The sequence below is a fragment of the Carcharhinus amblyrhynchos genome, chromosome 9 (assembly GCF_965287045.1).
Source record: "Carcharhinus amblyrhynchos chromosome 9, sCarAmb.v2.hapA, whole genome shotgun sequence".
In the NCBI taxonomy this organism is placed as follows: Eukaryota; Metazoa; Chordata; class Chondrichthyes; order Carcharhiniformes; family Carcharhinidae; genus Carcharhinus; species Carcharhinus amblyrhynchos.
The window spans coordinates 5,307,413-5,445,183 of NC_137332.1; the positions used below are offsets into that span (position 1 = coordinate 5,307,413).

The 137,771-nt window shown below is 44.5% G+C and overlaps 3 protein-coding genes across 3 annotated transcripts in view; 1 reads left to right on the forward strand and 2 right to left on the reverse strand.

Moving 5' to 3' along the window:
* LOC145348253 (di-N-acetylchitobiase-like) overlaps window positions 1-24,120 on the reverse strand; it is a 27,425-nt gene extending 3,305 nt beyond the window's left edge. Inside the window, exons 1-7 of the mRNA XM_080196454.1 lie at window positions 23,968-24,120; window positions 23,011-23,149; window positions 10,072-10,280; window positions 5,200-5,281; window positions 2,560-2,745; window positions 2,378-2,475; window positions 549-710 (exon numbers count right to left, since the gene is read on the reverse strand). Coding sequence (XP_080052580.1) covers window positions 549-710; window positions 2,378-2,475; window positions 2,560-2,745; window positions 5,200-5,281; window positions 10,072-10,280; window positions 23,011-23,149; window positions 23,968-24,120 — 1,029 coding nt within the window. The remainder of the gene's footprint in view (window positions 1-548; window positions 711-2,377; window positions 2,476-2,559; window positions 2,746-5,199; window positions 5,282-10,071; window positions 10,281-23,010; window positions 23,150-23,967) is intronic.
* A 12,852-nt stretch (window positions 24,121-36,972) lies between these two features.
* LOC145348254 (di-N-acetylchitobiase-like) lies at window positions 36,973-96,262 on the forward strand. Its single transcript, XM_080196455.1, has 8 exons — window positions 36,973-37,044; window positions 42,069-42,188; window positions 42,286-42,457; window positions 62,444-62,649; window positions 70,083-70,254; window positions 70,339-70,436; window positions 71,809-71,970; window positions 96,059-96,262. Exons 1-8 carry the CDS (start codon window positions 36,973-36,975, stop codon window positions 96,260-96,262), a joined length of 1,206 nt encoding a protein of 401 aa, XP_080052581.1.
* An 18,137-nt stretch (window positions 96,263-114,399) lies between these two features.
* Window positions 114,400-133,814, reverse strand: LOC145348285 (di-N-acetylchitobiase-like). Its single transcript, XM_080196487.1, has 7 exons — window positions 133,668-133,814; window positions 130,999-131,137; window positions 121,923-122,131; window positions 118,985-119,156; window positions 118,803-118,900; window positions 115,350-115,511; window positions 114,400-114,585 (listed from the first exon to the last, which is right to left on the reverse strand). The coding sequence occupies exons 1-7, from the start codon at window positions 133,812-133,814 to the stop codon at window positions 114,400-114,402; spliced, it is 1,113 nt and encodes a 370-aa protein (XP_080052613.1).
* Window positions 133,815-137,771: the final 3,957 nt, after the last annotated feature.

Sequence of the window (137,771 nt, forward strand, 5' to 3'; positions counted from 1 at the left end):
TAAGCTCAGTCAAAAGAAGAAAAGGAAGTTTAGGCATCTAAATGCTGAGAAAACCCTTGAGGAGTATAGGGAAAATAGGAAAGGACTTAAGCGTGGAATTAGGAGAGCTAAAAATGAAATGTCTTTAGCAAACAGAGGTATGGACAATCCAAAGGCTTTTTATGCATATATTAGGAGCAAGAGGGTAGCAAGAGAAACAATAGGTCCACTCAAGGACAACGGAGGGAAGTTACGTATGCAGTTACGCATGCATAACTAAATTCAATAAGGTAGACAAGTCCTTGGGGCCAGATGGGATCTATCCCAGGTTACTGTGGGAGGCAAGGGAAGAAATAGCTGGGGCCTTAACAGATATCTTCACATCCTCTTTGACCAGAGGCAAGGTTCCAAAGAACTAGAGAATAGCCAGTGTTGTTTCCTTTTTTAAGAAAGGAAGCAGGGGCAATCCAGGAAATTATATGCCTGTGAGCCTCACATCAGTGGTGGGGAAGCATTCAAACAATGTTAGACTTCACATCTCTCCAATGTGCTTTGAGTGAGACTCTTACCTTGTACACAAAATATGGCGATTTGTAATAATCATCCCAATATCTGCCAGTAATAGATTTGGACAGCAGTTGCATGACCTCTTTATATGGAACCCAAGTCGCAACAAAGGAACTGCACGGAGCTCCTCTAAAACTATATCCTCGCAATTTACATCTGCCAGGCTGTTAAAGAAAATAAGTATGAGAAAATAGCACACATGAATGTAATTACTCCAACAATATCAAAAATCAAGTAGTCCCCAGACTGATCTTCATGGAGTAGAGATACAGCATTGGATTGGGGTAAACACAGTAAGAAGTCTGACAACATCAGATTAGAGTCCAACCAGTTTATTTGATAGTAATCTCTCAAGCTTTCGGAAACGGCATTCCTTCATCAGGTGTGTGGAAACTTCCACACATCTGACGAAGGGACACCATTTCCGAAAGCTTGTAAGATTACTATCAAAAAAACTGGTTGGACTCTAACCTGATGTTGTCAGACTTCTTACTGTGATCTCCATGGAAACAGGCTATATAGAAAAGGATCAATGGAAAATTACACATCTGAGATTATTGTTTGTTAAAAGTATAAAGGGTTATTGAATCAAGATCGGCACAGGGAATTCAGATCAGCAAGCATCAAACTGATTGGCAGAACATGCTCAGAGATTGAATTTTCTATTCCAGAGCCCATGTCTTTTTTCTGATTTGACATGTAATCATTTGTCCTTTGGAAAAAGATTTGAGAAACTTGTGATTTGCAACCAAGAAGAACGTGAAATAATGCAAAAGAAAATACTCTTCCTATGGAAGTTAAAATGCTCAGATTAAAAATTTCATGCCTTCTCTGTAACAGCTCTGTAACAGCTCGTGAGAATGTTATCAGTTGCAGACTTTCAAGGGAGTCTATCTGCTATTTCAGCTGGGACAGACTAATCTTCACTTGCAATAGGCCCCATAACATTCTGCTTTCTAACCTTCACACAGGGTGAGCAAGACCAGACTTTTCCATAACAAATACCAAAGGCGAGATATGGGGATATGCTATGCAAGTGAAGGATTAGCAGAAGCCAATTTTTCATTGAATGAGAAAGGGCGAAAAGCCAGGATTTAATTGGCAAATACGTATGTCAATGAAGGATGTGAAAAGTTGCTTGTTCTGGATTTGCTGTAATTGACTGTAACTGCAAAGTTATTTTTCTATAACGTCAGAACCACTCCAGTCATTTCAGTGGGGAGGAGCATGTTTTCCTTGTGTACAGGTCATTAGAGGCTTCGCCTTGGATACATGTTGTCCAGTGCTGTTTGTACTAAGAGTTGACTACAAGTGCCTAAGGTTGCTGGTACCCAGGATCTCTGACATTCCAAAATGCAACTGGATGTTCTGATTGGACAGGATATTTCCTTCCTTCGGAGGTGCAAGCATCAATGGCAAGGCCAGCATTTGTTGCCGTCCCTAGTTTCTCCCTTGAACTATGTGCCTTGTTGGGCCTATCAGAGAGCAATTAAGAATTATTCACATTGCAGTGGATCTGCGGGCACATTGAGGATGGCAGATTTCCTTCCCTGAGGGACATCAGTAAAGCAGATAGCTTTAAGAACAATCACGAATAGTTGCGTGAGACGAGCTTTCAGTTCCAAATGTTATTGAATTTAAATTCTAGCAGAAATCTGGGTGGAATTTGGACCCATGTCCCGAGAATATTAGCCTCGGCCTCTGGAGCACTAGCCCAGTGACATTACCACCACATCACCATCACACAATTAACATGCCAGAGGAATGTATTTCAGATGAACTGAATTTACTCCCATTTCTTGGGCACTGCAAATTAATCATTTGTCCTTACCTCAATTAATTGCCTACAAGGATAGTCCAAACCAAACAATGAAATTCCCGTTATTAGTTTTTTGGAATCAATACCCAGTTTGATGTAAGCAGATAGACCTAAATGGACAAAAATATGACTGAATTAGGCAAATATTGATGGAGACAAGACAAACTATTAATCAAATGTTTTATTGGACATACCTGCAAAAGTCTGAAAATAGGGAGAATTTGCTTTTGCAAAACAGTAATCCCATTTTTGTCTGTCAAAATCAGAGGGCATTACAAATAAAAAGTCACAGGATTTTGCAATTGATACAAAATCAAAGCAGTAGTCAGTCGTACAATTAGGAAACCAGGGCATGTTCATTGTAACCTGAGGGCCAGAACATAACAAAAGTTAATTTAATCTCAAACCACATTCTGAATATAACTGATAGTCATGGTTGCAATGATCATAGTGCAATTGACATGAATATATAGTTTTTTAAGGGAACATTTACAAAGTCAGCTTTGTGCTACAAGCAGTCAGCATAGAACATAGAACATAGAACACTACAGCACAAACAGGCCCTTCGGCCCACAAGTTGCACCGATCATATCCATACCTACCAGGCCAAAGAACTATCTGTAACTCCCAATCCTATTAAATCCCGTGTACTCATCCAGGAGTCTTTTAAAAGACCCCAGCGAGTTCGCCTCTACCACCACCGACGACAGCTGATTCCACTCACTCACCACCCTCTGAGTGAAAAACTTTCCCCTAATATTTCCTCTGTACTTGCTTCCCAGAACCTTAAACTTATGTACTCTTGTAGCAGCCATTTCAGCCCTGGGAAATAGCCTCCAAGAATCCACCCTATCGATTCCTCTCAACATTTTATAAACCTCTATCAGGTCGCCTCTCAACCTTCATCTCTCCAGGGAGAAGAGACCGAGCTCCCTCAACCTTTCATAAGGCATGCCTCCCAATCCAGGCAACATCCTTGTAAATCTCCTCTGCACCCTCTCAATAGCTTTCACATCCTTCCTGTAGTGAGGCGACCAGAACTGCGCACAGCACTCCAAGTGGGGTCTGACAAGGGTCTTATAAAGTTGCAGCATCACCTCCTGACTCCTAAACTCAATCCCTCAATTAATAAAGACCAGTACACCATACGCCTTCTTGACCACATCCTCCACCTGAGAGGCCAATTTAAGAGTCCTATGGACCTGGACCCCAAGGTCCTTCTGCTCCTCACCACTGCTAAGACTCTGACCCTTGATATTGTACTCCTTTATCTCATTGGTCCTGCCAAAATGGACTACTACACATTTATTCACGTTGAAGTCCATTTGCATTTCTCCACCCAGTCTTGCATCCTATCTATGTCACGCTGCAAATTCTGACATCCCTCCAGACTATCCACAACACCACCAACCTTCGTATCGTCGGCAGACTTACTAACCCATCCCTCCACTTCCTCATCCACGTCATTTATGAAAATAACAAACAGCAAGGGTCCTAGAACAGATCTCTGGGGCACTCCACTGGTGACCGACCTCCATGCAGAAAAAGACCCATCCACAACCACTCTCTACCTTCTGCAAGCAAGCCAGTTCTGGATCCACAAGGCCAAAGCCCCTTGGATCCCATGCCCTCTCACCTTCTCAAGAAGTCTTGCATGGGGGACCTTATAAAACGCCTTGCTGAAGTCCATGTGAACCACATCCACCACTCTTCCTTCGTCAATGTGTTCAGTCACATTTTCAAAGAACTCAACTAGGCTCGTAAGGCACGACCTGCCCTTGACAAAGCCGTGCTGATTATTTCTGATCATTCTAAACTTCTCTAAATGCTCATAAGTCTTGTCCCTCAGAATCCTCTCCATCAACTTACCAACCACTGAGGTCAGACTCACCGGTCGGTCACTTCCCGGGCTATCCCTGTTCCCTTTTTTGAAAATAGGAACCACATCCGCAATCCTCCAATCCTCCGGAACCTCTCCCGTCTCCATCGACGATGCAAAGATCATCACCAGGGGCTCTGCAATCACTTCCCTCACCTCCCACAGTAACCTGGGGTACATCCCATCTGGTCCCTGTTTGGGAGCATGTTTGGGAGGAATGTAGCTCAGTTGCTGGGAGAGCAAAATAAATACTCATTTTAGCCAAGCAGCATTTATTTGTGATGAAGCTAATGGACTTCTGTTTATAGGTGAAGATTTTCCCTGCGATTTTTGATTAAGTTGATTGACTGGATCATGTCATAATGTGGTTAATTGGGGGAGCTAGGTTTGTAGCAGAAAAAACTGTTTTTCATTTTTGGCTAGGGTTAGTTTAAAGACAAAGTTTCATAAGCCATGCTAAAACTCATTCTGCCTCTCTAAAATCTTCAAGGCTGCCTATGCTTATTCTATATTTTTATGGTTGCTAACTGCATTTAAGGTGGCTTTCAATGCTGTAAGGGGAATGCTAGTTATTTGGAACTAAAATAGACATAAGTTGTGAATTAGATTTGCTTTCTTTCATTTTTAAATATTGTTCAGCTGCTTCATTAGTGAAAGTGATATTTAAAAAATATTATTCAATAATGTTTGTTTGACTATATAAGATCCTAAATTTGTCAGAGGATTATTTGTGGAAGGAAGTATCCTTCCCTCATATTTATGACCAAAATAGAAAAATTGTCGGGGCCTCGGCTGACATCATGTAATTGGGGGTTCTGGTCCAGCAGCCGTACATAGTACAGGTGCAGGGTTAACTGGAGTTGTGAATTTAACAGGTTTGAAGTTTGACAGTGTTCAGGCCTGTACACAGAACAGTATACAGGCCGATGGGGGAACTAAAGTGGTCTGGACATACCAGGGTGCTGAATCTCCAGCAGGCTGCTTTTGTGAGTGGGCCGGTGCCCACATCTCTTTAACCACTGGAGGAGTGTTAATCGCTTTAACACAAAGATATAAAGATGCATAAAAAATAGAACCAGGAGTACACTATGTAGCTATTGAAGCCTCTTCCGCCATACATTATGATCATGGCTGATCATCAGATTCAATACACAATACCACACTTCCCCTCATATCCATTGATCACTTTCACTTTAAGAGCTATATCTAATCCCTTCCTGAAATTGTGACGATACTGTGCCTTTTAGAAATACAATGTAGTCACGTTTCTTGTGTAGGATCTGTTCCATGCACTCAGAGCCATTCTGTCTGGATGCAGCAGAACTGTATTGTGACTGGAGCAGCATAATTGATCTTAATTGTTACAATGTTTGTTCTAATCTGAACTAATGCAAGCTTCTGTTATTTTGTGTTTTCCCTGGCATATTGCAGAGTACAACATGATTAGTTTAATTGACAAGTAGGGTCATATGACTGGGGTGGGGTTAGGCTTTCACAGGGAACTCAAGGCAGTCTGCTTCTAGAGATGTTTAGAGAGAGGTTGCTTTCTCTACATCTCTTGCTGTCTTTGAAGTGGAAACTTGAATCTGCCAGAAAATAAGTCTCTTTCTCTAAGATTCTGCTTTCTGGAGGTTCAGATTTCTCCTGGATGAGAATTAGAAGGCAAGTATCTGTCTGGATCACTCTCCAGGGGTGATGCAAGGCCGGGAATCTGGTACTCACATAGGCACCTTTGGTTTCTGTGCTAACTGGTTCTAAAGAAGGGATTTATGCCTATGTGGAGATATAGTTACATTGGAACAATAGTGTTAGCTAGCTGTTAGGAAGTATACTTTCATGTTTAAGTATTTTAATTGGTAAAAGTTACGCTAATTATTTTTGTTATGTTCTAATTGTGTTCTTAAATGCTTCATAGTGCATCTCTTGAATCATACTGGAATGAAACACCTTACACTCACCCTAAAGTCAAATCAAATGTAAACTTAGGGTCCATGCTAACTTCATAGAATACCTTGGAGTTTCTGATTTGGTCCTTACAAAATCACTCAAAACTTTGGCCTGAACAACTTTCTGTGGCCCTGAATTCCACACATTCACCATTCTCCTCACCCCAGTCTTAAAAGGTTTACCCCTCATCCTCAAACTATGATCCCTAGTTCTGGATACTTTCACCATTGGGAACTTTCTTTCTGAATCTGTCATGTCTAACCCTGATAGAATTTTGTAAGTTTCCATGAAATCCCCTCAGACTCTTTTTAAACTCCAATGTATATAATCCTAACCGACTCAGTTTCTCTTCATATGACAGACCTGCCTCCCAGGAATCAGCCCGATAAACATTTGCTGCACTCCCCCTATATCCCTTATCTTTAGAGAAGAACACCAAAACTGCATAAACTATTCCAAGAAAGACTTTATCAATGCCTCATACAATTGTAGCAAAACACCCCTATTCGTATACTCAAATTCTCTCGTCATGAAGGCCAACATACCATTTGCCTTCTTTATTGCCTGCGGCACCTGCATGTTTACTTCAAGTAACTAATGTACGAGACACCAAGGTTCCACTGACCATCCACTTCTCTCAGCTTACACCCATTCTGATGTCCATCTGCCTGCCTTCCTATTTTTGCTACTGAAGTGGATAATCTCACATATATCCACATTATACTGCATCTGCCATGCATATGCCCACACGGTCAGCCTGTCCAAATCACGCTGAATCACCTCTGCATCCTCCTCACAGCTCACCCCCCCACCCAACTTTGTACCACTTGCAAACTTGAGGGTAATACATTCAGTTACTAAGTCTTAGTGAAAGGGTCACATTGAGTCTGTACCAAAAATAACTACCACTAAAGTTCCACTAATCCCACTTTGCAGCACTTGTCCCACATCTTTCAATGTTATGAAGTTGCAATTGCTCATCCAAATATTTTTTAAAGGTTGTAAGGTTTCTGGCCTCCACCAGCTCCCTGGCAGTGTATTCCAGTTTCCCATCTCCTTTTGATTGTTCTTTTTCTCTCAAATTCCCTCTGAATCTTCTGTCTCTTACCCTAAAGCTATCTCTCCTTGTGAATGACACCTCACCCAAGGAGAACAGCTGCTTCCTATTCACCTTGTCCACACCCCTCATAATCTTATACACCTCAATCATGTCCCCCTCAGCCTACCCTGCTCTAACAAAATCCAAGACTATCTAGTCTCTCCTTTTGATTCAAGGCATGTTTGAATGACAGGATGTAAAATCGTTGGCACCCCTCCCTGGTGAGATTAATGCATTCCATGCCCGTTTTGAACAAGAGGTCAGCGAGAGCACACCCTCCAATCTGGAAGATCTGGATAAACCTGTATCTGGGGTCACCGTTGCATAAGTCAGAGCAGCTTTCTTGAAGATCAACCCACAGAAAGCGATTGGCCCGGATGGGGTACCCAGATGTGTATTCAGATCCTGCGCAGATCAACTGGTGGAGATATTCACAGACATCTTCAACCTCTCTTTACAACACTCTGAGGTCCCTATCTGCTTCAAGAGAATGACCATCATCCCGGTATCTAAGAAAAACCAAGCAGCGTGCCTTAATACCTATCGGCCGGTGGCTCTGACATCCATCATTATGAAATGTTTTGAAAGGTTATTCATGGCACGAATCAATTCCAGTCTCCCAGACTACCTGGATCCACTACAGTTTGCCTATCGCCGCAACAGCTCCACAGTAGATGCCATTTCCCTGGCTCTGCACTCAACTCTGGAGCACCTGGATAACAAGGACACCTATGACAGACTCCTATTTATTGACTACAGCTCAGTCTTCAACACTATTATTCCCACAAAACTCATCTCCAAACTCTGTGGCCTGGGCCTCGGCACCTCCCTCTCTGACTGGATCCTGAACTTCTTAACTCACAGACCACAATCAGTAAGGATAGGCAACAACACCTCCTCCATGATCATCCTCAACACCGGTGCCCCACAAGGCTGTGTTCTCAGCCCCCTGCTGTACTCCTTATACACCTATCACTGTGTGGCCCAATGCCTCTCCAATTTGATTTTCAAGTTTGCTGATGACACCACTGCAGTGGGTCAGATCCCAAACCAGACAGAGTACAGTATGATTTAGAGAATCTGGTGAAATGGTGCAGCAACAATAATCTCTCTCTCAATGTCAACAAAATGATTGCCATCGACTTCAAGAAGTGTAAAGCAGAACGGCTCCTGTCTACATCAATGGGGATGGAGTAGAAAGGGTCATGAGCTTCAAGTTTTTATATGTCCAGATCACCAACTACCTGCCCTGGCACCCCCATGCTGATACTATAGTTAAGAAAGTCCAAGGCCTCTACTCCCTCAGAAGCCTATGGAAATTTGGCATTTATAAATAGGCCTGGTAGGTAGGGATCAGTGCAACTTGCGGGCCAAAGGGCCAGTTTGTGCTGTAATGTTCTATGTTCTATGTCAGCCTCGACTCTCACCAACTTTTACAGATGCATAAGAACATAAGAAATAGGAGCAGGAGTAGGCCAACCAGCCCTTCAAGCCTGCCCCGCCATTCAATAAGATCATGGCTGATCTGTCATCATAGAAAGCATTCTTTCTGTTTGTATCACAGCTTGGTATGGCTCCTGCTCTGCCCAAGACCGCAAGGAACCATAAAAGGTTGCAAATCCATCACGCAAACCAGCCTCCCGTCTATTGACTCTGTCTACACTTACCGCTGCCTCGGCAAAGCAGCCAGCATAATTAAGGACCCCGTGCACCCTTGACATTCTCTCTTCCACCTTCTTCCTTCAGGAAACAGATACAAAAGCCTGAGGTCACGTACCACCCGACTCAAGAACAGCTTCTTCCCCGCTGTTGTCAGACTTTTGACTGGACCTACCTTGCACTAAGTTGATCTTTCTCTACACCCTAGCTATGACTGAAACATTACATTCTGCACTCTCTCGTTTCCTTTCCTGTGAACAGTATGTTTTGTCTGCAGAGCGCACAAGAAATAATACTTTTCACTGTATATTAATACATGTGACAATAATAAATCAAATGAAATAATAAATCAAATAAAAAATGAAAATGCCCCATCTTAGGCAACATCCTGGTGATTCTCCTCGGTATCATGTCTTGTGCAATGACATCTTTCCTACAGTGAGGTGACCAGAACCGCATACAGAATTCTAGCTACGACCCAAATAATCTTCTGTACAGCTCCAAGTATAACCTCCTTGCTCTTATACTCTATGACACAGCTGATAAAAGCAAGTTTCTCATATGCCTTCTTAACCACCCTATTCACCTGCTGTGCCACCTTCAGGGATCTCTTGTCCAAATTATTAACACACAATGTGAACAGTTGGGATCCTAGCACAGATCACTGCAGTATCCTACTTGGCATTGCCTGCCATTTGGAAAAATGCATTTTATTCAAACCCTTTGCTTCCTGTCTGCAAACTAACTTTCTAACCATCTCAAGGCACTACCTGCAATTTCATGCAGTTTAATTCTACATAATAATCCGCTTTGTGAGACCTTATCAAAAGCCTTCTGCAAATCTAAATAAACCACATCCACTGGTTTTCCCTGATCAACTCTACTCGATATTTTCTCAAAGAATTCCATTAGATTTATTAAGCATGATTTCCCTTTCATAAATCTGTTATTAGTCTGTGATATTACCACTGTGGCAACGCATTCCCCAGATGATGCTCAAACAGTAGTTAGAAATCATCATTTCAACATATTTATCCAGAAATATATTCATACTTGTTTACAAATAATTACAGAAAACACTACATTCTTGTTCCATTTTTTTCATTGTAGAAAGATTTTTACCAAAGCATCAGCTGCTCTTCGGTGGAAAAATGTTGAAATTTCATCAACAAACTGAGTTATTGCCTGATATTCGTCAGTTTCAATGTGACTTCTATTCCACAGTTCCAAATAGATGCCATCCAAGTGCTTTGATTCGATTGCACGATCCATTTGAGTGATCCATTGTGTTCTAAGACCATGATTGTCCAAATGTTGAAATGGTAGTTTTCCTGGTAAACAATGAAAAAAACAACAGCTTACATCTCCTGCTCCAGTTGCACATTGATATGAGGGGGTGGGAGTAGGCTAAATGAGGAGAATAGAAAACACAATCATGGTTTGATTACATTAACACAACACTGCCTGAAGAGTCATTGATCTTAGATTATGCTGAATGCTGATAGCAGCAAAATTCGTCACAATTAAGGCTTACATTAACACTGCCATGCAGTTACTGTGAAATTCCCCTAGTCACCACAGTCTGGCGCTTGTTTGGGTCAAAGCAGCTAACCGGCGCGTCTATCAGACTGTGGGAGGAAACCAGAGCACCCAGAGGAAACCCACACAGACATAGAACATAGAACATAGAACATTACAGCGCAGAACAGGCCCTTCGGCCCACGATGTTGCGCCGACCAGTTAAAAAACAATGACCCTCTAACCTAAACCAATCCCTTTTCATCCATAAACCTATCCACGGATCTCTTAAACGCCCCCAAACTAGGCGCATTTACAACTGCAGCAGGCAGGGCATTCCAATCCCTCACCACTCTCTGGGTAAAGAACTTACCTCTGACAGCCATCCTATAACTACCACCCCTTAACTTAAAGCTATGCCCCCTCGTGCTAGCTTTCTCCATCCGAGGAAAAAGGCTATCACTGTCCACCCTATCCAAACCTCTGATCATCTTATATGTTTCAATAAGGTCCCCTCGCAGCCGCCTTCTTTCTAATGAAAACAACCTCAAATCCCTCAGTCTCTCCTCATAGGACCTCCCCTCTATACCAGGCAACATCCTAGTAAACCTCCTCTGCACCCTCTCCAAAGCCTCCACATCCTTCCTATAATGTGCGGACCAGAACTGCACACAATACTCCAAGTGCGGCCGCACCAGAGTTTTGTACAGTTGCAACATGATGCTGCGGCTCCTAAATTCAATCCCCCTACTAATAAATGCCAAGACGCCGTATGCCTTCCTAACAACCCTATCTACTTGATTCCCAACTTTCAGGGATCTATGTACACATACACCTTGATCTCTCTGTTCATCCACACTATTCAGAGTCCTACCGTTAGCCCTATACTCTACACATCTGTTATTCCTGCCAAAGTGAATTACCTCACACTTTTCCACATTAAACTCCATCCGCCACCTCTCGGCCCAGCTCTGCAACTTGTCCAAGTCCCCCTGTAAACTAAGACACCCTTCCTCACTATCTACCACACCTCTGACTTTGGTGTCATCAGCAAATTTACTAATCCACCCAACTATACCCTCATCCAGATCATTTATAAAAATTACAAACAGCAGTGGCCCCAAAACAGATCCCTGAGGCACACCACTCGTAACTGAACTCCATGACGAATACTTACCATCAACCACCACCCTCTGTCTCCTATCTGCTAGCCAATTCCTGATCCAATTTCCTAAATCACCCTCAATCCCATACATCTGCATTTTCTGCAGAAGCCTTCCATGGTGAACCTTATCAAATGCCTTACTAAAGTCCATATATACCACGTCAACTGCCTTACCCCCATCCACCTCTTTGGTCACTTTCTCAAAGAACTCAATAAGGTTAGTAAGCCACGACCTACCCTCCACAAAACCATGCTGACTATTTCCAATCAATTCATTACTCTCCAAATAACTATAAATCCTATCCCTAATAATTTTTTCTAAAACCTTGCCCACAACAGAAGTAAGACTCACCGGTCTATAATTCCCGGGGAAGTCTCTGTTCCCCTTCTTAAACAATGGGACAACATTCGTTATCCTCCAATCTTCTGGCACTATACCTGTGACCAACGACGACCTGAAGATCAGAGCCAGAGGCTCTGCAATCGCCTCTCTTGCCTCCCAGAGAATCCTAGGGTAAATCCCATCCGGCCCAGGGGACTTATCTATTTTCAAACCCTCAAGAATATCTAGCACATCCTCCTTATCAACTGCAATACTGTCCAGTTTACAACCCTGTAACCCAGTGTTCTCCACAGCTACATTTATGTCCCCCTGCGTGAACACCGAACAGAAATATTGGTTCAATGCCTCTCCAATCTCTTCCGGTTCCACACATAACTTCCCACTGCTGTCTCTAACTGGCCCCAATCTTGCCCTAACCAACCTTCTGTTCTTAACATATCTACAGAACGCCTTAGGATTCTCCTTAATCCTATCAGCCAAAGTCTTCTTATGTCCTCTTTTAGCCCTTCTTAACTCACTCTTTAACTCCCTCCTAGCCAATCTAAAGCTTTCTAGTGCACTACCTGAGCCCTCAAGTCTCATCCGGACATAAGCCTCCTTTTTCTTTTTAACCAGCGAATCAACTTTTTTAGTGCACCACGGTTCCCTAGCTCGGCCAATTCCTCCTTGCCTGACAGGGGCATACATATCAAGGACTTGCAGTAGCTGCTCCTTGAAAAAACTCCACAATTTGGACGTTCCCAGACCCTGTAGTCTCCTAGTCCAACCTATGCTTCCTAATTCTCTCCTAATAGCCTCATAATTACCCTTCCCCCAGCTAAAACTACTGACCTGAGGTTCATGCCTATCCCTTTCCATCACTAAGGTGAACGTAACCGAATTGTGGTCACTATCACCAAAATGCACACCAACTTCCAAGTCTAGCACCTGGTCTAGCTCATTTCCCAGCATCAAATCCAATATAGCCTCACCTCTAGTTGGCCTATCAACATACTGAGTCAAAAAACCTTCCTGCACACTTTGTACAAAAACTGACCCCTCTAATGAGCTAGAGCTATAGCTATTCCAATCAATATTAGTAAAGTTAAAGTCCCCCATAACAATTACCCTATTACTTTCACTCCTATCCAGGATCGTCTCCGCAATCCTTTCCTCAACCTCTCTAGAACTTTTAGGAGGTCTATAAAAGACTCCCAACAGGGTGACCTCTCCTCTCCTATTTCTAATCTCAGCCCATACTACCTCAACAGACAAGTCCTCATCAAACTTCCTCTCTGACACCGTGATACAATCCTTGACTAATAATGCTACCCTTCCCCCCCTTCTACCTCCTTCTCTACTCCGACTGAAGCATTTGAACCCCGGAACCTGCAACAACCATTCCTGACCCTGCTCTATCCATGTCTCTGAAATGGCCACAACATCAAAGTCCCAGGTACTGATCCACGCTGCAAGTTCATCCACTTTATTGCGAATACTCCTCGCATTAAAGTATACGCATTTCAAACCCTGCTCCGCTCCACCCCCACGATGCCGTGCATTGCAGTCCCCATCTATGCCCCCCTCACTTTCACCCCCTCTACTCAGGATCCCACCCCCCCTCCGAATCAGTTTAAACCCCCCTGCATAGCCTTTGCAAATTTTCCCCCCAAGATATTGGTTCCCCTCTGATTCAGGTGTAGACCATCACTCCTGTAGAGGTCCCACCTTCCCCAGAATGAGCCCCAATTGCTCAAGTACCTGAACCCCTCCCTCCTGCACCATCCCCTCAGCCACGAGTTCAGACTTTCCCTCTCTCTGTTCCGCTCTAAACTATCCCGTGGCACAGGCAAGAGTCCCGAGAAAACCACTCTGTCTGACTTGGCTTTAAGTTTCCACCCCAACTCCATAAATTTCTGCTTAATATCCCCTTCCCTTAACCTCCCTATATCATGCGTCCCCCCATGAACTATGACTTGGGGCTGATTCCCCTCTCCCTTAAGAGTCCTGAACACCCTCTCTGAAACATCCCGGACCCCAGCCCCTGGGAGGCAACACACCAGCCCTGAGTCCCTACCATTACCTCTGACTCTCCTATCCGTCCCCCTAACTGTGGGGTCCCCAATCACTAGGCCCAATCTTTTACATCCCCTAACCACCTGAGCTTTCACAACAGGCTCACCTCCAGAGACCTGCTCCCTTTGGCAATCTCCAGTTGATTCCTCCTCAACTGTAGCCTCCAGGACAGAAAACCTATTTTGGAGGGGAACAGCCCCAGGGGATTGTCCCCCCAATTGCTTCTTTCCCCTCTTCCTGGCAGTTACCCAAGACTCATTTCTAGGAGTGACTATCTCCTTGTAACTCCTATCAATGTCCGCCTCAGCCTCCCGAATTATCCGGAGTTCCTCCAATTCCAACTCCAGCTCCTTAACACGCTCCTCCAGAAGCTGCAATCGTACACACTTCCTACAGGTAAAATCAGCAGAAACACTACTGGTGTCCCTCACCACATACATACCACAGGACGTGCAGCTTACTGCCTGAACTGCCATCCCTGAAACAATTTCCAGCAGAAAAAAAACAAAAAACAACTTCCCACACACTTATAATTAGGTTAGAGGAGGTGGGAGGGTGGGATTCTCTACCAGTGTAGAGGATCGGGTATCCCCTCTGTGCCAATTTATAGGGTCAGAGACCCGAAAAAAAAACTACAAATACCGGTAAGCGTCCTAGTGACGACTTCCGGTTTCGAACTAATTTTAAAAAAAGAAAAAAAAACCGCCGCTACTCGCGACTTTAACTAAAAATAAAAGTTAAAAAATATAAACAAGAAAATGTACCTTACTCGCGACCTCCAGACACGCCCAAAAATCACTGCCTCTCAATGCTGCTCCACAGGAACAATCAAATTCCTCACATATAATGACCCAAGGCGGGAATCAAACCCGGGCAACAGTGCTAAACACTGTGCTACCGTGTGGCCTGATTATAAAAGACAGCTCTTACTGAATAATAAATAATTCTCATTTAAGGACCTATATTTTGAATTTATGAAATGGATGCGGTTTGTGTTTAGAACACATTTAGAATACATTGCGGCACAATGGGACAGTGACTAGTATTGCTGCCTCATAGTGCCAGGGACCCTGGTTCAATTCCAGTCTTGGGTCACTGTCTGTGTGGAGCTTGCACCTTCTCCATGTATCTGTGTAGGTTTCCTCCAGGTGCTCTGGTTTCCTCCCACAGCTCAAAGATGTGGGGTTAGGTTTATTGGCCATGCTAAATTGCCCCGAGTGTCAGGGGGATTAGCAGGGTAAATAAGGCTTGCAAGAATACGGCCTGGGTGGGATTGTGTTTGGTACAGACTCGATGGGCTGAATGGCCTCCTTCTGTACTGTAGGGATTCTATGATTTTGTAAAACTTCAGCCAGTGGCAAGATACAGCAGGGCTTGATGGGATAAGGTTGTAGATAGGACCTGCGTTCCATGGGACAACAGTTCTGCTGAATGCAACCACTTTATCAGCAGCCGTAGGAAGCAAATGCTTCCAATGCTAGTTTGGTGACTAGAACTATACAGCTTAAAATTGATAACACAGGTGCAAGACAGACATAAGGGCCAGAATTCTCCCAAAAAAATTTGAAGTGTTGAACTTGTGGGAAAACTGGAGTAATTCACATTTTTTTTCCAGTGGGATTTGTCCCAGACACTGTACAATGCAGAACCCACCCGTGTGAATATCATTAGATTTCAGGGAGCGGGGCCTATTCTTGCCCAGGAGGTTGAAACCAATCGGCCTCTACACATGCACACTCTTCCTGAACTCTGAACTTCCTAGTTTGCTGGCCAGCTCAGTTGCAGGCCAGGCCGGGATCCTTGCAGTGCTGACACCCTAACCACCTCACGGCCCAATCGTGGCCCTCTGACCATTCCTGGGCCTGCCTCGATCCCCCTTCCCCTGACCACAACCTCCACCCACCCTGCAATGCCCATCCTCCCGGCAGTGTAGGCATCCCCACAGGCAGACACCCACCCAGCAGACACCAACCGCAGCAGACCTCCTGATCCTGCCATGATTGCTGGTTTCCTTGCAGCCCCCAGGAACCCAATAGCGGAGTGGCAGTGGGACCCCCTCACCCCCATTGAACGCTCCCTTGGCCCTGACCTCCATTGGCACTTTCCCATACCCAATCAGCTGAGCCAAGGGGCCCTCCTTTGGGAGCCATCCAACCAATTTCTGGTGCACCGCAGATGTTGCCAGAAATCTGGGCGTGGGAGATGCAAGTGCGGTACAAATGTTTGTGGGAGCCCCACAAATTGGCCATGCGCATGCCTGCTGTGTTAATAGTGTACAATAGCAGAATTGCCGTCAAGGATGTTCTCAGGGTCAGGCAAATTGTCACTTGGGTTTATGTCTATGGGAATCATTCTCCCATTTCACTGTTCAGCATCCTGTGTCGCGGGGTGACTAAGGTAGGGTACATTTGAAGATCCCACGAGATCAGGATGTAAATTGCTATTTGCTGGAGTTCAGAGTCACAGAATACTACAGTGCAGAAGAGGCCCTTTGGCCCATCAAGTCTGCAGTGATTCGTGAAAGTCCATGACCTGCCCACCGAGTCCCACTTTGCCCATAGCCTTGAATGTTATCCAGATACTTTTTAAAGGATGTGAGGCGTTCCACCTCCACCACCCTCCCAGGCAGCGCATTCCAGACCATCACCAACCGCTGGGTAAAAAAGATTTTCCTCAAATCCCCCTAAACTTCCCAGCCTTCATTTTTAACTTGTGTCCCCCTCGTAACTGGCCCTTCAAATAAGGGGAACAGCTGCTCCCTATCCACATCCCTTATAATCTTGTACGCCTCAATCAGGTCACGCCTCAGTCTCCCCCACTCCAGAGAAAACAACCCAAGCTTATTGAAGCTCTCTTTCTAATTTACGTGTTCCAACCCAGGCAATGTCCTGGTAAATCTCCTCTGCACCCCTTCCAGTGCGATCACATCTTTCTTATAATGTGGCAACCAGAACTACACTCTAGCTGTGACCTCACCAATGATCTATACAACTCCAACATGAATTCTCTGCTTTTGTAACCTATATCCCAATTGGCAAAGGTGAGTGTGCCTTATGCCTTTTTCACTATCCTATTAAGTTGCTTTTCCGCTTTTAGAGACCTATGGTCAAATATGCCAAGATCTTTGCGTTCTTCGAACTTCCCAGTATCAGAGCTTTCGTAGTATCTTTCCTTGTCAAATTAATCCTTCCAAAGTGCATCACCTCACATTTTTCAGGGTTAAATTCCATTTGCCACTTATCCGCCCATTTGGCTAACTTGTCCAAATCTTCCTGTAACCCAAGACACTCTGCCTCACTGGTAAGTAAGTGTTGGTGACAGAGATTAGTATTGACTGTTTTGTATTAATTTTTACAGGATTATGCCCAATGGAAAGGTGGGAAATATGATTTGGGAAATGTATAATTGCCCTCGTGAGGTATTGTTTCTCGGAGTGATATTGGGTTGCCCACATTCTCTACCTGGAGTGCTGGGCTACTTTATATCATTCCCCCATTTGATTATTTGGTTAATATAGTCACATCTTAAAATCAGCGCACTGAGTTTCATGAGTGTCTGTATTTGGCTTAAGTTTAGCAATACACAGTCTCAAAAGAAAACCCCCATCAACACACATGATACCCCAAAACAGTTGAGAGAACAGAACTGCCAACACCCAATAAGAAGAGGAAGATTTGGATAAAAATTGCATTTACTTAGTGCCTGTCACATCCTCAGGATATCAGTAAGTATGTCAGGTGTAGTAATTATTTTTGATGACTAATCACTGTTATTCACTAAACAGATGGGATAGCTGTTTCCTGCACACCAAAGTCCCAAAGGATGGAAACAGAATGCAAGAATCTATATCCATCTGTCTTAGGGAAAATGTTAGAAGCTATTAGCAAAGATATTATTTATAGCAGGGCACTTGGTAAAATTCAGGGTAATTAGGCAGAGTCAAAGGGGAAAGGGAAATCATGTTTAACCAATTTATTGGAATTATTTGATGATATACCGCACACTGTGGATAAAGGTGACCTGTTGGATGTAATGTACGTAGATTTCCTGAAGGCATTTGATAAGGAGCTTCATCCAAGTTTGCTGTGAAACATAAAAGCTTATGATGTAGGAGGTAACGTATTAGCATGGATAGAAAATTGGCATGTACATTACATCCTTATGTTCTTATGTTCTTATCCAGCAGGAAACAGAGGGTTAGCATAAATGTTTATTTTTGTGGTCTGCAAGGTATAAGGAATGGTGTGACATGAGGATCAGTACTGGAGCCTCAACCTTTTAATGATGTGGATGAAGGGCTCGAAGATTTGGAAATTAAATTTGTTCATGGCAAGGTAAGATAGTAAAATATGAAGAGGACGTAACGGTGCTACAAAGGAACACAGACAGTTTAATTGAGTGGATGATGATCTGACAAATGGAGTACAATTGTCCATTTGACAGGAAATTTATCAAAGCATATTATCTGCAATGGTGAGAAATTACAAAGCTCTGAGATGCAGGAGGACTAAAGGGTCCCAGTGCCTTAATTGCAAAAGGATAATAGTATGCATGTACAGCCATTAATTAGGAATGTCATCGCTTATTGCAAGGAAAATTGAATACAAAAGTGGGGAGCTTATGCTTCAGTTATTCAGTTGTTGGTGAGACTACACCCAGAGTCCTCTGTACACTATTGTTCTCTTTGTTTAAGAAAGGGTACAAATATGTTGGAAACGGTTCGGAGAAGATTTACATTCTGTAGGAGGATCACTTAGGTCTCAAATATTAACTCTGTTTCTCTGCACAGGGTGCTGCTAAACCTGCTGAGTTTATCCAGCATTTCCTGCTCTTATTTCAGATTACCCTTTTTTTTGCTTGTATTTCCTAAACTCATACCTGGATTGGGCGGGCAGCCCTATGAGAAAGGTTTGGACAGGCTAGGGTGGAATTTGAAAGACTAAGAGGCAACTTAATTGAAGCATATAAGTTCCTGAGAGGTCTTGAAAAGGTGAACGTGGAGAGGATGTTTTATCTTGGAACAGGTTCTAGAGTCAGGGGCCAAGTTTTTGTGGACGTAGAAGGGAGTCGCGGATGGTGGTTTGTCTCCCTGGGGCTGGGATCCAGGATGTCTCTGGGCGGGTCCCAGACATCCTGAAAGGGGAGGGTGAGGAACCGGAGGTAGTAGTACATATAGGTACTACTGATGTAGGTAAGAAGAGGGAGGCACTTGTGAAAAAGGACTATAGGGAACTGGGTAGGCAGCTGAGGAAGAGAAAAGCGAAGGTAGTAATCTCAGGATTGCTGCCTGTGCCAAGGGAGAATGAGGGAAGAAATGAAATGAGGTGGAGGGTGAATGCGTGGCTGAGGGACTGGTGTAGAGGGCAGGGATTTCGGTTCCTAGATCACTGGGACCTCTTTAGGGGTAGGTGGGACCTCTATAGTAGGGACGGGTGGCACTTAAATACCAGGGGGACTAGTATCTTGGCGGGAAGACTGGCTAAGGCTACCGGGGGGACTTTAAACTAGAAAGGATGGGGGGAGGGAATTGTGTTGGGGAAACTGGGACGGAGGAGGTTCGCTCCCAGGTAGGGGAGGACCGCAGGCAGTATGCGAGGGAGGTTAGACAGGTGGTGGAGATGGGAAATGCCCAGACTGAGGGGCTGAAGTGTATATATTTTAATGCAAGGAGTATAGTGAATAAGGTAGATGAGCTTAGGGCGTGGATAGCTGTTTGGGATTGTGATGTGGTGGCCATTACGGAGACTTGGATGTCTCAGGGACAGGACTGGGTACTTCAGGTGCCAGGCTTCAGGTGCTTCAGGAAGGACAGGGAGGGTGGCAGAAGGGGTGGTGGCGTGGCACTGTTGATCAGGGATAGTGTCATGGCTACAGAGAAAGAGGATGTCGTGGAGGGATTGTCTACAGAATCTCTGTGGGTGGAAGTTAGGAACAGCAAAGGGTCAAAAACTTTGCTGGGTGTAATCTATAGGCCGCCCAATAGTGACAGGGAAGTTGAAGTGCAAATAGGGAAACAGATTCTGGAGAGATGTTTTAATAACAGAGTTGTCGTGATGGGAGACTTCAATTTCCCAAACATCGACTGGAATATCCCTAGGGTAAGGGGTATAGATGGGGAGGAGTTTGTTAGGTGTGTTCAGGAGGGTTTCCTGACGCAGTATGTGGACAAGCCTACGAGGGGAGAGGCTGTACTTGACCTGGTACTGGCGAATGAACCAGGGCAGGTGATGGATCTTTCGGTAGGAGAGCATCTTGGATATGGTGACCATAATTCTATCTCCTTCACAATTGCGTTGGAACGAGATAGGATCAGGCAGGCTAGGAAGGTGTTTGTCTGGGGTAAGGGGAGATACGAAGAAGTCAGGAAGTTACTCGGACAAATAAACTGGAAGGAGGCGTTCTTAGGGAAAAGTACCGAAGGAAGGTGGCAGATATTCAAGGAATGTGTGTCTGGAGCTCTGAATGACAACGTTCCGATGAGACGAGGGGGTTTTGGTGGGTCGAGGGAACCGTGGTGCACAAAGGCTGTGTTGAACCTAGTCAGGAAGAAAAGGAAGGTGTACAAGAGGTTCAGGGAATTAGGAGATGTTAAAGATCTTGAGGAGTATAAGGACTGTAGGAGGGAACTTAAAAGGGAAATTAGGAGAGCCAGAAGGGGTCATGAGAAGACCTTGGCGAGTAAGATTAAGGAGAATCCCAAGGCCTTCTATAAATATGTGAAAGGTAAAAGGATAAGAAGAGAAGGGATAGGACCGATAAAAGGTGAGGGGGGAAAGGTTTGTGTGGAACCAGAAGAAATGGCGGAGGTGCTTAACGAGTACTTCGCCTCAGTATTCACGGTGGAAGCCGATCTGGGAGATTTTGTTATGGATTTGCAGCAGATGGAAAGGATTGAGTACGTGAATATTAAGGAGGAGGATGTGTTGGAACTTTTGAATTCTATCAAGGTAGATAAGTCGCCGGGACCAGATGGGATGTACCCCAGGATACTGTGGGAGGCGAGGGAAGAGATTGCAGAGCCCCTGGCGATGATCTTTGCGTCGTCAATGGAGACGGGAGAGGTTCCAGAGGATTGGAGGATTGCGGATGTAGTTCCTATTTTTAAGAAAGGGAACAGAGATAGCCCGGGAAATCACCGACCGGTGAGTCTGACCTCAGTGGTTGGTAAGCTGATGGAGAGGCTTCTGAGGGACAAGATTTACGAACATTTGGAGAGGTTTGACATGATCAGGAATAGTCAGCATGGATTTGTCAAGGGCAGGTCGTGCCTTACAAGCCTAGTTGAGTTCTTCGATAATGTGACTGAACACATTGACGAAGGAAGTGCCGTGGACGTAGTGTACATGGACTTCAGCAAGGCGTTTGATAAGGTCCCCCATGCAAGACTTCTTGAGAAGGTGAGAGGGCATGGGATCCAAGGGCCTTTGGCCTTGTGGATCCAGAACTGGCTTGCCTGCAGAAGGCAGAGAGTGGTTGTGGATGGGGCTTTTTCTGAATGGAGGTCAGTCACCAGCGGAGTGCCTCAAGGATCTGTTCTGGGACCCTTGTTGTTTGTCATTTTCATAAATGACCTGGATGAGGAAGTGGAGGGATGGGTAAGTAAGTTCGCTGATGACACGAAGGTCGGTGGTGTTGTGGATGATCTGGAAGGATGGCAAAAGTTGCAGCAGGACATAGATAGGATGCAGGACTGGGCGGAGAAGTGGCAGATGGACTTCAACGCTGAAAATGTGTAGTCGTCCATTTTGGCAGAACCAACGGGATGAACGAGTACACTATTAAGGGCAGAAGTCTGAGTAGTGTTGAGGAGCAGAAGGATCTTGGGGTCCGGGTCCACAGGACTCTTAAATCGGCCTCGCAGGTGGAGGAGGTGGTCAAGAAGGCGTATGGTGTACTGGCCTTCATTAATCGAGGGATTGAGTTTAGGAGTCGGGAGGTAATGCTGGAACTTTATAAGACCCTTGTCAGGCCTCATTTGGAGTATTGTGCGCAGTTCTGGTCGCCTCACTATAGGAAAGATGTAGAAGCTATTGAAAGGGTGCAGAGGAGATTTACAAGGATGTTGCCTGGACTGGGAGGCATGCCTTATGAAGTTAGGTTGAGGGAGCTGGGACTCTTTTCCCTGGAGAGACGAAGGTTGAGAGGCGACCTGATAGAAGTTTACAAAATGTTGAGAGGAATAGATAGGGTGGACTCTCAGAGGCTATTTCCCCGGTTTGAAATGGTCGCTACGAGAGGACACAGATTTAAGGTGCGGGGAGGGAGGTTCAGAAGTGATGTTAGGGGTAAGTTTTTCACTCAGAGGGTGGTGAGTGAATGGAATCGGCTGCCGTCAGTGGTGGTGGAGGCGAACTCGCTGGGGTCTTTTAAAAGACTTCTGGATGAGTATATGGGGTTTAATGAGATTGAGGGTTATAGATAGGTCTGTAGGTTGGTAGGTGATGTGGTCGGCGCAACTTGTGGGCCGAAGGGCCTGTTTGTGCTGTAGTGTTCTATGTTCTATGTTCTATGTTCTAAGTTTTCTCTGCAACAAGGTGACAGAGACAGACCCCATTATAAATGCAAGCAACATCAACAAAAGCATCAACTTACATTCATATAGTGCCTTTAACAATAAAAGACTCTTCACAGGAGCAGCGTGGAGCTTGATCAATGGAAAAGATTGTCATCAAAATGTGAAAGACCTGGCAATAGGAAGGAAGGTTTCGATGGCAAGAGGTATGCGGAGGTGAAGATTTTTGCTTTATCATTGCTAAATTGTTGAATACTGAATAATGGCAGATTGGGACCTGCAGAGATATTTTAACCCTCAAGAATGCGGATGTCATAAAACTATAAAATAAACAGCACATAAACCGACCAATCAGCCCATCTCGCTCATGTCAGCCTGGAAACTTCACGTCCTTTCTGTGGTTTTCCAATAATACAGCTGGCAACAGAGAATAGAAATGTCTATTTTGACTTTGATAAAAATTGTTACCTTTCAGGATAACCCGAACTTTATGTTCATGAGCAGCACACATAAATTCTGAGTGAACATTGCTCTTGACTACAGCTGTGGTAATCTTTGACCAATCGTAATGTTTATAATCCACTCCTCCATTATCAAAGATAAACATCTGTGAGAAACATAAAGATGTCAGCTGCAGTAATGAAGAACATAACATTTAAAAAACCATTACTACTCTAAATAATAACCTCATTAACTCCACAAAGTCATTTGATATCAAAGTTTGTTGAAAGATGAGGTCAAATAACAATTTAATTCCATGTGATTCCAGGATTTTTAACTCGCATTTTGGAGAGTCAATATTGTGGGAAAAGTATAAACTTTAACCATGGTATTAGTCTGTCAGAGTGAGATCACACATCATTCAAGATTCAGCACATCAGAGAAACATTTTAAAATAAACATTTTATTGATGCAACACTTGTTGAAATATCTTTGCAGAACGTGACAGTGTTCTATTTTACACAGGCTGCAATTATACATTTTAACATATATTCTATACCTCACCATTCACTTTGCATTTTACCAATACTCTGACCTGCTCCTTATGCCTCTACACTAGCTTCACCTCTCCCCCAGCCTGACTCACACCCTCAGCCTGTTCCTGATCCTGGGCTTGTGTTAACGACCCCTCTCCAGTCTGTATCTCCCCGGGAGCCCAGACCGGAGACTGACCGGTGAACTCTCTTCCCCAACCGAACCCAGGCCAGTCCCGGGTGGTGGGGAGTGGGGGAGAACATCCTAAAGAGGACAATCTCTCAGAGCTTCCACAACAGTGTGGCTGAGAGGAGCTGGACCACATGAGGAAAGACACCAGTTCACGTCCCAATGCTCCATTCCAAGCGTTGCTGCGCAATACACCGCAAAACACAACTTCAAATCAATGAACTCTTTTCCCGAGGGGATTGAATGGTCTGAGACACCCACCTCGACTCGGTGCTGACGGTGCCGGGAGACACGATGGCACAGTTCCACACGTTTACACGGACACCGACCTGACGATTTTGGCAGTCCGGGATCCCCGGCGATCCACATCACCAGCACCGCCAGAACATGCACCAATGCCGCACTCCAGCACATCCTCTCCACTGGAGATGAAGATCGATCAGTCACAGTGAGATCCTTTCTTTATATTGAGCCCCATGTGAGTGATAGTGTCGACTGCTGGGTATCTCTATCTCTGTCTTGCTTTGTCTTGCTAATAGGGAAATGTTGACGCAAGCTTCATGCTGTTAAATGTAACTTTGTTGGGAAGTTATCTTCTCTGATACTCTGCCTTTGGCAACATTATCTGTTGACCTCTGCAGTATTTCCTCCCAATCTTGGCTAACTGTCCTTGTCATCTCTCTCATTGTCCCAGGCCTTTGTTAATATTCTTTCCCGCTCCTCTCTTCTCATCCCCTCCCTCCCTATTCATCCCAGAACTTCTGATTTCCTGCCCTCTGTCCCACTTCTTCCATCTCTGGACCAATATTTATCAGTGATAGAACCCTACAGTGCAGAAAGAGGCCATTCGGCCCATCAAGTCTGCACCAACCACAATCCCGCCCAGGCCCTATCCCCACATCCCTACATATTAACCCACTAATTCTTCTAACCTATGCATCCTAGGACGCTAAGGGGCAATTTAGAATGGCACATCTTTAGACTGTGGGAGGAAACCGAGCACCCAGAGGAAACCCACATAGACACGAGGAAAATGTGCAAACTCCACACAGACAGTGACCTGAGCCTGGATTCAAATCCAGGTCCCTGGCGCTGTGATGCAGCAGTGCTAACCACAGACTGGAGGGACTGACTGTGGCACTGGTGAGGCCGCAGCTGGAGTACTGTGTGCAGTTTTGGTCGCCGCACTTACACAAGGATATTTTGGCCTTGGAGGGAGTGCAGAGGAGGTTCACTAGGCTGATACTGGAGTTGAGGGAGTTGAGCTATGAGGAGAGGCTGACTAGACTGGGCTTGTACTCGTTAGGGTTTAGAAGGATGAGGGGAGATCACATTGAGACGTATAAGATGATGAAAGGGATGGATAGGATAGAGGTGGAGAGGCTCTTCCCGCTCAGAAAGGACAGTAGGACTAGAGGGCACAGCCCCAGGACCGGATGGAGTGCATCCAAGGGTTCTGAAAGAAATGGTAGAGGTGATAGTGGATGCCTTGATGATTATTTTCCAAACCTCGCTGGATTCCGGGGAAGTGCCGGAAGATTGGAAAACAGCTAATGTTACGCCGTTGTTTAAGAAGGGTGGCAGGCAAAAGGCAGGGAATTATAGGCCGGTTAGTTTAACGTCTGTTGTAGGTAAAATGTTAGAATCCGTAATCAAGGAGAAAATAGCGAGGCACCTTGAGGAGAATTGTTTGATAGAGCAGACGCAGCACGGTTTCGTTAAGGGGAAGTCATGTCTGACGAATTTATTGGAGTTCTATGAGGATGTGTCTAGTGCAGTGGATAGAGGAGAGCCGGTGGATGTGGTGTTTCTTGATTTTCAGAAGGCGTTTGATAAGGTGCCGCACTAGAGGTTGTTACAGAAGGTTAGGGGGCATGGAGTTGGGGGTAGGGTGTTAGCGTGGATAGCGGATTGGCTGTCAAATAGGAGGCAGAGAGTGGAGGTCAATGGGTGCTATTTGGATTGGCGGTTGGTGATTAGTGGAGTGCCCCAGGGGTCGGTGCTGGGGCCTCAGCTATTTACCATTTATATAGATGATCTGGAGGAGGGAACCAAGTGTATGGTGTCGAAATTTGCTGATGACACCAAGATTGGTGGAACGGCAAATTGTGCGGAGGGTGTGGGAAGTCTGCAGAGGGATCTAGATAGGCTGGGCGAATGGGCCAGGAACTGGCAAATGGAATTTAATGTTGGCAAGTGTGAGGTGGTCCACTTTGGTAGGAATAATGGTAGGAAGGACTATTACTTACGGGGCGAAAAACTGCAGCATGCTACGGTGCAGAGGGACCTCAGGGTCCTTGTGCATGAGTCGCAAAAACCCAGCCTGCAGGTGCAGCAGGTGGTCAGGAAGGCGGATGGGATGCTGGCCTTCATAGCGAGGGGGATTGAATATAAAAGTAGGAAGGTCTTGCTGCAACTGTACAGGGCACTGGTGAGGCCGCAGCTGGAGTACTGTGTGCAGTTTTGGTCGCCGCACTTACACAAGGATATTTTGGCCTTGGAGGGAGTGCAGAGGAGGTTCACTAGGCTGATGCCGGAGTTGAGGGGGTTGAGCTATGAGGAGAGGCTGAATAGACTGGGCTTGTACTCGTTAGGGTTTAGAAGGATGAGGGGAGATCACATTGAGACGTATAAGATGATGAAAGGGATGGATAGGATAGAGGTGGAGAGGCTCTTCTCACTCAGAAAGGACAGTAGGACTAGAGGGCACAGCCTCAAGATAAGGGGGGGTGCAATTTAGAACGGAGTTGAGGAGGAACTTCTTCACTCAAAGGGTGGTGAATCTTTGGAATTCTCTGCCCATTGAAGTGGTGGAGGCTGCCTCGCTAAATATATTTAAGACGCGGGTAGATAGGTTTTTGATAGGCAAGGGGAATTAAGGGTTATGGGGAGAGGGCGGGAAAGTGGAACTGATCCACTTCAGATCAGCCATGATCTTATTGAATGGCGGGGCAGGCTCAAAGGGCTAGATGGCCTACTCCTGCTCCTATTTCTTATGTTCTTATGAGGCAGAATGCACCTAACAAGAATGTCATTTGGACTTGTGGGAGGAAACCAGAGCGCCTGGAAGAAATGCATGCAGACACAGGGAGAACATGCAGACTCCACAGAGACAGTGACCCAAGCCAGGAGTTGAACCCAAGTCCCTAGTGCTGTGAGGCTGCAGTGCCACCATTTTTGATAATATTTCACAGTTTACTTCACGAGTGTTTGAGGATTATCTCCAAATAAATGGAGATGTGCAAGGCAAGTGTTTTTACACAGAGGGTGGTGGGTACCTGGTACTTGTTGCCGGGGAGATAGTGGAAGCAGGTATGAAAAGTGGCTTTTAAAGGGCGTCTAGACAAATGCATGAATCGGATGGAAATAGCAGGATATGTTCCCTGGAAGGCTAGGGGGTTTTAGTTCACAGCGGCGACACGGACAGTGCAGGCTTGGAAGGGCCAAAGGGCCTGTTCCTGTTTGGTCATTTTTCATGTCCTTAGGTACACACCTGCAACATTAACTCTGCCACTTTCTCTGCAGATGCTGTCAAACCTGCTGAGGGTTGTTTCACATAATTTTTCATTTGAATTCATTTTTGAAACGTTATTCCCCCCCCACCCTCCACTGTCCCACCCGCAACATCAACCATTTCTGCTAAAATAGGGAAATATATTTACCATCATTCGCAACTTCAAAATCCAATGATTGATTTTTGTAGTGTAATCACTCTCACTGTGCGAAACCTGGCACAAATGTGTAATTCCCACAAACAACAATGGGCTATTTTTCCGACGTTGACTGGACTTTAACGACCGCAATTATAAATGAATATTCATCTCATTGGCTCTTTATGGCAACTGTGCTTTGTGAAAAATAGAACGGTGGATTTGGCAATAGGACAATGGTGACTGTATTTCAAGTAATTATTCAGTAGTTGTCCGGCTTCCCTGGAGTGAGATACAGAGTCAGCGCACAAAACTGATACTGAGGTCTCCCTGCAAAAGAAAGCTGGCGTAGAGTTGCAGTTTCTGCCAGATAATATTTGATAACAGGGAGAGAACTGAATAGGGATTTACTTCTCAGAAAGTTTGAAAAATCCTCGGCAATTTTAAAACACTGTTTCGCATCGGGCAGGAATTGCAATGAAGTCGGCACAAACTTCAGCCGACATGGGACAACGTCCCACATGATGGGCTTGGATTGAGGGTAATGAGCCGTGTCTGATATTACTTCCCCTTGGTGCAATCGTTAGTTGCTGGTTTCACCTCCAGGTTATTTTGTTATCACAGGAAGTAGCTACAGTTAGTGTCATTCATTTGTGGGAAAGCATTTGGGCAGAAGAAAAGAAGATTTTTGCTGATGGGATGAAATGAAGTGAGTGAGGATGAAATGAGATGAGTGGAGGTTCTTATGGATAGAAACAATAGCCAATGGCTTGTTCAGTGATGTACATGCTACATGTACTATGTAAGATCTTGTTGATATAAAGCTGTTTGTGTTCCATGGTGATTGAAAAGCCGCTAGCTAATGAATGGAAAATTTATTGTCATATCTTGTATCCAGCAAACTGAAAGAAAGTTTTGTGAATAGTTTCAGAGATGACAGCAGATAAGAGCAGGAATTACTCAGGCCTTGAACCACATGGGTACAATCTTCTCTCTCTTCCCCCACCCCCATCCTTCACTTCCTTAATGACATTATCAACCATCCAACCAATAAAGAATAGCGTCTCCTGGCACTGAGGGAACAGGTCGATAATAAAGTATCTACTTATGTTCCAGCAGGAGAGCACAATGATGCAAACTTCGTGAGATTCCATTTGTCCCAACATGGAAATGTTGAGGAGAGAAACATTTTGCCTCTCTGGCCATTTCTGGATCACAAATACCCAGTTTCCCTTCATTCTTTTCTTCAGTATGAGTCTCTCCAATGGTCTCTTCAAATTGCTGTGTTTGTTGGCCTGGATAGTCTCCCTGTGCCGTCCGTTCCAAACCTTTACCGCCTGAGAGAGTCATCAGTAAGAAAGAAATTCTTATATAAATGTTAACTTCCTCAGAATGTCAATGTCGTTCCACAGCAACTTCCCGACTCTCGGAATGGAAAGCGCCCCTTTCTCCCAAACTTCTTGACTTAGACCAGGTGGGACTCAAGAAGCGAAGTGTGTCCCCAGACATTGTGGGAAAAGGGATCTGGGTATCATGGGAAGGAGTGAGGGATCCAGACATGAGGGGCTGAGGTTTCAGACATTCGGGTCTGCGAGTCCATACCTCATGGTGGAGGGGAAGGGCTGGACTCATATCTTCTTTAAACTTTCCCCCCTTTACTTGAAATTTATGTCCCTTAGTAATTCAAATTCCTACCCTGGGGAAACAACTGACTATTCATTCCATCCACACCCCTCATCATTTTGTAACCTTCTATCAGGTCAGGTCACCCTCTCAGCCTCTAAAGTTCAAGTGAAGAAAAAAGTACGTTTGTCCAACCTCTCTTCAAAGTTAATCCCCTCCAAACCAGGCAACGTCCTGGTAAATGTTTTCTATACCTTCTCCAAAGCTTCCACATCCTTCTGGTAGCGTGGCGACCAGAGCTGTACTCAATATTTCAAATGTGACATAATTGAAATTCTAAACAACTGCAAAATGCTTGGCCATTTTTATACTCTATGCCACAGCCAATGTTGACAAATGTGCCATATGCCTTCTTGGCCACCTTATCCACTTGCGATGCCACTTTCAGGGAAACATGGACTGTGTATCTAAATGGTAGGCTTATGAAGAAGATAAGGAGGCATGGGATAGAAGGAAATTTGGCCAACTGGATAAGTAACTGGCTGTATCATAGAAGACAGAGGGTGGTGGTGGAGAGAAAATTTTCAGACTGGAGGCCAGTTACCAGCGGTGTACCACAGGGGTCAGTGCTGGGTCCTCTGCTATTTGTGATTCTTATCAATGACTTGGAAGAGGGGGCTGAAGGGTGGGTTAGTAAATTTGTTGACGCCACCAAGATTGGTGGAGTAGTGGATGAGGTGGAGGGCTCTTGCAGGCTGCAAAGAGACATTGATAGGATGCAGAGCTGGGATGAAAAGTGGCAGATGGAGTTTAAATCTGACAAGTGTGAGGTGATTCATTTTGGTAGGACAAACTTGAATGCAGATTACAGGGTCAACGGCAAGGTTCTGAGGAATGTGGAGGAATAGAGAGATCTTGGGGTTCATTTCCACAGATCTCTGAAGGTTGCCACTCAAGTGGATAGAGCCATGAAGAAGGCTTATAGTATGTTAGCATTTATTAATGGGGGTTTGAGTTTAAGAGCCATGGGGTAATGCTACAACTATGCCGGATGTTGGTGAGACCACATTTGGAATATTGTGTGCAGTTCTGGTCACCTCATTATAAGAAGGATGTGGAAGCATTGGAGAGAGTGCAGAGGAGATTTACCAGGATGTGGCCTGATTCGGAGGGTAGGTCTTATGAGGAAAGGTTGAGGGAGCTGGGGCTTTCCTCTTTGGAGTGGAGGAGGAGGAGAGGCAACTTAATAGAGGTTTATAAGATGATGAGAGAGATAGATAGAGTGGACGTGCAGAGACTATTTTTTCGGGTGGATGTAGCTGTTATTAGGGGTCATAGCTATAAGGTTCATGGTGGGAGATATAGGAGGGATGTCTGAGGTAGATTCTTCACTGTGGTTCAGGTGTGGAATACACTGCCTGCTGTTAGTGGAGTCAGACACTTTAGGAACTTTCAAACGGTTATTGGATAGGCACATGGAGCTCACCAGAATGATAGTGAGAGGATAGCATGATCTTGGAATTGGACATAGCTCGACACAACACTGAGGGTCGAAGGGCCTGTACTGTGCTATAATGTTCTATGTTCTATCCCTTTTTATGTGAATGCTTCTAAATGTCCTGCCATTTACTGTAGCCTTGCCTCCTGCATTTGACCTTCTAAAATTCATCACTTCGTATTTGTCTTCATGAAGTTCCCTCTGCTATTTCTCCATCCAAGTCTCCAGCCTATCTATATTCTGCTGCGTCCTTTGGCAATCCTCTCACTATCTGCAGCTCCCTCAGTCTTTGTGCCATCTGCAAATCTACTAATCAGACCACCTACATTCTCCTCCTAATCATTGATGCAAGTTGCAGGTAACAGGGGTCCCAAGTGATCCTTGTAAAATGCAACTGATCACAGATCTCCAGTCAGAAAAACACCCTTCCACCGCTGGCTTTCTGCCCTCTACAACCAAGCCAGGTCTGTATCCATCTTATTAGCTCACCATGGATCCCATGTGACTTCACCTTCTTTATCAGCCTGCCATGAGGGACCTTGTCAAAGGCCTTGCTAAAATCCATATAGGGGTTGTGGCACAGGCTGGGGTGATGATGGTGTGCAGTGTCGGTTGGGTAAGAGGATGTCACCTGAGGGGGGATTGGATGGTGTGTTTTTTTGGGTGGCGAATGGTCAGGGCAGGTGGGGGGGGGTGGATTTGGGTCCAGGATGTTTATTGTTCATCTCAGGGGTTCAGGTGGAGGAACTCCTCGTTGTTTGGGAATAGCATTAGAGGTGGGTGTTTATTTGAGGGGAATGATGTGACGGTGTTCTCCTCAGGGTGTATGGGATGTACCGTGTGGGGCTTGATCTGGGTGTTTAAAATACTTATTCTAAAGGTAGGATTTTTTTTTTCCTTCTAACTCATAAAGAGTGACTATTTACAAAGATGTTGCCTGGATTGGGTGGCATGCCTTATGAGGATAGGTTGCGGGAGCTCGGTCTTTTCTCCCTGGAGAGACGAAGGTTGAGAGGTGACCTGATAGAGGTTTATAAAATGTTGAGAGGTATAGATAGGGTGGATTCTCGGAGGCTATTTCCCAGGGCTGAAATGGTCGCTACGAGAGGACACAGGTTTAAGGTGCTGGGGAGTAGGTACAGAGGAGATGTTAGGGGTAAGTTTTTCACTCAGAGGGTGGTGAGTGAGTGGAATCGGCTGCCATCGGTGGTGGTGGAGGTGAACTCATTGGGTTCTTTTAAGAGACTTCTGGATGAGTACATGGGATTTGATAGGATTGAGGGTTATAGGTAAGCCTAGGAGGTAGGGATATGATCTGTGCAACTTGTGGGCCAAAGGGCCTGTTTGTGCTGTAGTTTTTCTATGTTCTACCTTCTATTGGCCAGATTTTCTAGCCACTCGGCCAGATGCTTTCCAGCAGCGCAGGTGGCTCGCCATTGGTTGCTGGTGGGATCTTCCAGTCGTGCCAAGGTCCAATGTGTTTTGTGTGGCTCGCCCTCTCTGCCCATTCTGGGGAATGGAGTGTGATGGGGGGAGGAGGGTCTCCATCGGTGGGACTGGATGATCCTGTTGACGGGAAGGACTGAGAGAATCAAACCATGCAGCAGTGTAAACCTGGCAGAAACACCCAAAGTTAGCAATTCAAATCACTTTGCCGGATGTTTCCCAAGCTATCCAGGTGATGTTAGAACTGAACCCTGGCGCCGTGAGGCAGCAGTGCTAATGATTGTGCCATCGTGCTGCCCCAAGACACCAAAATCTACCTTGTTATCTATGAATGTACCTTTTTACTGGAATTAGTTGCCATGACAAAGTTTTTTTCTCAATTTTTCTTTCACTTTCTGTGTATATTTGTTAAACATCTTTTTTAAACATTTACAAATTAAAAATTAACCCAAACGAAGGATATCTGCTGCCGCTACTCGCTACAGCTCGTCCAAAAAATAAGAATGAAAATATATAAGGACAAAGAGTAACCTACCATCAGCACAAATGTGGGGCGTTATTACGAGACTGCAGCTCAGAGCTTCAATACTGGCAGCTTTCAGAATCCGAATTGAAAGTTGAAAATCAGCGCTCTTTCAACACACTTGTGCATGCACTGGAACTTCCATGTTGTTGCGATATGCACATGGGGAATACAATCGACTCAAGCCAATATTCAGTCCAGAGTTTTTCACTGTGGGAATTTCAGAGAAGGGTCATGAGGATGCTCCCCAGTACGGAGGGATTATCTTCTGAGGAAAGGTTAAAACAGGTTGGGATCCTACTCATTGGAATTGAGAAGAATGAAAGGTGATCTCAATTTTGGATCATGAAGGTGCTCGACGGGACAAATCCTGAGAAATGTTTCCCTTCATGACAGAGTTTAGGACCTGAGGGCATAGTCTGAGAATAAACAGCTGCCAATTTAAGACTGAGATGAGGAGGAATTACCTCTCTTTGAGGGTTATAAGTCTTTGGAAATACTTGCCCACAGGGAGCCTTTGGGGAAGTCTTTGTGAATATTTAATGGTTGGGATAGATAGATTGATCATCAGTTCGGCAATCAAGGGATATGGGAAAGGACAAGAAAGTGGATGTGAGGAATGCTGGATTAGCCGTGACCTCACTGAATGGCAGAGCAGGGTCAACGGGCTGCATGGTCTACTTCAGTTCTTATTTCTTACGGTTTTATGGTTCAATTTAACCTGAGAAATCATTCATTAAAATCCAGTCATTTGGGGACAATTGGACATCAGGAGGGAGGTAAAAATTAGACGCAAAGAGGAAGCTATGAGGAGAGGCTGAATAAACTAGGCTTGTACTCATTAGAGTTTAGAAGAATGAGGGGAGATCGCATTGAGACATATAAGATGATGAATGGGATGGATAGGATAGAGGTGGAGAGACTCTTCCCGCTCAGAAAGGACAGTAGGACTAGGGGGCACAGCCTCAAGATAAAGGGGGGGCGGTTTAGAACAGAGTTGAGGAGGAACTTCTTCACTCAAAGGGTGGTGAATCTCTGGAATTCTCTGCCCGTTGAAGTGGTGGAGGCTGCCTCGCTAAATATTTTTAAGACGCGGGTTGATGGGTTTTTGATGAGAGATGGGATTAAGGGTTATGGGGAGAGGGTGGGAATGTGGAACTGAGCCACGACAGATCAGCCATGATCTTATTGAATGGCGGGGCAGGCTCGAAGGGCTAGATGGCCTACTCCTGCTCCTATTTCTTATGTTCTTATGTTCTTAAGGTAAAAGATGGGCGCTATGCCAGTGGTCGCTCCCTTCAATGAAACTGAGTTGATTATGAGGTTGATTATCTCTCCCACCGTTTTGCTGTGTTTAAATTGTTCTTTTCCATTATCTATCACAAGGTACAACATATCGCTTTATAGAATTCCCTCAATCGAAAGAACCATTCCAAAGAGCGAATGATGGCCTGTGCGGTTCTGTTCACTACCAAGCCACCTCTAACTTTAGTATCTACGGTAGCCAACTCACTGCTCACCGAGACCAGTCTGCAGGTGGCCAGTTTCACCTATTCGCATATTAGAGCTCTGTCGAGAAGTTCACTCCCATCCATCAATTCACTGTAAGTAAATGGACTTCGCTATCCAGGATTCCAGGTCGTGCCCAGGTTATTCAGTGTTTGATCAATCCTTGCTTTTCACAGGGCTGCTGCCTGCAATCTCGCACTGAACATCTTAAGCCCCAAACTTGAGCAGCTTGGCCATCGTTTCAGCAGACCTTGGAAAATCTGACGGCAGAAATTCCGATCACCGGTGGAAATGATCTGCCAAAAATTAAAAAGGAAAAAATTGCATACTTACTTTTCCTGAGCAGCTCTGCTGAAACTCCCGCTGTGTACAACAGCCTCAATCCGAGCACTCATCTGACCAAACCTCAGAGAGTCTCAAGAGATTGCCAACCATTTCCCCTTTTGATGCAGTAGGTCTGGGAACACCCACTGAGGTCTCGGTTCCAAAAGGCAGTTTTGCATTGAACAGGGATCTTTGCATTTAAAAAGTATATATCTGTATTTCACTTCCTAAATATTTCTTTTAAGTAGTTAATACTACTGCTATTGACTCACTCATATGATACATTTTAAATTTATTTTATTTAATTAACATGAGTATTATTAATATGTGTAAATAAACAAAATTTTATTTGTTTTAAATTTGTACAAGTGCTATTTACATAGAACATAGAACATTACAGCGCAGTACAGGCCCTTCGGCCCTTGATGTTGTGCCGACCAGCGGAACCAATCTAATGACCCTCGAACCTAAACTATTCCAATGTTATCCATATGTTTATCCAATGACCATTTGAACGCCCTTAAAGTTGGTGAGTCCACAACTTCTGCAGACAGGGCATTCCACGCCCTTACTACCTTCTGAATAAAGAACCTACCTCTGACATCTGCCCTATAATTATCACCCCTCAATTTAAAGCTATGTCCCCTCATGTTAGCCATCACCATCCGAGGAAAAAGGCTCTCACTGTCCACCCTATCTAATCTTCTGATCATCATTTGAAGTCATAAAATCATAAGAGGCAAATTTAACCTTTCTACCTGCCATGAGAATCGTAACACCGAGAGGCGGGCCAAGGAAAGATCTCTTGACCCCAGGTGGAATTTTCCAGTTTTACAAAGAACAAAGAACAAATTTTGGGGCAAATGTGGCCGGAAATACTCATAGAATTCCTGCAGTGCATAAGGAAGCCATTCGGCCTATCGTGCCTGCATCAAGATGAATCCTACCCATGTCCTATCCCCATAATCCCATGAACTTACATTGCTAACCCTACTCTCACTGAGGGGCAATTTAGCATGGCCAATCAACATAATATTTTCATCTTTGGGCTGTGGAAGGAAACTGGAGCATTGGGAGGAGATGCAGGCCGGCATGAGCAGAACATGCAAACTCTGCACCGTCACCCAAGGCCCACATCCCTCAATCTGTGAGGGAGGGGTGCTAACCACTATGCTCTAAGTGTGCATTGTGTCAATATGTAACTTTGACAAGGTCCATCATGGCAGAAGATGAAGTCACAGGGGATCAGAAGTGAACTGGCAAGATGGATACAGAATGGACTTGGTCATAGAAAACAGAGGATAACCGTGGAAGGGTGTATTTCTGAATGGAGAGCTGTGACAAGTAGCATCCCTCAGGGATCTGTGCTGGGACGTTTGCTATTTGTAATATATGTGTAAACGATTTGGAAGAAAATGTAACTGGTTTGATTAGTAAGTTTGTAGATGGACACAAATGTTTGTGGATTTGTGGATAGCGATGAGGACCATCAGAGGATACAGCAGGATATAGATTAGTTGGAGACTTGGACAGAGATGGCAAATAGAGTGTAATCTCGACAAATGTGAGATAATGCATTCATCTGGACAAATGTGAGGAGAGGTTGGAGAAACTTGGTTGGTTCTCACTTGAACCACATGGGTCGAGGGGCGACTTGACAGATGTCTATGAGATCAAGAGGGGTGTGGACAGGGTTGATAGTGTTATGCTTTTTCCCAGGGTGGAAGAGTCAATTACACAGAGGGGCATAGGTCTAAAGTGTGTGGAGCAAGATTTAAAAGGTGTACAAGGTAACCTTTTTTTTACACAGAGGGTGGTGGCTGCCTGGAATTTGTTGTCAGGGGAGGTAATGGAAGCAGATACAATACTGACTTTTAAGGGGCATCTTGACAAATCATGAATAGGATGGGAATAGAAGGATATGGTCCCCAGAAAGGTAGGGGGTTTTAGCTCAGTTGGGCAGCATGGTGGGTGCAGGCTTGGAGGGCCAAAGGACCTGTTCCTGTGCTGTAATTTGCTTTGTTCTTTTTAATATGTGTGGCCTGTTTATAAGTATTTGTGTGTTTTAATTTAGAATATGGTCAAAACTTCTTGAACTATAACCTGGATACCTGCATGAGATTGATCAAAAGAGAGCTCCATTTTGGGCCAAAGAAATTCTAAATATCATTAGTATTCTTCTGCCTTGCTTACTTTATTTATAATTCTCATTTAATTTTTCCTGTATGTTTCAATAAAGTATTTGTATAATTTCATACTGAAAGGTTTGTTTAGTTTCAATAAATCATTAGTAGAATTGTGTAGTTTAATGGAGAATATTTATTAAAAATACTGCTATAAATAAGCTTTGATACCACATTAACACTTAACATTTTACTTCAGCAGCTGGTCTAACATGTTTAATTGCTTCATCTTTTCAAGTTTCTTGCAAAATGTTTCTCTAACGACAATCAATAAAATATCTATACATTAACACGACAATTCAGTTGTCGCTAAACAAGGAGGTGAGGGATGGATATGAGGAGGGGAGGGGGAGTGAGAGAGAGGAGGAAAAGGATGTGAGGTGGTGGTGGAGGGGGAAAATGAGAAACAGAAGGGTTTGTAGCGTGTCCCTTCCATGCCTACATGAAGTCTCAAAAAGAACTTCAGTTAAGCATCAAGTGAAAAGTGTGATGTTCCAGCGGTGGTAGAACATGGCTCCAGATTTTCAAACTGCACTGGATACTGAGTTCACAGCAGCTTCCAGGAGACTTGCACTTGTCATTGTAAGTGATGTGCCTTCCTGATGCATTTGAACCAGCCGAGATACACAAGGATCAATGCTGCACTAGACTCTTAAAATAGGATTAAAAACTGCTTCAAATACATTGCAAATTCCAAAGGCTGAATTTTTTCCCAGACACGACGCCAGCTTTGTTATTAATAAACATTAATGGAATTTATTTTTAAAAATTCATTTATGGGACATCAGCATCGCTGGCTGGCCAGCATTTACTGCCCCCCCCCACACCAAGTTGCTACAAGGCAATTGAGAGTCAACCAGACTGCTGTGGTGTTGGAGTCACATGTAAGCCAGCCCAGGTAGGGACAGCAGATTTCCTTCTCTAAAGGGCATCAATGAACCAGATGGGTTTTTCCAACAATCAATGGTTTCATGGCCATAGATCCTTAACTCGAGATATATTTTAAATTGAATTCAATTTCCACTGTCTGCCGAGGCAGGATTTGAACCACAGTCCCGAGAACATTAGCTGAGTTTCTGGATTAATAGTCTAGTGAAAACATCACTTCATCTTGAGTTGTCATGGCAAAGTTGTAAAAAAAAGACTTCTAAAATCATTTTATTTGTAAATTAAACAACTTTTTAAAACATGTAACAAAAAAAACCCAAAGAATATCTGCTGCCTCAGTGCGCTGCAGCTAGACCAAAAAATAAAAATGCAAATAAATGAGGGCAAAAACTCACCTAACAGCTGCACTGGTGATGGAGCTTTTGGCACGAGTCCATTTCAGGGAGTTAGGACCGACAGCTTCCTTACTTCATGATGTGGAGATGCCGGCATTGGACTGGGGTAAACACAGTAAGAAGTCTGACAACACCAGGTTTAAGTCCCACCGATTTATTTGATAGTAAACTCACAAGCTTTCGAGGTTTGCCTCTTCGTCAGGTGAATGGAGAGTTCTGGCCTCAGACAGAGCATATAAAGCACAGACAGTTTACAGATTACTGATTAGAATGTGAATTTTACACCTAACCTGCTATTCAAGTCTTAAAGTGGCCGACAACATGAGTGGAGGGTCAGCTTCTGATCTTTGGGTAAGCGTTCTCCAAGGCAGCCTTCACAACACACGACAGCGCAGAGTCGCTGAGCAGAGACTGATAGCCAAGTTCCGCACACGAGGACGGTCTCAACAGGGATCTTGGGTTCATGTCGCACTATCTGTAACCCCCGTGACTTGCCTGGGTTTGCAAAACCTCACTTACTGTACTGTCTGGAGACAATACACATCTCTTTAACCTGTGATCAGTGCTCCTTCCACTCACATTGTCGGCCACTTTAAGACTTGAACAGCGGGTTAGGTGTAAAGATTCACATTCTAATCAGTAATCTGTAAACTGTCTGTGCTTTATACGCTCTGTCTGAGGCCAGAACTCTCCATTCATCTGACAAAGAGTTTAACCTCGAAAGCTTGTGTGAGTTCACTATCAAATAAATGGGTTGGACTTAAACCTGGTGTTGTCAGGTTCCTTACTTCATTCATCATTCTCATTTAACTGTGCTGTATGTTTCAATAAAGCATTTCTATAATTTCATATTGAAAATGTTTGGTGTGTTTCAATAAAGCATCAGGAGGATTTTGTCGATTAGTGAAGAATGCCTATTAACAAAAAATGTTGTAAAACGTTGTGAACAGCTAACTAAGCATCTTGCTTCAGCAACTTCAGTGTTGTATAACTGCCTCAGCTTTGCAAATTTCTTACTGCGAATTATTTTGCAGCGTGTCCGGACATACCAGGGAATCAATATGCCTCAGATCCAGCCAGGCGTGCAACTCCGAGCGAATATCTGTTCAATTATCCCCGTCAGTGTAACTGCAAAGATGAAATTAAAGGAGGGTAACTTCAGGATTGACAGATAAAGAGAAAAGGATTTTCCATGATGTAAATAGAGAAATCACGGGTGATTACCGGGTAATAATTAGATATCTGATGTCCTAATTTATTTATTTTTTGGTCCATCGTTGTTGCAGACCAGCGGCAGAAAGATAGAGCCGGCAACAGAAACTAAATTTTGGCGCACTTAACTTCGTTGAAAAATAGCGCCCGAACTTCCGCTGGGGTTAGCAGCCTTCAGTGCAGCCTTTTGTGAAGACCCTAACCACACCCTCTTGCTGCGTCGCGCTGGGGCCTGCGCAGATGGCTGCGCTGAAGTCTGCTGATTCAATCGGGAGTTCGGGCGCATTTTTCAAAGCCGGTGAGCGTGTGGAAAAAAAAGTTGTATTTTGTTTCAGAAAGCCCAGAGCTTTGCACCGCTATTGGGAAGTTATTGAAACGGCGGAAGGTTAAGGGCCGCCAGAAATAAAGTAGAATTGTGCACACAAACCTGCTTTGAAAATTAATTCCGAACCGATCAGCAGCGAAGCTATTAGGCGGACCTGCACCGCGCCCCAATCTGACGCGTCCAGGCTGGAAACACCTACTGAGGTTCAGCTCAGAAGGAACAGTTTTACATTGAACCGATTAGCCCGCTAATTTAAAAATTACATCAAAGATTTTTAAATCTTTACTGCTCTTTATCCTTGATATTTAACATTATTGTTTCTGGCTCGTTTAAAATTCATTTTTTTTTATTTTCTTATGAGTGAAAATGAATATTATTGAATGTGTAAATGTATTAACTTAGGATGTGGAAACTGAATGTTTAATTGGCAAGGTGATAGTTCAGGTCTTCTCGCACTATGATTTGGATGCCTGTATGAGATTGAGCAAAAGAGAGTTCACATTTTGGGCCATGGACAATCTAGATATGTTTATCATTTAATATCCTTCTGCTTTGTTTACTTTATTCATCATTCTCATATTTAACTGTTTTGTATGTTTCAATCAAACATTTGTATAAATTCATAGTTAAATGCTTTTGTTTCAATAAAGCATCAAGAGGATTTTGTACATTAACGGAGAGCATCAACAAAAGAAATGTTTAGTGGAAAACTTGGTTAACGTTTAAACGTTTTGCTTTTGCAACTTCACTATTGTATAATTGCTTCAGATTTGCAAATAACTTACAGAACATTTTCTCTCCAACAACAATCAATGAAATATTTTTGAACATTAACGCAACAGTTCAGTTGTCTTTTTAAAAGGTGGTTAGAGAAGGATATGAGCAGGGGATAAGGGGAGTGGGGAAAGTGAAGGGGGGGGGTAGAAGAAAGGGAGAGAAAGATCACATCAGCTTACAGGAGACTTGAAAATGTCATCTTTAAGAATACGCGTTCACGTTTGAAGGAGACAAGATGCACAAAGATCAAAGTTGTACCAGGGAGTGTCTTAAAATTGGTAAAAGCGTCTCTTTTGACACCAACCAAATAAACAAACTCAAATTAACTTAGGGACAAATTAAAAGGGGCAGCCTGAACTAAAAACAAAGTCGAAAGGAAACTTAAAACATTAATTCAAAATGTGATTGTCAGGGTTTATAACACACCCCAGCCCCTGCGGTGCCCAGTGGGCATGGGAAGTGAAATTGAGATAAGCACTGCATAAAATATATAGGCAAATCCAAATGGACTTCAGCTGAAATTTATTTACAGAAGTTTCATAGCCCCCCTGTCACAGAAAGTCTTGGGGCCAGAGTCCTATTTCACTTTTGTGGCTGGGATATATGGTACCAGAGGGGATAGGGGGAATAAAGGAAGGCCAACTTAACACTGAGGAGGAATTTCTTCTCTCAGAGGTTTGTGAGCCTTTTGATCTAATTACCACAGAAAGCCTTGGGGCTAGAATCCTACTTTACTTTTGTGATTGGGATAGATCGATTCTTTTCCGTCAGTAAGTGAATCAAGAGATGTGTGGATGGGCAAGAAAGTGGATGTGAGGAATTTTGGATCAGCTGTCATCTTAGTGAATGGTGGAGCAGGGTGGAGGGGCCACATGGCCTACCTCTGTTCCTATTTCTCATGATCTTATAGTTTCATTTAACATGAAAAGTTTTACATTAAAATAAAACATTTGGGGAATATTGGACACAAAGAGTGAGGCAAAAAACGGTAGCTCTCTTCAATGTAATAGAGTCGGACAGGTTGATTATCTCTCCAAAAAATGCTTTCACTGGCATACCACTTTGCTCTATTTAAACTGATCTTTTTAATCATTTGTCACAAGGTACAACGTCTCGCTGTACAGACTTTCCTTAACCGAAAGAACCAAAGAGCAAATGATGGCCTGTGCAGTTCTGTTCGCTACCAAGCCACCTCTAACTTTAGTATCTATGGTAGCCAACTCACTGCTCACCGAGACCAGTCTGCAGGTGGCCAGTTTCACCTATTCGCATATTAGAGCTCTGTCGAGAAGTTCACTCCCATCCATCAATTCACTGTAAGTAAACGGACTTCCCTATCCAAGATTCCAGGTCGTGCCCAGGTTATTCAGTGTTTGATCAATTCTTGCTTTTCACAGGGCTGCTGCCTGCAATCTTGCACTGAACATCTTAAGTCCCAAACTTGAGCAGCTTGGCCATCGTTTCAGCAAAGTTTACCGTGTGGACACATTTATCTGTAAGTGTGATATACCCCTGCCAGGGGAGATCTTCACAGCGATACTTCAATAGTCACAAGCTTTAACAATAAAGGGAATAACCTTTAATTAATTCATTGGAAACACAAATTGCTGCAAAAATTCGCAGGTTCTGGCAGTGTGTGTGGAGGGAGGAACACAATTAATGTTCCTTCAGAGCAAAGAGTCATGTTGGACTCAAAATGTTAACTGTTTCTCTCTCCACACATTCTTCCAGAGTGTTTCTAGCATTTTCTGTTTTATTTCAGATTCCCAGCAGTTTTTTTGCTTTTATTCTTAGATGGAGCGATATGAATTTATTGCCTTCGAATTCCCCCCTTTAAAATGGTCAGAAATGTATTACTATTGTACAGATATCAAGAAGACTGAGAGTTGATCTTTTCGGCGCATCTTAAGTGAGGTGGGAGCAGTTCAGCTTGTAAAGACATGTATTATGTAATGTCATACAGACCAGTGAGAATTGTGTATTGATACCTTATTCTTCCTGGTTTCCAGTTTACAAACTGGAAGGAATTGCCAGAAGAGAGATCTTTGGCTACTGCCTACCTCAAACTGTTTGGACAAGAGTTGGCGTTCACTCAGCTGAGAAAGGAAGCCCTTGATATCATTAAACAGGTAGTGAACTAAATAAAACAAAAGAATACTTTGATGAAATGAATGAACAATGAGATTGCCCATTTGGCATCATTGAATTATTTATTTTCTTTCCCAGAAATTCACCAGCCCAATTGACAGTTATGTGAACAAACTGAAAGAAGGAGTCAGTTTCAATCCTTCCAAGGCACTGGTGGCAGTTGAGATGCGACATGTTGTTCCTACTGTTGTCGGCCTGCCAATGGAACTGGGCATCACTTCAACTGCTGTAGTGGTCTCCAGTGTAAAAGGTGATGTTTGCAATGGATATTTGAACTCAAAACCAAACTTGACCTTCAGGCTGGGGAGTAACTGGCCAGGAATGTGAAATCTGTACAGGTATTTCTCCATCCTGTCAATGTGAGATGATGTTTCCTCTTCATGTTCACCTGGTCTTTTCACAAGTTGACACATATTATAGCTGATATGAGTTCAGTGCCAGACAGGTGCTAACCAGTGGCATGTGAACACATATTGGAACATTTAGTCTGGAATAGAGTCATAAAGCAATATAACACAGATATAGGTCTTACATGAAATATATCTGTCAATATATGAGTACTCAACAATCATAATTTTGTTTTTTTACACACTCCAAATGTCCGCTCTGGTTCCCCATTAATAAACTTCCTCGGTTACTCATTTCCAAGATTCAGCTGAATTCTCGCCTCAACCAAGGTATACTGGTCAAATTACTACCACTGCAATCTATCTTGACATAAATTGTTACGTATTGCAGAGATTTAATCTGTTTTATGTGCTTACCGTGGCTGCTTACTGTGAATGCCTTCTATTATTTTACAGTGTGTCTGTACATACAAGGTATCCAGGCAGGGATGGAACTCCAAGCAAATGAATGTTCAATTATCCCCATGACAGTAAGTGCAAAGATAAACTTGAAAGAGGATAATTTTGGGGTTAATACTTTCTCAGAGAACAGGATTCTCTCCATGACATAGGTAGAGATATATTGTATGAATACCTGATAATAATTTGATGTCTGATGTCTTATTATAACCCACTGGTCCATAACTCCCGATCAGTGGCGGAAAGTTTGGGGCCACCAGAAGTGAAAGTAATTTTTGCGCATTTACTCTCCTTGAAAAATATCACCCGAATTCCCAATGGGATCAGCAGCAATCGGCACAGGAGGACCCCTAGCCTCGCCCCCTTATGACGCTGCTCCTCTTGCGTCACTGGCAGGAGTAGAGCTCAGAATTTATTGGAACAGGTGCTTCATTCCGCCTTGTTGTCCAACGAGGGGCATACACGCGACAGGTCGTACAAGGGCTGCTCTTGGATGTTTCGAGAGTAGCCTAGTGCTTCACATCGTTAGTATACGCTTAAACTGGACCAGCTGATGGGCAACACGACAGCTCAGTGACTATCACTGTTTGCTGTGCAGATACATGGATTTGAGTCGGTGTCTGTGGGAGTTTGCGCATTCTCCCCGTGCCTGCGTGGGTTTTCTCCAGGTGCTCCGGTTTCCTCCCACACCCCAAAGATGTGCTCTTAGGCTGATTGGTGTAACAAATTGTCCCTAAATTAGTCTCCCCTCAATCTGGTTTCCAATGTGGAGTGCCATAAGCTTAGACAAGGGTCATGGGCGGAGAGGGGACTCACAATGTTAAAATGGCGGCGTGGGCTCGTTGGGCCGAAGGGCCTGTTTCCCGTGCTGTGATGTTCTTTGTTCTTTGTTCTTTGGGACATGATTTGGATCCCACCATGAGTTTGGGTTCAGGGAAGTTCACATTTTGGGCCATAGGTAATAGAACATAGAACATAGAACATAGAACACTACAGCACAAACAGGCCCTTCGGCCCACGAGTTGCGCCGATCACATCAACACCTACCAACCTACAGACCTATCTATAACCCTCAATCTCATTAAACCCCATATACTCATCCAGAAGTCTTTTAAAAGACCCCAGCGAGTTCGCCTCCATCACCACTGACGGCAGCCGATTCCATTCACTCACCACCCTCTGAGTGAAAAACTTACCCCTAACATCACTTCTGAACTTCCCTCCTTGCACCTTAAATCTGTGTCCTCTCGTAGCAACCATTTCAACCCGGGGAAATAGCCTCTGAGAGTCCACCCTATCTATTCCTCTCAACATTTTGTAAACTTCTATCAGGTCACCTCTCAACCTTCGTCTCTCCAGGGAAAAGAGTCCCAGCTCCCTCAACCTAACTTCATAAGGCATGCCTCCCAGTCCAGGCAACATCCTTGTAAATCTCCTCTGTACCCTCTCAATAGCTTCTACATCTTTCCTATAGTGAGGCGACCAGAACTGCGCACAATACTCTAAATGAGGCCTGACAAGGGTCTTATAAAGTTGCAGCATTACCTCCCGACTCCTAAACTCAATCCCTCGATTAATGAAGGCCAGTACACCATACGCCTTCTTGACCACCTCCTCCAGCTGCGAGGCCGATTTAAGAGTCCTGTGGACCCGGACCCCTAGATCCTTCTGCTCTTCAACACTACTCAGACTTCTGCCCTTGATAGTGTACTCGTTCATCCCGTTGGTTCTGCCAAAATGATCTAAATCTGTCCATCATTAATATTCTTCTTCCTTGTTTATTAATAATTCTCACATTTAACTTCTAACAGAAGGTCCATGGATGTTGTCTACACGGATTTTAGTAAAGCATTTGAAAAGGTCCCTCATGGCAGGCTGGTGCAAGAGGTTAAATCTCACAGGATCAATGGTGAACTCGCTAGATGGGAACAGAACTGGTTTGGTCATAGAAGACAGAGGGTAGGAGTGGAGGGGTCTTTCTCTGATTGGAGGTCAGTGACTAGTGGTGTTCCACAGGGGCTCTGTACTGGGATCTCTGCTGTTTATGATATGATTTGGAAGAAGCTGTAGCTGGTCTGATTCGTAAGTTTGCAGACGACACAAAGATTGCTGGAGATGTGGATAGTGCTGGATATTGTCAGAGAATTCAGTAGGATATAGACAGGCTGGGAAATGGCAGATGGAATTTAATCCAGATGAATACGAAGTGATGCATTTTGGTAGATCTAATGCAGGGGGAGCTATACAATAAATGGGAGCACCATCAGGAGTATAGACACACAGAGGGATCTGGGTATGCAAGTCCACAGTCCTTAAAGCTGGCAACACAGGTGGAAAAGGAGGCGAAGAAGGCACATGGCATGCTTGCCTTTATTGGATGGGGCATAGAGTATAAAAGTTGGCGTAAGATGTTGCAGTTGTATAGAACGTTGGTTAGGCCACATTTGGAATATTGCATCCAGTTCTGGTCACCACACTACCGGAAGGACGTGGAGGCTTTGGAGAGAGTGCAGAAAAGGTTTACCAGGATGTTGCCTGGTATGGAGGGTCTTAGCTAGGAGTGAGATTGAGTGAGTAAACTAGGGTTGTTCTCCCTGGAGAGATCAAGGTTGAGGGGCAATCTAAAAGAAGTTTATAAAATTATGAAGGGCATCGATAGGGTGAACAGTTGGAAGCTTTTTCCCAGATCGGAAATGACAAACACAAGGGGTCACAAGTTCAAGGTAAGGGGAGGGCAAAGTTCAATACAGGTATGCGGGGGACGTATTTTGAGGATGGTGGGGGCCTGAAACACACAACCAAACAAGGTGGTTGAGGCAGACATGCTAGGATCTTTTAAGACTTATTTAGATAGCCACATGGACAGACTGGGAATAGAGGGATACAGACAGATAGTCTAGTGCATGATTGGCTGAGAAATGCCATGTGATGTTATGACTGTATGGAAGACACAATGGGCCATAACCTCCTGGCTCTTCAGTGTTACATTTGGGGTTATCCCAAAGATGTGCTAGGGACTCTGTCTTGAAAGCTCCCAGGTAAGGATTTATCTGGCAATTTTGCACAAGTGCTTACGACACCTGGACAACTGCGCTGGGTTGGGAACCATCTGGCAAAGTGATTTAAATTGGGTGTTTCTGCCAGGTTTACACTGCTGCATGGCCTGATTCTCTCAGCCCTTCCTGTCAACAGATCATTTGGTCCCACCAATGGAAACCACCCCCCCTCCGTCATCATGCTACATTCCCCAGCAGCAGAGGGTGCAAACCACGCAAAACACCACGGACATTGGCAGGACTGGAAGATCCCACCAGCAGCCAATGACAAGCCACCTGAGCTGCTGGAAAATCCAGCCAATAGTTACCCTGAAAGAGTTAGAAGGGAAAAAATAATTCTACCTTCAGAGTAACTCTTATAAACACCCAGACCAAACCCCACACGGTACACCCCATAAATCCTGAGTGGAACCCCATCACATCATTCCTTCAAACAAGCACCCACCCCTAATGCTATTCCCCACCCACATGGAGTTCCTGACCTGAGCCCCTGAGCTGAATAACAAACATCCCATCCCAAATCACCCCCCCCCCGAACCGGCCACCCTCCACCCGAAAAGCACCCCCCCAATTCTCCCTGACGTGACATCCTCTGACTCAACCAACAAACCACACCACCGTCACCCCTGCCTGAAAGACGCACCCTCCTATCCGGCCCCTCAGCTCTTTCAATGTGTGGATGCCTGGTCCCCTCAACACCCCGATGTCCAGACCCCCAACTCCCCCATGACACCCAAATCCCTACCCTTCACAATGCCTGGCCTAGGTCAGGAAGTTTGGGAGAAATAGGTGCTTTCCCTTCTGAGTGCCAGGCAGTCACTGCGAAATAGCATTGACATTCTGAGGAAGTTAACATTTACATCCAGACTAATTCTTTATTTCTTACTGATGACTCTCTCAGGCTGGTAAAGGTTTGGAACGGACGGCACAGAGAGACTATCCAGGCCACTAACACATCAATTTGAAGAGACCCATTGGAGAGACTCATACTGAAGAAAAGAATGAAGGGAAACTGGGTATTTGTGATCTAGAAATGACCAGAGAGGCAAAATGTTTCTCTCCTGAACATTTCCATGTTGGGACAAATGGAATCTCACAAAGTTTGCATCATTGTGCTCTCCTGCTGGAACATAAGTAGATACTTTATTATCGACCTGTTCCCTCAGTGTCAGGAGATGCTGTTCTTTATTGGTTGGATGGTTGATAATGTCATTAAGTAAGTGAAGGATGGGGGTGGGGGAAGAGAGAGAAGATTGTATCCATGTGGTTCAAGGCCTGAGTAATTCCTGCTCTTATCTGCTGTCATCTCTGAAACTATTCACAAAACTTTCTTTCAATTTGCTGGATACAAGATATGACAATAAACTTTCCATTCATTATCTAATGGTGTTTCAATCACCGTGAAACATAAACAGCTTTATACCAACAAGATCTTACATAGAATTACATGTTTAGCAGGTACAACACAGAAACAAGCCATTCAGCCATTGTTTCTATCCCTGAGAATCTTCACTCAGTTCATTTCATCCCCACTCACTTCAGTTCAGCCTACCAGCAAAAATCCTTCTCTTCTTCCCAAACACAGGGTTTTCATGATGACTGTAGGAAAACATACAGAGTGAATGTGAAAAGAGAAATTTGGGAATGAAAATTTCTCAAGAAAGGGGAAAAGAGCTGAGAACGGTTCAAGAATAAGTACATGTCAGAACTAGGGAAAGTCATGTTCCAAGATTCAAGGGTTGAATGTTGCACCAGATACAGAGGTTGGAGTGATAGTGGGTGGAGAGGTTCAGTGATGAACATTACTGAATTCAATGAGATTAAAACTAGATTTGTGATTAATTCTATACAACACACAGGAGAGAAAAGAACATAAGAAATAGGAGCAGGAGTAGGCCATCTAGCCCTTCGAGCCTGCCCCGCCATTCAATAAGATCATGGCTGACCTGAAGTGGCTCAGTTCCACTTTCCCCCTTTCTCCCCATAACCCTTAAAAAGTGTTTGATGATGAACATTAAGAGACTGAAGAATGGGAGGGAGCATTCCAACCTGCTTTGGAAAAGACCTGATGGAAGAGGCTTCATGGATGAATGCTGTCCAAGACAGAGGCAAGGAGAGGTTTAGGGGTAATTTGTTGCATAATGCAGGAAAAGGGCTGGAATGGGTTTGAGGGTAAATTTTGGGAAATGATGCTGGGGGGAGGGGTGACTGTGTGTGGTAATGGTAAAGATGTTGGAACGTGACTGATCCCAAGGTAGGGAATAAGGAGGGATGCAAATTTCTCCAGAGATGGAAGACGTGATGGATTTTGATTTGATTTTGTTTATTATTGTCACATGTATTAGTACACGGTGAAAAGTATTGTTTCTTGTACACTATGCAGAAAAAGCATACCATACATAGAGAAGGAAAGAAGAGAGTGTAGGATGTAGTGTTACAGTCATAGCTAAGGTGTAGAGAAAGATCAGCTTAATATGATGTAGGTCCATTCAAAAATCTGATGGCACCAGGGAAGACACTGTCGGTTGGGACATGACTTCAGACTTTTATAACTTTTTTCCTGATGAGAAGTTGGAGAATATGTTTGGGGTGCATGGTGTCCTTAATTATGCTGGCCACTTTTTGAGGCAGCGGGAAGTGTAGATAGAGTCAATGGATGGGAAGCTAGGTTGCTTCCCATCCATTGGGCTTTGTTCACAACCTTTTGTAGTTTCTTGTAGTTTTGTGCAGAGCAGGAGCCATACCAAGCTGTAATACAACTAGAAAAAATATTTTCTATGGTGGATCTGTAAAAGTTGGTGAGAGTTGTAGCAAACATACCACATTTCCTTAGCCTCCTGAGAATGTAGAGCTGTTGGTGAGTTTCTTACCTAAAGCGTTGGTGTCGAGGGACCAGCACAGGTTGTTGGTGATCTGGACGCCTAGAAACTTGAAGCTCTCGACCATTTCGCCTTCATCCCCATTGATGTAAACAGGGGCATGTTCTCTAATATACTTCCTGACACCTAAAACTATCTCCTTTGTTTTGCTGACATTGAGGGAGAGATTATTGTCATTGCACACTTCACCAGATTCTCTACCTCTTTCCTGTACTCTGTTGTGGTAAAGGTTAGAAATTGCAAAGTGTTTTATGAAGCCGGTCTGAATCATAAATTTTACATCTTGAATTTGGCTCGGATAAGTATGATATCTTCCAATTCAGATGTGATTCAAAAGGTCCACTAGGGAGTTTGTATCAAACTAAGTTCATTTAAGAATGTAACATGTATAGTAAGAAAATTAGCAAGAACTTTTATCAAGTACAAACAAGAACCAAAACAACCACTATAATGTATAACCTTTAACAAAGATATTCCAATCAAACCAAAACACTTGCCAAAGACAAACCCTCTTGAAACAGGTTCAACTCAGCAAAGTCTACTACTCACATTATAATGGAAAGTGAGGACTTTGGTTGAAGCCTGCAGTTCTCAGGATTCACTCCAAACAATCTGAAGACAAGGCAGCTTCCCAAAGCACCAGAAAGACTTTGGTCCAGCCCCCACCACAGCAGATTTTCACCCTTTCGGAAAACAAGTGAATTTCCAAAGAAATAATAACAGAGAGGCAGGGAAAACACTTCTCTTTAGCTTGCTGTCCCTTCCAAAACTAAAGCTCAAACCTGCAACTCCAAAACACATGACCATCCTCCTAAGAATGCAGGATCGTAAAATTGATACCAGGGTAAACACAAACAACCCTATTTAAGCAACTTAAATTGCAATAAAAGGACATTTCCAGACAAGCAGGCAACAATGACATTATTGGTGATGTGAGCAAAGAAACCATTGAAGCTGTGAGCAGAAATCATGTTTTAAAAAGAAACCTTTCTTAAAGGTATCCTAACATCACAGCTCTATCTCATTACTTTTGAGATCCAACCCACCATAGTGGTGTCATCAACAAAGTTGAGAATCGAGTTGGAGGGGAATTTGACCACACCGCATAGATATATAAGGTGTATAGGATGGGGCTAAGGACACAAGTTTGTATTGAGGATGATTTGTGGAGGAAATATTGCTGCCTATCCTTATTGATTGTGGACTGTGGGTTAGGAAGTCTAGGATCCAGACAGAAAGGGAGGTGTCAAGGTCCAGGCCACAGAATTCAGAGATGAGTCTTGTAAGAATAATGGTGTTGAAGGCTGAACTGTAGTCAATAAACACGAGTCTGACATAAATGTCTTTGTTATCCAAGTGTTCCAGCATTGAGTGGTTTTCCTCAGAGATCAGTTCAGGGACCTTTGCTGTTTGTAATATATATGAATGATTTGGAGGAAAATGTAACTGGATTGATTAGTAAGTTTGCGGATGATACAAAGGTTGGTGGATTTTCGGATAGCGATGGAGACTATCAGAGGATACAGCTGGGTACAGATCAGTTGGAGACTTGGGCAGAGAGATGGCAGATGGAGTTTAATCCGGACAAATGTGAGGTAATGCATTTTGAAAGGTCCAATACAGATACGAAATGTACAGTAAATGGCAGAACCCTTAAGAGGTAAGGGCAAAAGGGATCTGGGTGCACAGGTACACAGGTCACTGAAAGTGGCAATGCAGGCCGAGAAGGTAGTCAAGAAGGCATACGGCATGCTTGCCTTCATCAGCCGGAGTACTGAGTTTACAAATTGGCAAGTCATGTTGCAGCTTTATAGAACCTTAGTTAGGCCGCACTTGGAATACAGGCAGGAATTTTACCGGCATGAGGCTGGGTTCAGGTCAGCAAATGGCATTCTCCATTGGCCTCGAGTGGGATCGTGCAAAACTTGGGCAGACGTGCCAGTAAAATTCCATCCATAGTGTTCAGTTCTGGTCACCACAGTACTAGAAGGATGCGGAGGCCTTGGAGAGGGTACGGAGAAGATTTACCAGGATGTTGGAGGGCATTAGCTATGAGGAGAGGTTGGAGAAACCTGGTTTGTTCTCACTGGGGCGACGGACATTGAGAGGAGACACGATAGAAGTCTACAAGATTGTTGTAGGTAAAATAATACCTCAGACTGTTAGTGAGTCAAAATACAGTGGGTTTTATTCCAAAGCTTTGGGGAGAAACTGACTCCGATTAAGGCTTACCAGACTTCTCGTAGAACACAAACACAAGTGGACATTTATACATTATGAGCTCCAGTAGGAATCATGATTCAAAGTTCCAATTCCTGCCAGACCTCCAGTTCTTCCTTCCTGGGTCATGATGCAGCCCCACAGTTAATCAAGAATTACAGTCCTGCAGACAGGACACAGGAAAACCCTTCTACAGCAGTACCGGCATCCCTTTATTTGAAGTTACTTGTGCGATCGTGGCTGTCCCAGCAGGTCTCTTCCTGTTAAAAGCCGGTACCGTGATCTGCCATCAGCAGCTGTTAAAAGCCGGTATCGTAACCTACCATCCGTGTAATGATTCCCACTAATACAAACAAGTAAGATTTGCAAAGTCTACAAAATAACAGTCACACCTAACTATCAGCCGTAATAAAAGTTTCACATACTTTAACATGAACAACTAACTTACGTTACTGCCAGGAACAGTATCAGCTTAAAGAGATCAGTCATGAGGAAGGGTTATGTTTGTGACATATTCTAGGTACAAAATCCATCAACCCTTTCCCTTCAGGTACAAAATGCATTCATCCTTTTCCCTACTTCAAGATTATGAGAAGCGTGGACAGAGCGGATAGTCAGAAACTTTTTCCCAGGGTGGGAGAGTCAATTATTAAGGGAGCGTAGGTTTAAGGTGTGAAAGGGTAGGTTTAAAGGAGATATACAAGGCAGATTTTTTACACATAGAGTGCCTGGAACTTGTTGCTGGGAGAGTTAGTGGAAGCGGATACAGTCTTAACTTTTAAGCGGCACCTTGACAAGTACGTGAATAGGATGGGAATAGAGGGATATGGTCCCCAGAAAGGTAGGGGATTTTAGTTAAGTCAGACAGAATGGTCAGTGCAGGCTTGGAGGGCCAAAGGGCCTGTTCCTGTGCTGTAATTTTCTTTGTTTTTTTGAGTGTAAGAACAGGGAGATAGCATCTCCTATGGACTTGTTATGGCAGTAGGCGAACTGTCGTGGATCCAGGCAATCTGGGAGCCCAGAATTGAGTCGTACCATGACTAACATTTTGAAGCACTTCATAACGATAGATGCCAGAGTCACCCGCTGATAGTCATTAAGGCATGGGGCCTAGCTTTTCTTTGGTACAGGGATGATCATTGTCTTCTTGGTGTCAAGAGAGGTTAAAAATGCTACAAATACCCGCGCCCGCTGGTCCATGTGGTTAACTTACAAGAAGACTGATCTGATGTCAGCGATGGTGACCCCTGACATCAGTTCGGCCGAGACTTCTGGGCAGAAGTCGTGCGCTCACTGACCTCTTCCTCAAAATGGTCATATAATGCATTCAGCTCATCAGAGAGGGCTGCATTGGCGCTCGTGATTCTACATGCCTTCAGCTTGTAATCTGTTATGTCTTGCAGGCCTTGCCACAGTCAGTGGCAGTCTGTGTGGCTGGGACTCTATCTTGATCCGGTGCTGTCTTTTGGCATCTTTGATGGATCTCCAAAGATCATATCTGGATTTCTTGTATCAATCAGTGATGCCTGACTTGGAGCCTCAGACCTGGACTTCAGCAAGCAGTGGGTTATCCCTATTCATCCATGTTTTCTGGTTGGGAAACAATTGGATTTGGTTCTTTGGCACACAATTTTCCACACACTCACTAAGGAAGTCAGTTACTATAATGGTGTACTGGTTCAGAAGGAGGGTGGGGAATCAGGGATTCAAGGGTGAGTATTGACCAAGGCAGGAAGGGATAGTGACAGAGAGGATCACTGATGAATATTGGTCCAGAGATGGAAGAAGTGGGACCAAGGGCAGGAAATCAGAAGGTCTGGGGTGAATATTAGGAAAGATGGGGAGGGAGGAGATGGGAAGAGAGAAACAGGGAATAATATTAACAAAGGCCTGAGAGAAGGAGAGTGACGCTGAACAAGGAAAGTTGGCCAAGAATGGGAGGAAATACTGCAGAGGTTAACAGATAATGTTGCCAAAGACAAAGAGTGTCAGAGAAGATAACTTCCCTACAAAGTTACATTTAACAGCATGAAGCTTGCGTCAACATTTCCCTATTAGCACAAAAAGCAAGACAGAGATAGAGATACCCAGGAGTCGACACTATCACTCCCGTGAAGCTCAATTTAAAGAAAGGATCTCACTGTGACTGATCGATCTTCAAATCCGGTGGAGAGGATGTACTGGAGTTTGACATTGGCGCAGGCTCTGGCAGTGCAGGTGCTGTGGATCGCCAAAAGTTCCGAACAACTAAGTCTAGATTCATGTCCATGTTCAGACAAGCATTTATGTGAGCCTGTAGTTCCGCGAGACCGACGCCGAGTCGAGGTGGGTGTCTCAGACCATTCAATCCCCTCCGGAAAAGAGTTCATTGATTTGAAGTTGTGTTTTTGCAGTGTATTGCGCAGCAACGCTTGGAATGGAGCATTGGGACGTGAACTGGTGTCTTTCCTCATGTGGTCCAGCTCCTCTCAGCCACACTGTTGTGGAAGCTCTGAGAGATTCTCCTCTTTAGGATGTTCTTTCTGTCCCCGGGACTGGCCTGGGTTCGGTTGGGGAAGAGAGTTCACCGGTCAGTCTCCGGTCTGGGCTCCCGGGGAGCCTGACAACACCAGGTTTTAGTCCAACCTATTTATTTGATAATATACTCGCAAGCTTTCGGGGTTAGCCCCTTCGTCAGGTGAATGGAGAGTTCTGGCCTCAGACAGAGCATATAAAGCACAGACAGTTTAGAGATTACTGATTAGAATGCGAATCCTTACACCTAACCTGCTGTTCAAGACCTGAAGTGGCTGACAATGTGAGTGGAAGGAGCACTGATCACAGTTTAAAGAGATGTGTATTGTCTCCAGACAGTACAGTAAGTGAGGTTTTGCAAACAGGATTCGCATTCTAATCAGTAATCTCTAAGCTGTCTGTGCTTTATATGCTCTGTCTGAGGCCAGAACTCTCCATTCACCTGACGAAGGGACTAACCCGAAAGCTTGCGAGTATATTATCAAATAAATAGGTTGGACTAAAACCTGGTGTTGTCAGACTTTTCACTGTGTTTACGCCAGTCCAACGCCGGCATACCCACATCCCGGGGAGATACAGACTGGAGAGGGATCGTTAACACAAGCCCAGGATCAGGAACAGGCTGAGGGTGTGAGTCAGGCTGGGGGAGAGGTGAAGCTAGTGTAGAGGCACAAGGAGCAGGTCAGAGTATTGTTAAAATGTAAAGTGAATGGTATGGTATATATGTTAAAGTGTGAATGTTGCTATAGTTACAGCCTGTGTAAAACAGGACATCTGTAACACTAAACAATGCAAAGATATTTCAACAAGTGTTGCGCCAATAAAATGTTTATTTTAAAATATTTCTCTGATGTGCTGAATCTTAAATGATGTGTGATCTCACTCTGACAGACTAATACCATGGTTGATGTTTATACTTTTCCCACAATATTGATTCTCCAAAATGCTAGTTAAAAATTCTGGAATCACATGGAATTAAATTATGATTTGACCTCAGTCATTGTAAAAACTGGGATCCTGGTCCTGATTAAACTGAATACAATTTAGCGAATATTTCAACAAACATTGATATCAAATGACTATGTAACTGGTGTGTAGTTGATGAGGTTAGTAATTCCCTTAGAGTAATGTTTTTTTTTAATGTTGTATCATGTCCTTCATTACTGTAGCTGACAGCTTTATTTTTCTCCCAGGTCATTATCTTTGATAATGGAGGAAAGGATTACCAACATTATGATTGGTCAAGGATTACCACAGTTATAGCCAGTCGCCAAGCTGAAGCACAGATTTTGTGTATTGCCCATGAAAATAAAGTTCGGGTTATCGCGAAAGGTAACACATTTTATCAAAGGAAAATCAGATATTTCTGATCTCTATTACGAGCTGTATTATTGAAGAACCACTGAAAAAAAACGTGAAGTTCCTTGAGCCAAATGGGCCTCTTTGTGTGCTATTTATTTTATAAGTCGACGGCATTAGAGTATAAAAATTCCCCTGCAGGTTGCAATCTGCAAATATTCAATATTCAACATTTTAATCAATGATAAAGTAACAATCTTCATTTTACACTGAAGGCACTAGAAAAATGCAAGTTGATGCATTTGTTGATTGTTGCTTGCATTTACAATGGGGCCTGTTTCAGTAACCTTGTTGCGGATTCAACTTAGTTAAGTTAATGGAAAAGGTCCTGAGGGATAGGACTTATGACCATTTGGAAAGATGCAGCTTAATCAGGGATAGTCAGCACAGACATGTGAGGGTAAATCTTGCCTCACAAATTTGATTGAATTCTTTGAGAGGAGGTAACTGAGTGTGTAGATGAAGGTAGAGCAGTTGATGTCGTATACTTGTGTTGTAGTGGAGAATTTCTTTTTTTCCGAGTTGTGATAGTAAAACTTAACGAAGTTTGATTTGAAAAAACAACTAGCTTTTATTATCACAAAACTGCGTGCAGTATATGGCAGAATCTTGGAAACAGAGAGCAGTCCCTGCAAACAGCTGACTCTATCCCAAGACTGCGCCAGCTACAAGACTCAGTTCCATAGTTATACCTTTTTCTTATCAGTGTACATGTTCAATTAGTAATACAAGCAGTAATACATCATCAATTGTATTAGGATCCGGTGACCTCTAAGACCTCTTTGTCTCTTCAATAATACCATTATCTGGTACCTTGAGGAGACAAGAAGGTTCTGTGATTTCTGATCATGTCTTGTTTTCTGATGTAATAAGAATTTCTGTGACTCCCTCATCCGACCTTATCTAATTTCCTGCATGTTATCTCAGGGTATATGAAGTAAACAGTATCACGACAGACTAAGGTCAGGCAGTTGACCTTCTCTGATGTTCATCGTGTCTTAGACGATGCGAAGTCAAACTTATCACAACAAACTGAGGTCAGGCAGTTGGCCTTCTTGGGTGTTAGTCATTTCTTAGGCTATTCAGGGTCAGTTTTAAAGGGTTCTGGCAATTTGGAATAGCTTGATCAGCTTTCCTTTATTTTGTACCAATTACTTGACCATTTTTCCCATCATGCCACTGCTTCATCCGTACGTGATCACACATGGATTTTAGGAAGGTGTTTGATAACATTCACCATGGTAAGCTCAAAAAGAAAGTAAGGAGGCGTGGGATAGAAGGAAATTTAGCCGATCGAATAGGTAATCGGCTACCTCAGAGAAGACAGAGGGTGGTGGTGGAGACAAAATTTTCAGACTAGAGGCCAGTTACTAGTGGTGTACCACAGGGATCAGTGTTGGGTCCTCTGCTATTTGTGATTTTTATCGATGACTTGGAAGAAGGGGCTGAAGGGTGGGTTAGTAAATTTGCTGATGACACCAAGATTGGTGGAATAGTGGATGAGGTGGAGGGCTCTTGTAGGCTGCAAAGAGACATTGATAGGATGCAGAGCTAGGCCGAGAAGTGGCAGATGGAGTTTAACCCTGATAAGTGCGAGGTGATTCATTTTGGTAGGACAAACTTGAATGCGGATTACAGGGTCAATGGCAGGGTTCTGAGGAATGTAGAGGAACAGAGAGATCTTGGGGTTCATATCCACAGATCTCTGAAGGTTGCCACTCAAGTGAATAGAGCCGTGAAAAAGGCTTATAGTGTGTTAGCGTTTATTAACAGGGGGTTTGAGTTGAAGAGTCGTGGGGTTATGCTGCAACTATACCGGACGTTGGTGAGACCACATTTGGAATATTGTGTGCAGTTCTGGTCACCTCACCATAAGAAGGATGCAGAAGCATTGGAGATTTACAGAATCTCCAATGCTTCCATTCCAATGCAGAGGAGATTTACAGAATGCTGCCTGGTTTGGAGAGTAGGTCTTATGAGGAAAGGTTGAAGGAGCTAGGGCTTTTCTCTTTAGAGCGGAGGAGGATGAGAGGTGACTTATTAGAGGTTTATAAGATGATGAGAGGGATTGATAGAGTGGACGTGCAGAGACTATTTCTTCGGGTGGATGTAGCTGTTACTAGGGGGCATAACTATAAGGTTCATGGTGGGACTTATAGGAGAGATGTCCAAGGTAGGTTCTTTACTCAGAGAGTGTTTGGGGTTTGGAATGCACTGCCTGCTGTGATAGTGGAGTCAGACACTTTAAGAACTTTCAAGCAGTTATTGGATAGGCACATGGAGCACACCAGAATGATAGGGAGTGGGATAGCTTGATCTTGGGTTCAGACATAGCTCGGCACAGCAACTAGGGCCAAAGGGTCTGTACTGTGCTGGTACTGTTCTATATAAGGAGCAGAAGGTTAAATCTATGTAAGAATCTACTGCAAGATAAAGCATCTTCTCCACATCGACTGTGTTAAGGCCTCTCAGGATCTTATGGGCAGAATTTTCCGTCCCTTCATGCCAATGGGATTTTCTGCCTTCGCTGCAGTGAATGGAGAATTGGCTGAACGCCAAGTTCTCCACTTCACTTCTGGCTTGCAGCGGCGGTGAGGTAGGAATGTTCGGAGAACTCCGGCCTCTGTGTTTCCATTGAGTCGCCTCTTGTTCTTTTCAAATCCAGCCTAACCTATCCAAGCATTCCTCAGAAGACAGTCCGACCAATCCAGTATGAGTTTAATTCATAGCGAGGGGGATTGAATATAAAAGTAGGGAGGTCTTGCTGCAGCTGTATAGGGCATTGGTGAGGCCACAGCTGGAGTACTGTGTGCAGTTTTGGGCGCCGCACCTGCGCAAGGATATTTTGGCCCTGGAGGGAGTGCAGAGGAGGTTTACTAGGCTGATACCGGAGTTGAGGGGATTGAGCTATGAGGAGAGGCTGAATAAACTAGGCTTGTACTCGTTAGAGTTTAGAAGAATGAGGGGAGATCTCATTGAGACGTATAAGATGATGAATGGGATGGATAGGATAGAGGTGGAGAGACTCTTCCCGCTCAAAAAAGACAGTAGGACTAGGGGGCACAGCCTCAAGATAAAGGGGAGGCGGTTTAGAACGGAGTTGAGGAGGAACTTCTTCACTCAAAGGGTGGTGAATCTCTGGAATTCTCTGCCCGTTGAAGTGGTGGAGGCTGCCTCGCTAAATATTTTTAAGAAGCGGGTTGATGGGTTCTTGATAAGAGAGGGGATTAAGGGTTATGGGGAGAGGGCGGGAAAGTGGAACTGAGCCACAACAGATCAGCCATGATCTTATTGAATGGCGGGGCAGGCTCGAAGGGCTAGATGGCCTACTCCTGCTCCTATTTCTTATGTTCTTATGTTCTTATGTTCTTAATTAATAAAAGTAAAAAACTGCAGATACTCGGAATGAAAACCTGAAAGCAGAAAATGCTGGATAAACTCAGCAGGTCCAGCAGCATCTTTGGAGAGAAACAGAGTTAATGTTTCCAGTCTTTATAATCCTTCCGCAGAAAATAAATCTTCTCATAACTGCTTCAAACACATTTACACCCTTCCCTAACAAGGGGATCAATACTGTGCAGAATACTTGAGGTGTGGTCTCACCAATAACTGAATAACTGACGCATGAACTCCCCACTTTTGCATTCAATTTCCCTTGTACCAAATGGTAACATTCTATTAATTTCAAATTAATCTTCCTAAAAAATGGTTGTAATTGCATACCATTATTGTTTTGCGATTAGGGCATTAGGACCATTAGATCCCACTACATCTCAAAGCGCTGTAATCTCCCACCATGTAGATAATGTTTTTTTAAACTTTTCCTGCAAAATGCTCAATTTTACATTTTCCCAAATTATGCTCCATTTGCTAGGTCTTTGTCCGCTCAATTAAACTATCTACATCCTTTTGTAGGCTCCGTATATTCTCTCCACATACCACTCTTTAGAGTCACAGAGTCATAGAGGTTCACAGCATGGAACAGGCCCTTCAGCCCAACTTGTCCATGCTGCCCATTTTTTTAAACCCCTCAGCTAAGCCCAATTGCATGCATTTAGCCCATATCCCTCTATACCCATCTTACCCATGTAATTGTCTAAATGCTTTTTAAAAGACAAAATTATACCCGCCTCTGCTACTACCTCTGGCATCTTGTTCCAGACACTCACCACCCTCTGTGTGAAAAAAATTCCCCTCTGGACACTTTTGTATCTCTCCCCTCTCACCTTAAACTTATGCCCTCTAGTTTTAGGCTCCGCTACCTTTGGGAAAAGATATTGACTATCTAGCTGATCTGTGCCCCTCATTATTTTATAGACTTCTATAAGATCATCCCTCAGCTTTTTATGCTCCAGAGAAAAAAATCCCAATCTCCTTATAACTCAAACCATCAGTTCCCAGTAGCATCCCAGTAAATCTTTTTTGCACACTTTCGAGTTTAGTAATATCCTTTCTATAATAGGGTGACCAGAACTGTACACAATATTCCAAATGTGGCCTTACCAATGTTTTATACAACTTCAACAAGACGTCCCAACTCCTGCATTCAGTGTTCTGACCGATGAAACCAAACATGCTGAATGCCTTCTTCGCCACTCTGACCACCTGTGACTCCACTTTCAAGAAGCTATGAACCTATACCCTAGGTCTCTTTGTTCTGTAACTCTCCCCAACGCCCTACCATTAACTGAGTAAGTCCTGCCCTGGTTCAATCTACCGAAATGCATCACCTTTGTGTCATGAGCAAATTTATCTCCCATATCTTCGAGCCCTTCATTCACATCATTTATATAAATTGAAAACGTTGAGGCCCCAGCACTGATGCTTGCGCAAACCACTCATCAATCTTGCCAACCAATAAAATATGCATAGAACAGTCTACATAGAACATCAATGTTGTGCCTAGCTATGTCCAAACCCAAGATCAAGCTATCCCACTCCCTATCATTCTGGTGTGCTCCATGTGCTTATCCAATAACCGCTTGAAAGTTCCTATATTGTCCAACTTCACTATCACAGCTGGCAGTGCATTCCACACCCCAATCACTCTCTGAGCAAAGAATCTACCTCAGACATCCCTCCTATATCTCCCACCACGAACCTTATAGTTATGCCCCCTAGTAACAGTTACATCCACCTGAGGAAATAGTTTCTGAATGTCCACTCTATCAATCCCCCCTCATCATCTTATAAACCTCTATTAAGTTGCCTCTCATCCTGCTCTGGTCTAAAGAGAAAAGCCCCAGTTCCCTCAACCTTTCCTCATAAGACCCTCCAAACCAGGCAGCATCCTGGTAAATCGTCTGTGCACTCTCTCCAATGCTTCCACGTCCTTCTTATAGTGAGGCGACCAGAACCACACACAGTATTCCAAATGTGGTCTCACCAAGGTCCTGTGTAGTTGCAGCGTCTCTCCACGGCTCTTAAGCTCAAACTCCCTGTTAATAAACGCTAACACACTATAAGCCTTCTTCACAGCTCTGTCCACTTGAGTGGCAACCTTCAAAGATCTGTGAATATAGAACATTGAACATTACAGCGCAGTACAGGCCCTTCGGCCCTCAATGTTGCGCTGACCAGTGGAACCAATCTAATGACCCTCTAACCTAAACTATTCCAATGTTATCCATATGCCTATCCACTGACCATTTGAACACCCTTAAAGTTGATGAGTCCACAACTGCTGCTGGCAGGGCATTCCACACCTTTACTACCCTAAGAACCCCAAGATCTCTCTGTTCCTCTACATTCCTCAGAACCCTGCCATTGACCCTGTAATCTGCATTCAAGTTGTTCTACCAAAATGAATCACCTCGCGCTTATCAGGGTTAAACTCTATCTGCCACTTTTAGGCCCAGTTCTGCATCCTATCAATGTCTCTTTGCAGCCTACAAGAGCCCTCCACCTCATCCACTACTCCACCAATCTTGGTGTCATCAGCAAGTTTACTAACCCACCCTTCAGCCCCCTCTTCCAAGTCATTGATAAAAATCACAAATAGCAGAGGACCCAGCACTGACCCCTGTGGTACACCGCTGGTAACTGGCCTCCAGTCTGAAAATTTTCCCTCCACCACCACCCTCTGTCTTCTATGAGACAGCCAGTCACTTATCCAATCGATCAAATTTCTCTCTATCCCACACCTTCTTACTTTCTTCATGAGCCTAGCATGGGGAACCTCATCAAATGCCTTACTAAAATCCATGTTCTACCTTCAACTGCTCTACCTTCATCTACACACTTAGTTACCTCCTCAAAAACTTCAATCAAATTTGTGAGGCAAGACTTACCCCTCATGAAACCGTGCTGACTATCCCAGATTAAGTTCCATCTTTCCAAATGCTCATAAATCCTACACCTCAGGATCCTTTCCATTAACTTACTGACCACCGAAGTAAGACTAACTGGCTTATAATTACCAGGGTTATTCCTATTTCCTTTCTTGAAGAGAGGAACAACATTCCATCCTACATGTTTATTCCTACCCTCTGTTTCCTGTTAGCTTGCCAAACTTCTATCCTTGCCAATGTGTTACCCCTGCACCATGAGCTTTTATTTTTTTGCAGCAAATTTTGAATAGGCTCCTTATCAAATGCCTTTGGGAAATCTAAGTACATTACATCCAACAGATTCACCTTTATCCACAGTATATGGTACATCATCAAAGAGCTCCAATAAATTGGTTAAACATGATTTCCTTTTCACAAAACCCTATTGACTCAGCCTAATTACCCTGAATTTTACCAACTGCCTTGTTATAACATCTTTACTAATAGCTTCTAACATTTTTCCTTTGACAGATGTTAAGTTAGCTGGGTATAGATTCCTGCCTTCTGTTTCCCTCCTTTGGGACCTTGATGTGCAGGAAATAGCTATCACATCTGTCTAGTAAACAACAGTGATTACTCATCAAAAATAACTGCTTACTAACACATGCTGAAATGTTAAAGTTTAGTTGTTAGTCAAAAGTAAGGCTTACATTAACATTGCAAATGATCTTACTGTGAAATTCCCCTAGTCGCCACATTCCAGTGCCTGATGGGGTCAGTGCACCTAACCAGTACGTCTTTCAGATTGTGAGAGGAAACCGGAGCCCCCCGAGGAAACCCACACAGACATGGGGAGAATGTGCAAACTCCACTCAGATGGAGACCCAAGCCAGGAATAGAACCCAGGTCCCTGGTGCTGTGAGGCAGCAATGCTAACCGCCGTGCCACCTTGGCCACATTATTAAATGCTTAATAAAATCCTGAGGATGTGAAAAGCACTATATAAATACAAGTTCCATCCAAATCTTGATCTTCCTATTTGATGTTGGCAGTTCTGTTCTCTCAACTGTTCTAGGGTGTCATGTGCAACTCAAGCAGAAGTTGTAAACTGTGGTTTCTTCCTCATTTATCAGTAGATGTTACAAAAGATGATTTGCAAAATGCTCGGAGAGAAGCATCGTTCCAGGTCCGTCAAAGTCGTGCCCGAAGATTTTATCTGGATGGCATCTTTTTGGATGTGCAGTTCCATGCTGATGCTGGATCTGAGGTGACTCACGCAGTCACTCGGCTTGTTAATGAAACTGCACAATCGTTGCGCCTTGCAAAACCTGGATCAAAGGTAAATACATTTTTCTTTCACTTTTGGGAAGTTGTGTTTATTGTAATTAATTGTGAACGAGTATGGATATATTTTTGGATAAATGAATTGAGATCGTGATTTCTAACTCCTGTTCGTGCATCATCTGGGGAAGGTTTGAAACTTCAAGTTTACTTTATTAGTATCACAAGTAGGCTTACACTAACACTGGATTGAAGTTACTGTGAAAATCTCCTGCCCCACACACCCCGTGTTGAATTTTAAAACTAATTTAAGTGATGCTTTGAAGATGTCAAAGAGAGAATTAGGAAGCATAGGTTGGACTAGGAGACTACAGGGTCTCGGAACATCCGAAATGTGGAGTTTTTTCAAGGAGCAGCTACTGCGAGTCCTTGATATGTATGTCCCTGTCATAGAACATAGAACATAGAACATTACAGCGCGGAACAGGCCCTTCGGCCCACAATGTTGCGCCGACCAGTCTTATTTTTAAAAAAAAACATTGACCCACTAATCTAAACCAATCCCTTTTCGTCCATAAACCTATCCACCAATCTCTTAAACGCCCCCAAACTAGGCGCATTTACAACTGCAGCAGGCAGGGCATTCCAGTCCCTCACCACCCTCTGGGTAAAGAACCTGCCCCTGACATCCGTCCTATAACTACCCCCCCTTAATTTAAAGCCATGCCCCCTCGTGCTAGATTTCTCCATCCGAGGAAACAGGCTATCACCATCCACCCTATCTAAACCTCTAATCATCTTATATGTTTCTATAAGATCCCCTCTTAGCCGCCTTCTTTCCAGTGAAAACAACCCCAAATCCCTCAGTCTCTCCTCAGAGGACCTCCCCTGCATACCAGGCAACATCCTGGTAAACCTCCTCTGCACCCTCTCCAAAGCCTCCACATCCTTCCTGTAATGTGGGGACCAGAACTGCACACAGTACTCCAAGTGCGGCCGCACCAGAGTTGTGTACAGTTGCAACATGACGCTGCGACTCCTAAATTCAATCCCCCTACCAATAAACGCCAAGACACCGTACGCCTTCTTAACAACCTTATCTACTTGATTCCCAACTTTCAGGGATCTATGTACACATACACCTAGATCCCTCTGCTCCTCCACTCTATTCAAAGTCCTCCCGTTAGCCCTATACTCAACACATCTGTTATTCCTACCGAAATGGATTACCTCACACTTCTCCGCATTAAACTCCATCCGCCACCTCGCGGCCCAGCTCTGCAACCTGTCCAAGTCACCCTGCAAACTTCGACACCCTTCCTCACAATCTACCACACCTCCGACTTTGGTGTCATCAGCAAACTTACTAATCCACCCAACTATACCCTCATCCAGATCATTAATAAAGATTACAAACAGCAGTGGCCCCAAAACAGATCCCTGAGGCACACCACTCGTAACCGAACTCCATGATGAATAATTACCATCAACCACCACCCTCTGTCTCCTATCTGCTAACCAATTCCTGATCCAAGTACCTAAATTACCACCAATCCCATACATCTGCATTTTCTGCAGAAGCATACCATGGTGAACCTTATCAAACGCCTTACTAAAATCCATATATACCACATCTACTGCCTTACCCCTATCCACCTCTTTGGTCACCTTCTCAAAGAACTCAGTAAGGTTAGTAAGGCACGACCTTCCCGCTACAAAACCATGCTGACTATCTCTAATCAATTCATTACTCTCCAAATAACTATAAATCCTATCCCTAATAATTCTTTCTAAAACCTTGCCCACTACAGAAGTAAGACTCACTGGTCTATAATTCCCAGGGAAGTCTCTGCTCCCCTTCTTAAATAATGGGACAACATTCGCTGTCCTCCAATCTTCCGGTACTATACCAGAGACCAACGACGACCTGAAGATCAGAGCCAGTGGCTCTGCAATCACCTCTCTTGCCTCCCAGAGAATCCTAGGGTAAATCCCGTCTGGACCAGGGGACTTATCTATTTTCAACCCATCTAGAATATCCAACACATCCTCTGTATCAACTGCAATACTTTCTATTTTACACCCCTTCACCCCAGTGACCTCCTCAGCTACATTCATATCGTCCTGCGTGAACACCGAAGAGAAATAATGGTTCAATGCCTCTCCAATCTCTTCCGGTTCCACACACAACTTCCCCCTACTGTCTGTAACTGGCCCTAATCTTGCCCTAACCAACCTTCTGTTCTTGACATACCTATAGAACGCCTTAGGATTCTCCTTAATCCTATCAGCCAAAGTCATCTCATGCCCTCTTCTAGCCCTTCTTAACTCCCTCTTCAACTCCCTCCTAGCCAATCTAAAGCTTTCTACTGCACTATCCGAGCCCTCAAGCCTCATCCGAACATAAGCCTCCTTCTTCTTCCTAACCAACAAATCAACTTTTTTTGTGCACCACGGTTCCCTAGCCCTACCAATTCCTCCTTGCCTGACAGGGACATACCTATCACAGACCCACAGTAGCTGCTCCTTGAAAAAACTCCACATTTCAGACGTTCCTAGTCCCTGTAATCTCCTAGTCCAACCAATGCTTCCTAATTCTCTCCTAATGGCCTCATAATTACCCTTCCCCCAGCTAAAACTACTGACCCGAGGTTCATGCCTATCCCTTTCCATCACTAAGGTGAACGTAACCGAATTGTGGTCACTATCACCAAAAAGCACACCAACTTCCAAGTCTAGCACCTGGTCTGGCTCATTTCCCAGCACCAAGTCCAATATAGCCTCACCTCTAGTTGGCCTATCTACATATTGAGTCAAAAAACCTTCCTGCCCACTTTGAACAAAAACTGACCCCTCTAACGAGCTAGAGCTGTAGCAATTCCAATCAGTGTTAGTAAAGTTAAAATCCCCCATAACAATTACCCTATTACTTTCACTCCTAACCAGGATCGTCTCTGCAATCCTTTCCTCAACCTCTCTAGAACTTTTTGGAGGTCTATAAAAGACTCCCAACAGGGTGACCTCTCCTCTCCTATTTCTAATTTCTGCCCATACTACCTCAACAGACAAGTCCTCATTAAACTTCCTCTCTGACACTGTGATATAGTCCTTGACCAATAATGCTACTCCACCCCCCCTTCTACCTCCTTCTCTACTCCGACTAAAGCACTTGTACCCTGGCACCTGCAACATCCATTCCTGACCCTGCTCTATCCACGTCTCTGAAATGGCCACAACATCAAAGTCCCAGGTACTGGTCCACGCTGCAAGTTCATCCACTTTATTGCGAATACTCCTCGCGTTAAAGTACAAACATTTCAAACCTCGCTCCGCCCCACCCCCACAATGCCGTGCAATGCCGTCCCCTTCTATGCCCCCCTCACTTTCACCCCCTCTACCCAGGATCCCACAGGCAGGGAGGAATTGGTCGAGCTAGGGAACCGTAGTGCACTAAGAAAGTTGGTTCACTGGTTAAAAAGAAGAAGGAGGCTTATGTCCGGATGAGACTTGAGGGCTCAGGTAGTGCACTAGAAAGCTTTAGATTGGCTAGGAGGGAGTTAAAGAGTGAGTTAAGAAGGGCTAAAAGAGGACATGAGAAGACTTTGGTTGATAGGGTTAAGGAGAATCCTAAGGCGTTCTATAGATATGTTAAGAACAGAAGGTTGGTTAGGGCAAGATTGGGGCCAGTTAGAGACAGCAGTGGGAAGTTATGTGTGGAACCGGAAGAGATTGGAGAGGCATTGAACCAATATTTCTCTTCGGTCTTCACGCAGGGGGACATAAATGTAGCTGTGGAGAACACTGGGTTACAGGGTTGTAAACTGGACAATATTGCAGTTGATAAGGAGGATGTGCTAGATATTCTTGAGGGTTTGAAAATAGATAAGTCCCCTGGGCCGGACGGGATTTACCCTAGGATTCTCTGGGAGGCAAGAGAGGCGATTGCAGAGCCTCTGGCTCTGATCTTCAGGTCGTCGTTGGTCACAGGTATAGTGCCGGAAGATTGGAGGATGGCGAATGTTGTCCCATTGTTTAAGAAGGGGAACAGAGACTTCCCCGGGAATTATAGACCGGTGAGTCTTACTTCTGTTGTGGGCAAGGTTTTAGAAAAAATTATTAGGGATAGGATTTATAGTTATTTGGAGAGTAATGAATTGATTGGAGATAGTCAGCATGGTTTTGTGGAGGGTAGGTCGTGCCTTACTAACCTTATTGAGTTTTTTGAGAAAGTGACCAAAGAGGTGGATGAGGGTAAGGCAGTTGACGTGGTATATATGGACTTTAGTAAGGCATTTGATAAGGTTCACCATGGAAACCTTCTGCAGAAAATGCAGATGTATGGTATTGAGGGTGATTTAGGTAATTAGATCAGGAATTGGCTGGCGGATAGGAGACAGAGGGTGGTGGTTGATGGCAAGTATTCATCATGGAGTTCAGTTACGAGTGGTGTGCCTCAGGGATCTGTTTTGGGGCCACTGCTGTTTGTAATTTTTATAAATGATCTGGATGAGGGTATAGTTGGATGGATTAGTAAATTTGCTGATGACACCAAAGTCGGAGGTGTGGTAGATAGTGAGGAAGAGTGTCTTAGTTTACAGGGGGACTTGGACAAGTTGCAGAGCTGGGCCTAGAGGTGGCGGATGGAGTTTAATGTGGAAAAGTGTGAGGTAATTCACTTTGGCAGGAATAACAGATGTGTAGAGTATAGGGCTAACGGTAGGACTCTGAATAGGGTGGATGAACAGAGGGATCTAGGTGTATGTGTACATAGATCCCTGAAAGTTGAGAATCAAGTAGATAGGGTTGTTAGGAAGGCATACAGTGTCTTGGCGTTTATTGGTAGGGGGATTGAATTTAGGAGCCGCAGCGTCATGTTGCAACTGTACAAGACTCTGGTGCGGCCGCACTTGGAGTATTGTGTGCAGTTCTGGTCCCCACATTATAGGAAGGATGTGGAGGCTTTGGAGAGGGTGCAGAGGAGGTTTATCAGGATGTTGCCTGGTATGGAGGGGAGGTCCTATGAGGAGAGACTGAGGGATTTGAGGTTGTTTTCGTTAGAAAGAAGGCAGCTAAGAGGGGACCTTATTGAAACATATAAGATGATTAGAGGTTTAGATAGGGTGGACAGTGATAGCCTTTTTCCTCGGATGGAGAAAGCTAGCACGAGGGGGCATAGCTTTAAATTAAGGGGTGGTAGTTATAGGACGGATGTCAGGGGTAGGTTCTTTACCCAGAGGGTGGTGAGGGATTGGAATGCCCTGCCTGCTGCAGTTGTAAATGTGCCTAGTTTGGGGGCGTTTAAGAGATCCATGGATAAGTTTATGGATGGAAAGAGTTTGGTTTAGGTTAGAGGGTCATTGCTTTTTAACTGGTCGGCGCAACATCGTGGGCCAAAGGGCCTGTTCTGCGCTGTAATGTTCTATGTTCTATGATGTCGGCATTTGAGAAGTTATTAAAAGTGTGGTGTCAAAATTGGGGTCAACAGCAATCAGTGGAAAAGGCTCAAATGGCCAAAGTTAAGCCTAGCACCATGTTTGTGTGTGATCATTAACTTCAGATCAAGGACATCGCTCAGGAGTTCCTCAGAGTAATGTCCTAAGCCTGACTATCTTCATCAGTCACCTTCCCTCCATCATATTGCCAGATATGGGAATGTTTGCTAATGATTGCACAATGTTCACCACCAGTGCTGACTCCTCAGATACTAAAGTGCCCATATGCAGCAAGACATCGACAATATCCGGGCTTGGGCTGACAAGTGGCAAGTAACATTCATGCCACACAAGTACCAGACAATTAACCATCTCCAACAACCTTGATTCTACCATTTCCTCTTGATATTCAATGCAATTACCATCATTCAGTCCCCCTATAGGAACAGCCAAGGGTTACCATTGACCTTCTGTTCTTATGTTCTTATGACCTGAAACTGGACTGAACCAGACATATAAATATCTACACCATCTACAAAGTACAGATCAGGAGTGTGATGGGATACAAACCACTTGCCTAGATGAGTGCAGCTCCAACAATATTTAAGAAGATAAAAACAACCTGCTTGACTGGCAGACCCATCTACTATCTTCGGCATACTCCACTAATAATGCACAGTGGCAACCGTACCTATCATGTACCTGATGCATGGCAAGAACTCACCAATGCTCCTTCAATGATACTTTCCAATCCCAACATCACCAAGGATAAAAGCAGCAGACCCCCGCCTGTAAGTTCCCCTCCAAGGCACTCACTATCCTGACTTGGAATTTTACTGTCATTCCTTCACTGTCACTGGGTCAAAATCCTGGAACTCCCTCCCTGACTGGACTTACACCATATGTAATGCTGCAGTCCAAGAAGGCAAAAGAGAAAATACTGAAAAATCTCAGCAGGTCTGGCAGCATCTGTAAGGAGAGAAGAGGGGTTTTGAGTCCAGACAACCCTTTGTCAAACCAGATCCTTGAGGGAAATTAATGATGGGCAGTGAAAATGATGTCCTCGCTGCTTATTCTGTGAAAGAATATACAATAAAATATATATGTATGTTCAAAATGCAGCTTGGACGATTGCTGAGATTAGACATTTTACAATCAATCAGCTTCTGTTGGTGACACAATCCTGACAACCCTGAATTATACAAGTGAACTGAGGCACATTGGCTTCTTGCCCAGGTTATCCACCTGTCCAGCCTAGCCCTGGTCAATCCTTCTGACCTTTCCTGTAACTCCAGCTCTTTGTTCTTGTAAACTGGATCCACAGAACCATAGAACCCTACAGTGCAGAAAGAGGCCCTTCGGCCCATCATGTCTGCACCGAACGCAACCCCATCCAGGCCCTACCCCCATATCCCTACATATTATACCCACTAATCTATGCACCCCTGGACACTAAGGGGCAATTTCTTAGCACGGCCAATTAACCTAACCCGCACAATCTTTGGACTGTGGGAGGAAGCCAGAGCACCCAGAGGAAACTGACGCAGGCACGAGGAGAACGTGCAAACTCCACACAGACAGTGACCCAAGCCGGGGATCGAACCCAGGAGCCTGGAGCTGTGAAGCAGCAGTGCTAACCACTGTGCTACCGTGCCACCCACGGTAGCACAGCTCCGATTGGAGCTCCTGGCACTGGAGATCTGCTGACCATCTGATTGAGCAGTAGATCTTAGAGGTGCTGCTTTTGGCCCTCATGGAGGATAGAGTCTTGCCTTAAAGCAATTAAAACCCCTCCAAGGATTAAACAACTGTGAGGCAATCTGCTGGAGTGGGGGCTGGCTCACTCGCAGGAAGCAGCTGGTGGGGATCTGACATCCTGTTAACGTCCAGCCCACTTTATTCCCCAAATGGACTGTGTACTATTCTATACAGGCCTGAACGAACTTCAAACCTGTTAAATTCACAACTTCAGTAAACCATACACCTGTACTCTGACTACCAGTTATATTCAGGATGTGGTTTGAGATTAAATTAACATTTGTTACATTCTGACCCTCAGGTTATAATGAACGTGCCCTGGTCTCCTCATTGTACTCATGACCGATGCTATGATTTTGTGAAACTTGCAGAGATTTGTGACTTTTTAGTTGTGTTGCCCTCTGATTTTAACTTGAGAATGGGGGATGATTGTTTTGCAAGAGCAAGTGTTCCCTATGACCAGACTTATGCAGGTATGTCCATTAAACATTTTAATTAATGCACTCTCTGGCTTATATCAAAATGAGCCTAATAGAGTCATATTTTTGTCCATTTAGGTCTTGCTGCTCACATCAGACTGGGTATTGATTCCAGAAAACTCCTAACAGGAGTTCCATGGTTTGGTTATAACTATCCTTGCATACATTTCTCTGAGGTAAGGACAAATGATTAATTTTCAATGCACAAGAAATGAGAGTGAATTCAGTTCATCTGAAACACACACCTCAGACATGTTAATTGGTGACGGTGACGAGATGGTAATTTCAGTAGGTTAGTGTCCCAGAGGCTGAGGCTATTACTCTCGGGGCTTGGGTCCAAATCCCACCAAGGTTTTTGATAGAACTTAAATTCAGTAACATTTGGAACTGAAAGCCAGTCTCAGTAATGGTGACCATTAAACGATTTCTGATTGCTCTAAAAGCTATTTGCTTTACTAAACTCCCTCAGGGAAGGAAATCGGCCATCCTCTACGTGCCTGCAGATCCACAGCAATGTCATTGATTCCTAAAGCTCTCTGCAAAGGCCCAGTAAGCCACACAGTTCAAGGAACAAATGGGAACAAACGCTGGCCTTGCCAGTGATGCTTGCACCTGTGAAGGAATGGAATATCCTGTCGATTCAGAACATCTAATTGCATTTTGGAAGAGCCTTTTTTTTGCATTATTTCACGGAGACGTCCTCTTCAATGCATTCTCTCATAAGAACATAAGAAATAGGAGCAGGAGTCGGCCATCTAGCCCCTCGAGCCTGCCCCGCCATTCAATAAGATCATGGCTGATCTGTCGTGTCTCAGTTCCACATTCCCGCCCTCTCCCCATAACCCTTAATCCCCTTGCCTATCAAAAACCTATCAACCTGCGTCTTAAAAATATTGAGCGAGGTAGCCTCCACCACTTCAACGGGCAGAGAATTCCAGAGATTCACCACCCTTTGAGTGAAGAAGTTCCTCCTCAACTCCGTTCTAAACCACCCCCCCTTTATCTTGAGGCTGTGCTTTATCTCAGACTGCAAATCTCAGATTTTTTTCCCCCAAAAACAAACATTTACACATCAAATAAGAGAAATATAGGCTCTGGAATAGAAAATTCAATCTCTGAGTATTTTCTGCCAATCAATTTGATGCTTGCTTATGTTCTTATGTTCTATTTCTTATGTTCTTATGTAGATTTCTGATAGACAGGGGAATTAAGGGTTATGGGGAGAAAGCAGGAAAGTGGAACTGATCCACTTCAGATCAGCCATGATCTTATTGAATGGCGGGGCAGGCTCGAGGGGCTAGATGGCCTACTCCTGCTCCTATTTCTTATGTTCTTATGTTCTTGCTGATCTGAATTCCTTTTGCCGATATTGATTCAATAATTCTTTATACTTGTAACCAACAATAATCAATCCAGCTCAGATTTGAAATTTTCCATTGACTTTTTTCTATCATAGCCTGTACATGGGGAGATCAGTTGGGGGCTACTTGTTTTTTTTGATCTTGACAGAGCAACTATATTCATGAGTATTATCCTTCTCTTTACCAGCCTGGCAGGTGCAAATTGAAAGAGTATCACGTTGGAGAATCTCGTTGCAGTTCTTCTGTTGCGAAGCCGATTCTGTACAAACATATCATGGAGATACTGCCCAAATCTGTTACTGGCAGACTTTGGGATGATAATTCCAAATCCCCATATTTTGTGTACAAGGTAAGATTTGCAATCAAAGAACATTGGAGGCATGTGTATTTTAAATTTAGAACATAGAACATAGAACATTACAGCGCAGAACAGGCCCTTCGGCCCACGATGTTGCGCCGACCAGTTAAAAAGCAATGACCCTCTAACCTAAACCAATCCCTTTCCATCCTTAAACCTATCCACAGATCTCTTAAACGCCCCCAAACTAGGCGCATTTACAACTGCAGCAGGCAGGGCATTCCAATCCCTCACCACCCTCTGGGTAAAGAACCTACCCCTGACATCCGTCCTATAACTACCACCCCTTAATTTAAAGCTATGCCCCCTCGTGCTAGCTTTCTCCATCTGAGGAAAAAGGCTATCACTATCCACCCTATCTAAACCTCTAATCATCTTATACGTTTCAATAAGGTCCCCTCGTAGCCGCCTTCTTTCTAACGAAAACAACCTCAAATCCCTCAGTCTCTTCTCATAGGACCTCCCCTTCATACCAGGCAACATCCTGGTAAACCTCCTCTGCACCCTCTCCAAAGCCTCCACATCCTTCCTATAATGTGGGGACCAGAACTGCACACAATACTCCAAGTGCGGCCGCACCAGAGTTTTGTACAGTTGCAACATGACGCTGTGGCTCCTAAATTCAATCCCCCTACCAATAAACGCCAAGACACTGTATGCCTTCCTAACAACCTTATCTACTTGATTCCCAACTTTCAGGGATCTATGTACACATACACCTAGATCCCTCTGTTCATCCACCCTATTCAGAGTCCTACCGTTAGCCCTATACTCTACACATCTGTTATTCCTGCCAAAGTGAATTACCTCACACTTTTCCGCATTAAACTCCATCCTCCACCTCTCGGCCCAGCTCTGCAACTTGTCCAAGTCTCCCTGTAGACTAAGACACCCTTCCTCACTATCTACCACACCTCCGACTTTGGTGTCATCAGCAAATTTACTAATCCACCCAACTATACCCTCATCCAGATCATATATAAAAATTACAAACAGCAGTGGCCCCAAAACAGATCCCTGAGGCACACCACTCGTAACTGAACTCCATGATGAATACTTGCCATCAACCACCACCCTCTGTCTCCTATCCGCCAGCCAATTCCTGATCCAATTACCTAAATCACCCTCAATCCCGTACATCTGCATTTTCTGCAGAAGCCTTCCATGGTGAACCTTATCAAACGCCTTACTAAAGTCCATATATACCACATCAACTGCCTTACCCCCATCCACCTCTTTGGTCACTTTCTCAAAAAACTCAATAAGGTTAGTAAGGCACGACCTACCCTCCACAAAACCATGCTGACTATCTCCAATCAATTCATTACTCTCTAAATAACTATAAATCCTATCCCTATCCTATAACATATAAAATGATTTTTTCTAAAACCTTGCCCACAACAGAAGTAAGACTCACCAGTCTATAATTCCCGAGGAAGTCTCTGTTCCCCTTCTTAAACAATGGGACAACATTCGTTATCCTCCAATCTTCTGGCACTATACCTGTGACCAACGACGACCTGAAGATCAGAGCCAGAGGCTCTGCAATCACCTCTCTTGCCTCCCAGAGAATCCTAGGGTAAATCCCGTCCGGCCCAGGGGACTTATCTATTTTCAAACCCTCAAGAATATCCAGCACATCCTCCTTATCAACTGCAATACTGTCCAGTTTACAACCCTGTAACCCAGTGTTCTCCACAGCTACATTTATGTCCCCCTGCGTGAACACCAAAGAGAAATATTGGTTCAATGCCTCTCCAATCTCTTCCGGTTCCACACATAACTTCCCACTGCTGTCTCTAACTGGCCCTAATCTTGCCCTAACCAATCTTCTGTTCTTAACATATCTATAGAACGCCTTAGGATTCTCCTTAATCCTATCAGCCAAAGTCTTCTCATGTCCTCTTTTAGCCCTTCTTAACTCACTATTTAACTCCCTCCTAGCCAATCTAAAGCTTTCTAGTGCACTACCTGAGCCCTCAAGTCTCATCCTGACATAAGCCTCCTTTTTCTTTTTAACCAGCGAATCAACTTTTTTAGTGCACCACGGTTCCCTAGCTCAACGAATTCCTCCTTGCCTGACAGGGACATACATATCAAGGACTCGCAGTAGCTGCTCCTTGAAGAAACTCCACATTTCGGACGTTCCCAGACCCTGTAGTCTCCTAGTCCAACCTATGCTTCCTAATTCTCTCCTAATAGCCTCATAATTACCCTTCCCCCAGCTAAAACTACTGACCCGAGGTTCATGCCTGTCCCTTTCCATCACTAAGGTGAACGTAACCGAATTGTGGCCACTATCACCAAAATGCACACCAACTTCCAAGCCTAGCACCTGGTCCGGCTCATTTCCCAGCACCAAATCCAATATAGCCTCACCTCTAGTTGGCCTATCTACATACTGAGTCAAAAAACCTTCCCGCACGCTTTGTACAAAAACTGACCCCTCTAACGAGATAGAGCTATAGCTATTCCAATCAATATTAGTAAAGTTAAAGTCCCCCATAACAATTACCCTATTACTTTCACTCCTATCCAGGATCGTCTCCGCAATCCTTTCCTCAACCTCTCTAGAACTTTTAGGAGGTCTATAAAAGACTCCCAAGAGGGTGACCTCTCCTCTCCTATTTCTAATCTCAGCCCATACTACCTCAACAGACAAGTCCTCATCAAACTTCCTCTCTGACACTGTGATACAATCCTTGACTAATAATGCTACCCCTCCTCCCCTTCTACCTCCTTCTCTACTCCGACTAAAGCATTTGAACCCCGGAACCTGCAACAACCATTCCTGTCCCTGCTCTATCCATGTCTCTGAAATGGCCACAACATCAAAAATTTGTTCGAATGGGAGCACTGCAGTGTTGCATGATTCCATATTTGCTGTGTATAGGGTTCAGCAAAGTTCAGGATGTTCAATTTGTACAGTGGAAACATAGAACATAGAACACAGAAAAACTACAACACAAACAGGCCCTTTGGCCAACAAGATGCGCTGATCATATCCCTACCTATAACCCTCAATCCCATTAAATCCCATGTACTCATCCAGAAGTCTTTTAAAAGACCCCAACGGGTTCGCCTCCACCACCACCGAGGGCAGCCGATTCCACTCACCCACCACCCTCTGAGTGAAAAACTTACCCCTGACATCTCCTCTGTACTTGCTCCCCAGCACCTTAAACCTCTGTTCTTTCGTAGCGACCATTTCAGCCCTGGGAAAAAGCCTCTTGAGAATCCACCCTATCTATTCCTCTCAACATCTTAAAAACCTCGATCAGGTCGCCTCTCATCCTTCGTCTTTCCAGGGAGAAAAGACCGAGCCCCCTCAACCTATCGTCATAAGGCATGCCTCCCAATCCAGGCAACATCCTTGTAAATCTCCTCTGCCCCCTTTCAATAGCTTCCACATCCTTCTTGTAGTGAGGCGACCAGAACTGCGCACAGTACTCCGAGTGGGGTCTGACCAGGAAAATGTGTGTAACTGGAAAATTGATAGGAAAATGGGAGCTGACAAACAAAGGACCCAAACCAGTTTAGTTTTTTTAAAGCATTAAACTAATCTCCCGTCCATCCTCTCTGTTCAAAAGCACTTCGTTAACTGGACGGTGTGTTGGAATATTCTGAGGTTGTAAAAGGTGCTACTGAAATGCACATGCAAATCGAGAAATGCAAAAACGATTGGCTGAATGGACCATTATTTTCCTATGGTCAGTTTTTGTTTTGTTCAGGGTCTTCATATATGCAGCCAATGTGTAAAACTATCGATCAGAGAAAGCAGACACAGCGGATTATTACCAGGTTGGGGAATATATTTACTCTTTAATCATGAGGGTGAGGTGCCTGAAGATTGGAGAGTGGCAAATGTTGTGCCTTTGTTTAAAAAGGGCTGCAGGGAAAAACCTGGGAACTACAGGCCAGTGAGCCTCACATCTGTGGTGGGTAAATTGTAAGTTATTTTGAGAGATAGGATCTACAGTCATTTAGAGACACAAGTACTAATTAGGGACAGTCAGCATTGCTTTATGAATGGAAAATCGTGTCTCACAAATTTAAGTTTTTTGAAGGGATAAGCAAGAAGGTAGATGAGGGCAGTGCAGTTGATGTTGTCTACATAGACTTTAGCAAGGCCTTTGACAAGGTACCGCATGGTAGGTTGTTGCATAAGGTTAAATCTCATGGGATCCAGGGTGAGGTATCTAAGTGGATACAAAATTGCCTTCTTAACAGAAGCCAGAGGGTGGTTGTAGAGAATTGTTTTTCAAACTGGAGGTGTATGACCAGTAGTCTGCCTCTGGGATCAGTGCTGGCTCCACTGTTAATTTGTCATTTATATTAATGATTTGGATGAGAATATAGGAGGCATTGTTAGTATGTTTGCAGATGACACTAAGATTGGTGGCATAGTGGACAGTGAAGAAAGTTATCTCCAATTGCAACGGGATCTTGATCAATTGGGCCTGTGGGCTGACGAATGACAGATGGAGTTTAATTTAGACAAATGAGAGGTGATGCACTTTGGGTAGATTGAACCAGGGCAGGATTTACTCAGTTAATGATAGGGCATCGGGGAGAGTTACAGAACAAAGAGATCTAGGGGTACATGTTCATAGCTCCTTGAAAGTGGAGTCACAGGTGGACAGAATGGTGAAGAAGGCATTCAGCATGCTTAGTTTCTTTGGTCAGAACATTGAATATATGAGTTGAGACGTCTTGTTGAAGTTGTACAAAGCATTAGTAAGGCCACACTTGGAATACTGTGTGCAATTCTGGTCACCCTATTATAGAAAGGATATTATCAAACTAGAAAGAGTGCAGAAAAGATTCACTTGGATGCTACCAAGACTTGATGGATTGAGCTATCATGAGAGGCTGGATAGACTGGGACTTTTCCTCTGCAGCTTAGGAGGCTAAGGGGTGATCTTATAGAGGTCTATAAAATAATGAGGGGTACCAATCAGCTAGATAGTCAATATCTTTTCACAAAGGTAGGAGAGTCTAAAACTAGAGAGCATAGGTTTAAGGTGAGAAGGGAGAGATACAAAAGTGCCCATGGGGGCAATTGTTTCACACACAGGGTGGTGAGTGTCTGGAACAAGCTGCCAGAGGTAGTAGTAGAGGTAGGTACAATTTGGTCTTTTAAAAAGCATTTAGATAGTTACATGGGTACGATGGGTATAGAGGGATATGGGGCAAATGCAGGCAATTGGGATTAGCTTAGGGTTTGAAAAAGGGCAGCATGGACAAGTTGGACTGAAGGATCTGCTTCCATGCTGTAAACTTCTATGATAGTATGAGGAATGAATTGGCCATGACAGACTGGGAAACATCACTGAAAGGGAAGACAATGGACAGGCAATAGCAAGCAATTAAAGAACTAATAGATGAACTCCAGAAGTTGTTTGTTCCTGCTTGGCGCAAGAGTGGTGAGGGAATTGTGGCCAATGATGGCTTACAAAGGAAATTAAAGATAGTATCGGATTCAAGGAAAAAAACATACAATTTGGCAAGAAAAAGCAATAGGTCTGAGGAACAGTTTGAAGTTCAGCATAGGAAGACAAAGGGATTGATTAGGAAAGGAAAAATGGAGTATGAAAGTAAGCTAGCAGGGAACATAAAACTGACTGTAAAAGCTTCTATAGATACGTAAAGCAAAAAAGGATTGACAAAAACAAATGTAGGCCCGTTACAGTCAGAAACAGGAGAATTCATAACAGGGAATAAGGAAATGGATGAGGAATTGAATTTGTACTTTCTTCAGTCTTCATAAAGGAAGACATGAATAATAGACCGGAAGTGCTGAGAGAAAAAAGTTTTATTGATGAGCTGAATGAAAGTAACATTAGCAGACAAATGGTTTTGGGGAAATTGATGGGATTGAAGTTGGATAAATCTCCAGGTCCTGATAATCTTCATCCCAGAGTAGTTAAGGAAGTGGCCCTTAAAAGTAGAAATAGTGGATCCATTAGTAGTTATCATCCAAAATTCTTTGGATTCTGGAATAGTTCGTACAGATTGGAGGGTAGCTAATATAAACCCGCTGTTCAAAAAGGGAGGTAGAGAGAAAGTAGGGAACTATAGGCAGTGAGCCTAATGTCAGTATTGGGGAAGTTGCTAGAGTCTATTACCAAGGATTTCATAACTTGACATTTGGAAGACAATGGTATAGTCAGACAAAGCCAGCATTGATTTATAAAAGGGAAATCATGATTGATGAATCTATTGGAAATTTTTGAGGATGTAACGAGTAGAGGTGACTGAGGAGAACCAGTGGATGTGGTTTATTTGGACTTTCAGAAGGCTTTCAACAAAGTCTCACATAATAGACTACTATGTAAAGTTAAAACACATACGATTGCAGGTAATGTCTTGAGATGGATAGAAAGCTGGTTAGCAGATAAGAAGCAAAGAGTTGGCATAAATGGGTCTTTTTCTGATTGGCAGTCAGTAACTAGTGGAGTTCTTCAGGGATCTGTGCTAGGACCCCAAATGTTCACATTGTATATTAATGATTTGAAAGAGGGAACTGAATGTATTATCTCCAAATTTGCAGATGATACAAAGTTGGGGGCGAGGGTGAGCTATGAGGGGGATACATAGATGCTTCAGTGTGAGTTGGACAGGCTGAGTGTGTGGGCATCTGCATGGCAGATGCAGTATAATGTGAATAAATGAGAGGTTATCCATTTTGGTAACAATAATAGGAAGTTGGATTATTACTTCAATGAGTGTAAATTGAAAGAATTGGATACTCAATGAGACCTTGTTGTCCTTGTGCATCAGTTGCTGAAAGTAAGCAACAGCTACAATAGGCAGTAAAAAAGGCAAGTGGTAGGTTGGCCTTCATGGTGAGAGGATTTGAGTGTAAGAATAAGGATGTTTTGCTGTGATTGTACAGGGCGTTGCTGGGGCCACACCTGGAGTATTGTGTGCAGTTTTGGTGCCCTTATCTGAGGAAGGATGTCCTTGCTATAGACGGAGTACGGCGAAGGTTTACCAGGCTGGTTCCTGGCATGGCAGGTTTGTCATATGAGGAGGGACTAAGTCGGTTAGGATTATATTCACTGGAGTTTAGAAGAGCGAGAGGGGATCTCATAGAAACTTATAAAATTCTAACAGGGTTAGACAGGGTGGATTCAGAAAGGATTCTTAGGGCTAATGGGATCAAGGATATGATGGGAAGGGGGATCAGGATATTGAATTTGATGATGAGCCATAATCAAGATGAATGGTGGAGTAGGCTTGAAGGGCCAAATGACCTACCCCTGCTTCTTGTTTCTATATTTTTATGGTACATGTTCGTACCAATGACATAGTAAAAGAGGGATGAGGTCTTGCATCAAAAATCTGCAGCGCCAGGAATAGACTAATAAACAGGGCTTCTCTGGCTGTAATCTCTGGATTACAAATGGTGCCTTGTGTTAGTAAATAAATAGGAGAATCCAGCAGATTTTTTTGATGGGGTGGAGGTCGGGGATGTTGCTAGTCCTTTTGGGAGGAAGATCTGTATGAGTTTGTTTTGATTCTTTTTCATTTTGAAATTCCTGTTTGTACAGCTCAGGAACTAACTCATACGCACTAAGAATAGCTTCCCTTACTACACCATTGTGTACTAATATCTCTTCCAATAATGATGCATATTCTCATTAGCTTTATGTTATTTACTTTATAAATATAACATCCATATTTGTTTTGGCCTTTCCATCCGTTTAGCTGCCTATTTAAAAGAAATAAAGAATGCTTCATAGAATGTAGAACAGTACAGCACAGTACAGGCACTTCTGCCCTCGAAGTTGAGCCGAGCTATGTCTGAACCCAAGATCAAGCTATCCCACTCCCTATCATTCTGGTGTATTCCATGTGCCTGTCTGATAACCACCTGAAAGTTCCTAAAGTGTCCGACTCCACTATCACGGCAGGCAGTGCATTCCACACCCCAACCATGCTGAGGAAAGAAGCTAAATCAGACATCCCTCCTACATCTCCCACCATAAACCTTCTAGTTGTGCCCCCTAGTAATAGCTACATCCACCCGAGGAAATAGTCTCTGAACGTCCACTCTATCTACCCCTCTCATCATCTTATAAACTTCTTATGAGGGCGTTGAATGAATATTTTTATTCGGTGTTTACCGGGGAAAGGGGCCATGTTTTTGAGGGTGAGTATGATACAGACTGATAGGATGGAGGATGGAGTCAGACCACGGCATCACACAACCCTGCCACAGCAACCTTTGCAAGACGTGCCGGATCATCAACACGGATGCCATCATCTCACGTGAGAACACATCCACCAGGTACACGGTACGTACTCTTGCAACTCGGCCAACGTTGTCTACCTGATACGCTGCAGGAAAGGATGGCCTGAGGCACGGTACATTGGGGGAGACCATGCAGACGCTACAACAACGGATAAATGAACACCGCTCGACAATCACCAGGCAGGGTTGTTCTGTTCCTGTTGGGGAACACTTCAGCGGTTAAGGGGCACTGGGCCCCTGATCTTCGGGTAAGCGTTCTCCAAGGTGGCGTTCATGACGCACGACAGTGCAGACACGCTGAGCAGAGAATGACAGCCAAATTCTGCACACATAAGGACGGCCTCAACCGGGATCTTGGGTTCATATCACACTATCTGTAACCCCCACAACTTGCCTGGACTTGCAAAATCTCACTAACTGTCCTGTCTGGAAACAATACACATCTTTTTAATCCGTGCTTAATGCTCTCTCCACTCACTTTGTCTATACCTTTCAGACTTGATTAGCTGTAAAGACTCACATTCCAATCAGTATTCATGTAAATTGATTTTATGTCTTTATATGCCAAGCACAGACCATATTGAGGCAACAATATGACAATGAATTGTTCCATTTCTGTAATGGCTTGTCGATGTCTTGGCAGGAGAGGGAGTTTAGGAGCGTGATATCTGTATGGGATTACATATCCAAGGTAACACAGCCCCTTCCATCCAACAGGAAGCCAAGGATATGCCTTATCCCCACAAATCCAATATGCTCCATTGAGAGTTGGATAAATGTTGCATCCTCTCTCGCAATAAGAATTATGGCAAGATTGGTCATTACTGGGTGGACGCAGGCATAATCGGGTGGTCACATCCACTCATGCCTAAATTTTCTCCTTGGCCTTCCATGTTTCCAGCACAGTGTATCCCTTTTGGTTTTGGTGTTGGTTGTTTTAAGCTAAACTAGGAGCTGGTTTCCCTTGGTTAGAGGTAGGTGTGTATGTGTTTATATGACCTAACCTTCCTGCACAAGCCTCACTGTTATGAAATTCTTTCCCAACCTCTCTACTGATGAATTCTGGCATTGGGTGTCCAGGATAACTGGAATTCTCAGCTGTTTGATCCACCCTTACTAACTCTGACCATGTTAAGGACATTAGCTGTAATGGTATTGCCCCTCCTGCATGTATGGAAACATGTGAACATATCCAACACTTTGCCTTACTGGTCAATCTAGCATATGTGTGTGCCTGAGGGGAACACTAAAGGGCCTCAGGGTATGAGGAAAGATTGAAGAAATTGGGGCTGTTTTCCCTTGAAAGACGCCGACTGAGGGGGGATCTAATAGAGGTATATAAGATTATGAAGGGTATAGATAGAGTAAACAGAGGTAAGCTATTTCCTATGATAGAGACACGTAGGACAAGGGGCCATGGACCTAAGGTGAGGGAGGAGAGGTACAACACAGACATGAGAGGGAGGTTTTTCACACAGAGGGTAGTGGGGGTATGGAATGATCTGCCAAGTAAGGTGGTGGAGGCAAACACACTAGAGTCATTTAAGAGTAACTTAGACAGGCACATGAGTGGGTTGGAGATGGGTGGATATAAGAGATTGTTTTAAATAAGGGTCATTAGCATTGGGGCGTCCCTGGTAATGTAAATGGATATGGTATGATAATGTTTTTTCTCTTTTCATTCACAGGTTTTAAGTCGGTCCACCTCGCGTCCAACGAGGGGCATACACACGATGAGTCGTACTGGGGCTGCTCTTGGTTGTTCAGGATTGGCCTAGTGCTTCATGTCGTTAGTGTGTGCCTAAACTGGACAAGATACTGGGCAAGACGACAGCTCAGTGACTATCACTGATTGCTGTGCAGACACATGGATTTGGGCCGGTGTCTGTGGGAGTTTGCGCATTCTCCCCGTGCTTGCGTGGGTTTTCTCCGGGTGCTCCTGTTTCCTCCCACACCCCAAAGATGTGCTGTTAGGCTGATTGGCAGGAATAAATTGTCCCTAAATCAGATTCCCTCAATCTGGATGGCCATAAAACATAGCCTCAAGGTAAAGGGGGGACAGTTTAGAACGGAGTTGAGGAGGAACTTCTTCACTCAAAGGGTGGTGAATCTCTGGAATTCTCTGCCCGTTGAAGTGGTGGAGGCTGCCTCGCTAAATATTTTTAAGACGCGGGTTGATGGGTTTTTGATGAGAGAGGGGATTAAGGGTTATGGGGAGAGGGCGGGAAAGTGGAACTGAGCCACGACAGATCAGCCATGATCTTATTGAATGGCGGGGCAGGCTCGAAGGGCTAGTTGGCCTACTCCTGCTCCTATTTCTTATGTTCTTATGTTCTTATTAGACAGGGGTCGTGGGTGGAGAGGGGGACTGGTGGTGTTGAGATGGCAGCGTGGGCTCGTTGGGCCGAAGGGCCTGTTTCCCAGGCTGATTTTGTTCTTTGTTCTTTGTTCAGTTGCTGGTCCCACCTGAGTCAAAATCTATACATTCAATATTAAAAAGATATGATCACATGCTTTCATTATAGCAGTCTCTACAACTTCTGTCTTACAATCAAACACAATTGTTGATTGATGTCAGGTAATAATAAAGCTTGTTTATAAAACTTGCACAATGACTGTGCCACACTTTGTATGCACTCGCGACTTGACTTGCTTCTACACTTGGGGGACATCCAGTCTATCTTCATTGGAGCTGTGCCTTGATGGCCATCTTTGTTATAGAGCTCCAGATTTCTTCTCCTAGCGTACAATCTGTAACCCAACCCAGATGGACTCACAGCCTTAAAATTAGCAATTAGAGTAAATTCGATCTCATCAGATTCTCTCTACTTCTGCTACTATAATAAATTAACAGTCGCTGGATCAAGTTTGCTATTGTGGGGCTTACCACCAGGGTACAGCTTTAACTGAGTTCAGTGTCTCCAGCACGGGTCGCAATTCTCATCAAGCACATGTTTGCTCAGTAACCACAACATCAAGTTCCTAGTCCCTTTTGTCTGTCATGAGTTTCACCGTTACCTTATCTCCCGATGAAGGCAACATGGACGTACTCTCTCCTGCCAGCTTAGTCCAATCTCCATGCTACTGTTGCGTGATCTTTTTTTTCCCTTTGGGCGACACGGTGGCACAGTGGGTTAGCACTGCTGCCTCACAGCTCCAGGCTCCTGGGTTCGACTCCTGGCTGGGGTCACTGTCTGTGTGGAGTTTGCACGTTCTCCTCGTGTCTGCGTGGGTTTCCTCCGGGTACTCCGGTTTCCTCCCACAGTCCAAAGATGTGCGGGTTAGGTTGATTGGCCGTGCTAAGAAATTGTCCCTTAGTGGCTAGGGATGTGTAGGTTAGAGGGATGAGTGGGTATAATATATGGGGATAGGGCCTGGGTGGGACTGTGGTCGGTGCAGACTCGATGGGCCGAAGGGCCTCTTTCTGCACTGTAGGGCTCTATGATTTTTTGAGAAAATGCAGACACTCTAGTAGATCCCTCATAAACTGAAATATTGTGACCCGGCTTATTTTTAATTCTCCTCCACCTGGAACTGCATCCTCTGGGAGGCACATTTCTCTCCCTGCCATCGGCTCAAAAGGGGTCAATCTTGTTCCACAAGCAGGAACAGCCCTTTGACGTGGCAAAATTGCGGGCAAGGCCCACATCCTGTTATTTCCTTCTTCTAAGATAGCTCTGGCTAAACTGTTCTTCACAGTGTTCGATTCATCCTGTCCGCCATCCCTGAACTCTGAGGGTGACATGGCAGGCGAAACCTCTGCCTTATTCCCAACATTCAACAGATCTCTTTCCAAACTCTTCCTGTGAGAGGAAGTTCCCTGATCAGAATCCAGCAGAAGAGGCATTCCTCCACCTGGGAATTAGCTCAATACCGCATCTCCTGTTGTAGCTGTGGCATCTTTACATGGGAATGCTTCAATCCATCGAGTAAACTGGTCAATAATTACTAAGCAGTCTCTTTTCTCCCTGTACCTGTGGTAACAGGTTTGTAAAGTCCATGTGTAAATCCTCCTTTGTGTTGACTTCCCATTTTAATCTTGCAGGGATGTCCTGGCTCCACTGAGGACACCTCTGACAACACTTTGCTATCTCTTGCCCCAGCTCTTTACAATGTCAACATTTCTTCAATAAATCAAGCATTCTGTCCCTGCTCATGCGAGCTATTCCGTGATAAACCTACAGCAGCGAGTGCTGTATTGCTTTAGGAACTATTATTTTTTTCTTCTCTCCTCCATATTCCACCATGAACTTTCTGCCCTCCATCTTTTCTCTATTGCTCCTTTTTCTCTTCATCTGCTTGTTCCTGCGCTTCCTTTACATCAACATCTGGATTGTCCTCAACTGCTACAGCTGCCAACCCTGCAGGCTGTGTCCACTCTCGATTCTGCTCTAACGCGGCCTTTACTGCCTGGTTGGCAAAATGATTTCCTTGCTGTACTTTATTCTCAATTTCCCAGCCCTCGACTGTTGCCGCTCCTAATGGAGCCCAAGCTGCCTGGAGTAAATTCCTGATTAAAGCCTCATGCTCTATATGACCCCCACTCAAAGACACAAAACCATGTCGTCCCTGAGCTGTCATGCATGACTTCAAAAGAGTAACAGCTGTCTGTAAAAACATTACATCTTTTTCCTCTGCTGCACTCGAAAGCTTTAGTTAAAGCTCTCAAGCTACTTGTGTTGAATCAGTTCCCGGGATCTGCTTCCCTGCTATCACTTCTCCCTCTTCATTCACCACTGCCCATGCTTTACGGGGTTTTCCATCCACGTACTTCCTTGCACCATCTGTGTATAAGTTAATTCCCCTTCGCCTGCCATTGGCTCTTCTGCTAATCCTTCACTTGCTTCTCCTTCTAGTACTGTTGCACGTTCATTTCCATTCCCTCTACATTCAATCCCCCTGCTGGGTTTCCCCTGACATCTCTGCTGATCACCACATGCTTATCTCCCAGTAAGAGATTCTCCCATCAGTGACCCCTTTCAATCTTCCCGCTTCTAGGAGCTGGACAGTAGTACGTGGGCTACGGAGGATTATTTTACCCATTAAGTTGAGGGGCTCCAGCACACTAATCGGCCAGGAGGCGCAAGCTAGTGTCCTCACACACCGAAGCATCCAAAAGAACAAAGAACAGTACAGCACAGCAAACAGGCCCTTTGGCCCTCCAAGCCTGCACCCCTCATTGGTCCAACTAGACCATTTGTTTGTATCCCTCCATTCCCAGTCTGCTCATGTGACTATCCAGGTAAGTCTTAAATGATCCCAGCGTGTCTGCCTCCACCACCCTGCTTGGCAGTGCATTCCAGACCCCCACCACCCTCTGAGTAAAAAACGTCCCTCTGATATCTGAGTTAAACCTCGCCCCCCTCACCTTGAACCTGCGACCCCTCGTGTTTATCACCTCCGACCTGGGAAAAAGCTTCCCACTGTTCACCCTATCTATGCCCTTCATAATTTTCAACACCTCTATTAGGTCTCCCCTCATTCTCTGTCTTTCCAGGGAGAACAACTCCAGTTTATTCAATCTCTTCTCATAGCTAAGACCCTCCATACCAGGCAACATCCTGGTAAACCTTTTCTTCACTCTCTCCGAAGCCTCCACGTCCTTCTGGTAGTGTGGCGACCAGAACTGGACGCAGTACTCCAAACGTGGCCTAGCAAACGTTCTATACAGCTGTAACATCAGACGCCAATTTTTATACTCGACGCCCTGTCCTATAAAGGCAAGCATGCCTTATGCCTTCTTCACCACCTTCTCCACCTGTGCTGCCACCTTCAAGAATCTGTGGACTTGCACATCCAGGCCCCTCTGTGTGTCTATACTCTTGACAGTTCTGCCATTTATTGTATCGCTCCCCCCTACATTAGTTCTACCAAAATGCATCGCTTCGCATTTATCTGGATTAAATTCCATCTGCCATTCCTCCGCCCAATTTTCCAGCCTGTCTATATCCTGCTGTATTCTCTGACAATGTTCATCGCTATCCGCAAGTCCGGCAATCTTTGTGTTGTCCACAAACTTACTGATCACACCAGTTACACCTCCTTCCAAATCATTTATATATATCACAAATAGCAGAGGTCCCAGTACAGAGTCCTGCGGATCACGCAGAAACATCCCTCTGGTAACTGAGTCTAACTGAGTGGAGTCTAACTGGTCTCAATCTGTCCCCATGCCACTGAGCAACGACAGCTGTCTGTGTTCCATCATTTTCTTCACAGAAAATGTGGAATGGTTTGGTGAGCTGGGGCTGTCACTAAAGTTTACTTCAAATCTGAAAAAGTTTGCACTTTTGCATCTCCCCACTTTACCTTTTCCTGACTAGCCCTTCCTCCCTTTATCAAGTCAAAGAACAAAGAACAACACAGCACGGGAAACGGGCCCTTCGGCCCAACGAGCCCGCGCCACCATTTTAACATTGTGAGTGCCCTCTTCTACCTATGGCCTTTGTCTACGCCTATTGGACTCCACAATAAAGGAACCATAACCAGATTGAGGGATGACTAATTTAGGGACAATTTGTTACACCAGTCAGCCTAAGAGCACATTTTTGGGGTGTGGGAGGAAACCGGGGCACCCGGAGAAAACCCACGCAAGCACGGGGAGAATGTGCAAACTCCCACAGACACCGGCCCAATTCCATGTATCTGCACAGCAAACAGTGATAGTCACTGAGCTGTCGTGTTGCCCGTTAGATGGTCCAGTTTAAGCGTACACTGACGACGTGAAACACAAGGCAACTCTCGAAGCAACATCCAAGAGCAGACCTCGCACGATCCATCGTGTGTATGCCCCTCCTTGGACAACAAGGCAGACCAAATCACCTGTGGATTAAAAGAAAAGACATCAATAAAACATGCGCAACTTAAGTCCTGTAAGGGTTTTATACTTGGACACGATCTTCCACAAAATTCCGACAAAAGTTAAAAAATCTTCAATACTTGCCTTAGCCTTTTCCCGATGAAAAACCTTTGTAAACAAATAACATTCCCCCAGTCCTCTGGAATCTTTTTTTCCCGAATTCTATAACATAATAACATCTTTACGAGGTGGGCTCGAGGAGGAGTTCTTGGAATGCTGCCGGGATAGTTTCCTGGAACAGTGTGTGTTGGAGCCGACGAGGGAGCGAGCTATCTTGGATCTGGTGCTATGTAATGAGGCGGGTAGAATTAGGGACCTTGCGGTGAAGGATCCTCTTGGAGAGAGTGATCATTGTATGGTGGAGTTTCTGTTGCAGATGGAGGAGGAGAAAGTGGGTTCCCGGACACGCGTCCTTTGTTTGAATAGAGGGGAGTATGGTAGGATGAGAGAAGAATTGGCGAATGTGGACTGGGGGAGCGCGTTGGAAGGTAGGTCTGCTGAGGAGCAGTGGAGGATCTTTAAGGAGATCTTTCTTGGTGCTCAGCAGAAATTTATTCCGATGGTTAAAAAGGACAGTAGGAAGAGAGGTAATAAGCCGTGGATAACGAAGGAGGTGAAGGAAAGTGTTAAATTAAAAGCGGAGGAATTTAGAGTAGCTAAGAGCAGTGGGCGAGAAGAGGATTGGGAAAGGTTTAAATGTCAACAAAGATTGACAAAAAAGTTGATAAAGGAGGGTAGAAGAAGCTATGAAGCTGGGCTAGCGCTTAATATAAAAAAGGATAGCAAGAGTTTTTATAAATATATAAAAAGGAAGAGGCTGGCTAGGGTGAACGTTGGTCCCTTAGAGGATGAGAAAGGGGACCTAGTGGTAGGGGATGGGGATATGGCTAAGGTCTTGAATAACTTTTTTGTTTCTGTCTTCACGGAGGAGGACGTGAATAATTTGCCGGGTGTTAGCGATGGAAAGGTGGTAGGACTGGAGGGTCTTAATGACATTACTGTTACTAGAGAGGTGGTGCGCGACAGACTGGAGGGGCTGATTGTGGACAAGTCCCCAGGACCGGATGGAATGCATCCGAGGGTTCTGAAAGAAATGGCGGAGGTTATAGTGGATGCCTTGGTGGTTATTTTCCAGACGTCGCTGGATTCCGGGGAAGTGCCGGAAGATTGGAAAACGGCTAATGTTACGCCGTTGTTTAAGAAGGGTGCCAGGCAAAAGGCGGGGAATTATAGGCCGGTTAGTTTAACGTCTGTGGTAGGTAAAATGTTAGAATCCGTCATTAAGGAGGAAATTGCGAGGCATCTTGAAGGGAATTGCTTGATAGGGCAGACACAACACGGTTTCATTAAAGGGAAGTCGTGTCTGACAAATTTACTGGAGTTCTATGAGGATGTGTCTAGGGCGGTGGATAGAAGAGAGCCGGTGGATGTGGTCTTTCTGGATTTTCAGAAGGCGTTTGATAAGGTACCTCACAAGAGGTTACTGCAGAAGGTCAGAGGACACGGAGTTGGGGGTAGGGTGTTAGCGTGGATAGAGGATTGGTTGTCAAATAGGAGGCAGAGAGTGGGGGTCAATGGGTGCTATTCGGATTGGCGGTTGGTGACGAGTGGGGTGCCCCAGGGGTCGGTGCTGGGGCCTCAGCTATTTACCATTTATATAGATGATCTGGAGGAGGGAACCGAGTGTAGGGTGTCGAAATTTGCTGATGACACCAAGATTGGGGGAAAGGCAAATTGTGCGGAGGGTGTAGAGAGTCTGCAGAAGGATCTAGATAGGCTGGGCGAATGGGCCAGGAAATGGCAAATGGAATTTAATGTTGGCAAGTGTGAGGTGGTCCACTTTGGTAGGAAGAATGGTAGGAAGGACTATTACTTACGTGGCGAAAAACTGCAGCAGGCGACGGTGCAGAGGGACCTCGGGGTCCTTGTGCATGAGTCGCAAAAACCCAGCCTGCAGGTGCAGCAGGTGGTCAGGAAGGCGAATGGGATGCTGGCCTTCATAGCGAGGGGGATTGAATATAAAAGTAGGGAGGTCTTGCTGCTGCTGTATAGGGCATTGGTGAAGCCGCAGCTGGAGAACTGTGTGCAGTTTTGGGCGCCGCACCTGCGCAAGGATATTTTGGCCTTGGAGGGAGTGCAGAGGAGGTTTACTAGGCTGATGCCGGAGTTGAGGGGGTTGAGCTATGAGGAGAGGCTGAATAAACTAGGCTTGTACTCGTTAGAGTTTAGAAGAATGAGGGGAGATCTCATTGAGACGTATAAGATGATGAATGGGATGGATAGGATAGAGGTGGAGAGACTCTTCCCGCTCAAAAAAGACAGTAGGACTAGGGGGCACAGCCTCAAGATAAAGGGGGGGCGGTTTAGAACGGAGTTGAGGAGGAACTTCTTCACTCAAAGGGTGGTGAATCTCTGGAATTCTCTGCCCGTTGAAGTGGTGGAGGCTGCCTCGCTAAATATTTTTAAGAAGCGGGTTGATGGGTTCTTGATAAGAGAGGGGATTAAGGGTTATGGGGAGAGGGCGGGAAAGTGGAACTGAGCCACGACAGATCAGCCATGATCTTATTGAATGGCGGGGCAGGCTCGAAGGGCCAGATGGCCTACTCCTGCTCCTATTTCTTATGTTCTTAAATCAATTTGATCACAGGCCATAACTTATTTTGATTGTTCTTATCTTAAGTAACATCATCTGATTAAGATAACTTGCTTACAGCACATTTTTTTAATGTCAGAATCATCCCAAACTCAGAAAAAAGTGTTTTTGGGCTTTCAACTGTACATTACTGTCTATCCTATCTCTCCTTTCTTTTAAGAAAACTTTTTTCCTTCATCCATAGCTATCACCTAAACTACATTCTATTTCCTGGAATCCCTTTAAATGTTTTCTTGTACTCAATGAATCCCACTTTGAGTTCTGTCCTCCTCTGTTTACTATCAACTCCTCTATAATATATCTTTTATTACCCTGCCCATTTTCTTTTCTCATTTATTCCATCAAATAATTTCCCACATCTCGAATGATATTCACCTGTCAATTCAGTGCTGTGGACAGACTCTCTCTGTTCGCCCATCTGGCATCAAATACAGTTTTCAAACTTCCCATATTCAAAATTTACAACAGGGAGTGCTTTATGTTCAGAACTACACTGTGTATTTTACACAGAGGGTGGTGGGGGCCTGGAATGCACTGCCAAGCAAGCTGGTTGAGGCGGACACACTGGGATCATTTTAGACTTGTCTAGATAGCCACATGAGCAGACTGGGAATGGAGGGATACAAACGAATGGTCTAGTTGGGCTCATGAGCAGCGCAGGCTTGGAGGGCCGAAGGGCCTGTCCCTGTGCTGTATTGTTCTTTGTACAAATCCATGTCACACCTTTCAACTAGGATGCATTATGGCAGTATAATAATTCCCACCATGAAACACGCATTCCCATTTCACCTTCTGTATCTCCCCACTACACGTTCTCCCCCTTCCTGGTAGATTTTTGATTTTATGTCTTAAAACTACTGCAAGCATTTTAACACAAAGATCCATCCTGTCTGGGTACAGAATGGGTTAATTCTCTGCTTGTTTCGGAAGAGGGGGAGCGGAGTAAATTCGCTCAGGTAGACGTCATGACTTCAAACACTTCAAGGCACCTGAAACATGGTTGAGATTCCCGCCAACCGCAGGGGTGGGAAACCACGTTTGAGAAAGAAAGAAGACGTCAGCAGCGCTGACTGGGAAGTGGAATTATTGGAACAGTTTTGCAATGGAGGAAAAGGAACCGAGAGAAAGGGACGGAGTCCTTACAGGACATGGAGTGTGAAGAGCTGTCATCAAAATAGCTATGGGAGTCAGTGGGCTTGTATTAGATACTGGTGGACAGTCCATCACCTGAAATGGAAACAAAGAGATCAACAAAGGGAAGGATAGTGTCGGAGATAGATCATGTGAAGGTGATAGTGGGATGGAAATTGGAAGCAAAATTGAGAAATTTCTCCAGGTCCAGACCAGAACACAAACTACTAAACAAGCGTTAATGTACTGGTGAAAGAATTATGGGAGGGTGCTGGAATAGGATTGCATCAAAGAATGTTCCACATATCCCATAAAGAGATCGGAAAAACTGGGATACATACAGATACCCACAGCCACAGCTTTCTTTTGGAGGAAGTGAGACAGGTCAAAGGAGAAATTGTTCAGAGAAAGGACAAGTCCAGACAGATGGTGGAGAGCGCTGGTGGATGGGGATTGTTCAGGCCTTTGTTCAAGGAAGAAGCAGAGAGCCCTCAAACCATCCTTGTGGGGAATGGAGTTCCAGAGGGATTGAACATCCATGTAAAGAGGAGACAGTTACATCCAGGGAACTGGATAATAACAGCTCTTCACACCCCCCCATCCTGAAAGCACTCCAGCCCATTTTGTCAGTTTCTTTACCTCCGTCACATATGTTCTGATGATGCTATTTTGCAAAACTGCTTTGTTATCATGTCTTCCTTTTTCCTTAATTGTGTTTTCCCACCCAGTGTGGTTGACAGGCGTCTCAAACGTGTCCAGCCCACCTCCCGCACCACGGCATGTACCCCTTCCCCTTTCTCCCAGAGCCAGGGTCGGGTACCCCTTATCCTTGCCCAGGACATGGACTTGGACACATCTGCTTCGCACTTGCCAGAATCCAACTTGTCTAGCATTCAAAATTTTCTCCATCTCTGGCTCTCTCTGTTGTAGGATGTTAGCCCTCAGTGTTGAGTGTCACTCAACCATAGAGAGTGGTCTGATGCTGAGGGATCTACAGGAATTCATGTCGCTGGTGGATTTAGTTGTGGTTTATTGGGAATTTTGGGAACTTCAGTTTGCTTGTCGGATCGTTGAATTCCCTGGATTTTAATCACGGCTTGACGGGTGGTGTGATGTGAATGCTGATTCAGGGCCACCCAATTTCCCCTGCAATTCTCCAACAAGATGGAAGACCCTCCCCATTCTGTCAAGGGCCCTCTGGATCTTATATATTTCAATCAAGTCGCCTCTCACTCTTCTAAACTCAAACCGACACAAGTCTAGCCTGTCCACTTTTTTGTTTACCAAACCTTCACTCAACTACTTCCAATGTATTTATGGTCTTCCCTAAATAAGGAGACCAATACTGTGCTGGGAGGACTTAGATGAGAACACTGAGTGTAACACGTCCAAGTTTGCTGATGCTATAAGAGCAAGTTACAGCGGATGCTGGAATCTGAAACCAGAAGAAAAATGTTGGAAAACCTCAGCAGGTCTGGCAGCATCTGTAAGGAGGGAAAAGCGCTGATGTTCCGAGTTCAGACCACCCTTTGTCAAAGATAAAAGGCATAGAAAGTGGGAGATATTTATACTGCAGGGTGAGAGAATGAAAGATAAGGCATAGACACAGAAACAAGGGTAAAGGCTGCTAATGGCAGCACATAGAGAGATAAAAGATGTGAATGGCTAAGCGGTAGAGAAGCTGGAAGCAGAGTGTAAGCTGTGACAGATGAAGATGTAGGTGATTGCGTAATGGATGGGAGAGAAGTAAAATTGACAAAAAGAGGAAAAGGGGAAGCAAAGGAGGTGACTCATCTTTTATTCCCTCACCCTACAGTATAAACATCTTCCACTTTCTATGCCTTTTAGCTCTGAAAAGGGTCATCTGGACTCGGAACGTCAGCTTTTTTCTCTCCTTACAGATGCTGCCCAACCTGCTGAGATTTTCCATCATTCTCTCTTTTGTTTGCTAACACTGTGAAGTCAGTTGAGAAAGTAAGTGATAAGAAGGAAGCTAAGAGGCTGAGAAGAATGTAGACAGATTGAGTGAGTGGGCAAGAACATGGAAGAATAGAACATAGAACACTACAGCGCAAACAGGCCCTTCGGCCCACAAGTTGCGCCGATCATATCCCTACCTACCAGGCCAAAGAACTATCTGTAACTCCCAATCCCATTAAATCCCATATACTCATCCAGAAGTCTTTTAAAAGACCCCAGCAAGTTCGCCTCTACCACCACCGACGGCAGCCAATTCCACTCACTCACCACCCTCTGAGTGAAAAACTTACCCCTAACATCTCCTCTGTACTTGCTTCCCAGCACCTTAAACTTGTGTCCTCTTGTAGCGACCATTTCAGCCCTGGGAAATAGCCTCCGAGAATCCACCCTATCTATACCTCTCAACATTTTATAAACCTCTATCAGGTCGCCTCTCAACCTTCGTCTCTCCAGGGAGAAGAGACCTAGCTCCCTCAACCTATCCTCATAAGGCATACCTCCCAATCCCGGCAACATCCTTGTAAATCTCCTCTGCACCCTCGCAATAGCTTCCACGTCCTTCCTGTAGTGAGGCGACCAGAACTGCGCACAGTACTCCGAGTGGGGTCTGACAAGGGTCTTATAAAGTTGCAGCATTACCTCCCGACTCCTAAACTCAATCCCTCAATTAATGAAGGCCAGTACACCATACGCCTTCTTGAATGATGAGAAAAACTAAAAGTAGAACATGTTTTGAACGGTGAGAGGCTGGGAACCTTTGTGTCCTTGAGCGTGAATCATATGCAGGTTGGGAAAGAAAATGATGGGGGTGATTCCCCACAAGCACAGGAACAAATCCTGTTATTGCTGCTGACTCTTGTGAGAGGGACCTCAATGGGGTTTGTGATGGGGAGATCTCATTTTGAGATTCTCCCTGTCCCTGGCCAGTGACATATTCACGTCCAGCGAGGGCATGAACCACATTCACAAAAACTAATAATCTAAATCAGTTTTAAGCTCAATTCCCTAGGAATGTCAGATGCTCCCACATGCTAGCGGGAATTACTATTAGTATCCGAAAACGGGGACCCATCCCGGTGACCACACCCAGGTGTGCAAAGGCCATTGCAACCAACTGCACCCTGCAACTTTCCGCAGCACGCTAACACAGCTCCCAGCCCCACCTGACATGGCAGGGCCAACCGGACAGTACCCAACTGGCATTGTCCCAGTGGCACCGCAAAGGGCACTGGAGGGGATGGCACCCGAAGGCGGGGTTCCTTTGGCAATCCCATGGCAGAATCTCACTCATTGAGGCGGGGGCGTGATACCAGCATTGAGTGTTGTTAGACACCGCTGTTGGGTGTGGAGCGGGGCCTGATGCCAGACATGGGAGAGGGGGTGGGGGGGAAGGGGAGGGTGGACACTGAACCTAGATTAAGGAGGTAATGGACCATTCGAACCTCATTTTGAGTTGGGGCATCCACCAGTGTCTATAGATCCCGCGCCTCTCATTCACTGTGGAAAACACACCCACCCTTCAAAAAAATGACTAACTGGAGGAGGTTTGTGATCCAGATTATGCTGAATGACCTGTCAGGAATTGTGCCATGTTTCTGCTGGAGAATTGTGCCCGACATGATGCATAGGCATATGAAAAATGTAAAGAAGCCTTTTGGCAATTATACCTGGCATTGGTGATGCCACCCTATTACCAGGGGACCTTAGTATAAATGTAAATAAGTATTCCAGTAATTCTGTTGGGTATTTGTGAGGGCATAAGAACATAAGAAATAGGAGCAGGAGTAGGCCATCTAGCCCCTCGAGCCTGCCCTGCCATTCAATAAGATCATGGCTGATCTGAAGTGGCTCAGTTCCACTTTCCCGCTTTCTCCCCATAACCCTTAATCCCCTTGCCTATCAAAAACCTACCTACCCGCGTCTTAAATATATTTAGCGAGGTAGCCTCCACCACTTCAACGGGCAGAGAATTCCAGAGATTCACCACCCTTTGAGTGAAGAAGTTCCTCCTCAACTCTGTTCTAAACTGTCCCCCCCTTTATCTTAAGGCTGTGCCCTCTAGTCCTGCTGTCCTTTCTGAGCGGGAAGAACCTCTCCACCTCTACCCTATCCATCCCCTTCATCATCTTATACGTCTCAATAAGATCCCCCCTCATCCTTCTAAACTCTAACGAGTACAAGCCCAGTCTATTCAGCCTCTCTTCATAGCTCAACCCCCTCAACTCCGGTATCAGCCTAGTGAACCTCCTCTGCGCTCCCTCCAAGGCCAAAATATCCTTGCGCAAGTGCGGCGACCAAAACTGCACACAGTACTCCAGCTGCGGCCTCACCAGTGCCCTGTACAGTTGCAATCAGGGCAGATTGAAAGATGTGTGCACAGGTCTGGTCTCCCTAAATTAGGAAGGATATTGTTGTCTGAGAAGTTATATAACAAAAGTTGGCTAGATTGGTTCAGGAAAAAGTCATTGAGGGAAAGGGGAAACTGCAGGAAGTGGAGCTGAGGTGAAAGGTCAACCACAGTCTTGCTGACTAGCAGAGTTAGCTTGGAGGACCAACAGGCCTACTCCAAGTTATATTTTTTATTTTTTGATGCGGGTTATTTTTTTCAAAGTGAAGCCGTAGGAAACTTTGTAACTTTATAAAGGAAACCTCAGTATTGGTTAATGAAAAGTTATCATAGAACCTTACAGTGCAGAAAGAGGCCCTTCGGCCCATCAAGTCCGCACCAAACACAATCCCACCCAGGCCCTAGCCCCATATCCCTACATATTATACCCACTAATCCCTCTAACCTACGCATCCCTGGGCACTAAGGGGTGATTTCTTAGCACGGCCAATCAACCTAACCCCGCACATCTTTGGACTGCGGGAGGAAACCGGAGTACCCAGAGGAAACCCACGCAGACACGAGGAGAATGTGCAAACTCCACACAGACAGTGACCCGAGCCGGGAATCGAACCCAGGACCCTGGAGCTGTGAAGCAGCAGTGCTAACCACTGTGCTACCATGCTGCCCTGTGTTGCTGGGTCAATAATTAGTATTGTCGCTGGGTCAATAATTAGTATCTGTAAGTGTATCTTTTAATACAAGTCAGAATTTATTGTTGTTTAAATAATGCTTTTTCAGATGTCTGGAATGTTACATTGATCCAAAAGTGTCACCTATCCGTGTAACTCCTTTGATTTTTTATGGCAGGTTAACAATACATTTCACGAGGTCTGGTATGATGATCCAGAGAGCATCTCGTTAAGGTCAACGCTCATAAGGAAATTAAATCTCGGTGGTATAGCTTGCTGGTATGGAAATAGCCTAGATTACAGTGTTCATCCATTAGCAAAACTGCAAACTGAAGAAATGTGGCAAGCTCTGTGTCCTGTGAGGAGAAAATGGAGAAATTGAATCATTTAATCTGCATATGATGTAATTTGTTTTGCTAGAAAATGCAACAGAAAATGAGATTGCTTCCAACATTAATAAACAAACTCATACAGATCTGGTGAACTGATTTAACATTGTCGCTAATGAGTGAATTCCTAATCAGTGGACAGCAAATGTATTAATGTGAGTAGCACGACAAGATCTGGTCACTTCACCTGAACATACAAAAATACCAAGAGGAGCAAAGTAGGCCATTGGGCCCATCGAGCCTGCTCCGCCATTTGATAAGACTATGGCCAATCTGTTTGTGTTGAGTCCCATTTTCCCCATCTAACCCCAATAACCTTCGATCTACCTGTGCCAGCCTTAAAAAATATTCAGTGACCCCTGAGACCGAGGGGGGCAATCTTACCGGTCAATCAGCCTGGCAAGCTGGTACGGTCGGGTCAGAGGCAAAAAAAAATCGGGTTCGTGTCTGATTTCTCACCTCTCGCAGTGTAATCAGCGCCATTCTGCCGTCACAGTCACCTCACATCCAGGAAGGGTGCAAGGCTGATTTAGATGGGTGTGAACTGATTTTAATATGATTTGCGAGCCCCAGATACAGTCGTCTGGGCTCACTTAAGACCCTCCCGTGGATGTCCTCACCAGTGAAGGTCACAGGAGGTCCCCACCAACAGGGAACTGATATGCTGGTCTCTCTAGTTTGATTTGATTTGATTTATTATTATCACATATATTAGTATTCGGTAAGAAGTATTGGGGTGCGATTGTTCCACCCCACTCTGCTAAAATGTTAGCACTGCGGGCCGAGAGATTTAGGTGACGCCCGGTCTGTGGGAGGCTGGGTATCCAGCGCCATCAGCACCATGCCTGGAATAGGCACGGAGCCCCACAATTCATTTCAATTCTAATTTAAATACATTTCAAATGTGATGAGCTGAACTGAACTGAAAGATGTGGGCCCCGGCCAGGAGTATTTCACTCCAGCGGGGTTTACAACAGCTCCCCACTTTCGGGCAACTGGCAGCCCAACCCTGCTGGGGTGAGGAAGGGTAATCAGGCCCCCACCCAGAGAACAGGCCACTGGGGGGGTATGCCCCCTGGGCATTGGCACCGTGGCAGTGCCAGCCTTCCCCCTTCTGGAACTGCGCAAGGGTCAAAAATGTCAATGCCCAGGGGCGCCTTGGCATTGCACACCAGGCATCAGGTCGTGCCAGGGCGGAAGGGTCTAAAGGGCAGAGCCTGTTGGGCCTGGTGGCTGGCCGCCACTCTGCAGTCAGGATCGGTGTGAGGGAGGAAGGCCAGCGATTGGGGCTAGCTATAGGGATGGTGGGGGGCAGCGACGGGTGGTTGGGGAGGGGGGCAGTCAGGGTTGTGGGGCTGTATCACAGAACATAGAACATTACAGCGCAGTACAGGCCCTTCAGCCCTCAATGTTGCGCCGACCAGTGGAACCAATCTAATGACCCTCTAACCTAAACTATTCCAATGTTATCCATATGCCTATCCACTGATCATTTGAACGCCCTTAAAGTTGGCGAGTCCACAACTGCTGCAGGCAGGGCATTCCACGCCCTTACTACCCTCTGAGTAAAGAACCTACCTCTGACATCCATCCTATAATTATCACCCCTTAATTTAAAGCTCTGTCCCCTCGTTCTAGCCATCACCATCCGAGGAAAAAGACTCTCACTGTCCACCCTATCTAATCCTGATCATTTTGTATGCCTCAGTTAGGTCACCTCTTAACCTTCTTCTCTCTAATGAAAACAATCTCAAGTCCCTCAGCCTTTCCTCATAAGACCTTCCCACCATTACCCGGGAACATCCTGGTAAACCTCCTCTGCACCCTTTCAGTATCAATATTGGTAGAAGCAGGGGGGGGTGTTGGCACTGAGTGGAGGTGGGGGGTGCGGGGGGGGGGTGGTGGCTGCAGAATGTGTGGCCCAGGAGGAGCGGGAGGGGGTCAAGACTGGACGAGGGATGTTCGGGAGGCCAGCGATCGGGCCTTGAGGAGTTCAGAGAGTTGGTGTTGTGGGATTGAGAGCCAGCGATTGAGAGACCAGCAAATGGGGGTTACTGTGTATGTGCCGATCTCGACACTGACAGATCGGTGCATGCACAAGGGCTCATTCTGTGCTGTGTTGCCGGCCTCTCCAGCAGGAATAGGCCTTGCCCACTGTACTCCAGACTGCTTTGCAGTGCCCAAAGCATGAGAGATTCTTCTCTGAACTCCCACTGAACAAAAACCAACAGGATTTACTCCAGTTTTCAAATGAATTCAACATTTAGAATTTTTTGGGACAATTTTGGGATTTTTTTCTTGCGCGCCATACAGATAAAGCACACCACACATAGAGAAAGAAAGGAGAGACGGAGAATGTAGTGTTACAGTCATAGCTAGGATGCAAGTAGGTTAGAACATAGAACATTACAGCGCAGAACAGGCCCTTCGGCCCACGATGTTGCGCCGACCAGTTAAAAAACAATGACCCACTAATCTAAACCAATCCCTTTTCATCCATAAACCTATCCACGGATCTCTTAAATGCCCCCAAACTAGGCGCATTTACAACTGCAGCAGGCAGGGCATTCCAGTCCCTCACCACCCTCTGGGTAAAGAACCTACCCCTGACATCCGTCCTATAACTAACCCCCCTTAATTTAAAGCCATGCCCCCTCGTGCTAGCTTTCTCCATCCGAGGAAAAAGGCTATCACTATCCACCCTATCCAAACCTCTAATCATCTTATATGTTTCAATAAGATCCCCTCTTAGCCGCCTTCTTTCTAGCGAAAACAACCCCAAATCCCTCAGTCTCTCCTCATAGGACCTCCCCTCCATACCAGGCAACATCCTGGTAAACCTCCTCTGCACCCTCTCCAAAGCCTCCACATCCTTCCTATAATGCGGGGACCAGAACTGCACACAGTACTCCAAGTGCGGCCGCACCAGAGTTGTGTACAGTTGCAACATGACGCTGCGACTCCTAAATTCAATCCCCCTACCAATAAACGCCGAGACACCGTATGCCTTCTTAACAACCCTATCTACTTGATTCCCAACTTTCAGGGATCTATGTACACATACACCTAGATCCCTCTGTTCATCCACACTATTCAGAGTCCTTCAGGTTCATTCAAAAGTCCGGTGGCAGCAGGGAAGAAGCTGTTCTTGAGTCGATTGCGTGTGTCCTCAGACTTTTGTATCTTTTCACCGATGGAAAAAGGTGGAAGAGAGTATGTCCAGGGTGCGTAAGATCCTTAATTATGCTTTTCCAAGGCTGTGGGAATTGTACACAGTGTCAGTGGGCGGGAGGCTGGTTTGCATGATGGACTGGGCTTCATTCACAACTCTTTGTAGTTTCTTGCGTTCTTTGGCAGAGCAGGAGCCCATACCAAGCTGGGATACAACCAGAAAGAATGTTTTCTATGGTGCATCTGTAAAAGTTAGTGAGAGTCGTAGCTGACATGCCAAATTTGCTCTCCGACGTGTGGGTCGGCCGGACGATTGGCAAGGTAGGATTCTTTTCCCTGGGGATCGACAGGAGAAATGATTGGCAGGGAAGGATCCTCTGCATCATGGATTGGTTGGGGCAATGTTCGGCTGGGGGTGTGGAAACTCGGAGATGATGTAGAGATGCCAGCATTGGTCTAGGGTAAACACAGTAAGAAGTCTCACAACACCAGGTTAGAGTCCAACCGGTTTATTTGATAGTAAACCCACAAGCTTTTGGAAACGGTGTTCCTTCATCAGGCGTGTGGAATGTTCTGATCAGAGAAGGACATATAAACTCTGACTTCCCAGTCTTGTAGCTTCCAGCAGACCTCGAGGTAGAGATGATGCCTCACTGGCCTCTAGTTTTTCTCAGCAAATCACAGGGAGAGAGAGAGAGGGAACATTGTATCCAGCCTGAAATGTAAACACTCTCCAACCTAAAAACAGTAGCCAGCAGACCAAAACTAAAGTAAGAACTGGTCACCTCAATCATTCTTTCTCCAACAATTCAGGGTCATAAAAAAAATCGCAGAAAATATCTGAGGCTCAGAGTAAAAATAAACAAAACCCCATTTCAACCATTGAAGCAAGAGTGAAAGAACTTCTAAGCAGGCAGCCAGTGTCACAATGAAGAAAAAAACAAAGCTTGCTCACAAACTTCAGGGAACACAATTTTAAAAAGTACGTTTCTTAAATCTAGAGTAACATCACACCTGCCCCTTCAGAAAAAGGAAGAAAAAAATTCAAAGATGTTTTCATTATTCATAGGATAGAGGTGGAGAGACTCTTCCCGCTCAAAAAAGACAGTAGGACTAGGGGGCACAGCCTCAAGATAAAAGGGGGGCGGTTTAGAACGGAGTTGAGGAGGAACTTCTTCACTCAAAGGGTGGTGAATCTCTGGAATTCTCTGCCCGTTGAAGTGGTGGAGGCTGCCTCACTAAATATTTTTAAGACGCGGGTTGATGGGTTTTTGATAAGAGAGGGGATTAAGGGTTATGGGGAGAAAGCGGGAAAGTGGAACTGAGCAGCGACAGATCAGCCATGATCTTATTGAATGGCGGGGCAGGCTCGAAGGGCTAGATGGCCTACTCCTGCTCCTATTTCTTATGTTCTTATGTTCTTATGTTCAAACCCTTTCACTTTCACACTGCTAGTACTCTACAATAAATATACATACATTTCACAAAATCAAAACATATGGACAAAACAGTAATATAGACCATTTTAGTTCTTAGCTTCCAACATTGAACACTCCTTCTTACTGTGTCACATTTATGACGAAATATTGGCAATCACACACTCTTCCTGACACATATATAATTTTTTAATTAAGTGGCTGCAATAACAGACTCCAGCATAACAGGCTGGCATTTTTATTCTTAAATTTCTCCTAAAACTTCAACAAATTGTAATCAGTATACACAATCATCTCAGATGAATTATTGACAACATAAATGTTAAGATGTTACAAAGCCAGCACCAAACTCAAGTCTCTTTTTCAAACATTGAATATTTCTTCTGATGATCATTCAATTTGTTGGAAGAAATACCCAATAGGCTGGTCTATTCTTTCATCATCTCCTTGTGACATCCTGGCACCAAAGACCCACATCACTCACATCAGTGGCCAACTTGAATGGTTTTATGTAAACTGGAGTGCCCGATAGAAGGGCAGTGGTTTACACAGCCTTCAGGCTGTGAAATGCCTGATGACACTGTGCCGTCCACTGAAATTTGCATTGCTTCTTCAGTGGAGTCAGTCAGTGGAGCAACCACGCTGCTAAAATTCAGCACAAGTTTCTGGTTAAAAACCATGCAGGGCCAGAAATCTCATTACTTCCTTCTTGTCAATGGTATAGGGAACTCCCCGATAACATTTGTTTTCATGTCCCGGGGGCCATCTATCCATGTTCAAATTATGGCTGAAAAAAGTGACGTGGGCTTTTCCAAACTCACCATTAGCCAGGTTTACCACCAAGCCCACCTCCTGAAGTTGATCAAGTAATTCCACCAGGTTCGGTATGGCTAAAAATCACCGGACGCCTATGTACACAATTGGATAATCCTGACCTTGTTTAACCGTGTTGGTTAAATTTGGTTGCGGCATTTTGTATTCCAAATGGCACAACTGTGAACGGCTACAAACTGTCTGGTGTCGCGAAAGCTGAAATTTCGTTTGCCTTTTTGGATAAAAGTACCTGCCAGTAACCTTTGAGTAACTCCAGTTTGGAAATAAGAGTTGATTGCCCCACCTTCTCACTGCAGTCCTCCAACCGAGGAAAATGATATGAGTCTGATTTTGTAACGGCAGTAACTTTAACAGGCAACCATTGGGTACCAGCTGATTTTGGTACAATCACTGTGGGTGATCTCCACTTGCTGCAGTCACTTCAATTTTGTCATTTTTAACCATACTTTCAATCTCCTTTTCAACCTGTACCAACTTAAGAAGTTAAGCCTATAAAGGACAACCACAACCATCTTCCTATGTGTCAGGTATGACTCCAAACAGTGGAGAGTTTGCCTCCTGATACCTATTGATTCCAGGTTTTCTAGAGCTCTTCAATGCCACACTCAATAGAATGCAGCCTTGATGTCAAGGGCTACAACTCTCAGTTCACCTCTGGAATTCAGCTCTTTTTCCCATGTTTGAACCATAGCGTAATGGGGTCAGGAGCTGAGTGACCCTGGCAAAACCCAAACTGGGCATCACTGAGCAGGTTATTGCTGAGCAGGTGCTGTTTTATAGAACTGTTGATGACCCCTTCCGTCACATTACTGATGATCGAGAGTAGACTAGTGGGTTGGATTTGCCCTGCTTTTTGTGTAAAGGACACCCCTGGGCAATTTTCCACATTGTGGGGTGGATACCCCAGGATTTTCTGGATTTTCAGAAGGCGTTTGACAAGGTACCTCACAAGAGGTTATTGCAGAAGGTCAGGGGACATGGAGTTGGGGGTAGGGTGTTAGCGTGGATAGAGGATTGGTTGTCAAATAGGAGGCAGAGAGTGGGGGTCAATGGGTGCTATTTGGATTGGCAGATGGTGACTAGTGGGGTGCCCCAGGGGTCGGTGCTGGGGCCTCAGCTATTTACCATTTATATAGATGATCTGGAGGAGGGAACCGAGTGTAGGGTGTCGAAATTTGCTGATGACACCAAGATTGGGGGAAAGGCAAATTGTGCGGAGGGTGTGGAGAGTCTGCAAGAGGATCTAGATAGGCTGGGTGAATGGGCCAGGAAATGGCAAATGGAATTTAATGTTGGCAAGTGTGAGGTGGTCCACTTTGGTAGGAAGAATGGTAGGAAGGACTATTACTTACGTGGCGAAAAACTGCAGCAGGCGACGGTGCAGAGGGACCTCGGGGTCCTTGTGCATGAGTCGCAAAAACCCAGCTTGCAGGTGCAGCAGGTGGTCAGGAAGGCGAATGGGATGCTGGCCTTCATAGCGAGGGGGATTGAATATAAAAGTAGGGAGGTCTTGCTGCAGCTGTATAGGGCATTGGTGAGGCCGCAGCTGGAGTACTGTGTGCAGTTTTGGGCGCCGCACCTGTGCAAGGATATTTTGGCCTTGGAGGGAGTGCAGAGGAGGTTTACTAGGCTGATACCGGAGTTGAGGGGGTTGAGCTATGAGGAGAGGCTGAATAAACTAGGCTTGTACTCGTTAGAGTTTAGAAGAATGAGGGGAGATCTCGTTGAGACGTATAAGATGATGAATGGGATGGATAGGATCAAGGTGGACAGACTCTTCCCGCTCAAAAAAGACAGTAGGACTAGGGGGCACAGCCTCAAGATAAAGGGGGGGGGGCGGTTTAGAACGGAGTTGAGGAGGAACTTCTTCACTCAAAGGGTGGTGAATCTCTGGAATTCTCTGCCCGTTGAAGTGGTGGAGGCTGCCTCGCTAAATATTTTTAAGACGCGGGTTGATGGGTTTTTGATAAGAGAGGGGATTAAGGGTTATGGGGAGAGGGCGGGAAAGTGGAACTGAGCCACGACAGATCAGCCATGATCTTATTGAATGGCGGGGCAGGCTCGAAGGGCTAGATGGCCTACTCCTGCTCCTATTTCTTATGTTCTTATACCAGTGTTGTGGCTGTACTGCAAAAGCTTGGCCAGAGGAATGGCAAGTTGTGGAGCACATGTCTTCAGTACCACTGCCATGGTGTTTTCTGGGTCCAGTGCCTTTGCAGTTTCCAGTGCCTCCAACCATTTTTTGCTATCATATGGAGTGAATCAGATTGGCTGGAGACTGGAATTGATGATGCTGGGGACCAGTGGAGGAGGCCAAGATGGATCATCCACTTGGCATTTCTGGCTGAAGATTGCTGCGAATGCCTTCAGCCTTACCTTTTGCACTGATGAGCTGGGCTCCTCCGTCAATGAGGGTGGGGATTTTTTTGGGGCGCCTCCTCCTCCTGTGAATTGTTTAATTGTCCACCACCATTCACAACCGGAAGGACTGCAGAGCTTAGATCTGATTCATTGATTGTGGGATTGCTTATCAGTTGCTGTTTTTGCTGTTTGGCACCCAAGTAGTCCTGTTTGGTACCTTCACCAAGTTGACACCTCATTCTGAGGCATGCCTGATGCTGCTCCTGATATGCGTTCCTGAACTCTCCAGGGTTGATCCCCGGGTGGTTGAGTGGGGGATATGCCAGGCCATTAAGTTGCGGTTGTGCTGGAGTACAGTTGTGCTGCAGTTGATGGCCCACATCACCTCATGGTTGCCCAGTCTTGAGTGCTGAATCGGTCAAAATCTGTTCCATTTAGCACAGCGACAGGGTCACTCAGCACACTGGAGATTATCCTAAATGTGAAGGAGGAGCTTTGTCTCCACAAGGACTGTGCATTCGTCACTCTTACCAACACTGTCACGGACGGATGCATCTGTAGTTGGCAGATTGGTAAGAATTGAGATCAATGATGTTTTTCTGTCTTGTTGGTTTTCTTACCTCCTGCTTCAGACCCAGTCTAGCAGTTATATTCTTTACAACTCGACCAGCTCTTCTTCCTCCTTATCTTGCCCAGTATTCATTCTGAATCTGTCACCCCTCCTTTCTCTGTGTCCTTGCCAATATTTACCCTGAATGTTTCATCCTTGTTCTGTGTTTTGACCAATGTACGTCCCTGTGCATTTCACTGTCCGTCCTCACGTCCTTGGGTACACATCTGCAAAATTAACTCTTGTCCCCTTCTCCACAGATGCTCTCAAACTTAAATAAGGATTTACAGAATTATCCATTTGAATTCATTCCTGAACCATTATTTCCCTCCCACCCCGTATCCCATCAACCTCAACCCCCAACATCAACCATTGCTGCTAAAATAGGAAATATATTTATTTGTCAACATTCGCAAATTCAAAATCCAATGATTGATTTTTTTTGTGTAGTCACTCTTACCGTAGGAAACCTGGCACAAATGTACACAAACAACAATGAGTTTTTTCCAGTGTTGACTGTGGACTAGATTTTGATGAGAACGGTTATAAGAGAATATTCATCTCTTGGCTGTTTATGGAAACTTGTGCTTTGTGAAAAATAGGTGGGTGGATTTGTCAATAGGATAACGGTGACTGTATTTTAAGTAGTTATTCAGTTGTCATCCAGCCTCCCCGGAGTGCAATATAGGGTCAGCGCACCAAAATGATACTGAGGTCTCCCTGCAAAGGGAATCCTAGTGTAGAGCTGCAATTACTGCTGGATAATATTTAATGCAGCTGACACTAAATTAAGACAAGTGTGAGGTGTTGCATTTTGGAAAGTCAAAACAGGGTAGGAACTATACCGTGAATGGTAGGGACCTGGGGAGTGTTGAGGAACAGAGGGACCTAGGAGTACAAGTACATAATTCGTTGAAAGTCCCGTTACAGGTAGACAGAGTGGTGAAGAAGGTGTTTAGCCCACTGGCCTTCATCGGTCAGGGCATTGAATATTGGAGCTGGGAGATTATGGGCTGGACCTTACAGCCCTGGTTATCCCAAAACCATAAAATCCCGCCTGAGATCAACAGAACTTCTCATCGTCCACCCCTCACACACTCCGATTCCCATGGTGGGCAATGTGGTAAAATTCCAACCCATGTTACAGTTGTGTAAGTTGTTGGTGAGGCCACACATGGAGCAGTGTGTACAGTTTTGGTCACCCTGTTATAGGAAAGACATTGATAAACTGGAAAGCTCGCAAAGATTTACGAGAATGTGGCCTGGACTAGTAGACCTGAGTTATAGGGAGTGTATGGCCAGGTGAGAGCTTTATTCCTTGGAACTTAGGAGAATGAGGAGTGACCTTATTGTATAAAATCATGAGGGGCATAGATAGGATAAACACACATACCTTTTTGTCCAGGGAAGGGGAATTGAAAACTAGAAGGCATAGGTTTAAGGTGAGAGGGGAAAGAGTTAAAAGGGACCTGAGGGGCAATTTCTTCAGGCAGAGGATGGTGCATACATGGAATGCCAGAGAAAGTGGTTGAGGCAGGTTCAAGAGTAACATTTAAAGACTATTTGGATAAGTACATGGATGGGAAAAGATTAGAGGGATTTGGGCCAAATGTGGGCAGTTGGGATTAGCTGGGAGAGAACCGTGGTCAGCATGGACCAGTTGGGCCAAAGGGCCCCTTTCCTTGCTGTTTGACTGTATATGACTCTATATGACTCTATGACTCTATGACAGGGAGGGAACCGAATAGGGATTTACTTCACAGAAAGTTTGAAAGTCTTCGGGAATTTTAAACATTGTTTTGCATCAGGTGGAAATTGCAATGAAGTCGGCACAAACTCCAGCAGGTGTGAGACAACTTCCTGTATTATGGGCTTGGGCTGAGGGTAATGGACCATGTCTGATGTTACTTCCCTTTGGTACAATTGCTCTGGCTGGTTGATGCTTCAGTGTCTGGGTTATTTGGCTACAACTAGGGGTCGGGCTATTACAGGAAGTAGGCACAGTTAGTGTCATTGCTTTGAGTGGAAGCTTGATAAAGGTGTTTGGACAGACAAAGAGAGGGATTTCTGCTGATAGGATGAACTGAAGTGAGTGAGGATGAAATGAAGAGAGTGGAGGCTCTCACAGATAGAAACAATGGCCAAATGGCTTGTTTCTGTGTTGTACATGCTACCCATGTAATTCTATGTAAGACCTCGTTGAAATAAAGCTGTTTGTGTTCCATGGTGATTAAAACTTTAGATAATGAATGGAAAGTTTATTGTCATATCTTGTATCAAGCAAACTGAATGAAAGTTTTGTGAATAGTTTCAGAGATGACAGCAGATAAGAGCAGGAATTACTCAGGCCTTGAACCACATGGATACAATCTTCTCTCTCTTCCCCCACCCCCATCCTTCACTTACTTAATGACATTATCAACCATCCAACCAATAAAGAACAGCGTCTCCTGACACTGAGGGAACAGGTCGATAATAAAGTATCTACTTATGTTCCAGCAAGAGAGCACAATGATGCAAACTTTGGGAGATTCCACTTGTCCCAACATGGAAATGTTGAGGAGAGAAACATTTTGCCTCTCTGGCCATTTCTGGATCACAAATACCCAGTTTCCCTTCATTCTTTTCTTCAGTATGAGTCTCTCCAATGGGTCTCTTCAAATTGATGTGTTAGTGGCCTGGATAGTCTCTCTGTGCCGTCCGTTCCAAACCTTTACCAGCCTGAGAGATATATGGAGATAGCAGCATTCCTGTGAAGACTTGATCACCTGTAAAGGCTCACATTCCAACCATTATCTTGCAATTGAGTCTCAGTCTATACATGCCGTGTCTGTGAACCCAACTCTCCACTCACCTGATGAAGGAGCAGCGCTCCGAAAGCTCGTGATACCAAATAAACTTGTTGAAGTTTAACCTGGTGTTGAGAGACTTCTCACTCAGCCCGAGAGAATCATTGATAAGGAAGAAAGGATGAATCTGTATTTAAATGTTAACTTCCTCAGAATGTCAATGTCATTCCACAGCGAACTTCCCGACACTCGGAATGGAAAGTGCCTGTCTCTCCCAAACTTCCTGATTTAGACCGGGTGGGACTCAAGAAGCGAAATGTTTCCCCAGACATTGTGGAGAGTGGGGATTTGGGTGTCATAGGGGAGTTGGGGGTCTGGACATCGGAGTGTTGAGGGGATTAAACATCATGATAGGGTGGGGAGCCACACATCGAAAGAGCTGAGGGGCCGGATCGGAGGGTGCGTCTTTCAGGCAGGGGTAATGGTGGTGTGGTTTGTTGGTTGAGTCAGAGGATGTCAATCAGGGAGAATTGGGGAGGGGGGTGCTTTTCGGGTGGAGGGTGGCCGGGTCAGGGGGTGATGTGGGACAGGGGTGTTTGTTGTTCAGCTCAGGAGTTCAGGTCAGGAATTCTGTGTGGCTGGGGAATAGCAGTAGGGATGGATGCTTGTTTGAAGGAATGATGTGATGGGGTTCCACTCAGGGTGTATGGAATGTACCGTGTGGGGTTTGGTCTGAGTGTTTAAAATAGTTACGCTGAAGGCAGAATTATTTTTTCCCTTCTAACTCTTTCAGAGTAACTTTTGGTCAGATTTTCCAGCCACTCGGACACATGCTTTCCAGCAGCTTGTCATTGGCTGCTGGTGGGATCTTCTGGTCCTGCCGATGTCCGTGGTGTTTTGCGTGTCTCACATCCTCTGCCGCTGGGGAATGTAGTATGATGGGGGAGGGGTGGTTTCCATTGGTGGGACTGGATAACCCTGTTGACAGGAAGGGCTGAGAGAATCAGGCCATGTAGCCGTGTAAACCTGGCAGAAACACTCAAAGTTGCCAATTTAAATCAGTTTGCTGGATGGTTCCCAACCCAGCGCAGTTGTCTAGGTGACATTAGCCCTCCTGCAAAATTGCCGGATAAACCCTTACCTGGGAACTTCCAAGACAGAGTCCTCAGCACATTTTTGAGATAATTCCGAATGTAACACTGAAGAGCCAGGAGGTTATGGTCCATTATGTCTTTCACATGGTCATAGCATCACACGGCATTTCATAGCCAATGAAGTAATTATGTAGCATACTCAATATTGTAATGGGGGAGTCAGTGACAGTCAATATTCTCACAACAATGTCTCACAAACAACATTGAGAAATATTATAGTCGATTGGTGTTGTTGGTTAAGGATGAATGTTGGTCAGAATATAGGGAGAACAGCACTTGTCTTCAAATATTACCATGTGATCCTTCCCAATTATCTGATTGAAAAAGCCTCTTATCTAAAACACATTTGTGATAATGCAGCATTCACCTAGGCTGAATATTCGTAACCTCTAATTGACCATAAGTAGATTTCTAACTTCAAAAAACTGCCCATTGCCACCACTTTATCTTTAGATTTGCCCCTTTTTGGAATGTGTGTATTGCTGGCAAGGCCACAATTTATTCCCCACACTAACTTATCCTCAATGACTTGGTGGTGAACTTGTCATTTTGAACTGTTGTAATTTACCTAGTGCAATGACACCCACAGTGCCGCTGGGAAGGGTGTTTCAGGGGTTTGACACAGAAAGTACAATGATATGGTCCCAAGACAGGGCAGTGGGTGAGTTGATAGGGAACTCATAAGTGATGGTGATCCCATGTGTTGGCCGTCATTTTTTCTTCCAGGTGATGGAGATTGCAACTGAAAGGATCTAAGTTACTGCTCTATGGCCTGAAAATTGTACAAACTGCTGCCACTGTTACTCACTACTTTCTATGCTCAAGTTTTGTATCCATCTAACCAGCTCACCTCTGATCCCATATGACTTCACCTTCTGTATCAATCTGTCATGAGGAACGTTATTGAAGGCTTTACTAAGGCCCATCTATATAACGTCTACTGCCCTGCCCTGGTCAATTATTCTTGTCACTTCCTCAAAGAATTCAATCAAGTTTGTGAGACATGACCTCCCCTTCACAAAACCATGTTGCTTATCGCTAACAAGCCTACTCTCTTCCAGATTTGAGTGCACCCTGTTCCTAAGAATCTTCTCCACCAATTTCCCCACAACTGATGTAAGGCTCACAAGCCTATAATTTCCCAGATTGTCTCTTCTGCCCTTCTTAAACAGAGGAACAATGTTAGCTACTCTTCAATTCTCTTGTTCCTTGACTGTGACTACAGAGGATACAAAGATTTTGGCCAAGACTTCAATAATTTCTTCCCTTGCCTCGCTCAGTGTGCTGGGATAGACCCTTCCTGTCCCTGGGGCTTTGTCCACCTTAATGTTTATCAAAACCTCCAATACCTCCTCCCTTTTTATCTCAACACATCCTAGAATGCCAACATCCTCCTTTCTACACTCATCATCCACCACATCCTTTTCCTTTGTGAATACTGATGCAAAGTACTTGTTAAGGACTTCATCCACCTCATCTAACCCCATGCACAAATTCCCTCCACTGTCCTTAAGTGGAACTATCCTTTCCTTATCTAGCCTCTTCCTCCTTACATACGAATAAAAAGCTTTGGGATTGTCCTTAGTCTTGCCAGCGAACAACATTTCAAGACTCTTTTTGCCCTCCTAAGCCCCACTAGCTGATTTGATCAAGATCCCACTGCAATCCTAGATAACCTTCTTCACCATCCACTATGCCACCAGTCTTAGTATCATCTGCAAACTTGCTAACCACGCTTCCTAAATTCTCATCCAAATCATTAATATAAATGACAAATAACAGTGGATCCAACACTGACCCCTGAGGCACACCGCTAGCCATAGATTTCCAGTTTGAAAAACAACTTTTTACAACCACCTCGTCTTCTGTCATCAAGCCAATTTTGTACCCAGTTGGCTAACCTCAGCCTGGATTCCATGAGATTTAACCTTGTGCAATAATCTACATGCAGTACCTTGTCAAAGGCCTTGCTACAGTCCATGTGGACAACATCAACTGCACTGTCCTCATCTACTTCTTGGTTGCCTCTTCAGAAAACTCAATAAGATTAATAAGACATGATTTTCCACTCACAAAGCCAAGCTGACTCAATCCTTATCTCTCTCTCAATGCCTGTAGGTCCTGTCTCTCAGAATACCTTCTCACAACTTACCCACTACAGACTCTTGGCTCTATGCCTGTAGTTCCCATTTTCTCTGCAACCCTTCTTAAAGAAAGGCACAACGTTTGCCACCATCCAATCTTCAGGTACCTCACCTGTGACAGTCGATCATCAAATATCTCTGCTTGGGAACCCACAATTTCCTCTAAAGCCTCCCACAACATCCTGGTATACGCGTCATCAGGTCCCAGGGATTTATCTACCTTGCTGTGCTTTAAGACTTCCAGCACTCCCTTCTCTGTAATATGTAACTCCCCAAGACGCCACTATTTGTTTCCCCAAGTTCCCGAATATCCATGCCTTTCTCAACAGTAAATGCTGATGAGAAATATTAATTTAGAATCTCAACCATCTCTTGAGGATCCACACATAGATGACCTTGTTGATCCTGAAGAGGCTCTACTCTCTCCCTAGTTACTCTATTGCCCTTTATGCATTTGTAGAAGCTCTTTGGATTTCCCCTTTGCCTTATTGGCCAAAACAATCTCATATCACCTTATTAGCTTCCTGATTTCTCTCTTCATTCTAATCTGAACACTCCCTATACTTTTCAAAGGATCCACTTGATCCCAGTTGCCTATGCATGCAATGTGCCTCCTTCTTCTTCTTTTGAATATTGTTGCTTTTCCCCGGCAAGAGGCTGGTTACATTCAAAAAAATGGACCGGGAAGATTGCGACTGGCTGGATGCCGGTGGTGAATCCCACTTTTTTCCATGCCGTTGACATTTCCCAGCCTGCTGCACATCTAAAACCCAATGAAACACACTAATCAACAACAACTTGCATTGATAAAGCACCCTGAGCAGAGTTAAACATTGCAGTTCGCCAAAAACTAAGAAAGGTAGCTTTCCTCATCACTAAAATAATTTGCTTTCCCTTTTTTCTTCTTTACCTTGATCTTGATTTCATAGAAACATAGAAATCATAGAAACCCTACAGTGCAGGAAGAGGCCATTCGGCCCATTGAGTCTGCACCGACCACAATCCCACCCAAGCCCTACCCCCCCATCCCTACATATTTTATCTGCTAATCTACGCATCTCAGGACACTAAGGGGCAATTTCTTAGCATGGCCAATCAACCTAACCCGCACATCTTTGGACTGTGGGAGGAAATGCACACAGACACAAGGAGAATGTGCAAACTCCACACAAACAGTGACCTGAGCCGGGAACCAAACCCAGGTCCCTGGAGCTGTGAAGCAGCAGTGCTAACCGCTGTGCTACCGTGACGCCCCAATTTCATTGCGTCCTTGCAATTTCCAAACCACATTTGCGTTCTTATCTAGAAGATGGTGAGACAGCGATATCAAATATTTACTGTCACAGTTCACTGTCACAGCATACATTTTTTATCAAGAGTAAAACTATCACAATTCTTATTGTGTGGAACTACAAGCACAGAGAAAATGGCAGCTTTACCCACCTAATATCAATGCTGAGTGTCGCACATTGGCAGTGAGAAGAGGTGATTAACTAAAAACATATGTACCAAGCTCTGGCTGTGGGTCCTTTTAAAACCAGAACTACATTCTTGCTTTATATTTACACTATTCTCATTTTCTTGAGTAACACAAGCAAAGCACCTTCTTTGAAAACAACATTTTATTTTGCGATGCACGTGTTCAATTTAAATTCAAGTTGCCTTTCCAAAATAGGCAAATGCAAGACACTCATGTCTCACGAGGATTTAAAATTCAAGGAGTTACAATGTTTTGCATTATTACAATTAAGAAAAAAAAACGTTGACGTCCCTTATCGAGGGAGACTAAAACATAGAAATTGTCCAAATTAGAAATTATATCCAACAGCAAAATAAACTCATGATATATATTAATGAGCTACATCTTGGTGCAGTGACAACAATTCCAAAGTTTTCAGATTATATAAAACTTGGAAGTACTGTAAACAGTGAGAAACACAGAGTAAAACTCCTAAACAAAATAGACAAGTTGGTGCAGTGGGCAGCTAAGTGGCAGAAGTGTGAGGTGACACATTTCGGTAGGAAGGACACAGACAGGCAATATAGAATAAGGAGCAAAATTCTAAAACAAGTGCAAGAGCAGAGGAATGTGAATGTATATGTACATAGTTCAATGAAGGTGGCAGGACAGGTAGAATGCAGTTAATAAAGCATTTAATACACTATTGGAAGGGGGAACAGAGTACAGGAGCAAGGAGAACATGTTGAACTTGTATAGAACGCTATTTACACCTCAGCTGGGATATTGTGTACAATTCTGGATGCCACACTATAGGAAGGATATGAATGCATTGGAGAAGGCAGAAGAGACTTACAAGACTGATTCCAGGGATGAGAAACTTCAGTTATGAGGATACGTTGGAGAGGTTGAGACTATTCTCCTCAGAGAGGAAAAGGTTGAGAGGAGATTTGGTAGACATATTCAAAATCAGGAGGGGAATTGGACAGAGTAGATAGGGAGGAAATGTTCCAAATCATAAAAGGATCAAGAACGAGAGAGCATGACTTAAAGTGTTGGCAAAATGAGCAATTTTTTTTGCACAGCAAGTGATTCTCGCCTGGAATGTGCTGTCTGGAAGTGTGATGGAGGCAGGTTCAAACTAAACATTCAAGAGGGTATGAGGTGATTACTAGAATAGAAACAATATGCAGGGATACAGAGAAAAGGCAGGGGAGTGGCAGTAAGCCATAATGCTCATTTGGAGAGCCAGTACAGACACAATGGGCTATAAAAGGCTTCCTTCTGCAACCATAACAATTCCATGATTCTGTGATAAAAAAAAGGCAAACAAAAATTAAGATCTGGATAAGATTTTGCCACACTGCCAGAAGGATGTGGAGGCTTTGGAGAGGATACAGAAAAGATTTATCAGGATGTTGGCTGGTACGGGGGACGTTAGCTCTGAGGAGAGGTTGGAGAAAGCCAGCTTGTTCTCACTAAAACGACGGAGGTTGAGGGGCAGCCTGATTGAAGTCTACAAAATTATTAGCAACATGAACAGAGTGGATGGACAGAAGTGGATGGAAGAGTCAATTACTAGGGGGCATAGGTTTAAGGTGCAAGGGGCAAGCTTTAAAGGAGATGTATGAGGCAAGTTTCTTACTGGTGGGTGCTTGGAACTCGCTCCCAGAGGAGGTAGTGAAAGCAGATACGATAATGACTTTTAAGGGGCATCCAGGATATGGTCCTGGATAGGGTAATGGGTTTTAGTTCAGCCGGGCAGCATGGCCGGTGCAGACTTGGAGGGCTGAAGGGCCTGTTCCTGTGCTGTAATTTTCTTTGTTCTTTATAAACCAGACAGCACACATGTACATACCAGAACTGGATTATGACCTGAAGGCAAAGTTGAATTTTCCCTGAATTGTAAGTCTTTCTCGGCATGAAGCTTTAATTTTCAATGTCACTAACCGCAATGAAAATTGCTACAGGTTTGCCTGAAGTGGCTTCATCTTCGGATGAAATTTATACTCATAAATTTGCTTCCATTGACTAGAGATTCATTGATAAGATCAAACGCTAAAGCTGTTCCTTAGGTCTATGTTACTGTTTCAGTGACGGAAGTTATCTCACTTTCTGTTGTAAAATTAAAGAATCGCATTATATAAAAATAGTCCGAGCTCAATATTTTCTTCAGTCAACTTTCAGAGCATCCCACATGTTGTTAGTCTGCATTGCTGCTTCAGGATTGACACTATAGTTCAGGGAATTTCCAATCCACACTCCTATGCCACGAAGTTTTAATTTCTTCAAGATAGACAACTTCATTGAAATGCTCATTGGATCATCATACCAAACCTCATGGTGCGTATTGTTAACCTGCAAAAAAGGCAAAGGGTGGTACACGGCTAAGTTTGGGTCACTGCACGTTTCCAGGCATGATGCTGAACATCTTTGGCACTAGTTAAAATACGTCGAACTTGTACTTGCATTAATGGATGAGGTTAGCCGAACAGGAAAGGAAACATACAAGGATACTTTCTTCCAAACTTCAAGTGCAACAGATTATAAAAACCATCGCAATCCCATTTGTACTGTAGTAATTTGTGATGTGCAAGGCCAACACGACTGTTCCCTGTTCACGGGGAGCAGGTGGCTTCCTCACCGGAGAGAACTCTCTGGGCAAAGCCACAAAGGCAAGTGAGCCTGACCCATTGCTTCCCAGGCTCATTGAGTCTACGCAAAGCGTGCTTTAAATGTATTTAAACAAATTATTCAGCGTTTCACCGGAAATGGGTGAGAGGCTGAACGCGCCGGATATCCGGTGCCAGTGAGATCGCGAGAGGCGAGAAATTGGGACATGAACCTGGTTCCTAGGCTCTCACATGATTTGACCGGCTCACCCGCCATGGGAATCATAGCAGGCGGAACACGGACCATGCAAAGGTCCGTTAATCTGGAGCGGAACTTTCCGGCACTGCGGGCAAGTGTGGCCAGAGCATCTCATCCATTTACTACCATACAAAACGGGCATCTGAAACTTTGCTGCATCATGTACGCAGAGAATACAGAATCATTAAACACGACATTGTTCACATTCCACAAAGCATGTTAGGATGCACATGTTTCCATTTCACTCTTACCATGTAGATATAATAAGGAGCTTTGTGATTGTCGTCCCAATATCTGCCAGTGACTGACATGGGCAGGCGCTTCATAATCTCCTTGTACGGGATCCAACGACTCACTCGAAAGCTGCAAGTGAGTTTGTTTAAATGAAATGTTGTCATTTCACATCTCCCAGCCTGAAAGGTGCAAACAGGATGTAAATACAGCATTTGTCAATCCAGCTGCTTTGGTAAGTTCTCAAAAGTGGCAACAGCGTGACCACTAGACACCATAAGACCATAACACATTGGAGCAGAATTAGGCCACTCCGCCCATCGAGTCTGCTCCATTCAATCATACAAAGAACAAAGAACAAAGAACAACACAGCACGGGAAACAGGCCCTTCGGCCCAACGAGCCCGCGCCGCCGTCCCACTATCTCAGTGACCTATTCATGATTTTAGTCTACGCCTAACGTGCGAGGATCAGGGAGGTCCAATTTAGGGACAATTTTAGTACCCAATCAATCAGCCTAAAAGCACATCTTTGGGGGATGTGGGAGGAAACCGGAGCACCCGGAGGAAACCCACGCAACCACGGGGAGAACGTGCAAACTCCCACAGACACAGGCCCAAATCCATGTGTCCGCACAGCAACAGAGATAGTCTCTGAGCTGTCATGTTGCCCTCGAGATGGTCCAGTTTAAGCACACTAACGACAATCATGGCTGATATTTTTCTTATCCCCATTCTCTTACCTTTACCCCACAACCGTTGATTCCTTTATTAATCAAGAATCTGTCTATCTCTCTTTCTCTTAAAGACACTTAATGGCCTGGCCTCCACAGCCTTCTGCGGCAAAGAGTTCCACAGATTTCCCACTCTCTGGCTGAAGAAATTCCACCTTATCTCTGTTTTAAAGGATCGTCCCTTTAGCCTGAGGTTGTGCCCTCTGGTTCTAGTTTTTCCTACTAGTGGAAACATCCTCTCCACATCCACTCTATCCAGGTCTCGCAGTACCCTGTAAGTTACAATGAGATCCCCCCTCATCTTTCTAAACTCCAATGAGTACAGACCCAGAGTCCTCATCCGTTCCGCATATGAAAAGCGATCATGATCATTCTTGTGAACCTCCTCTGGATCCTTTCCAAGGCCACTACATCCTTCCTTAGATACGGGGCCCAAAACCGCACACAATACTCCAAATGGGGTCTGACCAGAGCCTTATACAGCCTCAGAAGTGCATCCCTGCTCTTGTATTCCAGCCCTTGTGACATGAATGCTAAGTTTACATTTGCCTTCCCAACTGCCAGCTGAATCTGCATGTTAACTTAAGTGAATCTTGAACAAGGACTCCCCAGTCCCTTCGTGTCTCTGATTTCCTAAGCATTTCCCAATTTAGAAAATCGTCTATGTCTCCAATCCTCCATCCAAAGTGCATAACCTTACACTTTTCCACATTATATTCCATCTCCCTCTTCTTTGCCCGCTCTCCTAACCTGTCCAAGACCTTCTGCAGCTCCTCTTTGTCCTCAATACTATCTGTCCCTCTACATATTGTCGTATCATCTGCAAACTTAGCAACAGTGTCTTCAGTTCCTTACTCTAAATCGTTAATGTATATTGTGAAAGGTTGCGATCCCAGTATCGACCCCTGAGGTACACCATTAGTCCCCGGCTGCCATCCTGAAAAAGACCCCTTTATCCCCACTCTCTGCTTTCTGCCAGTCAGCCAATCCTCTATGCATGTCATTAATGTCACAGGTTCTTATTTAATGTCAAAGGCCTGCTGGAAATCTAAATAAATCACATCCACTGTCTCTCTTTTATCTAACTTCCTTGTTACCTCCTCAAAGAACGATTTGTCAGGCATGACCTCTCCTTGGCAAAGTTGCGCTGACTCAGTCCTATTTTATCACACACTCCCAAGTACTCTGCGATCTCATCTTTAATAATGGACTCTAAAATCTTGCCAATGCCTAAAGTCAGGCTAACCGGCCTATCATAGAATCACTACAGTGCAGAAAGAGGCCCTTCAGCCCATCGAGTCTGCACCGAACACAATCCCACCCAGGCCCTACCCCCATATCCCTACATATTTTACCCGCTAATCCCTCTAACCTATGCATCTCAGGACACTAAGGTGCAATTTCTTAACACGGCCAATCAGCCTAACCTGCACATCTTTGGACTGTGAGGAGCACCTGGAGGAAACCCATGCAGACACCACTCAGACCTGAACCAGGAATCGAATCCAGGTCCATGGAGCTGTGAAGCAGCAGTGCTAACCACTGTGCTACCGTGCCGCTCATCTGCTTTCCCATCTGCTGCCTCCCTCCCTTCTTAAACAGTGGTATTACATCAGCTACTTTCCAGTCCTTTGGGATCCTCCGGATCTCCAGTGATTCTTGAAAGATCACCACCAATGCCTCCATGATCACCTCAGCTATCTCTTTTCGAACCATGGGGTGTATTCCATCTGGCCCAGATGATTTATCCACCCTCAGACCTTTCAGTTTCCCCAGAACCTTCTCCTTAGTGATGGCCAATACAATCACTGGCGCCCCCTGATTCTCCTAGAGCTCTGGCATCCCACATGTGTCTTCAGGATATATCATTTGAAAAGGATGGTATCTTGGTAAAATATATATCATTAAATGGCACATCTATTGACAAGGGCAAGGTTGTACCTTCAAAGAAACAGGGACAAGGTTAAATATAGAAGATTGAGAGCTGATTTGTTTGATGTTCCTCAGATGATCAAAGGAATGGATAGAATAGATGGACATAAGTTAATGCCTCTTGTGAGCAAAATCCAGGAATAGTTGGCATAATGTTAAAATCAGAACTATTCAGGGATGGTCAGGAAATACTTCTTCATGCAAACAGAATCAGGAACTCTCTTCTTCAAAAGGCAGTGTAGGCTTTGCCAATAGAAGACTTCAAAAATGAGATTAATGTGTTCTTGTTAAGCAAAGCTTTTAAAGATTAGGGCACAAGGTAGATCAATAGAAATTAGAAACAAGATTATACATGATCTAATTCAATGGTAGGGCAGGTTTAAGAGGCTGAGTGGCTGACTGCTGCCCTTATGATCCCAAGGTATAATGGCATAAGTATGGAGAATAGACATGAGAAATTTAAGATGTACAGCCTGGCAGAATGCTGTCAAGGTGGGCTTGCTGTAGAGAGTAAAAGAGCCCCCTCCCGTCCCACCGGCAGATTCCTCAGGGAAATATTACTTTTCCCCAGTAAGATAAGACAAGAGGAGCAAGTCAATGGACATGAATGAAAACCATAGGGTGGTCACCCATTGCCCCTTTCTGCTGTGGAAAAGACAAAGTAGAAGGGCAAAATTATTGAAAGCGTTTACAAACAAACCAACAGATTCTGGGCTGTCCCAAATTACATTTAGATGCCCTGATTGGACAGTTTCAGAACTTCACTACCTTTTTTTTTGCAGAATTCAAAATAGATGCTTCTCCTTACCTCGTAGAAGTGCTGGCAAGTATAGTCATAACCATACCATGGAATTCCCATAACAAGCTTCCTGGAATCAATACCCAGATTAATATAAGCGGAGAGACCTGAATGGCAAATGAATGATAATCTCAAATTAACATTTCAATACGACAGGTAGACTCTGAACCACAAGGTTATACTGCACATACCTCCTAAGGTCTGGTTATAGGGAGCATTTGGCTTTGCAAAGCAGTTGTCCACCATTCTACGATTTATGTCATAGGACATCACAAACAAAAAGTCACAGGAATTTGCAATTGCTGCATAATCATAGCATCGGCCATCTGCACAATCTGGAGACCAAGGCACATTAAATGATACCTAAGAGTAAGGAGAAGAAGTTATTGATTTAATCTCTTTGCCTTGTAAGAACTTCAAATAATATTGTGGCTCCGAAAGCAGGTCAGAAGCTGATAATTCTGCAGCGAGTAACTCACCTCCTGGCTCCCTGTCCACCATCTACAAGGCACAAGTCAGAAATGTGATGGAATACTCTCCACTTGGCTGGATGAGTGCAGCTCCAACAACACTCAAGAAGCTCAACACAATCCAGGATTGGCATCCCGTCCACCACCTTAAGCATTCACTCCCTCCAACACTGATGCACAGTGACAATCATGTGTACTATCTACAAGATGCACTGCAGAAATTCATCAAAGCTCCTTCAACAGCACCATCCAAATCTATGACTTCTACCATGTAGGGCAACACATGAACATGAAACTTTACAATTTCCCACCAAGTTAAACCTCATCCTGAATGGAAATATTTCGGCGTCCCTTCAGTGTGGCTGGATCAAAATTCTGCAACTCCCCCTCCAACATTGTGGATGCACCTTTACCACACAGACAGTTCAAGAAAAGAAAAGGGTTCAAATCATCTTCACAAGGGAACTAAGGATGGATAATAAGACTTGGCCAAGCCAGTGTGGTTCACTTTCTACAAACAAATCAATATCACTGAACCAGTCCAAACCTGAATGTTGTCCAGATGTTGTTGCACATGGGTATGGGCTACTTTAGTGTCATAATGTTTATGAGTGATACTAAACACTATATTCATCAACAAATATCTTCACTTTTCACCTTCTGATGGAGGAAAGGTAATTTTGAAGCAACTGATCCAGGGCACAGACCCGAGAAAATCAGGTCCTGGTTCTAATTACCACAACCATCTTCAGCTAGTGGAGAATTTACCACTAGATGTAACAGAATTATGATCTGCTTCAGATCTCTTAGCTCTGTCTTTGGCATGCTGCTTCTGCTACAGTTCTATGTTGTGACTTCAGCATATCGACGCCTCATTTTTAGACGTGTCTGATGCTGTTCCTGGCAAACTCTCCGACATTCTTCACTGAACCCGCTTTCATTGCCCAGCTTGACGATATTGGTAAAATGAGAGGTACGCCAGGCTAGGAGCTTACCATTGACCAAGACCTTACTGGACCAATCCCATAAATACAATGGCTACAAGTACAAATCAGAGGCTGGGCATCCCGTGCTGTCTGATTCACCTCATGCCTCCTCAAAGCCTTTCCTTTGTACCAGGCACACAGCTGGAGTGTGATGGAATACTCTCCACTTACCAGAATACAACAATACACAAAAAGAACAACATCATCCAGGACACAGAAGCCATTGACCCTCTGCCCATCACTAAACACTCACTCTCTCTGCTATCAGTGACTGTGGTTGCAGTTTGCACCATCGAAAGAATACACTCCAACACCAGCCAAAGCTTTTTTAATAGCACCAGAAACACCTGGGAGAACAAGGACAGCAGCAGCATTGGAACACCATTACCGTAAGTTTGTCATCAACATTACATCCTGAAAATTGAATTGGAGTGGAATTTGGCCACACAGTCATAAGAATATAAGAAGTAGAATAAGCAGCTGAGGACATAGCCTTGCAGGGCACCAGTGTTAAGAATGATGGTGGAAGAAGTGTTGTTTCTTATCCTTACCGACTGCGGACTGTGGACTTGGATCCAGTGACAGAAGGGGGAACCAAGTCCTAGGCCATGGAACTTAGTTTTGTAGGAATAACAGTGGTGAAAGCTGAGCTGTGGTCAATAAATTGGAGTCTGACATTCATGTCTTTGCTATCTAGTTGTTTCGGGGTTGGGCGCAGGGCTAGGGAGTTGGCATCTGCTGTAGACACGTTGCGGTGGTCGGTGAACTGTCATGGATCCAGGCAGTCTGGGAGATTGGAGTTGATGCAAGCCATCACTAACCTTTCGAAGCACTTCATAATGATGGATGTCAGAGTCAGCGGGCAGTGGTCGTTAAGGCACTCTGCTTGGCTTTTCTTTGGTACAGGGATAATTGTCATTTTCTTAAGCAGGAGGGACGTCAGATCGGTGTAAGGAGAGGTTAAAAATGTTTGCCGAACCCTGCCAGCTGTTCCGCGCAGGATCTGTGCACTCGCCCGGGGTACCCCACCAGGCCAGTCACTTTCCGTGAAGGCCAATCTGACATCTGCAGTGGTAACTTTGGATTCTGGTTTGAACGAGGCTGCCGGGGTGGAGGGCGTGCTCTCTTGCTCAAAACGGGCGCAGAATGCATTGAACTCATCGAGGAGGGGTGCATTTGAGCTGGCGATTTTACGTGCCTTCGCCTTGTAGCCTGTTATGTCTTGCAGGCCTTGCCATAATCGAACTGTGAGGCAGCGGTGCTAAGCACTGTGCCCCCTTTAATGTTCTGTGTCAAAGGATGGTGAAAGAAGATTCAATAGTAACACTTAATAGGGAAAAGAAATCTGTGAATACATATAAAAATTGTAAGGCCATGGAGAAAAAGAGCTGAAATGGGTAGGTTTCTCAAACAGCAGGCACCGTTAGGATGGGTTGAATGGCCTCGTTCTTACATATATGTGAAAGTTACCATGATATCTTCAATTTTCTCACATGTGATGAGGGCTGCAGCTGATTCAAAACAAAAATATTGAACCTAATTAGCTTTCAAACAGCACACTTACCAATAACAACCAAAAATCTCTTGAATTTATACTTTCAGAAAACTGTCCACATTTCATTATAATCAGTTAAAAACTAAATTACTCAGTTTAAAAGTAATAGCTCTTTGACCTGAGATCCTGGTATTTCACGATGAAAAGTCTGCGTGGCTTCCCCCACCAGCTGAGAAAGTGCATGATAATATTCCGACCCAGGAGTAGCCGGTTCCCACATTTCCATATTGATGCCATTCATATATTGCCTTCTCGCCAACAACATTTTTTTTCTGATCCAGACTGCTCGCCTATTCCTGTTTATTAAGTTGTGCTGTGCTATAGTTGCTGATGAAGCATAAAGAGAGAATAATAATTGTTTAATCAGCATTGCTCACAGAACAGATAGTCCTGAGACACTTTGCCAAAAAGAAGTGCCATTGCCAAGTACATGTAGGCAACAGAGATTTAGCTACGCCTTGCATTTACATAGTGCCTTTCACATCCCCAAGATGTCCTTGAATATTTCAATCAATTAATTATTTTTAGAGTGAAATCATGTTGTTTTCTGATCAGAGGTGGTCGTTAATTTTTGTCTCGCGCAAGGACTCTCAAAGGAAATTAGATATATAACTAGTTAAAGATAATTTTTTTTTGGTGGTGTTAGGTGCAGGATGAATGTTTGCCAGGACATAAGAACATAAGAAATAAGAACATAAGAAATAGGAGCAGGAGTAGGCCATCTAGCCCTTCGAGCCTGCCCCGCCATTCAATAAGATCATGGCTGATCTGTCGTGGCTCAGTTCCACTTTCCCGCCCTCTCCCCATAACCCTTAATCCCCTCTCTTATCAAGAACCCATCAACCCGCTTCTTAAAAATATTTAGCGAGGCAGCCTCCACCACTTCAACGGGCAGAGAATTCCAGAGATTCACCACCCTTTGAGTGAAGAAGTTCCTCCTCAACTCCGTTCTAAACCGCCTCCCCTTTATCATGAGAATTCTCTGTTCTTCAAATTGTGCCAATGTAGTCTCTTTCCACCACCTTACCTGGCAGGTGGAACCTTTGTTTAATGTCTCATCAGAAATGCCAACAACTTTGGCAATACACTACTCACTCAACACTGCCCTCTGTTAGCTCTTGGAGAAAATTTGATCCTTAGACCTACAAAAGAGAGACAGAGTTCTTGCATGTCTTGTTATCTTTTTAGTAGAACTTTGCACATAATGTGGCTGGCGTTGATGTATTCCACATTATTATCTTTAAGGTTTCTCCGTATTCTCCTTTAACTTCTGTCTCCAATCCCTGAGAATCACTGGATTGGTTTTTAACATCACAACAATAAATGGAACTTTTCATCAGTTTCTAGAGTTTCCCAGCTTGTAACATGATTTTCTATCTATTGGTTTTAAGAGGCAAAGTATTTAGATAGAACTTGTGAACTTGCTGCCCCTGTAACTACTTTACCTCAACTTATTAAATTTTCTTTCTATTCAAGTTGGCTGGACAGCTGGTTTGTGATATTGAGCAATGCTAATAGTGTGGGTTCAGTACTCAAGAATAACTTCTGAATCTTGAAGGTTCAGATTTCCTGCATCTGCAGAATTCTTACTTTCATAGAGATCTGTAAAGATTTTAATTAATGCCTCTGATGTTGTATTCTGTTCCTCTAAAAATAAACTTGCATTTCTACGGCTTATTAAACAAGCATGTAAGCTTAAGATTCAAGGCTGGAATAGATGATAGGAATGGACCAGCCGAGCAGTGGAAGCTTGGGGATTTAATTTGCGGGCCTGAACCCTTAATGACCCCCAAAGAAGTCAATAGACATTCAAGTACTATTGTACTAAACCCCTCCACAAACTCACACAATTAGAAATCTTCAACCTTGCTTCCCCTCATATTCTCAATGTAACCAGATCCCCACAACCACTGAACATCTCCAGAATTCCTTCAAGTGCCCCACTCTCCTCTTCTCTTCTCATCCCATTCATAGACTGTGTGTAACAGTCTTCACCAACTTTGGGTCCATAGGACTCTTAAATCGGCCTCGCAGGTGGAGGATGTGGTTAAGAAGGTGTATGGTATACTGGCGTTCATCAATCGAGGGATTGAGTTTAGGAGTCAGGAGATAATGCTGCAGCTTTATAAGACCCTAGTCAGACCCCTCTTGGAGTACTGTGCGCAGTTCTGGTCGCCTCACTACAGGAAGGATGTGGAAGCTATTGAAAGGGGACAGAGGAGATTTACAAGGATGTTGCCTGGATTGGGTGGCATGCCTTATGAGGATAGGTTGAGGGAGTTCAATCTTTTCTCCTTGGAGAGACAAAGGATGAGAGGTGACCTGATAGAGGTGTATAAGATGTTGAGAGGTAAAGATCGGGTGGATTCTCAGAGGCTTTTTCCCAGGGCTGAAATGGTTGCTACGAGAGGACACAGGTTTAGGGTGCTGTAATTATTCTTCTCATCCCATTCGTAGACTGCGTGTAACAGTGTTCACCAACTCAGCAATGGCCAACACATCTTGGAGATGAAAAGTTTAAAAAAAATCAGTGATCAATCTCCCACATCAGTATACTAAGAGATCCTGAGAGTAGTCAGATAAAGCAGAAATAAAACGGAAAATAGAACATAGAACATAGAACATAGAACATTACAGCGCAGAACAGGCCCTTCGGCCCACGATGTTGCGCCGACCAGTTACAAAAACAATGACCCACTAGCCTATACCAATCCCTTTTCGTCCATAAACCTATCCAGAGATCTCTTAAACGCCCCCAAACTAGACGCATTTACAACTACAGCAGGCAGGGCATTCCAATCCCTCACCACCCGCTGGGTAAAGAACCTACCCCTGACATCCGTCCTGTAGCTACCCCCCCTTAATTTAAAGCCATGCCCCCTCGTGCTAGCTTTCTCCATCCGAGGAAAAAGGCTATCACTATCCACCCTATCTAAACCTCTAATCATCTTATATGTTTCAATAAGATCCCCTCTTAGCCGCCTTCTTTCCAACGAAAACAACCCTAGATCCCTCAGTCTCTCCTCATAGGACCTCCCCACCATACCAGGCAACATCCTAGTAAACCTCCTCTGCACCCTCTCCAACGCCTCCACATCCTTCTTGTAATGCGGGGACCAGAACTGCACACAGTACTCCAAGTGCGGCCGCACTAGAGTAGTGTACAGTTGCAACATTACACTGCGACTCCTAAATTCAATCCCCCTACCAATAAACGCCAAGACACCGTACGCCTTCTTGACAACCTTATCTACTTGATTCCCAACTTTCAGGGATCTATGTACACACACACCTAGATCCCTCTGTTCATCCACACTATTCAAAGTCCTCCCGTTAGCCCTATACTCGACACATCTGTTGCTCCTACCAAAGTGAATTACCTCACACTTCTCCGCATTAAATTCCATCCGCCACCTCTCGGCCCAGCTCTGCAACCTATCTAAGTCTCCCTGCAGACTATGACACCCTTCCTCACAATCTACCACACCTCCAACTTTGGTGTCATCAGCAAATTTACTAATCCACCCAACTATACCCTCATCCAGATCATTAATAAAAATTACAAACAACAGTGGCCCCAAAACAGATCCCTGAGGCACACCACTCGTAACTGCACTCCATGATGAATATTTACCATCCACCACCACCCTCTGTCTCCTATCTGATAGCCAATTCCTGATCCAACTTCCTAGATTACCCACAATCCCATACATCTGCATTTTCTGCAGAAGCCTACCATGGTGAACCTTATCGAACGCCTTACTAAAATCCATGTATACCACGTCAACTGCCTTACCCCTATCCACCTCTTTGGTCACCTTATCAAAAAACTCAATAAGGTTAGTAAGGCACGACCTACCTGCTACAAAACCATGCTGACTATTTCTAATCAATTCATTACACTCCAAATAACTATAAATCCTATCCCTAATAATTTTTTCTAAAACCTTGCCCACAACAGAAGTAAGACTCACCGGTCTATAATTCCCGGCAAAGTCTCTGTTCCCCTTCTTAAACAATGGGACAACATTCGCTATCCTCCAATCCTCCGGGACTACACCAGAGACCAATGACGACCTGAAGATCTGAGCCAGAGGCTCTGCAATCACCTCTCTAGCCTCCCAGAGAATCCTAGGGTAGATCCCATCCGGACCAGGGGATGCAGGATATATTCAGCATCTGCGGAGGGAGAAACAGAGTTGATGTTTTGAGTCCATGTGACTCTTTCACAGGACTGAAGGAAGACAGATATGTGAAGGATTGTATAGTTGGAGAGGGTAGAGTGGAATAGAAGGATGGAGATAGGTCAGAGCCAAGGAGAGATTGATAAAGATGTCATGGACACAAGACAAAGAGAGTGTTAATGGTTAGCATTAAGGACTAAAGAAATACTGATAATGACACAAGGGTAAGATATCAGAATGTGTTAATAGGAGAATAAGGGTCAGTGCTAAGTAATAGAATCATAGAGTCATAGAGATTTACAGCACGGAATCAGGCCCTTTGGCCCAATTTGTTCATGCCGCCCTTTTTTGTACCACTAAGCCAGTCCAATTGCTTGGTTTGGCCCATATCCCTCTGTACCCATCTTACCCACGTAACTGTTGTGAAAGCAAGCCTAAAGAACAAGGGACAGCTGGCCCAGTGGGTCGGATTGGGGAGATGGGGGTTGTATAGCACAAACCAAACCAAAGAACAAAAAGGGGTCAAGATGGAGGAGAACATTTAGTCTGAAGTTGTTGCAAGTGCTGAGTCCAGAAGGTAATGTGAATAATTGGAAGATGCAATACTGTTCCCCCAGTTTGCACTGGACTTCACTGGAGCAGCAGGCCAAGGACAGAGAGTTAGAATGGTAAGCGACAGGAAGGTCATTGTTGTAGACTGAGTCAAGTTAGTCCACAAATTGGTCATCCAGTCTGCATTTAGTCTCTCCTATAGGACACTGCACTGGGAGCAATGAATACAGTAGACCAGATTGACGGAGGTACAAGTGAAACACTAGTTAATCTGAAAGGAGCATTTTGGTCTTGAACACTGAGGAGGAAGGAGATAAAGGAACAGGTGTTGCACTTTCTGCGATGCAAGAAAAGGTTCCATGGGATGGGATGAGAGGTTGGAGTGAGTTGAGGGAGTGCTCCCTGCAAAATGCAATTTCAACTCAGCATCTTGCTGTCATTCACACATGTCCTTCCTCACCTTGCTGTAATGCTCCAGTAATGCTCAATGTAAACTGAAAGAATAACATCTCATCTTCTGATTAGACATGTTACAGCACTCAGGACTCAACATTGAGTTCAACAATTTTAGACTGTGAAAGTTACCTTCCATCGAGATGCCCTTTTTGTGCTTTGGCTTCCTTGCTCTGTCCCAACACGATCCCCACTCCCACAGGGCTTCAGTTTTGCTTTCACCTGACACTGACCTTTGTTCCCCTCCTGTCACATTCTGTTATCTTACCATTATGCCACCATTAGCACTTCTTCAGACATTAATACTATCATTAACACTCACCCTGTCTTGTCTATGGCATTTTGTCAAGCTCTCCTCAGCTCCAAACTATCCCTGACCTTCCATTCTGCTTCACCTTCCTCTCCAATGATATAATCCATCACATTTCTAACACTCTTCGCTTCTGTAGAAGGTTCATATGGACTTGAAACATTAACTCTGATTCACTCTCCACAGATGCTGCCAAACCTGCTGAGGTTATCCAGCTTTTCCTGTTTTAATTTCAGATTTTCAGCACCCGCAGTATTTTGCTCTTATTTGAGCAGATGGAAGAGAGTTGAGTGTGTGGGATACTTCAACCAATGTGGAATACAAGGAAAGTAGAAAGAAACTTAAGCAAAGCGTAAGAAGGGCTAAAAGGGGTCATGATCTGGAGGAGGGAACCGAGTGTAGGGTGTCGAAATTTGCTGATGACACCAAGATTGGAGGAAAGGCAAATTGTGCGGAGGGTGTGGAGAGTCTACGGAAGGATCTAGATAGGCTGGGCGAATGGGCCAGGAAATGGCAAATGCAATTTAATGTTGGCAAGTGCGAGGTGGTCCACTTTGGTAGGAATAATGGTAGGAAGGATTATTACTTACGTGGAGAAAAACTGCAGCAGGCGACGGTGCAGAGGGACCTCGGGGTCCTTGTGCATGAGTCGCAAAAACCCAGCTTGCAGGTGCAGCAGGTGGTCAGGAAGACGAATGGGATGCTGGCCTTCATAGCGAGGGGGATTGAATATAAAAGTAGGGAGGTCTTGCTGCGGCTGTATAGGGCATTGGTGAGGCCGCAGCTGGAGTACTGTGTGCAGTTTTGGGCGCCGTACTTACGCAAGGATATTTTGGCCTTGGAGGGAGTGCAGAGGAGGTTTACTAGGCTGATGCCGGAGTTGAGGGGGTTGAGCTATGAGGAGAGGCTGAATAAACTAGGCTTGTACTCGTTAGAGTTTAGAAGAATGAGGGGAGATCTCATTGAGACGTATAAGATGATGAATGGGATGGATAGGATAGAGGTGGAGAGACTCTTCCCGCTCAGAAAGGATAATAGGACTAGGGGGCACAGCCTCAAGATAAAGGGGGGGCGGTTTAGAACGGAGTTGAGGAGGAACTTATTCACTCAAAGGGTGGTGAATCTCTGGAATTCTCTGCCCGTTGAAGTGGTGGAGGCTACCTCGCTAAATATTTTTAAGAAGAGGGTTGATGGGTTTTTGATAAGAGAGGGGATTAAGGGTTATGGGGAGAGGGCGGGAATGTGGAACTGAGCCACGACAGATCAGCCATGATCTTATTGAATGGCGGGGCAGGCTCGAAGGGCTAGATGGCCTACTCCTGCTCCTATTTCTTATGTTCTTATGTTCTTATGTTCTAAAAGCATTGGCCAGCAGAATTAAGGAAAATCCCAAGGCTTTTTACACATATATAAAGAGCAGGAGGGTAGCCAGGGAGAGGGTTGGCCCAGTCAAGAACAAAGGAGGGAATCTATGCGTGGAACCAGAAGAAATGGGCAAGGTATTAAATGAGTACTTTGTATCAGTATTCACCAAAGAGAAGGACTTAGTGGATGATGAGTCTGGGAAAGGGTGTGTAGATAGTTTCAGTCATGTTGAGATCAAAAAGGAGGAGGTATTGGGGTTCTTGAGAAACATTAAGGTAGACAAGTCCCCAGGGCCTGATGGGATATACCCCAGAATACTGAGAGAGGCAAGGGAGGAAATTGCTGGGGCCTTGAGAGAAATCTTTGTATCCTCACTGGCTACAGGGGAGGTCCCAGAGGATTGGAGAATAGCCAATGTTGTTCCTTTGTTTAAGAAGGGTAGCAAGAATAATCCAGGTAATTACAAGCTGGTGAGCCTTACATCAGTGATAGGGAAATTTTTGGAGAGGATTCTCTGAGACTTGGAAATAATTAGACGTACTGGTGAGAGGCAACATGGTTTTGTGAAGGGGAGATCATGTCTCACAATCTTGATCGAGGTTTTCAAGGAAGTGACAAAGATGATTGATGATGGTAGGGCAGTGGATGTTGTTTACATGGACTTCAGTAAGGCCTTTGACAAAGTCCCTCATGGCAGACTGGTGCAGAAGGTGAAGTCACATGGGATCAGAAGTAAGCTGGCAAGGTGGATACAAAACTAGCTCAGTCAAAGAAGACAGAGGGTAGTAGTGGAAGTGTGCATTTCTGAATGGAGGGCTGTGACAAGTGGTGTTCCTCAGGGATCATTGCTGGGACCTTTGCTGTTTGTAATTTATATAAATGATTTGGAGGAAAATATAACTGGATTGATTAGTAAGTTTGCGGACGACACAAAGGTTGGTGGATTTGCAGATAGCGATGAATACATCAGAGGATACAGCAGGATATAGATCAGTTGGAGGCTTGTGCGGAGAGGTAGCAGATAGGGTTTAATCCGGACAAATGTGAGGTAATGCATTTTGGAGGGTCTAATACAGATAGGAAATATACAGTAAATGGCAGAACCCTTAGGGGTTTTGATAGGCAAAGGGATCTGGGTGTACAGGTACATAGGTCACTGAAAGTGGCAATGCAGGTGGAGAAGGTAGTCAAGAAGGCATACGGCATGCTTGCCTTCATCGGCTGGGGTATTGAATTTAAAAATTGGCAAATCATGTTGATGCCTATAGACACTTAGTGAGGCCACACTTGGAATATAGTGTTCAATTCTGGTCACCACACTACTGGAAGGATGTGGAAGCTTTGGAAAGGGTACAGAAAAGATTTACCAGGATGTTGCCTGGTATGGAGGGCATTAGCTATGAAGAGAGATTGAAGAAACTTGCTTTGTTCTCACTGGAGCGACGGAGGTTGAGGGGAGATCTGATAGAAGCCTACAAGATTATGAGAGGCTTGGACAGAGTGGATAGTCAGAAACTTTTTCCCAGGGTGGAAGAGTCAATTACGAAGGGGCATAGGTTTAAGGTGTGAGGGGCAAGTTCTAAGAGAGATGTATGGGGCAGATTTTTTACACAGAGAGTGGTGGGTGCCTGGAACTCGTTGCCGGGGGAGGTATTGGAAGCAGATACAGTAATAACTTTTAAGAAGCATCTTGATAAATACATGAATGGATGGGAATAGAGGGATATGGTCCTTGGAAGGGTAAGGGGTTTAGTTAAATCAGACAGCATGGTTGGTGCAGGCTTGGAGGGCTGAAGGGCCTGTTCCTAGGCTGTAATTTTCTTTATTCTTTGTCCTTTGTTGAGATGGAATCAATTTTCACTGTGAAATGTGCTTTGATAAGACCTTGATCTGACATTATAATTAAATGACAATTTGTACTGTTGTAAACAGTGAAATAGATAGGTACATTGTCACCAGTGGTTGGGAGATCCTCGTTACTGTGAAACAAGTTTACAGAGGGAGACAGATACCATATAAATATGGACTGACGAATTTATAAATGAAAATAAGGAGCACAACAGTGTGAAAAATGAGTCAACAGGAAATCAGGCTTTGAAAGCAGGAGTGATGAGTCACTGTAAAACTGTTGATGTATTGTAAATGGAATGTCTAATAATTTGCAACAGTTGTGTCGGTGTTGGAGAGAAATTTTTGGAATGTATGGGGATGATGATTCAGAATAGCAAATTCATAGTTACACACAGTCTGTCCCCTGACGTGTTTCTAATTAATGCAGCTTGCATTAGGACAGATGGGGGCTATTTTACCCCTGTGATCAAATTAATTACCTTTCAGGATGACCCGAACGTTATTTGCATGAGCATGGCACAAGAGCTCACGATCGTACCTTCCAAAGGCAACTACAGTCGTGATCTTAGACCAGTCATAATATTTCCAATCCTTCCCTCCAATATCAAAGACAAGGACCTGGTACAAACATAAACCAGTCAGCTGAAGTAATGAAGGATATAAAACTGATTTAAAATATTGATTTTCTTTTCCCATCAATATAATTTTCCACAGGATACAGGATCAGGAAGGGATAATGAACACCTCTTGTCATGAGCTATATTGCTGGAGACCTTGTTTCTTGAGGTACCTTAGACAGCACCTTCCAAACCCACAATCACTACCATCTAGAAGGATAAGAGTAGCAGATACCTGGGAACACCACTGCCTGGCGGTTCCCTCCAAGCCACTCACCACCCTGACTTGGAGATGTATTGTCATTTCTTTGCTGTCGCCAGGTCAAAATTTTGGAATTCCCTCCCTAACAGCACTGTGGGTATACCTACACAGTTAGAAGTCTCACAACACCAGGTTAAAGTCCAACAGATTTATTTGGTAGCAAAAGCCACTAGCTTTCGGAGCGCTGCCCCTTCGTCAGGTGAGTGGGAGCACTCCGAAAGGGGCAGATAAGCTAGTGGCTTTTGCTCCCAAATAAACCTGCAGGTATATCTAAACCTTAGGGCTTGCAGCGGTTCAAGAAGGCAGCTCACCACCACCTTCTCAAGGACAATGAGGGATGGGGAATAAATGCTGGCCTTGCCAACGACGCCCTTACCCTGTAAATGAATACAAAAACGCACATTTTACACACTAAACACTTAGCAACAGGTCACAGCAGTGTCATTGGGCCCACTGAATCTACCCAACTCGCCAACTGTACGTTCTACCCAGACCCCATCCCTGTGACCCCTTATAGCTATCTCATGAAACTCCCTAATCCACACATCCCGGGACACTAAGTGACAATTTAGCATGGACGATCAAACTAACCTGCCCAGCTTTGGACTGTGGCAGGAAACCAGAGCACCTGGAGGAAATCCACGCAGACACAGGGAAAATGTGCAAACTCCACACAGACAGTGACCCAAGGCTGGAATTGAACCCTGGGTCCCTGGTACTCTGAGGCAGCAGTGCTAACCACGGTGCCACCATGCCGCCCATGTGTATCTGCATAATATCATGCAAAGAAGGTGCCAATGACTCATAGCAGAACCTGGCCTTCAATCATTCTGCGACGTCCTTGCTTTTGGACCAAGGCCATTTGGTAGTTGGGGTCATTCCCCGGCATCATCCACTTATCAAAATGAAGTCTGGCACCTGGAATAGATGGATTTTCATGAACTACTCCAACCCAAATAACGAGATTCCTGCTGACTAATGGAAGACCCCGGCTTGGGACTGAACCACGTGGAGAAAGCTCAGCCAAGAGGGCACTGAACACAGAGTGTGTGGATACAAAGTCGAGGTGTCAAAGGGAGTGCACAAACCTCCAAACAGTTAACGTACCCGACACAAAACAAAAAAAGTGGGAAAATCTCTGCAGGGATCTGACATCTGTGGAGAGAGAATAGAGCCAACATTTCGATTCAGGATGACCCCTCGTCAGAGTTTCGTCAACCAGACTCGAAACATTGGCTCGAGTCTTTCTTCATAGATGCTGTCAAAGCCTGCTGAGATTTTCCAGCATTTTCTGGTTTAGTTTTAGATTCCAGCATCTGCAGTATTCTAATTTACCCGACACTTTGAGCATAGCCTTTCCACACATTGGATTTATCAGAGCCATTATTAAACTCATCAAAGTGGAAACAAGTCATCATGGATTCCAAGGCTACCGAAGGAAAGAAACTTAGCAACATTTAAAAAAACTACACACCAGTTACATAGTCATTTGATATAAATGTTTGTTGAAAGATTCGCTAAATTGTATTCAGTTTAATCAGGACCAGGATCCCAGTTTTACAATGACTGAGGTCAAATCATAATTTAATTCCATGTAATTCCAGGATTTTTAATTGGTGTTTTGGAGAATCAATATTGTGTGAAAAGTATAAACTTTAACCATGGTATTAGTCTGTCAGAGTGAGATCACACATTATTTAAGATTCAGCACATCAGAGAAGCATTTTAAAATAAATATTTTATTGGTGCAACACTTGTTGAAATATCTTTGCATTGTTTAATGTTACAAGTGTCCTGTTTTACACAGGCTGTAACTATAGCAACATTCACACTTTTAACATATATTATATACCATACCATTCACTTTGCATTTTAACAATACTCTGACCTGCTCCTTATGCCTCTACACTAGCTTCACCTCTCCCCCAGCCTGACTTACACCCTCAGCCTGTTCCTGATCCTGGGCTTGTGTTAACGATCCCTCTCCAGTCTGTATCTCCCCGGGAGCCCAGACCGGAGACTGACCGGTGAACTCTCTTCCCCAACCGAACCCAGGCCAGTCCCGGGGACAGAAAGAACATCCTAAAGAGGACAATCTCTCAGAGCTTCCACAACAGTGTGGCTGAGAGGAGCTGGACCACATGAGGAAAGACACCAGTTCATGTCCCAATGCTCCATTCCAAGCGTTGCTGCGCAATACACTGCAAAAACACAACTTCAAATCAATGAACTCTTTTCCGGAGGGGATTGAATGGTCTGAGACACCCACCTCCACTTGGTGCTGATGGTCGGCCGGTAGAGAACCGCACAGTCTCGGTGTTTTACACAGACACCTGGTCAAAATACCAGCGGAACCTCTGGCGATCCACAGCACCTGCACCGCCAGAACCTGCGCCAATGTCAAACTCCAGCACATCCTCTCCACCGGAGATGAAGAACTTCCAGTCGCAGAGAGATCCTTTCTTTATATTGAGCCTCATGTGAGTGATAGTGCCGACTCCTGGCTACCTCTATCTCTATCTTGTTTTGTGTGCTAATAGGGAAATGTTGACGCAAGATTCATGCTGTTAAATGTAACTTTGTAAGGAAGTTCTTTGGTCTTCTTCTCATTACGTTTATCCCTGGACATTTAGCCTTTTCGACTATGTCAACGTCCTTGCATCATGAATTTCATCCTTTATATTAATCTCTGGAGATGCATTCATCCCTCAGCCTGCCTCCCCAATTTCCTAACTGGGGCTGTGTTAATCGGGAACTTCCCTCTTTCTATCGTTCTTCCCCTAACTTGGAACAGGACTGAAACCGTTTTGGTCTCCTTACTTGAGAAAAGATATACTGGCACTGCAGGAGGTGCAGAGAAGATTCACCAGGTTGATTCTGGAGTTGAGAGGGTTGGCTTATGAGGAGAGACTGAGTAGACTGGGGCTATACTCATTGGAATTCAGAAGAATGAGGGAGATCTTAAGAAACATATAAAATACTGAAGACATATTGATAAGATAGAAGCAGGATGAAACTAGAATTAGGCAGCATAGTCTCAAAATGAGAGGGAGCAGATTTAGGACTGAGTTGAAGAGGAACTTCTTCACACAAAGGATTGTGAATCTGTGGAATTCCCTGCCCAGTGAAGCAGTTGAGGACTTGAGCAAAAACATTCAGAAGGTGCCTCCAACATTGCATTTTCTTCATTTGTAAATGACTGCATTGTATTAAGAACCAGATCAGAAACTCTGTTTTATGAAGTTAGCCTAGACTCTAAATTTTACATTTGATTCTGGCTTTAGGGTGAGCGTAAGGTGTTTCTATCCTGGAATGATACAAGTGACACGCTGGGAAACTTAATTTAAGAACACAAAAATTAGCATGACTTTTACCAATTAAAATACTTAAACATGACAAAGTGTAATTCTTAATAGCTAGCTATCATTATTGCACCAATTTAGCAGTATCCGCCACAGACATGAATCCCTTTCTTTGGATCAGTTAGCACTGAAACCAAAGGTGTTTATGTGGCGATGAGATTTCTGAGCATTTGACACTTCTGGAGAATGATGCAGACGGACACTTATCTTCTAATTCTCATGCACCAACTCCCAGCGAAAGCTCCACCTCTAGAATAGTAAAATCTCAGAGAAAGAGACTTCTTTCTTGGTAGATTCCAGTCCCCACTTCAAACAGAACAAGGGATACAGAGAAAGAAATCTTTCTCTAAAAATCCCAAAAAGCAGACTGCCTTGAGTTATTTGGGAAAGCCTAACTTTCCCCCATCATATGACCTTACACATCAATCAACCTAATCAAGCCTACTCTGCAATGTTCCAGGGGAAAACATCAAATAGCAGAACCCTGCATTAGTTCAGATTAACTCAAACAAAATGTAGCAATTCAGATCAATTATGCTGCTGCAGGAACAACACAGTGCTGCTGTAAGCAGGTAAAACAGTTCCAGTAATAAAAATAAATTGTGACTACAGATCATGCACAAAAAACATGACAAATACATTTCTTAAAGGCACAGTATCATCAAAATTGCTTGCTCCCTTCCTCCCTCCCTACCTTCATCTTCAACTTAATGCAATCTGCAGCTCCAGCCCTTGTTGGAATTTTAATGTTATGAGACCCTTGAGTCAGGAGTACATCTGTGCCAGTTCTGCTCCACCATGGAGAGAGCACATAGGAGCATTGTTCTCACCCAGTTGCCTCATGATTATTAGGGTGTCCCTTTTGAATGAGCCAGTTGTGATGACCTTGAAACTCCACCCACCCAAAATGACCCTCCTCGCATTTCTAGGGATCACAGTGTCAGAAGGACAGGGTTCTAGAATGAAGTGTGTGAAATAGTGTGTGTCACATTCCAGACTCACTCCACTATCTTCAACACTCCCCATTACCTCGACATTCCCCCAATCACCCATGACCCAGCCAATGTAGCCATTCCTCTCCACTCTGTCACCACTGTTAGTGTTGTGCCTATAGCCACCTCCCTCCACATGCCTCCTCTCCTCTATGAGCAGACAAATATTACCTTCCCAGTGCCCACCCTGACCCACAGCCCTCCAAATAGGCCCAGTGGTATTATTACTGGGCTATTAATCCAGAAACTCAGCTAATGTTTCGGGGCCCTGGGTTCGAATCCCACCACGGCAGATAGTGGAATTTGAATTCAATAAAAAATATTCAGAATTAAGAATCTGCTGATGACTGTGAAATAATTGTCAATTGTTGGGAAAACCCATCTGGTTCACTAATGTCTTTTACGGAAGGAAATCTTCCATAGCGTAGATAGAGGATTGGCTGTCAAATAGGAGGCAGAGAGTGGGGGTCAATGGGTGCTATTCGGATTGGCGGTTGGTGACTAGTGGAGTGCCCCAGGGGTCGGTGCTGGGGCCTCAGCTATTTACCATTTACATAGATGATCTGGAGGAGGGAACCGAGTGTAGGGTGTCGAAATTTGCTGATGACACCAAGATTGGTGGAACGGCAAATTGTGCGGAGGGTGTGGAGAGTCTGCAGAAGGATCTAGATAGGCTGGGCGAATGGGCCAGGAACTGGCAAATGGAATTTAATGTTGGCAAATGTGAGGTTGTCCACTTTGGTAGGAATAATGGTAGGAAGGACTATTACTTATGTGGCAAAAAACTGCAGCATGCGACGGTGCAGAGGGACCTCAGGGTCCTTGTGCATGAGTCGCAAAAACCCAGCCTGCAGGTGCAGCAGGTGGCCAGGAAGACAAATGGGATGCTGGCCTTCATAGCGAGGGGGATTGAATATAAAAGTAGGGAGGTCTTGCTGCAGCTGTATAGGGCATTGGTGAGGCTGCAGCTGGAGTACTGTGTGCAGTTTTGGTCGCCGCACTTACGCAAGGATATTTTGGCCTTGGAGGGAGTGCAGAGGAGGTTTACTAGGCTGATGCCGGAGTTGAGGGGGTTGAGCTATGAGGAGAGGCTGAATAAACTAGGCTTGTACTCGTTAGAGTTTAGAAAAATGAGGGGAGATCTCATTGAGACATATAAGATGATGAATGGGATGGATAGGATAGAGGTGGAGAGACTCTTCCCGCTCAGAAAGGACAGTAGGACTAGAGGGCACTGCCTCAAGATAAAGGGGGGGGCGCGGTTTAGAACGGAGTTGAGGAGGAACTTCTTCACTCATAGGGTGGTGAATCTCTGGAATTCTCTGCCCATTGAAGTGGTGGAGGCTGCCTCGCTAAATATTTTTAAGACGCGGGTTGATGGGTTTTTGATAAGAGAGGGGATTAAGGGTTATGGGGAGAGGGCGGGAATGTGGAACTGAGCCACGACAGATCAGCCATGATCTTATTGAATGGCGGGGCAGGCTCGAAGGGCCAGATGGCCTACTCCTGCTCCTATTTCTTATGTTCTTATCCTTACCTGGTCTGGCCTACATGTGACTCCAGAGTCACAGCAATGTTCTTTCAATGATTTTCCACTGTCGTCAGGCAACTAGGGCTGGGAATTAATGCTGGCCAGCCAGTGATGCCCATGGCCCTTGAATGAATAATAAACAATATCTGAGTGAGCTGTTTCATCTGTTTCCATCCCCCTCCCACCATCTACCTCATTGTGATTATTCCCTCCAGTCAACCCCCAGGACCCCAGCATAAACAGTACTATCCTTACACACTAGGACCATCTCTTTACCCCCACCCCGAGACAAAACCCTCTCCTCCACCCAACTGCAGGCTGCAGGACCCAAAAATCACGACACTTGCCTCCACTCCAGATCCCTGCACCCTCACGTTCATTCTGTGCCTCCCTCTCTGCCCTGACAATCTGTCACCCTCCCATTTTTCCACCTTTCACCTGCTATCAGTGTCCAGACTCTGCCCCATCTTTGCCCACTATTCCGGGCT

Coding starts and splice junctions, on each gene's coding strand:
- LOC145348285 (XM_080196487.1), bottom strand. CDS start 133,814: ATGTGCTGGAGTTTGACATTGGCGCAGGTTCTGGCGGTGCAGGTGCTG. Junction 131,138..133,667: donor ACCATCAGCACCAAGTGGAG/GTGGGTGTCTCA, acceptor TGTTTGTACCAG/GTCCTTGTCTTTGATATTGG. Junction 114,586..115,349: donor CTCCTTATTATATCTACATG/GTAAGAGTGAAA, acceptor CCTTTTTTGCAG/GTTAACAATACGCACCATGA.
- LOC145348254 (XM_080196455.1), top strand. CDS start 36,973: ATGGCTCCAGATTTTCAAACTGCACTGGATACTGAGTTCACAGCAGCT. Junction 42,189..42,285: donor CCCTTGATATCATTAAACAG/GTAGTGAACTAA, acceptor TTTCTTTCCCAG/AAATTCACCAGCCCAATTGA. Junction 70,437..71,808: donor CTTGCATACATTTCTCTGAG/GTAAGGACAAAT, acceptor TCTCTTTACCAG/CCTGGCAGGTGCAAATTGAA.